A 138559-nucleotide genomic window follows, 5' to 3' on the forward strand; every position below is an offset into this window, starting at 1 on the left:
TCCTCAGAGAGCGTCCCCTGTCTTCAGAGGGTCCCCTGTCTTCAGAGGGTCCCCTGTCTTCAGAGGGTCCCCTGTCCTCAGAGGGTCCCCTGTCTTCAGAGCGTCCCCTGTCCTCAGAGCGTCCCCTTTCCTCAGAGAGCGTCCCCTGTCTTCAGAGGGTCCCCTGTCCTCAGAGCGTCCCCTTTCCTCAGAGAGCGTCCCCTGTCTTCAGAGGGTCCCCTGTCCTCAGAGGGTCCCCTGTCTTCAGAGCGTCCCCTGTCCTCAGAGCGTCCCCTTTCCTCAGAGAGCGTCCCCTGTCTTCAGAGGGTCCCCTGTCCTCAGAGCGTCCCCTTTCCTCAGAGAGCGTCCCCTGTCTTCAGAGGGTCCCCTGTCTTCAGAGGGTCCCCTGTCCTCAGAGGGTCCCCTGTCCTCAGAGCGTCCCCTTTCCTCAGAGAGCGTCCCCTGTCTTCAGAGGGTCCCCTGTCTTCAGAGGGTCCCCTGTCCTCAGAGCGTCCCCTGTCCTCAGAGCGTCCCCTGTACTTAGCCCTTCCTCCTGCAGGAGAAACTACAAATCCCTTGGGGAGAAAGAAGAAACCTGGAGGAGATGGTGTCAGTGGTGTCAGTGGTGTCATTGTGTCAGTGGTGTCATTGTGTCAGTGGTGTCATTGTGTCAGTGGTGTCCGTCTGTCAGTGGTGTCAGTCTGTCAGTGGTGTCTGTCTGTGAGTGGTGTCAGTGGTGTCTGTCTGTCAGTGGTGTCAGTGATGTCCGTCTGTCAGTGGTGTCATTGTGTCAGTGATGTCCGTCTGTCAGTGGTGTCATTGTGTCAGTGGTGTCAGTGGTGTCTGTCTGTGAGTGGTGTCAGTGGTGTCCGTCTGTCAGTGGTGTCCGTCTGTCAGTGGTGTCAGTCTGTCAGTGGTGTCAGTGGTGTCTGTCTGTGAGTGGTGTCAGTGGTGTCCGTCTGTCAGTGGTGTCAGTGATGTCCGTCTGTCAGTGGTGTCATTGTGTCAGTGGTGTCCGTCTGTCAGTGGTGTCTGTCTGTCAGTGGTGTCAGTCTGTCAGTGGTGTCAGTGATGTCCGTCTGTCAGTGGTGTCATTGTGTCAGTGGTGTCTGTCTGTCAGTGGTGTCAGTCTGTCAGTGGTGTCATTGGTGTCAGTGGTGTCTGTCTGTGAGTGGTGTCAGTGGTGTCCGTCTGTCAGTGGTGTCCGTCTGTCAGTGGTGTCAGTCTGTCAGTGGTGTCAGTGGTGTCCGTCTGTCAGTGGTGTCAGTGGTGTCCGTCTGTCAGTGGTGTCATTGTGTCAGTGGTGTCTGTCTGTGAGTGGTGTCAGTGGTGTCCGTCTGTCAGTGGTGTCATTGTGTCAGTGGTGTCCGTCTGTCAGTGGTGTCAGTCTGTCAGTGGTGTCAGTCTGTCAGTGGTGTCAGTGGTGTCCGTCTGTCAGTGGTGTCCGTCTGTCAGTGGTGTCAGTCTGTCAGTGGTGTCAGTCTGTCAGTGGTGTCAGTGGTGTCCGTCTGTCAGTGGTGTCAGTGGTGTCCGTCTGTCAGTGGTGTCAGTCTGTCAGTGGTGTCAGTGGTGTCCGTCTGTCAGTGGTGTCCGTCTGTCAGTGGTGTCAGTGGTGTCCGTCTGTCAGTGGTGTCATTGTGTCAGTGGTGTCTGTCTGTGAGTGGTGTCAGTGGTGTCTGTCTGTCAGTGGTGTCAGTCTGTCAGTGGTGTCATTGGTGTCAGTGGTGTCCGTCTGTCAGTGGTGTCAGTCTGTCAGTGGTGTCAGTGATGTCCGTCTGTCAGTGGTGTCATTGTGTCAGTGGTGTCCGTCTGTCAGTGGTGTCAGTCTGTCAGTGGTGTCATTGGTGTCAGTGGTGTCCGTCTGTCAGTGGTGTCAGTGATGTCCGTCTGTCAGTGGTGTCATTGTGTCAGTGGTGTCTGTCTGTCAGTGGTGTCCGTCTGTCAGTGGTGTCATTGTGTCAGTGATGTCCGTCTGTCAGTGGTGTCCGTCTGTCAGTGGTGTCATTGTGTCAGTGGTGTCCGTCTGTCAGTGGTGTCCGTCTGTCAGTGGTGTCAGTCTGTCAGTGGTGTCAGTGGTGTCTGTCTGTGAGTGGTGTCAGTGGTGTCCGTCTGTCAGTGGTGTCAGTGATGTCCGTCTGTCAGTGGTGTCATTGTGTCAGTGGTGTCCGTCTGTCAGTGGTGTCAGTCTGTCAGTGGTGTCATTGGTGTCAGTGGTGTCCGTCTGTCAGTGGTGTCAGTGATGTCCGTCTGTCAGTGGTGTCATTGTGTCAGTGGTGTCTGTCTGTCAGTGGTGTCAGTCTGTCAGTGGTGTCATTGGTGTCAGTGGTGTCTGTCTGTGAGTGGTGTCCGTCTGTCAGTGGTGTCAGTCTGTCAGTGGTGTCAGTGGTGTCCGTCTGTCAGTGGTGTCCGTCTGTCAGTGGTGTCAGTCTGTCAGTGGTGTCAGTCTGTCAGTGGTGTCAGTGGTGTCCGTCTGTCAGTGGTGTCAGTGGTGTCCGTCTGTCAGTGGTGTCCGTCTGTCAGTGGTGTCAGTCTGTCAGTGGTGTCAGTGGTGTCCGTCTGTCAGTGGTGTCAGTGGTGTCCGTCTGTCAGTGGTGTCATTGTGTCAGTGGTGTCTGTCTGTGAGTGGTGTCAGTGGTGTCCGTCTGTCAGTGGTGTCATTGTGTCAGTGGTGTCCGTCTGTCAGTGGTGTCCGTCTGTCAGTGGTGTCAGTCTGTCAGTGGTGTCAGTGGTGTCCGTCTGTCAGTGGTGTCCGTCTGTCAGTGGTGTCAGTCTGTCAGTGGTGTCAGTCTGTCAGTGGTGTCAGTGGTGTCCGTCTGTCAGTGGTGTCAGTGGTGTCCGTCTGTCAGTGGTGTCAGTCTGTCAGTGGTGTCAGTGGTGTCCGTCTGTCAGTGGTGTCCGTCTGTCAGTGGTGTCAGTGGTGTCCGTCTGTCAGTGGTGTCATTGTGTCAGTGGTGTCTGTCTGTGAGTGGTGTCAGTGGTGTCTGTCTGTCAGTGGTGTCAGTCTGTCAGTGGTGTCATTGGTGTCAGTGGTGTCAGTCTGTCAGTGGTGTCAGTGATGTCCGTCTGTCAGTGGTGTCATTGTGTCAGTGGTGTCCGTCTGTCAGTGGTGTCAGTCTGTCAGTGGTGTCATTGGTGTCAGTGGTGTCCGTCTGTCAGTGGTGTCAGTGATGTCCGTCTGTCAGTGGTGTCATTGTGTCAGTGGTGTCTGTCTGTCAGTGGTGTCAGTCTGTCAGTGGTGTCAGTGGTGTCCGTCTGTCAGTGGTGTCATTGTGTCAGTGGTGTCAGTCTGTCAGTGGTGTCAGTGGTGTCTGTCTGTCAGTGGTGTCAGTCTGTCAGTGGTGTCAGTGATGTCCGTCTGTCAGTGGTGTCATTGTGTCAGTGGTGTCCGTCTGTCAGTGGTGTCAGTCTGTCAGTGGTGTCATTGGTGTCAGTGGTGTCCGTCTGTCAGTGGTGTCAGTGATGTCCGTCTGTCAGTGGTGTCATTGTGTCAGTGGTGTCTGTCTGTCAGTGGTGTCAGTCTGTCAGTGGTGTCATTGGTGTCAGTGGTGTCTGTCTGTGAGTGGTGTCAGTGGTGTCCGTCTGTCAGTGGTGTCCGTCTGTCAGTGGTGTCAGTCTGTCAGTGGTGTCAGTGGTGTCCGTCTGTCAGTGGTGTCAGTGGTGTCCGTCTGTCAGTGGTGTCATTGTGTCAGTGGTGTCTGTCTGTGAGTGGTGTCAGTGGTGTCCGTCTGTCAGTGGTGTCATTGTGTCAGTGGTGTCCGTCTGTCAGTGGTGTCAGTGGTGTCCGTCTGTCAGTGGTGTCCGTCTGTCAGTGGTGTCAGTCTGTCAGTGGTGTCAGTGGTGTCCGTCTGTCAGTGGTGTCAGTGGTGTCCGTCTGTCAGTGGTGTCCGTCTGTCAGTGGTGTCCGTCTGTCAGTGGTGTCAGTCTGTCAGTGGTGTCAGTCTGTCAGTGGTGTCAGTGGTGTCCGTCTGTCAGTGGTGTCAGTGGTGTCCGTCTGTCAGTGGTGTCAGTCTGTCAGTGGTGTCAGTGGTGTCCGTCTGTCAGTGGTGTCCGTCTGTCAGTGGTGTCAGTGGTGTCCGTCTGTCAGTGGTGTCATTGTGTCAGTGGTGTCTGTCTGTGAGTGGTGTCAGTGGTGTCTGTCTGTCAGTGGTGTCAGTCTGTCAGTGGTGTCATTGGTGTCAGTGGTGTCCGTCTGTCAGTGGTGTCAGTCTGTCAGTGGTGTCAGTGATGTCCGTCTGTCAGTGGTGTCATTGTGTCAGTGGTGTCCGTCTGTCAGTGGTGTCAGTCTGTCAGTGGTGTCATTGGTGTCAGTGGTGTCCGTCTGTCAGTGGTGTCAGTGATGTCCGTCTGTCAGTGGTGTCATTGTGTCAGTGGTGTCTGTCTGTCAGTGGTGTCAGTCTGTCAGTGGTGTCATTGGTGTCAGTGGTGTCCGTCTGTCAGTGGTGTCTGTCTGTGAGTGGTGTCAGTGGTGTCCGTCTGTCAGTGGTGTCCGTCTGTCAGTGGTGTCAGTCTGTCAGTGGTGTCAGTGGTGTCCGTCTGTCAGTGGTGTCAGTCTGTCAGTGGTGTCAGTGGTGTCCGTCTGTCAGTGGTGTCAGTCTTTCAGTGGTGTCAGTGGTGTCCGTCTGTCAGTGGTGTCAGTGGTTTCCGTCTGTCAGTTGTGTCAGTGGTGTCAGTTGTGTCAATGGTGTCCATCTGTCAGTGGTGTCAGTGGTGTCAGTGGTGTCAGTCTGTCAGTGGTGTCAGTGGTGTCAGTCTGTCAGTGGTGTCAGTGGTGTCAGTGGTGTCAGTGGTGTCAGTCTGTCAGTGGTGTCAGTGGTGTCAGTCTGTCAGTGGTGTCTGTGGTGTCAGTGGTGTCAGTGGTGTCAGTTGTGTCAGTGGTAAAGCAGATGGAGTCTAATGTGCTGATAAACCATGAACTCTGACACACATTCCTCTGTTTACAATGAAGACTGTGAAACGAGGATGAAAGTTCAAGAGGTCAAAGTTCAGCTTCAACCTTTTTTCAGCTCATTCGGGAAAATGGAATGAGTTGAAATATTAAGGAGAGAACAGAGAAACCTCAGACCAGCCTGTTCTCCTCGTGACTTCAGACCAGCCTGTTCTCCTCGTGACCTCAGACCGGCCTGTTCTCCTCGTGTCCTCGTGACCTCAGACCGGCCTGTTCTCCTCGTGACCTCAGACCGGCCTGTTCTCCTCGTGTCCTCGTGACCTCAGACCGGCCTGTTCTCCTCGTGTCCTCGTGACCTCAGACCGGCCTGTTCTCCTCGTGACCTCGTGACCTCAGACCAGCCTGTGTGACCTCAGACCGGCCTGTTCTCCTCGTGTCCTCGTGACCTCAGACCGGCCTGTTCTCCTCGTGACCTCGGACCGGCCTGTTCTCCTCGTGTCCTCGTGACCTCAGACCGGCCTGTTCTCCTCGTGACCTCGGACCAGCCTGTTCTCCTCGTGTCCTCGTGACCTCAGACCGGCCTGTTCTCCTCGTGTCCTCGTGACCTCAGACCAGCCTGTTCTCCTCGTGTCCTCGTGACCTCAGACCAGCCTGTTCTCCTCGTGTCCTCGTGACCTCAGACCGGCCTGTTCTCCTCGTGACCTCGTGACCTCAGACCAGCCTGTGTGACCTCAGACCGGCCTGTTCTCCTCGTGTCCTCGTGACCTCGGACCGGCCTGTTCTCCTCGTGACCTCGTGACCTCAGACCAGCCTGTTCTCCTCGTGACCTCGTGACCTCAGACCAGCCTGTTCTCCTCGTGACCTCGTGACCTCAGACCAGCCTGTTCTCCTCGTGACCTCGTGACCTCAGACCAGCCTGTTCTCCTCGTGACCTCGTGACATCAGACCGGCCTGTTCTCCGCGTGTCCTCGTGACCTCAGACCGGCCTGTTCTCCTCGTGACCTCGTGACATCAGACCGGCCTGTTCTCCTCGTGTCCTCGTGACCTCGGACCGGCCTGTTCTCCTCGTGTCCTCGTGACCTCAGACCGGCTTGTTCTCCTCGTGTCCTCGTGACCTCAGATCGGCTTGTTCTCCTCGTGTCCTCGTGACCTCAGACCGGCCTGTTCTCCTCGTGTCCTCGTGACTTCAGACCGGCCTGTTCTCCTCGTGTCCTCGTGACCTCAGACCGGCCTGTTCTCCTCGTGTCCTCGTGACCTCAGACCGGCCTGTTCTCCTCGTGTCCTCGTGACCTCAGACCGGCCTGTTCTCCTCGTGTCCTCGTGACCTCAGACCGGCCTGTTCTCCTCGTGTCCTCGTGACCTCAGACCAGCCTGTTCTCCTCGTGTCCTCGTGACCTCAGACCAGCCTGTTCTCCTCGTGTCCTCGTGAGTCACTGTTTAACCTGCTGAGTGTTTGTGTTTGACAAACATGTGAAGGACTTTAGACCTTCAGTGGAACATGTCTCCTTCGATGACCTTTGGCCTCGCGGCGTCTGTTCCTCAAAAGTCCTGGAGATGATGGAGATATTCAGAGAAAACCCTCAGAATTCTTTCTATTAAAGCTCAAACATTCCTGATTCTCCCTGAACATTTCGCACCTTGACGTTCCTGAACGCTGCTCATGGACCTTGTATTTCAGGCATTGGGTTCCACGTGGCTCTGGACTTGGCGCGGCGAGGAGCTCGGGTGATCCTCGCCTGTCGATGTCCCGTACGAGGCGCCGCTGCTCGAGACCAGATCCGAGTCCAGAGCGGGAACCAGCAGGTCCTGCTGCGGCTCCTGGACCTCAGCTCCATGGAGTCTGTCCGAGACTTTGCCCAAAAGATCCAGCAGGAGGAGCCAGAGCTGCACCTGCTGGTCAATAACGCCGGCGTCTCAGGTGCGTTCATTCTGAGACACATCATCCGGGTCGCAGTCTAAGCAGGGACTCCCAGACTTCCCTCACCCCAGACATTTCCTCCAGCTCCTCTGGGGGGATCCTGAGGCGTTCCCAGGAACACAGAGACATAGCTCCTCCAGCGTGTCCAGGGTCTTCTCCGGGCCTCGCCCCTGCGGGACATGAACTCTGCTCAAACCGTCCCAGTGCATGTTGCAGATCCCTGACCGCACCCTCCAACCCCCGACCCCACCCTCTGACCCCTGACCCCACCCTCCGACCCCTGACCACACCCTCCGACCCCTGACCCCACCCTCTGACCCCTGATCACACCCTCCGACCCCTGACCCCACTATCTGACCCCACCCTCCGACCCCTGACCACACCCTCTGACCCCTGATCACACCCTCCGACCCCTGACCCCACCATCTGACCCCACCCTCCGACCCCTGACCCCACCATCTGACCCCACCCTCCGACCCCTGACCCCACCATCTGACCCCACCCTCCGACCCCTGACCACACCCTCTGACCCCTGAAAAAACTTTGAACAGCAGCGGTGACAAAGCTCAGCCCTGAGGAGTCCCTCATGGTCTGAACACAGCTCCTGCTCCGGTCAGACAGGGACCGGACAGCCCTGACCCAAGAGCCCTGGACCCTGTACCACCTGTCCTCCTACAGCCCTGCTGCTCTAAAGTACTTCATCATGTACTTGTATTTGTAGTACTTTGTGTATTTTTCAGCTTTTCCCAAAAAGATGACGTCAGACGGATTCGACTACACGTTTGCCACAAACCACATCGGACCATTTCTGCTGACCAGCCTCCTGCTGGGTAAGTCCTGGTTCTGACCCGCTTCAGACCCGGTTCAGACCCGGTTCTGACCCGCTTCAGACCAGCTTCAGACCCGGTTCAGACCAGCTTCAGACCCGGTTCAGACCCGGTTCTGACCCGCTTCAGACCAGCTTCAGACCCGGTTCAGACCAGCTTCAGACCCGGTTCAGACCCGGTTCTGACCCGCTTCAGACCAGCTTCAGACCCGGTTCAGACCCGCTTCAGACCAGCTTCAGACCCGGTTCAGACCCGGTTCAGACCCGGTTCAGACCCGCTTCAGACCAGCTTCAGACCCGGTTCAGACCCGCTTCAGACCAGCTTCAGACCCGGTTCAGACCCGGTTCAGACCCGGTTCAGACCCGCTTCAGACCAGCTTCAGACCCGGTTCAGACCCGCTTCAGACCAGCTTCAGACCCGGTTCAGACCCGGTTCAGACCCGGTTCAGTCCCGGTTCTGACCCGGTTCTGACCCGGTTCAGACCCGGTTCAGACCCGGTTCAGTCCCGGTTCAGACCCGGTTCAGTCCCGGTTCTGACCCGGTTCAGACCCGGTTCTGACCCGGTTCAGACCCGGTTCAGACCCGGTTCAGTCCCGGTTCAGACCCGGTTCAGACCCGGTTCTGACCCGTCTCTCTTCTCAGATCTGCTGAAGAGCTCGTCTCCGTCTCGTGTGGTGATCTTGGCGTCATCGTTTCACTCGCGCGGCGTCGTGGACTTCAGTCACTTCAGAGGAGAAAACCTCCAGCACGAAGCAGCTCAGGTCTACAACAACACCAAGCTCCACAACGTCCTCTGGAGCAACGAGCTGTCCAGAAGACTTCAGGGGACAGGCAAGACCAGGACCAGGACCAGGACCAAACCAGGACCGGGACCAGGACCAGGACCAGGACCAGGACCAAACCAGGACCGGGACCAGGACCAGGACCAGGACCAGGACCAGGACCAAACCAGGACCGGGACCAGGACCAGGAACAGGACCAAACCAGGACCAGGACCAAACCAGGACCGGGACCAGGACCAGGACCAGGACCAGGACCAAACCAGGACCGGGACCAGGACCAGGAACAGGACCAAACCAGGACCAGAGACGGACAAAACCAGGACCAGGACCAGAGACAGACCAAACCAGGACCAGGACCAGAGACGGACAAAACCAGGACCAGGACCAAACCAGGACCAGGACCAGAGACGGACAAAACCAGGACCAGGACCAGGACCAAACCAGGACCAGAGATGGACTAACCAGGACCAGGACCAGAGACGGACCAAACCAGGACCAGGACCAGAGACAAACCAAACCAGGACCAGGACCAGAGACGGACCAAACCAGGACCAAACCAGGACCAGAGATGGACCAAACCAGGACCAGGACCAGAGACGGACCAAACCAGGACCAGAGACGGACCAAACCAGGACAAGAGACAGACCAGGTGTGTCCTCTGGTAGGCGTGGCGGTGAACTGTGTCCACCCGGGGATCGTGATGACCGACGTCATGAGGCACAATCCACTCAGGAATCGAATCATCTTCAATCTCCTCGGATTCTTCTTCTTCAAGGTACAAGTGTGAATACTGCAGTACAAGTGTGAATACTGCAGTACAAGTGTGAATACTGCAGTACAAGTGTGAATACTGCAGTACAAGTGTGAATACTGCAGTACAAGTGTGAATACTGCAGTACAAGTGTGAATACTGCAGTACAACTGAAGTACAAGTGTGAATACTGAAGTACAAGTGTGAATACTGCAGTACAAGTGTGAATACTGCAGTACAAGTGTGAATACTGCAGTACAAGTGTGAATACTGAAGTACAAGTGTGAATACTGAAGTACAAGTGAAGTACAAGTGTGAATACTGAAGTACAAGTGTGAATACTGAAGTACAAGTGTGAATACTGCAGTACAAGTGTGAATACTGAAGTACAAGTGTGAATACTGAAGTACAAGTGTGAATACTGCAGTACAAGTGTGAATACTGCAGTACAAGTGTGAATACTGAAGTACAAGTGTGAATACTGAAGTACAAGTGTGAATACTGCAGTACAACTGCAGTACAAGTGTGAATACTGAAGTACAAGTGTGAATACTGAAGTACAAGTGTGAATACTGCAGTACAAGTGTGAATACTGAAGTACAAGTGTGAATACTGCAGTACAAGTGTGAATACTGCAGTACAACTGAAGTACAAGTGTGAATACTGAAGTACAACTGAAATACAAGTGTGAAAACTGCAGTACAAGTGTGAATACTGCAGTACAACTGAAGTACAAGTGTGAATACTGAAGTACAACTGAAGTACAAGTGTGAATACTGCAGTACAACTGAAGTACAAGTGTGAATACTGCAGTACAACTGAAGTACAAGTGTGAATACTGAAGTACAAGTGTGAATACTGAAGTACAAGTGTGAATACTGCAGTACAACTGAAGTACAAGTGTGAATACTGAAGTACAACTGAAGTACAAGTGTGAATACTGCAGTACAACTGAAGTACAAGTGTGAATACTGAAGTACAAGTGTGAATACTGCAGTACAAGTGTGAATACTGCAGTAAAAGTGTGAATACTGCAGTACAAGTGTGAATACTGCAGTACAACTGAAGTACAAGTGTGAATACTGAAGTACAAGTGTGAATACTGAAGTACAAGTGTGAATACTGCACTACAACTGAAGTACAAGTGTGAATACTGCAGTACAAGTGTGAATACTGCAGTACAACTGAAGTACAAGTGTGAATACTGAAGTACAACTGAAGTACAAGTGTGAATACTGCAGAACAACTGAAGTACAAGTGTGAATACTGCAGTACAACTGAAGTACAAGTGTGAATACTGAAGTACATGTGTGAATACTGAAGTACAAGTGTGAATACTGCAGTACAACTGAAGTACAAGTGTGAATACTGAAGTACAAGTGTGAATACTGAAGTACAAGTGTGAATACTGCAGTACAACTGAAGTACAAGTGTGAATACTGAAGTAAAACTGAAGTACAAGTGTGAATACTGCAGTACAACTAAAGTACAAGTGTGAATACTACAGTACAAGTGTGAATACTGCAGTACAAGTGTGAATACTGCAGTACAACTGAAGTACAAGTGTGAATACTGAAGTACAAGTGTGAATACTGCAGTACAAGTGAAGTACAAGTGTGAATACTGAAGTACAAGTGTGAATACTGAAGTACAAGTGTGAATACTGCAGTACAACTGCAGTAAGAGTGTGAATACTGAAGTACAAGTGTGAATACTGAAGTACAAGTGTAAATACTGCAGTACAACTGAAGTACAAGTGTGAATACTGAAGTAGAAGTGTGAATACTGCAGTACAAGTGTGAATACTGAAGTACAAGTGTGAATACTGAAGTACAAGTGTGAATACTGCAGTACAACTGCAGTACAAGTGTGAATACTGAAGTACAAGTGTGAATACTGAAGTACAAGTGTGAATACTGAAGTACAAGTGTGAATACTGCAGTACAACTGAAGTACAAGTGTGAATACTGAAGTACAAGTGTGAATACTGAAGTACAAGTGTGAATACTGAAGTACAAGTGTGAATACTGCAGTACAAGTGTGAATACTGCAGTACAACTGAAGTACAAGTGTGAATACTGAAGTACAACTGAAGTACAAGTGTGAATACTGAATTACAAGTGTGAATACTGCAGTACAACTGAAGTACAAGTGTGAATACTGCAGTACAAGTGTGAATACTGCAGTACAACTGAAGTACAAGTGTGAATACTGAAGTACAACTGTAGTACAAGTGTGAATACTGCAGTACAAGTGTGAATACTGCAGTACAACTGAAGTACAAGTGTGAATACTGAAGTACAACTGAAGTACAAGTGTGAATACTGCAGTACAACTGAAGTACAAGTGTGAATACTGAAGTACAAGTGTGAATACTGAAGTACAAGTGTGAATACTGCAGTACAAGTGTGAATACTGCAGTACAACTGAAGTACAAGTGTGAATACTGAAGTACAACTGAAGTACAAGTGTGAATACTGCAGTACAACTGAAGTACAAGTGTGAATACTGAAGTACAAGTGTGAATACTGAAGTACAAGTGTGAATACTGCAGTACAAGTGTGAATACTGCAGTACAACTGCAGTACAAGTGTGAATACTGAAGTACAAGTGTGATTACTCAAGTACAAGTGTGAATACTGCAGTACAACTGCAGTACAAGTGTGAATACTGAAGTACAAGTGTGAATACTGCAGTACAAGTGTAAATACTGAAGTACAAGTGTGAATACTGCAGTACAACTGAAGTACAAGTGTGAATACTGAAGTACAAGTGTGAATACTGAAATACAAGTGTGAATACTGAAGTACAAGTGTGAATACTGCAGTACAAGTGTGAATACTGAAGTACAAGTGTGAATACTGCAGTACAAGTGTGAATACTGAAGTACAAGTGTGAATACTGCAGTACAACTAAAGTACAAGTGTGAATACTGAAGTACAACTGAAGTACAAGTGTGAATACTGCAGTACAAGTGAAGTACAAGTGTGAATACTGCAGTACAAGTGAAGTACAAGTGTGAATACTGCAGTACAAGTGAAGTACAAGTGTGAATACTGCAGTACAAGTGAAGTACAAGTGTGAATACTGCAGTACAACTGAAGTACAAGTGTGAATACTGCAGTACAACTGAAGTACAAGTGTGAATACTGCAGTACAACTGAAGTACAAGTGTGAATACTGCAGTACAACTTAAGTACAAGTGTGAATACTGCAGTACAACTGAAGTACAAGTGTGAATACTGCAGTACAACTGAAGTACAAGTGTGAATACTGAAGTACAAGTGTGAATACTGCAGTACAGCGGGTACTACGAGTACTTCAACAGTGCGTGACACTGGTCCTGGTGCTGTGTCTGGACCATCAGCAGTTTAAGACCAGAATCACATGTGAAACACTAAAACCTTTGTTTGTGTCACATATTTGTTTGTGTCACATATTTGTTTGTGTGGACTGTGGACCCTGACAGTCGGGGTGACCCTGACTGACCCTGACCCTGACAGTCGGGGTGACCTTGACTGACCCTGTCAGTCAGGGTTACCATGACTGACCCTGACCCTGACAGTCGGGGTGACCCTGACTGACCCTGACCCTGACAGTCGGGGTGACCCTGACTGACCCTGACCCTGACAGTCGGGGTGACCTTGACTGACCCTGTCAGTCAGGGTTACCATGACTGACCCTGACCCTGACAGTCGGGGTGACCCTGACTGACCCTGACCCTGACAGTCGGGGTGACCCTGACTGACCCTGACCCTGACAGTCGGGGTGACCCTGACTGACCCTGACCCTGACAGTCGGGGTGACCTTGACTGACCCTGTCAGTCAGGGTTACCATGACTGACCCTGACCCTGACAGTCGGGGTGACCCTGACTGACCCTGACCCTGACAGTCGGGGTGACCCTGACTGACCCTGTCAGTCAGGGTGACCTAGACTGACCCTGACAGTCGGGGTGGCCCTGACTGACCCTGACAGTCGGGGTGACCCTGACTGACCCTGACCCTGACAGTCGGGGTGACCCTGACTAATCCTGACCCTGACAGTCGGGGTGACCCTGACTGACCCTGACAGTCGGGGTGACCCTGACTGACCCTGACAGTCGGGGTGACCCTGACAGTCGGGGTGACCCTGACTGACCCTGACCCTGACTGACCCTGACAGTCGGGGTGACCCTGACAGTTGGGGTGACCCTGACTGACCCTGACAGTCGGGGTGACCCTGACAGTCGGGGTGACCCTGACTGACCCTGACAGTCGGGGTGACCCTGACTGACCCTGACAGTCGGGGTGACCCTGACAGTCGGGGTGACCCTGACTGACCCTGACAGTCGGGGTGACCCTGACTGACCCTGACAGTCGGGGTCGGTCAGATCAGGGAGAGACGTGGGCTGGTTTTTGAAAAATGCTATGGCCGAGTCAAAATCCAGTTTTGTGATTTATTTCAGTGCAAAAACCAATGAAGAAGCAAAACAACATCATCCCTGTGCAAAAGTATATTAAACATATATTTACTCTTTTGTCATCCTGACTTTAAAGTGCTCAGGTTCTCAGGTGCTCAGGTGCTCAGGTGCTCCGGTGCTCAGGTGCTCAGGTGCTCAGGTGCTCAGGTGCTCAGGTGCTCCGGTGCTCAGGTGCTCCGGTTCTCGGGTGCTCGGGTGCTCGGGTGCTCAGGTGCTCCGGTTCTCGGGTGCTCGGGTGCTCGGGTGCTCAGGTGCTCAGGTGCTCAGGTGCTCAGGTGCTCCGGTGCTCAGGTGCTCCGGTTCTCGGGTGCTCGGGTGCTCGGGTGCTCAGGTGCTCCGGTTCTCGGGTGCTCGGGTGCTCGGGTGCTCAGGTGCTCAGGTGCTCAGGTGCTCAGGTGCTCAGGTGCTCCGGTTCTCGGGTGCTCGGGTGCTCGGGTGCTCAGGTGCTCAGGTGCTCCGGTGCTCAGGTGCTCAGGTGCTCCGGTTCTCAGGTGCTCAGGTGCTCAGGTGCTCAGGTGCTCAGGTGCTCCGGTTCTCGGGTGCTCGGGTGCTCAGGTGCTCAGGTGCTCCGGTTCTCAGGTGCTCGGGTGCTCGGGTGCTCAGGTGCTCAGGTGCTCAGGTGCTCAGGTGCTCAGGTGCTCAGGTGCTCAGGTGCTCAGGTGCTCAGGTGCTCAGGTGCTCAGGTGCTCCGGTTCTCAGGTGCTCGGGTGCTCAGGTGCTCAGGTGCTCCGGTTCTCAGGTGCTCCAGTTCTCAGGTGCTCAGGTGCTCAGGTGCTCCGGTTCTCAGGTGCTCCAGTTCTCAGGTGCTCAGGTGCTCCGGTTCTCAGGTGCTCCAGTTCTCAGGTGCTCAGGTGCTCAGGTGCTCAGGTGCTCGGGTTCTCAGGTGCTCAGGTGCTCGGGTTCTCAGGTACTCAGGTGCTCGGGTTCTCAGGTGCTCAGGTGCTCGGGTGCTCGGGTGCTCGGGTGCTCCAGCTCTGCAGCCACACTCCATCTCCTCTGGCAGCCCAAAACCGCGCTGCTCAAATACCCCTATGCCCCTCCCACGAGCATACATGAGCCAATCAAAATACATTAAAAAAACTGAACACAATTTCCCCCAAATGAATACATAAAAATACACCCCAAATAACTCAAAACATGACCCCACTATTCCCTCGCCCAATGGGCCCCACTTCAAGTAAACAACAAAACACCCCAAAATAATCCCCTATGATCACCTGATCACATGATCACATGATCACCTGATCACCTGATCACATGATCACATGATCACCTGATCACCTGATCACATGATCACCTGATCACATGATCACCTGATCACATGATCACCTGATCACCTGATCACCTGATCACCTGATCACCTGATCACCTGATCACATGATCACCTGATCACCTGATCACATGATCACCTGATCACCTGATCACATGATCACCTGATCACATGATCACATGATCACATGATCACATGATCACCTGATCACCTGATCACATGATCACATGATCACCTGATCACATGATCACATGATCACCTGATCACCTGATCACATGATCACCTGATCACATGATCACCTGATCACCTGATCATGTGATCACATGATCACCTGATCACCTGATCACATGATCACATGATCACCTGATCACCTGATCACATGATCACATGATCACCCGATCACATGATCACATGATCACCTGATCACCTGATCACATGATCACATGATCACATGATCACATGATCACATGATCACATGATCACCTCTACCGCACGCAACGGTACCATAAAATGCGCCCCGTACCTTTACCTCTGTTTGGCCAATCAGTGTGCGGTACGGGTGTCCTATGGGCGTGTCCATGTTTGCAGATGCTCATATTTGATCAGCGTGCAGACCGGCTGCCATGGCGACAGGCACGCCGGGGCAGCCGCTAAGGGCCAATGAGCTCGGCCCCTGACGTAAGAAGGACCAGAGAACTTTACATCTGTTGAGAGCATTTTCCTAGAGTTAATCACTTGTTTGGAGCCGTTATTGTACACGAAGAGGACGATTCATAGGTTTCCTGACTTGACCCTTGAACTCTGACACTGGAGCATAAATATTGTGTGGTGAATGTGCAAAGAGCGACTTGTACCTGAGAGTTTGAAGAACACGTGTCATAAACGTGTCCTTCTGTTTCCCTCAGAGGCCAGAGGAGGGCGCTGTGGCCCCGCTGTACTGCGCCGTGTCCCAGGAAATGAACGGAGTCAGCGGGAAATACATCGACAGTGACTGCAGCCTGACCCTGCCCTGCAGCCAGGCCCAGGACCTGCACCTGGCCCGAGAAGGCTACGAGACCTGCCTCCGACTCACCTCTAACCTGTGAAGACCAGGACCTGGAGCTGCCATCCAGCCGGGACCAGGACCGGGACCGGGACCGGGACCAGGACCAGGACCAGGACCAGGACCAAGACCTGGACCGGGACCTGGACCTGCCCTCCAGCCGGGACCAGGACCGGGACCGGGACCGGGACCAGGACCAAGACCTGGACCGGGACCGGGACCTGGACCTGCCCTCCAGCCGGGACCAGGACCGGGACCGGGACCAGGACCAGGACCAGGACCAAGACCTGGACCGGGACCGGGACCTGCCCTCCAGCCGGGACCAGGACCGGGACCGGGACCAGGACCAGGACCAAGACCTGGACCGGGACCTGGACCTGCCCTCCAGCCGGGACCAGGACAGGGACCAGGACCAGGACCAAGACCAGGACCGGGACCTGGACCTGCCCTCCAGCCAGGACCTGGACCTTGACCTGGCCCGAGAAGGCTACGAGACCTACAGACTCACCTCTGACCTGTGAAGACCAGGGCCAGGACTAAAAGGAAATTTCTCATTCTTTTTTCCCATAAACTTCCCTCTTCAGAGCCAAACAAGCTGCGCAGGTCAGGACGGGGCCTGGTCAGGGCGGGGCCCGGTCAGGGCGGGGCCTGGTCAGTAGGTGGAAGAGATGTACATAAATACACTGTAATAATAAATACGTGTTTTCAAACACATTTAAATGGTGTTTAATATTAAACTATAACTTTATAAATCCTTATTGTACTTTTCATTCATTGTAAAACACAAAATGATCCACATCTGACTTAAAACTCACTGTTTCACCAACAAACACATGGCTAACATGGCTGACATGGCTAACATGGCTAACATGGCTAACATGGCTGACATGGCTGACAAGGCTAACATGGCTAACATGGCTAACATGGCTGACATGGCTGACATGGCTAACATGGCTAACATGGCTAACATGGCTGACATGGCTGACATGGCTAACATGGCTAACATGGCTAACATGGCTAACATGGCTGACATGGCTGACATGGCTGACATGGCTGACATGGCTAACATGGCTAACATGGCTAACATGGCTAACATGGCTAACATGGCTGACATGGCTGACATGGCTAACATGGCTGACATGGCTGACATGGCTAACATGGCTGACATGGCTGACATGGCTGACATGGCTGACATGGCTGACATGGCTAACATGGCTAACATGGCTGACATGGCTGACATGGCTGACATGGCTGACATGGCTAACATGGCTAACATGGCTGACATGGCTAACATGGCCAAACATGGCTGACATGGCTGACATGGCTGACATGGCTGACATGGCTAACATGGCTAACATGGCTGACATGGCTAACATGGCTGACATGGCTGACATGGCTGACATGGCTGACATGGCTAACATGGCCAAACATGGCTGACATGGCTGACATGGCTAACATGGCTAACATGGCTGACATGGCTGACATGGCTAACATGGCCAAACATGGCTGACATGGCTAACATGGCCAAACATGGCTGACATGGCTGACATGGCTAACATGGCTAACATGGCTGACATGGGCAAACATGGGCTAACATGGCTAACATGGCTAACATGGGCTAACATGGCTAACATGGGCAAACATGGCTGACATGGCTGACATGGCTAACATGGGCAAACATGGGCTAACATGGCTAACATGGCTAACATGGGCTAACATGGCTAACATGGCTGACATGGCTAACATGGCTGACATGGCTGACATGGCTAACATGGCCAAACATGGCTGACATGGCTAACATGGCCAAACATGGCTGACATGGGCAAACAAGGGCTAACATGGCTAACATGGGCTAACATGGCTAACATGGGCAAACATGGCTGACATGGCTGACATGGCTAACATGGGCAAACATGGGCTAACATGGCTAACATGGCTAACATGGGCTAACATGGCTAACATGGGCAAACATGGCTGACATGGCTAACATGGGCCAACATGGGCTAACATGGCTAACATGGCTAACATGGGCTAACATGGCTAACATGTGCTAACATGGGCTACCATGGCTGACATGGGCTAACTGGGCAAACATGGCTGACATGGCTGACATGGCTAACATGGGCTAACATGGCTGACATGGCTAACATGGGCAAACATGGGCTAACATGGCTAACATGGGCTAACATGGCTAACATGGGCTAACATGGCTGACATGGGCTAACATGGGCTAACATGGGCAAACATGGCTGACATGGCTAACATGGCTAACATGGGCTAACATGGCTAACATGGGCAAACATGGGCTAACATGGGCTAACATGGCTAACATGGGCTAACATGGCTAACATGGGCAAACATGGGCTAACATGGCTAACATGGGCTAACATGGCTAACATGGGCTAACATGGCTAACATGGGCTAACATGGGCTAACATGGCTGACATGGCTAACATGGGCTAACATGGCTGACATGGGCTAACATGGGCTAACATGGGCAAACATGGCTGACATGGCTAACATGGCTAACATGGGCAAACATGGGCTAACATGGCTAACATGGGCTAACATGGCTAACATGGGCTAACATGGCTAACATGGGCAAACATGGGCTAACATGGCTAACATGGGCTAACATGGCTAACATGAGTTAACATGGCTAACAGGCTCAGGACCCGAAAGCCCGCCCCCGTGTGGACTCTTAAGGCCCATCCCTGTTGGAAGGAGGAGAGGACATACCTTTACAACAGGTGGCCCTTATGTTGTTTGACTTGGCCTCATTGAGGGCCCAGGTCCTGGTGGAGGTCCCGGAGAGAGGAGGAGTTCCTCCAGAAGGAGATCCTGGAGCTGGACTTTCTGTCATCACAACAGAAAGAGCCGTTGCCTCGGTAACACAGGACAAGAAGCTGATAAACCAGGAGATCATGAGGTGAAGGAGACCTCCTCCTCCAGGGTTAAAGGAGACCTCCTCCAGGGTTAAAGGAGACCTCCTCCAGGGTTAAAGGAGACCTCCTCCTCCAGGGTTAAAGGAGACCTCCTCCAGGGTTAAAGGAGACCTCCTCCAGGGTTAAAGGAGACCTCCTCCTCCAGGGTTAAAGGAGACCTCCTCCTCCAGGGTTAAAGGAGACCTCCTCCTCCAGGGTTAAAGGAGACCTCCTCCTCCAGGGTTAAAGGAGACCTCCCCTTCCAGGGTTAAAGGAGACCTCCTCCTCCAGGGTTAAAGGAGACCTCCTCCTCCAGGGTTAAAGGAGACCTCCTCCTCCAGGGTTAAAGGAGACCTCCTACTCCAGGGTTAAAGGAGACCTCCTCCTCCAGGGTTAAAGGAGACCTCCTCCAGGGTTAAAGGAGACCTCCTCCAGGGTTAAAGGAGACCTCCTCCAGGGTTAAAGGAGACCTCCTCCTCCAGGGTTAAAGGAGACCTCCTCCAGGGTTAAAGGAGACCTCCTCCAGGGTTAAAGGAGACCTCCTCCAGGGTTAAAGGAGACCTCCTCCTCCAGGGTTAAAGGAGACCTCCACCTCCAGGGTTAAAGGAGACCTCCTCCAGGGTTAAAGGAGACCTCCTCCTCCAGGGTTAAAGGAGACCTCCTCCTCCAGGGTTAAAGGAGACCTACTCCTCCTGCAGGGTTAAAGGAGACCTCCTCCAGGGTTAAAGGAGACCTCCTCCTCCAGGGTTAAAGGAGACCTCCTCCTCCAGGGTTAAAGGAGACCTCCTCCTCCAGGGTTAAAGGAGACTTCCTCCTCCAGGGTTAAAGGAGACCTCCTCCAGGGTTAAAGGAGACCTCCTCCTCCAGGGTTAAAGGAGACCTCCTCCAGGGTTAAAGGAGACCTCCTCCTCCAGGGTTAAAGGAGACCTCCTCCTCCAGGGTTAAAGGAGACCTCCTCCTCCAGGGTTAAAGGAGACCTCCTCCTCCAGGGTTAAAGGAGACCTCCTCCTCCAGGGTTAAAGGAGACCTCCTCCTCCAGGGTTAAAGGAGACCTCCTCCTCCAGGGTTAAAGGAGACCTCCTCCAGGGTTAAAGGAGACCTCCTCCTCCAGGGTTAAAGGAGACCTCCTCCTCCAGGGTTAAAGGAGACCTCCTCCTCCAGGGTTAAAGGAGACCTCCTCCTTTGCGTGATTTGTTTGTTTTGGCCTCAGACTTTATTACATGTGATGAAACGTTCCTGTGGTTGATCCTGTCGACCAGAGAGTTTAGAGTGAAATCAATACAATCTCCCCAATGGTAAGTGACCCCTTTAATATTAACAGCATAAAGACCCCAACGAACCAATCACAAGTAAGAACAAGAAACACATTCATGCAAGAGAGACATAAACTACCCAAATGGTCTTTTTAAAAAATATATTCATCAATACAAGGCAAACAAAAGAAGCAGCAGTTACAATATGAAGTAACAAGATGAGTCATATTGTAACTGCTGCTTCTGCTGCTCATGAAGAACCGGTTCTCATGAAGAACCGGTTCTCATGAAGAACCGGTTCTCCTCCTGAGTGGCTCCAGCTCCACTGTCTCTCCCCTCCTGGTGTGACAGAGGACATCATGTCCCTGAAGGAGCGACTGGACTGTGCCTCATAGAGACTATTTCTATTGTTTATTCACCTGAATTATGTCCAAAAGAACGGAACAAATCTTCCCAAACTGAATCCAATAAGACACAAGACGACATAAGACCATCTTTACACACAATGAGACACACACAAGAGGACATAAGACCATCTTTACACACAATGAGACACACACAAGAGGACATAAGACCATCTTTACACACAATGAGACACACACAAGAGGACATAAGACCATCTTTACACACAATGAGACACACACAAGAGGACATAAGACCATCTTTACACACAATGAGACACACACAAGAGGACATAAGACCATCTTTACACACAATGAGACACACACAAGAGGACATAAGACCATCTTTACACACAATGAGACACACACAAGACGACATAAGACCATCTTTACACACAATGAGACACACACAAGAGGACATAAGACCATCTTTACACACAATGAGACACACACAAGAGGACATAAGACCATCTTTACACACAATGAGACACATACAAGACGACATAAGACCATCTTTACACACAATGAGACACACACAAGACGACATAAGACCATCTTTACACACAATGAGACACACACAAGACGACATAAGACCATCTTTACACACAATGAAACACACAAGAGACGACATAAGACCATCTTTACACACAATGAGACACACACAAGACGACATAAGACTATCTTTACACACAATGAGACACACACAAGACGACATAAGACCATCTTTACACACAATGAGACACATACAAGACGACATAAGACCATCTTTACACACAATGAGACACACACAAGACGACATAAGACCATCTTTACACACAATGAGACACACACAAGACGACATAAGACCATCTTTACACACAATGAGACACACACAAGACGACATAAGACCATCTTTACACACAATGAGACACACAAGACGACATAAGACCATCTTTACACACAATGAGACACACACAAGACGACATAAGACCATCTTTACACACAATGAGACACACACAAGAGGACATAAGACCATCTTTACACACAATGAGACACACACAAGAGGACATAAGACCATCTTTACACACAATGAGACACACACAAGACGACATAAGACCATCTTTACACACAATGAGACACACACAAGACGACATAAGACCATCTTTACACACAATGAGACACACACAAGAGGACATAAGACCATCTTTACACACAATGAGACACACACAAGAGGACATAAGACCATCTTTACACACAATGAGACACACACAAGACGACATAAGACCATCTTTACACACAATGAGACACACACAAGAGGACATAAGACCATCTTTACACACAATGAGACACACAGAAGATGACATAAGACCATCTTTACACACAATGAGACACACACAAGACGACATAAGACCATCTTTACACACAATGAGACACACACAAGAGGACATAAGACCATCTTTACACACAATGAGACACACACAAGATGACATAAGACCATCTTTACACACAATGAGACACACACAAGAGGACATAAGACCATCTTTACACACAATGAGACACACACAAGACGACATAAGACCATCTTTACACACAATGAGACACACACAAGAGGACATAAGACCATCTTTACACACAATGAGACACACACAAGAGGACATAAGACCATCTTTACACACAATGAGACACACACAAGACGACATAAGACCATCTTTACACACAATGAGACACACACAAGAGGACATAAGACCATCTTTACACACAATGAGACACACACAAGAGGACATAAGACCATCTTTACACACAATGAGACACACACAAGACGACATAAGACCATCTTTACACACAATGAGACACACACAAGAGGACATAAGACCATCTTTACACACAATGAGACACACACAAGAGGACATAAGACCATCTTTACACACAATGAGACACACACAAGACGACATAAGACCATCTTTACACACAATGAGACACACACAAGACGACATAAGACCATCTTTACACACAATGAGACACACACAAGAGGACATAAGACCATCTTTACACACAATGAGACACACACAAGAGGACATAAGACCATCTTTACACACAATGAGACACACACAAGAGGACATAAGACCATCTTTACACACAATGAGACACACACAAGACGACATAAGACCATCTTTACACACAATGAGACACACACAAGAGGACATAAGACCATCTTTACACACAATGAGACACACACAAGACGACATAAGACCATCTTTACACACAATGAAACACACAAGAGACGACATAAGACCATCTTTACACACAATGAGACACACACAAGACGACATAAGACTATCTTTACACACAATGAGACACACACAAGACGACATAAGACCATCTTTACACACAATGAGACACATACAAGACGACATAAGACCATCTTTACACACAATGAGACACACACAAGACGACATAAGACCATCTTTACACACAATGAGACACACACAAGACGACATAAGACCATCTTTACACACAATGAGACACACACAAGACGACATAAGACCATCTTTACACACAATGAGACACACAAGACGACATAAGACCATCTTTACACACAATGAGACACACACAAGACGACATAAGACCATCTTTACACACAATGAGACACACACAAGAGGACATAAGACCATCTTTACACACAATGAGACACACACAAGACGACATAAGACCATCTTTACACACAATGAGACACACACAAGACGACATAAGACCATCTTTACACACAATGAGACACACACAAGACGATATAAGACCATCTTTACACACAATGAGACACACACAAGACGACATAAGACCATCTTTACACACAATGAGACACACACAAGACGATATAAGACCATCTTTACACACAATGAGACACACACAAGACGACATAAGACCATCTTTACACACAATGAGACGCATACAAGACGACACAAGACCATCTTTACACACAATGAGACACACACAAGAGGACATAAGACCATCTTTACACACAATGAGACACACACAAGACAACATAAGACCATCTTTATACACAATGAGACACACACAAGAGGACATAAGACCATCTTTACACACAATGAGACACACAAGACGACATAAGACCATCTTTACACACAATGAAACACACACAAGACGACATAAGACCATCTTTACACACAATGAGACACACACAAGAGGACATAAGACCATCTTTACACACAATGAGACACACACAAGACGACATAAGACCATCTTTACACACAATGAGACACACACAAGACGACATAAGACCATCTTTACACACAATGAGACACACACAAGACGACATAAGACCATCTTTACACACAATGAGACACACACAAGACGACATAAGACCATCTTTACACACAATGAGACACACACAAGACGACATAAGACCATCTTTACACACAATGAGACACACAAGACGACATAAGACCATCTTTACACACAATGAGACACACACAAGACGACATAAGACCATCTTTACACACAATGAGACACACACAAGAGGACATAAGACCATCTTTACACACATTGAGACACACACAAGACGACATAAGACCATCTTTACACACAATGAGACACACACAAGACGATATAAGACCATCTTTACACACAATGAGACACACACAAGACGACATAAGACCATCTTTACACACAATGAGACACACACAAGACGACATGAGACCATCTTTACACACAATGACACACACAAGAGGACATAAGACCATCTTTACACACAATGAGACGCATACAAGACGACACAAGAACATCTTTACACACAATGAGACACACACAAGAGGACATAAGACCATCTTTACACACAATGAGACACACACAAGACGACATAAGACCATCTTTATACACAATGAGACACACACAAGAGGACATAAGACCATCTTTACACACAATGAGACACACAAGACGACATAAGACCATCTTTACACACAATGAAACACACACAAGACGACATAAGACCATCTTTACACACAATGAGACACACACAAGAGGACATAAGACCATCTTTACACACAATGAGACACACAAGACGACATAAGACCATCTTTACACACAATGAAACACACACAAGACGACATAAGACCATCTTTACACACAATGAGACACACACAAGAGGACATAAGACCATCTTTACACACAATGAGACACACAAGACGACATAAGACCATCTTTACACACAATGAGACACACACAAGAGGACATAAGACCATCTTTACACACAATGAGACACACACAAGACGACATAAGACCATCTTTACACACAATGAGACACACACAAGAGGACATAAGACCATCTTTACACACAATGAGACACACACAAGACGACATAAGACCATCTTTACACACAATGAGACACACACAAGAGGACATAAGACCATCTTTACACACAATGAGACACACACAAGAGGACATATACCATCTTTACACACAATGAGACACACACAAGACGACATAAGACCATCTTTACACACAATGAGACACACACAAGAGGACATAAGACCATCTTTACACACAATGAGACACACACAAGAGGACATAAGACCATCTTTACACACAATGAGACACACACAAGAGGACATAAGACCATCTTTACACACAATGAGACACACACAAGAGGACATAAGACCATCTTTACACACAGTGAGACACACACAAGACGACATAAGACCATCTTTACACACAATGAGACACACACAAGACGACATAAGACCATCTTTACACACAATGAGACACACACAAGACGACATAAGACCATCTTTACACACAATGAGACACACACAAGAGGACATAAGACCATCTTTACACACAATGAGACACACACAAGAGGACATAAGACCATCTTTACACACAATGAGACACACACAAGACGACATAAGACCATCTTTACACACAATGAGACACACACAAGAGGACATAAGACCATCTTTACACACAATGAGACACACACAAGACGACATAAGACCATCTTTACACACAATGAGACACACACAAGAGGACATAAGACCATCTTTACACACAATGAGACACACACAAGACGACATAAGACCATCTTTACACACAATGAGACACACACAAGAGGACATAAGACCATCTTTACACACAATGAGACACACACAAGAGGACATAAGACCATCTTTACACACAATGAGACACACACAAGAGGACATAAGACCATCTTTACACACAATGAGACACACACAAGACGACATAAGACCATCTTTACACACAATGAGACACACACAAGACGACATAAGACCATCTTTACACACAATGAGACACACACAAGAGGACATAAGACCATCTTTACACACAATGAGACACACACAAGAGGACATAAGACCATCTTTACACACAATGAGACACACACAAGACGACATAAGACCATCTTTACACACAATGAGACACACACAAGAGGACATAAGACCATCTTTACACACAATGAGACACACACAAGACGACATAAGACCATCTTTACACACAATGAGACACACACAAGATGACATAAGACCATCTTTACACACAATGAGACACACACAAGAGGACATAAGACCATCTTTACACACAATGAGACACACACAAGACGACATAAGACCATCTTTACACACAATGAGACACACACAAGAGGACATAAGACCATCTTTACACACAATGAGACACACACAAGAGGACATAAGACCATCTTTACACACAATGAGACACACACAAGACGACATAAGACCATCTTTACACACAATGAGACACACACAAGAGGACATAAGACCATCTTTACACACAATGAGACACACACAAGAGGACATAAGACCATCTTTACACACAATGAGACACACACAAGAGGACATAAGACCATCTTTACACACAATGAGACACACACAAGACGACATAAGACCATCTTTACACACAATGAGACACACACAAGACGACATAAGACCATTTTTACACACAATGAGACACACACAAGACGACATAAGACCATCTTTACACACAATGAGACGCACACAAGAGGACATAAGACCATCTTTACACACAATGAGACACACACAAGAGGACATAAGACCATCTTTACACACAATGAGACACACAAGACGACATAAGACCATCTTTACACACAATGAGACACACACAAGAGGACATAAGACCATCTTTACACACAATGAGACACACACAAGACGACATAAGACCATCTTTACACACAATGAGACACACACAAGAGGACATAAGACCATCTTTACACACAATGAGACACACACAAGACGACATAAGACCATCTTTACACACAATGAGACACACACAAGAGGACATAAGACCATCTTTACACACAATGAGACACACACAAGAGGACATAAGACCATCTTTACACACAATGAGACACATACAAGACGACATAAGACCATCTTTACACACAATGAGACACACACAAGAGGACATAAGACCATCTTTACACACAATGAGACACACACAAGACGACATAAGACCATCTTTACACACAATGAGACACACACAAGACGACATAAGACCATCTTTACACACAATGAGACACACACAAGACGATATAAGACCATCTTTACACACAATGAGACACACACAAGACGACATAAGACCATCTTTACACACAATGAGACACACACAAGACGACATAAGACCATCTTTACACACAATGAGACGCATACAAGACGACACAAGACCATCTTTACACACAATGAGACACACACAAGAGGACATAAGACCATCTTTACACACAATGAGACACACACAAGACGACATAAGACCATCTTTATACACAATGAGACACACACAAGAGGACATAAGACCATCTTTACACACAATGAGACACACAAGACGACATAAGACCATCTTTACACACAATGAAACACACACAAGACGACATAAGACCATCTTTACACACAATGAGACACACACAAGAGGACATAAGACCATCTTTACACACAATGAGACACACAAGACGACATAAGACCATCTTTACACACAATGAGACACACACAAGAGGACATAAGACCATCTTTACACACAATGAGACACACACAAGACGACATAAGACCATCTTTACACACAATGAGACACACACAAGAGGACATAAGACCATCTTTACACACAATGAGACACACACAAGACGACATAAGACCATCTTTACACACAATGAGACACACACAAGAGGACATAAGACCATCTTTACACACAATGAGACACACACAAGACGACATAAGACCATCTTTACACACAATGAGACACACACAAGAGGACATAAGACCATCTTTACACACAATGAGACACACACAAGAGGACATAAGACCATCTTTACACACAATGAGACACATACAAGAGGACATAAGACCATCTTTACACACAATGAGACACACACAAGACGACATAAGACCATCTTTACACACAATGAGACACACACAAGACGACATAAGACCATCTTTACACACAATGAAACACACAAGAGACGACATAAGACCATCTTTACACACAATGAGACACACACAAGACGACATAAGACTATCTTTACACACAATGAGACACACACAAGACGACATAAGACCATCTTTACACACAATGAGACACATACAAGACGACATAAGACCATCTTTACACACAATGAGACACACACAAGACGACATAAGACCATCTTTACACACAATGAGACACACACAAGACGACATAAGACCATCTTTACACACAATGAGACACACACAAGACGACATAAGACCATCTTTACACACAATGAGACACACAAGACGACATAAGACCATCTTTACACACAATGAGACACACACAAGACGACATAAGACCATCTTTACACACAATGAGACACACACAAGAGGACATAAGACCATCTTTACACACAATGAGACACACACAAGAGGACATAAGACCATCTTTACACACAATGAGACACACACAAGACGACATAAGACCATCTTTACACACAATGAGACACACACAAGACGACATAAGACCATCTTTACACACAATGAGACACACACAAGAGGACATAAGACCATCTTTACACACAATGAGACACACACAAGAGGACATAAGACCATCTTTACACACAATGAGACACACACAAGACGACATAAGACCATCTTTACACACAATGAGACACACACAAGAGGACATAAGACCATCTTTACACACAATGAGACACACAGAAGATGACATAAGACCATCTTTACACACAATGAGACACACACAAGACGACATAAGACCATCTTTACACACAATGAGACACACACAAGAGGACATAAGACCATCTTTACACACAATGAGACACACACAAGATGACATAAGACCATCTTTACACACAATGAGACACACACAAGAGGACATAAGACCATCTTTACACACAATGAGACACACACAAGACGACATAAGACCATCTTTACACACAATGAGACACACACAAGAGGACATAAGACCATCTTTACACACAATGAGACACACACAAGAGGACATAAGACCATCTTTACACACAATGAGACACACACAAGACGACATAAGACCATCTTTACACACAATGAGACACACACAAGAGGACATAAGACCATCTTTACACACAATGAGACACACACAAGAGGACATAAGACCATCTTTACACACAATGAGACACACACAAGACGACATAAGACCATCTTTACACACAATGAGACACACACAAGAGGACATAAGACCATCTTTACACACAATGAGACACACACAAGAGGACATAAGACCATCTTTACACACAATGAGACACATACAAGACGACATAAGACCATCTTTACACACAATGAGACACACACAAGACGACATAAGACCATCTTTACACACAATGAGACACACACAAGAGGACATAAGACCATCTTTACACACAATGAGACACACACAAGAGGACATAAGACCATCTTTACACACAATGAGACACACACAAGAGGACATAAGACCATCTTTACACACAATGAGACACACACAAGACGACATAAGACCATCTTTACACACAATGAGACACACACAAGAGGACATAAGACCATCTTTACACACAATGAGACACACACAAGACGACATAAGACCATCTTTACACACAATGAAACACACAAGAGACGACATAAGACCATCTTTACACACAATGAGACACACACAAGACGACATAAGACTATCTTTACACACAATGAGACACACACAAGACGACATAAGACCATCTTTACACACAATGAGACACATACAAGACGACATAAGACCATCTTTACACACAATGAGACACACACAAGACGACATAAGACCATCTTTACACACAATGAGACACACACAAGACGACATAAGACCATCTTTACACACAATGAGACACACACAAGACGACATAAGACCATCTTTACACACAATGAGACACACAAGACGACATAAGACCATCTTTACACACAATGAGACACACACAAGACGACATAAGACCATCTTTACACACAATGAGACACACACAAGAGGACATAAGACCATCTTTACACACAATGAGACACACACAAGACGACATAAGACCATCTTTACACACAATGAGACACACACAAGACGACATAAGACCATCTTTACACACAATGAGACACACACAAGACGATATAAGACCATCTTTACACACAATGAGACACACACAAGACGACATAAGACCATCTTTACACACAATGAGACACACACAAGACGATATAAGACCATCTTTACACACAATGAGACACACACAAGACGACATAAGACCATCTTTACACACAATGAGACGCATACAAGACGACACAAGACCATCTTTACACACAATGAGACACACACAAGAGGACATAAGACCATCTTTACACACAATGAGACACACACAAGACAACATAAGACCATCTTTATACACAATGAGACACACACAAGAGGACATAAGACCATCTTTACACACAATGAGACACACAAGACGACATAAGACCATCTTTACACACAATGAAACACACACAAGACGACATAAGACCATCTTTACACACAATGAGACACACACAAGAGGACATAAGACCATCTTTACACACAATGAGACACACACAAGACGACATAAGACCATCTTTACACACAATGAGACACACACAAGACGACATAAGACCATCTTTACACACAATGAGACACACACAAGACGACATAAGACCATCTTTACACACAATGAGACACACACAAGACGACATAAGACCATCTTTACACACAATGAGACACACACAAGACGACATAAGACCATCTTTACACACAATGAGACACACAAGACGACATAAGACCATCTTTACACACAATGAGACACACACAAGACGACATAAGACCATCTTTACACACAATGAGACACACACAAGAGGACATAAGACCATCTTTACACACAATGAGACACACACAAGACGACATAAGACCATCTTTACACACAATGAGACACACACAAGACGATATAAGACCATCTTTACACACAATGAGACACACACAAGACGACATAAGACCATCTTTACACACAATGAGACACACACAAGACGACATGAGACCATCTTTACACACAATGACACACACAAGAGGACATAAGACCATCTTTACACACAATGAGACGCATACAAGACGACACAAGAACATCTTTACACACAATGAGACACACACAAGAGGACATAAGACCATCTTTACACACAATGAGACACACACAAGACGACATAAGACCATCTTTATACACAATGAGACACACACAAGAGGACATAAGACCATCTTTACACACAATGAGACACACAAGACGACATAAGACCATCTTTACACACAATGAAACACACACAAGACGACATAAGACCATCTTTACACACAATGAGACACACACAAGAGGACATAAGACCATCTTTACACACAATGAGACACACAAGACGACATAAGACCATCTTTACACACAATGAAACACACACAAGACGACATAAGACCATCTTTACACACAATGAGACACACACAAGAGGACATAAGACCATCTTTACACACAATGAGACACACACAAGACGACATAAGACCATCTTTACACACAATGAGACACACACAAGAGGACATAAGACCATCTTTACACACAATGAGACACACACAAGACGACATAAGACCATCTTTACACACAATGAGACACACACAAGAGGACATAAGACCATCTTTACACACAATGAGACACACACAAGACGACATAAGACCATCTTTACACACAATGAGACACACACAAGAGGACATAAGACCATCTTTACACACAATGAGACACACACAAGAGGACATAAGACCATCTTTACACACAATGAGACACACACAAGACGACATAAGACCATCTTTACACACAATGAGACACACACAAGAGGACATAAGACCATCTTTACACACAATGAGACACACACAAGAGGACATAAGACCATCTTTACACACAATGAGACACACACAAGAGGACATAAGACCATCTTTACACACAATGAGACACACACAAGAGGACATAAGACCATCTTTACACACAGTGAGACACACACAAGACGACATAAGACCATCTTTACACACAATGAGACACACACAAGACGACATAAGACCATCTTTACACACAATGAGACACACACAAGACGACATAAGACCATCTTTACACACAATGAGACACACACAAGAGGACATAAGACCATCTTTACACACAATGAGACACACACAAGAGGACATAAGACCATCTTTACACACAATGAGACACACACAAGACGACATAAGACCATCTTTACACACAATGAGACACACACAAGAGGACATAAGACCATCTTTACACACAATGAGACACACACAAGACGACATAAGACCATCTTTACACACAATGAGACACACACAAGAGGACATAAGACCATCTTTACACACAATGAAACACACAAGAGACGACATAAGACCATCTTTACACACAATGAGACACACACAAGACGACATAAGACTATCTTTACACACAATGAGACACACACAAGACGACATAAGACCATCTTTACACACAATGAGACACATACAAGACGACATAAGACCATCTTTACACACAATGAGACACACACAAGACGACATAAGACCATCTTTACACACAATGAGACACACACAAGACGACATAAGACCATCTTTACACACAATGAGACACACACAAGAGGACATAAGACCATCTTTACACACAATGAGACACACACAAGAGGACATAAGACCATCTTTACACACAATGAGACACACACAAGACGACATAAGACCATCTTTACACACAATGAGACACACACAAGACGACATAAGACCATCTTTACACACAATGAGACACACACAAGAGGACATAAGACCATCTTTACACACAATGAGACACACACAAGAGGACATAAGACCATCTTTACACACAATGAGACACACACAAGACGACATAAGACCATCTTTACACACAATGAGACACACACAAGAGGACATAAGACCATCTTTACACACAATGAGACACACACAAGACGACATAAGACCATCTTTACACACAATGAGACACACACAAGATGACATAAGACCATCTTTACACACAATGAGACACACACAAGAGGACATAAGACCATCTTTACACACAATGAGACACACACAAGAGGACATAAGACCATCTTTACACACAATGAGACACACACAAGAGGACATAAGACCATCTTTACACACAATGAGACACACACAAGACGACATAAGACCATCTTTACACACAATGAGACACACACAAGAGGACATAAGACCATCTTTACACACAATGAGACACACACAAGAGGACATAAGACCATCTTTACACACAATGAGACACACACAAGACGACATAAGACCATCTTTACACACAATGAGACACACACAAGAGGACATAAGACCATCTTTACACACAATGAGACACACACAAGAGGACATAAGACCATCTTTACACACAATGAGACACACACAAGAGGACATAAGACCATCTTTACACACAATGAGACACACACAAGAGGACATAAGACCATCTTTACACACAATGAGACACACAAGACGACATAAGACCATCTTTACACACAATGAGACACACACAAGAGGACATAAGACCATCTTTACACACAATGAGACACACACAAGACGACATAAGACCATCTTTACACACAATGAGACACACACAAGAGGACATAAGACCATCTTTACACACAATGAGACACACACAAGACGACATAAGACCATCTTTACACACAATGAGACACACACAAGAGGACATAAGACCATCTTTACACACAATGAGACACACACAAGAGGACATAAGACCATCTTTACACACAATGAGACACATACAAGACGACATAAGACCATCTTTACACACAATGAGACACACACAAGAGGACATAAGACCATCTTTACACACAATGAGACACACACAAGACGACATAAGACCATCTTTACACACAATGAGACACACACAAGACGACATAAGACCATCTTTACACACAATGAGACACACACAAGACGATATAAGACCATCTTTACACACAATGAGACACACACAAGACGACATAAGACCATCTTTACACACAATGAGACACACACAAGACGACATAAGACCATCTTTACACACAATGAGACGCATACAAGACGACACAAGACCATCTTTACACACAATGAGACACACACAAGAGGACATAAGACCATCTTTACACACAATGAGACACACACAAGACGACATAAGACCATCTTTATACACAATGAGACACACACAAGAGGACATAAGACCATCTTTACACACAATGAGACACACAAGACGACATAAGACCATCTTTACACACAATGAAACACACACAAGACGACATAAGACCATCTTTACACACAATGAGACACACACAAGAGGACATAAGACCATCTTTACACACAATGAGACACACAAGACGACATAAGACCATCTTTACACACAATGAGACACACACAAGAGGACATAAGACCATCTTTACACACAATGAGACACACACAAGACGACATAAGACCATCTTTACACACAATGAGACACACACAAGAGGACATAAGACCATCTTTACACACAATGAGACACACACAAGACGACATAAGACCATCTTTACACACAATGAGACACACACAAGAGGACATAAGACCATCTTTACACACAATGAGACACACACAAGAGGACATAAGACCATCTTTACACACAATGAGACACACACAAGACGACATAAGACCATCTTTACACACAATGAGACACACACAAGAGGACATAAGACCATCTTTACACACAATGAGACACACACAAGAGGACATAAGACCATCTTTACACACAATGAGACACACACAAGAGGACATAAGACCATCTTTACACACAATGAGACACACACAAGAGGACATAAGACCATCTTTACACACAATGAGACACACACAAGACGACATAAGACCATCTTTACACACAATGAGACACACACAAGACGACATAAGACCATCTTTACACACAATGAGACACACACAAGACGACATAAGACCATCTTTACACACAATGAGACACACACAAGACGACATAAGACCATCTTTACACACAATGAGACACACACAAGAGGACATAAGACCATCTTTACACACAATGAGACACACACAAGAGGACATAAGACCATCTTTACACACAATGAGACACACACAAGACGACATAAGACCATCTTTACACACAATGAGACACACACAAGAGGACATAAGACCATCTTTACACACAATGAGACACACACAAGACGACATAAGACCATCTTTACACACAATGAGACACACACAAGACGACATAAGACCATCTTTACACACAATGAGACACACACAAGAGGACATAAGACCATCTTTACACACAATGAGACACACACAAGACGACATAAGACCATCTTTACACACAATGAGACACACACAAGAGGACATAAGACCATCTTTACACACAATGAGACACACACAAGACGACATAAGACCATCTTTACAAACAATGAGACACACACAAGATGACATAAGACCATCTTTACACACAATGAGACACACACAAGAGGACATAAGACCATCTTTACACACAATGAGACACACACAAGACGACATAAGACCATCTTTACACACAATGAGACACACACAAGAGGACATAAGACCATCTTTACACACAATGAGACACACACAAGAGGACATAAGACCATCTTTACACACAATGAGACACACACAAGACGACATAAGACCATCTTTACACACAATGAGACACACACAAGAGGACATAAGACCATCTTTACACACAATGAGACACACACAAGAGGACATAAGACCATCTTTACACACAATGAGACACACACAAGACGACATAAGACCATCTTTACACACAATGAGACACACACAAGAGGACATAAGACCATCTTTACACACAATGAGACACACACAAGACGACATAAGACCATCTTTACACACAATGAGACACACACAAGAGGACATAAGACCATCTTTACACACAATGAGACACACACAAGAGGACATAAGACCATCTTTACACACAATGAGACACACACAAGATGACATAAGACCATCTTTACACACAATGAGACACACACAAGAGGACATAAGACCATCTTTACACACAATGAGACACACACAAGACGACATAAGACCATCTTTACACACAATGAGACACACACAAGACGACATAAGACCATCTTTACACACAATGAGACACACACAAGAGGACATAAGACCATCTTTACACACAATGAGACACACACAAGAGGACATAAGACCATCTTTACACACAATGAGACACACACAAGACGACATAAGACCATCTTTACACACAATGAGACACACACAAGAGGACATAAGACCATCTTTACACACAATGAGACACACACAAGACGACATAAGACCATCTTTACACACAATGAGACACACACAAGATGACATAAGACCATCTTTACACACAATGAGACACACACAAGAGGACATAAGACCATCTTTACACACAATGAGACACACACAAGAGGACATAAGACCATCTTTACACACAATGAGACACACACAAGACGACATAAGACCATCTTTACACACAATGAGACACACACAAACACAACTAAACAAAGATGGAAGAATAAGTCTGGACTTATTTCTTTAAAGTGATGAACACATTTAACTGAGGCTCTTTACGATGGTCCAACATCAAGAAGTAAAATGAACTGACTCTGGACAGAGGGGTCAGACAGGGCTGTGCTTGGTCCCCCCTTTATTAGGCCCGAGCCCCAGCAGGGCGGAGGGCCTATTGCTCCCGCAACTGTCTGACCAAACATGCGGGCGCAGCGGTACCCCGTCGCCCCTGGCAAGTACAGTGAACTAGCCCATGCCGAAGGCATGGATCATGCATACTTACTCCTGCTATGACAGAAATAGCGCTGCATTCCTCCAAAAACCCTCCTGGCATCGTCCTGTACGCGAGAGTCCATGCCGCAGGCATGGGCCATGCTTGTATCTGCTCAAATCAATGGAAGTCTATGGGGAGTGGGCGGGGATCCCCGACGGGAAAGGGAGGGACGAGCGCGTAAGCGCTCGTAATGATGATTCCACCCCATGGCGGCACAGAGACCGGCGGTGACACTTGTGTTGATTTGCACTGGATTGGCCATGTCCAATGTGTCGCCGTCTGTCAAGTTCTTTTTTAATTCAACACACAATAAGGGCGCCATTTTTATCAAGTCGAAAGCGCAGAGTCGGAAGGCCGGATGCCGCTTGCGGCTTTAATTAGGCCCGAGCGCCACAAGCTGGCGAGAGGCCTATTAATCTCGTAAGGCCGTGCGAAGCACGGCTGCGAAAGTGCGCACGAAATCGAGCGTGAAGCGCTCGCCCACTTCCAAACACTCACTAACGCACTCCTTCACTCATGCACGCCCCGTGCATACTAATTAGTAGTAGGAAAATGGAACATTACCGTTGTAAACGGGCGAAGCCCGTGCAAAAGTGCGCACTAAACGAGCACTTTACATCACCCAGTGAACATTGACGAAAAGTCACAAAAATTTGCACACCTCTAAAAATTGTGCCTCTCTACATTCTGGCTATTTCCTTTTTCTAAAATTTAAAAAATTGGCGCGTCAGCGCCCCCAAATGTACCAAAAATGCATTGAGAGATTGGAAATGACCCAAAAAAAATCTGATCGTAGAATCATGAAATTTGGCGCAGAGGTAGATGGTGACAAGAGAAGTAAAAAATATTATTACGGCAACGCAACCAAATGTCGGCCATATTGCTTCAAAAATGGCTAAGCATGACTTCGGAGTTTTTGAACTCCTCCCAGGGCGTTGGCCCTAAAAAGCTGAAATTTGGTGAAAATGCTACTGAGGAGTGGGACATCAAAAGTTATCCAAATTACATTGACCCTGTCACGGTCTCTGTGCGGCGAAGCCACAAACTGTAGCTAGAATTTCAGAAATCTCCCAAATTTAACATTTCTGCCGTTTGCGCAGATAAAGTCCAAATTGCGACAAATTAGAATCAGTTGTTAAACTCTTTGCCCTAAACCTACTTGAGGTGAAATAAATTCATTTGGCGCCACAGCGCCCCCTACAGATTTTATATGGAGGTTAAATGTTTAGTTTTGCTAAATTATATGAAATTTGACTCACAACTCAATTTTGGCCCCATCAAAAAAGTCAATGAGACCCATGTCATAATTGTTATGGCGTTGCCGTAGCGATGACCGAAACCTCCCATGTTATTCCAATGGGGAAATCGCCAGAACATGTTTACACCTTATACTTTCACAAACTCCTCCCCCTCACGGCGTCAGCCCTATTAACCTGAAATTTGGTGAGACTCATCTTCAGGGGTGGACCATCAAAAGTTATCCACATTTTTATTCAAAGAGTCACGGTGTCTGTGCGGCAGAGCCGCACATTTTGCCAAGAATTCAAAATAAAATTGCTTTTTGATGGTAAAACAAAGTGAGAAGATGTGACAGCGTCACAGATTCAGCAGTAGGCGTAATAAAAGGACAATTGGGGCACGTTAGCGCCCCCTCCTCTTGCGGCGTGGCGGCGGCGTAGCGAGGGCCGATCATTGCCGCTTGCGGCTATATTTTTTTTAATTTTTATTATTTTTCTTGTTCTTCTGCTTTTTGAGCTCTTATTTGACCCCCTGAACATGCTCAAAAACTCACCAAACTTTACCCAAAATTCAGAATCGGCGAAAAATTTTGTTTTTTCTGGGCCATTTGCGCCTATGGGAGACGCCCCGAGGTCAACTTTGTCGTAGAGCTACGAAATTCGGGACACGCATTCCTCTTGTGAGGACAAAAAACAAATATTATTGTGGCCACGCCCCCAGACTTACCCTATGGCCGCCATCTTCCTTTGAAAATGAAAACACGCTGTGTTAGCCATTTTGTTTACGTCAAACTTTGACGAACTCCTCCTAGGGCGTTTTGCCCACCAACTTCAAAATCGGCGTACGTCCTCTGGACAAGTGGGGCATCTAAAGTTATTCAATTTTTTGAGATACCTTTTACGGTCTGTGTGCGGCGCAGCCGCAAAGTTGGACAACTTATTTTGGGATATTGCTAATCTAAAAATTGCTCCCATTTGATCAAAACGAGTCCGATTTGGACCAAATTTGAATCAGTTGTTAAACTTTCTAGTTTGGACCAGTTTAGGCTGACAAAATTGAAATGGGCGCGATAGCGCCCCCTACAGAGTGACCTTTGAATTAACATTGAAGGTCAAATATTAGTTTTACCAAAATGTTCTAAACTTTACCCAAAATTCTATTTTGCCGTCCCGATCACAAAAGCCAATGAGACAAATGCCTTAATTTTTACGCCGTAGTCGTAGCGATGACAGAAACCTCCCATGTTATCCCTATGGGAATACCACCAAATCTCTCAAATTACCACATTTTTATGTTTCACACTTTAACGAACTCCTCCTAGTGCGTTTTGCCCACCAACCTCAAAATCGGTGTACGTCCTCTAGACAAGTGGAGCATCTAAAGTTATCCAAATTTTGAGGATAACTTTTACGGTCTCTGTGCGACGGAGCCGCAAACGTTTCCCAGAATTCTGACTATTTGGCCTTCAGAGTGGCCTATAAACAATAGAGTTTTTCCAAATGACATGATATTTTGAACAAAATTCTAATTTGCCATCCTGATCATAAAAGTATGAGAGCCAAAGTCATATTTTGTACGGCGTAACCGTAGCGATGACAGAAACATCCCATGTTATCCCTATGGGGACACTGCAAAATCTCTAAAATGACCACATTTTTACGCTTCACACTTTAACGAACTCCTCCTAGGGCGAATACCCGATCAAGTTCATATTTGGGGAAAATCATCTACACAAGCGGGGCATCAAAAGTTATCCATATTTTTATTCCAAGTGTCACGGTCTCTGTGCGGCGGAGCAGCACATTTGACTGACACTTGTGTTGATTTGCACTGGATTGGCCATGTCCAATGTGTCACCGTCTGTCAAGTTCTTTTTTAATTCAACACAATAAGGGCGCCATCTTTATCAAGTCAAAAGTGCAGAGTCGAAGGCCGGCGGCCCGCGAGGGCCGTTGGATGCCGCTTGCGGCTTTAATTTTGTATTTGTATTTGAAGCATTGGCCCAAAATTCATTGTCTGTCCTAAAAAAGTTTCAACACCTCGAATAATTGTTGGACCTTTATCTGTGATCACACTTTCACTTCAGTGTCATTGTTCCTCACACAGATCTTCAGTGTCATTGTTCCTCACACAGATCTTCAGTGTGTCATTGTTCCTCACACAGATCTTCAGTGTGTCATTGTTCCTCACACAGATCTTCAGTGTGTCATTGTTCCTCACACAGATCTTCAGTGTGTCATTGTTCCTCACACAGATCTTCAGTGTCATTGTTCCTCACACAGATCTTCAGTGTGTCATTGTTCCTCACACAGATCTTCAGTGTGTCATTGTTCCTCACACAGATCTTCAGTGTGTCATTGTTCCTCACACAGATCTTCAGCGTGTCATTGTTCCTCACACAGATCTTCAGTGTGTCATTGTTCCTCACACAGATCTTCAGAGTGTCATTGTTCCTCACACAGATCTTCAGTGTGTCATTGTTCCTCACACAGATCTTCAGTGTGTCATTGTTCCTCACACAGATCTTCAGTGTGTCATTGTTCCTCACACAGATCTTCAGCGTGTCATTGTTCCTCACACAGATCTTCAGTGTCATTGTTCCTCACACAGATCTTCAGTGTCATTGTTCCTCACACAGATCTTCAGTGTCATTGTTCCTCACACAGATCTTCAGTGTGTCATTGTTCCTCACACAGATCTTCAGCGTGTCATTGTTCCTCACACAGATCTTCAGAGTGTCATTGTTCCTCACACAGATCTTCTTCTCTGCTGATGTCATGTGATCTGATTCTTCTCACACATCTTTTCCATGACCACGGGTTTTGTATTTAACATGGTTGTTTCACACATGAGAAGCCGCTCACTGCATCAGTTGTGTTGAAATACTTCCGTGCTGCTTGTTCTTTGTCTCCTGCTTGTTCTTTGTCTCCTGCTTGTTCTTTGTCTCCTGCTTGTTCTTTGTCTCCTGTTTGTTCTTTGTCTCCTGCTTGTTCTTTGTCTCCTGCTTGTTCTTTGTCTCCTGTTTGTTCTTTGTCTCCTGCTTGTTCTTTGTCTCCTGCTTGTTCTTTGTCTCCTGCTTGTTCTTTGCCTCCTGCTTGTTCTTTGTCTCCTGTTTGTTCTTTGTCTCCTGCTTGTTCTTTGTCTCCTGCTTGTTCTTGAAACTGTTGAGTTCAAGAACTAATATTAAACTCGAGCCAAACACCAGTTTTTATCTGTTTTTTCTGCTTTTACTGCAACAAAGATCGACTGTTCTGCAAACAGAAGTGACTAAACCAAGACTAAACCTGGACTAAACCAAGACTAAACCTGGACTAAACCAAGACTAAACCTGGACTAAACCAAGACTAAACCAGGTCTAAACCAGGACTAAACCAGGACTAAACCAGGACTAAAACAAAACTAAACCAGGAATAAACCAGGACTAAACCAGGACTAAACCAAGACTAAACCTGGACTAAACCAAGACTAAACCAGGTCTAAACCAGGACTAAACCAGGACTAAACCAGGACTAAACCAAAACTAAACCAGGACTAAACCAGGACTAAACCAGGACTAAACCAAGACTAAACCTGGACTAAACCAAGACTAAACCAGGTCTAAACCAGGACTAAACCAGGACTAAACCAGGACTAAACCAGGACTAAACCAAAACTAAACCAGGACTAAACCAGGACTAAACCAGGACTAAACCAGGACTAAACCAGGACTAAACCAGGACTAAACCAAGACTGAACCAAGACTAAACCAGGACTAAACCAGGTCTAAACCAAGACTAAACCAAGACTAAACCAGGACTAAACCAGGTCTAAACCAAGACTAAACCAAGACTAAACCAGGACTAAACCAGGACTAAACCTGAACTAAACCAAGACTAAACCAAGACTAAACCAAGACTAAACCAAGACTAAACCAGGACTAAACCAGGACTAAACCTGGACTAAACCAAGACTAAACCAGGACTAAACCAATACTAAACCAGGACTAAACCAAAACTAAACCAGGACTAAACCAGGACTAAACCAGGACTAAACCAGGACTAAACCAAGACTAAACCAGGACTAAACCAAGACTAAACCAAGACTGAACCAAGACTAAACCAGGACTAAACCAGGACTAAACCAGGACTAAACCAGGACTAAACCAAGACTAAACCAGGACTAAACCAGGACTAAACCAAGACTAAACCAGGACTAAACCAGGACTAAACCAGGACTAAACCAAGACTAAACCAGGACTAAACCAGGACTAAACCAAGACTAAACCTGAACTAAACCAAGACTAAACAAGACTAAACCAAGACTAAACCAGGACTAAACCAGGACTAAACCAAGACTAAACCTGGACTAAACCAAGACTAAACCATGACTAAACCAGGACTAAACCAGGACTAAACCAAGTCTAAACCAAAACTAAACCAGGACTAAACCAGGACTAAACCAGGACTAAACCAAGACTAAACCAGGACTAAACCAAGACTAAAACAAGACTAAACCAGCACTAAACCAAGACTAAACCAAGACTAAACCAGGTCTAAACCAGGACTAAACCAGGACTAAACCAGGACTAAACAAAGACTAAATCAAGACCAAACCAAGACTAAACCAGGACTAAACCAGGACTAAACCAAGACTAAACCAGGACTAAACCAGCACTAAACCAAGACTAAACCAAGACTAAACCAGGTCTAAACCAGGACTAAACCAGGACTAAACCAGGACTAAACAAAGACTAAATCAAGACCAAACCAAGACTAAACCAGGACTAAACCAGGACTAAACCAGGACTACATTTTTTTAATTTATGTTGTGTTTTGGACAAATAACAAACTGTGTTTTTTGTAGAATATATTTTTTATTAAATGATTTCTTCTTTTCTTCTTCATTTGGCTGTGGAAAAACAAAACAACATTTAGACATTTGATCTATAGTTTTCACCTGGTTTGACTCAGACCTTTCAGCTGTTCCTCCACCATGTCCTGCATGAACTGCTCCAGAAGTGGAGCTGAGTGATGGAGCTGCCGAGGAGCCAGATGCACCGTGAGCTCCACCTGCTGGACACACAGACACAGTCACATGGTCCACGTCCCACACGTCCCACACGTCCCACACGTCCCACACGTCCCACACGTCCCACATGTCCCACAGGTCACATGGTCCACGTCAGAGGTCAAAGAGGCACAAGAAAAGGACAAGTGCGGAACATTCTCAGGAAGAGGTGAGAAGACTGCAGAGAAAGGGTGAAGAGCAGAGACAGAGACCCCCATCTCCACCTCCTCTGCACCACCATCACCAGGACCTCCAGTGGGAGCCTCCATCACCAGGACCTCAAGTGGGGGCCTCCATCACCAGGACCTCCAGTGGGAGCCTCCATCACCAGGACCTCCAGTGGGAGCCTCCATCACCAGGACCTCAAGTGGGGGCCTCCATCACCAGGACCTCAAGTGGGAGGAGCCTCCATCACCAGGACCTCAAGTGGGAGGAGCCACCATCACCAGGACCTCAAGTGGGAGGAGCCACCATCACCAGGACCTCAAGTGGGAGGAGCCACCATCACCAGGACCTCAAGTGGGAGCCACCATCACCAGGACCTCCAGTGGGAGCCTCCATCACCAGGACCTCAAGTGGGAGGAGCCACCATCACCAGGACCTCAAGTGGGAGGAGCCACCATCACCAGGACCTCAAGTGGGAGGAGCCTCCATCACCAGGACCTCAAGTGGGAGGAGCCACCATCACCAGGACCTCAAGTGGGAGGAGCCTCCATCACCAGGACCTCAAGTGGGAGGAGCCACCATCACCAGGACCTCAAGTGGGAGGAGCCTCCATCACCAGGACCTCAAGTGGGAGGAGCCTCCATCACCAGGACCTCAAGTGGGAGGAGCCTCCATCACCAGGACCTCAAGTGGGAGGAGCCACCATCACCCGGGACCTCAAGTGGGAGGAGCCACCATCACCAGGACCTCAAGTGGGAGCCACCATCACCAGGACCTCAAGTGGGAGGAGCCACCATCACCAGGACCTCAAGTGGGAGGAGCCACCATCACCAGGACCTCAAGTGGGAGGAGCCACCATCACCAGGACCTCAAGTGGGAGGAGCCTCCATCACCAGGACCTCAAGTGGGAGCCACCATCACCAGGACCTCAAGTGGGAGGAGCCACCATCACCAGGACCTCAAGTGGGAGGAGCCACCATCACCAGGACCTCAAGTGGGAGGAGCCACCATCACCAGGACCTCAAGTGGGAGGAGCGACCATCACCTGGACCTCAAGTGGGAGGAGCCTCCATCACCAGGACCTCAAGTGGGAGGAGCCTCCATCACCAGGACCTCAAGTGGGAGGAGCCTCCATCACCAGGACCTCAAGTGGGAGGAGCCACCATCACCAGGACCTCAAGTGGGAGGAGCCACCATCACCAGGACCTCAAGTGGGAGGAGCCACCATCACCAGGACCTCAAGTGGGAGGAGCCACCATCACCAGGACCTCAAGTGGGAGGAGCCTCCATCACCCAGGACCTCAAGTGGGAGGAGCCTCCATCACCCAGGACCTCAAGTGGGAGGAGCCTCCATCACCAGGACCTCAAGTGGGAGGAGCCTCCATCACCCAGGAAAGCAAAGCTGCAGCGGAGATGATGGTGCACCTCCTCCATCACCTCCTCCATCACCTCCTCCATCACCTCCTCCATCACCTCCTCCATCACCTCCTCCATCACCTCCTCCATTACCTCCTCCATTACCTCTTCCATCACCTCCTCCATCACCTCCTCCATCACCTCCTCCATCACCTCCTCCATCACCTCCTCCATCACCTCCTCCATCACCTCCTCCATTACCTCCTCCATTACCTCTTCCATCACCTCCTCCATCACCTCCTCCATCACCTCCTCCATCACCTCCTCCATCACCTCCTCCATCACCTCCTCCATCACGGTGTGGTACGCTGGAGCCACAGACAGGGACAAACAGAGACTACAAGGTGATCGGCTGCAGAGTTCCATCTCTGCAGGAGGCCCCTCCCCTCAGGCAGGAGGCCCCTCCCCTCAGGCAGGAGGCCACTCCCCTCAGGCAGGAGGCCACTCCCCTCAGAAAGGAGGCCACTCCCCTCAGGCAGGAGGCCACTCCCCTCAGGCAGGAGGCCGCTCCCCTCAGGCAGGAGGCCACTCCCCTCAGGCAGGAGGCCACTCCCCTTTTGCACTACATATGTAACTCAACTGTAAATTTTTCTACATATTTTTGACTCATTGTTTTACTGTTTCTTGTCATCATTATCATTCTAGTTCTAGTTCTAGTTCTAGTTCTAGTTCTAGTTCTAGTTCTAGTTCTAGTTCTGGTTCTAGTTCTAGTTCTGGTTCTGGTTCTGGTTCTGGTTCTGGTTCTGGTTCTGGTTCTGGTTCTGAGGAGCACGTCTCACTTGAGGCTCGGTTCCTTGTTCTTGTGTCACTTCCAGAGTCGGTTCATCTTCAGATCGAGGCTCCATGTCTTTCTTTCCTTCTCGCTCCTGAAAAACAAGTGTTTAAGAGCTTTAGAGTCTCAGAGCTTTAGAGTCTCAGAGCTTTAGAGTCTCAGAGCTTTGGAGTCTCAGAGCTTCAGAGTCTCAGAGCTTCAGAGTCTCAGAGCTTTAGAGTCTCAGAGCTTTAGTCTCAGAGCTTTAGAGTCTCAGAGCTTTAGAGTCTCAGAGCTTTAGAGTCTCAGAGCTTCAGAGTCTCAGAGCTTTAGAGTCTCAGAGCTTAGAGTCTCAGAGCTTAGAGTCTCAGAGCTTTAGAGTCTCAGAGCTTCAGAGTCTCAGAGCTTTAGAGTCTCAGAGCTTTAGAGTCTCAGAGCTTAGAGTCTCAGAGCTTTAGAGTCTCAGAGCTTAGAGTCTCAGAGCTTAGAGTCTCAGAGCTTTAGAGTCTCAGAGCTTTAGAGTCTCAGAGCTTAGAGTCTAAGAGCTTTAGAGTCTCAGAGCTTTAGAGTCTCAGAGCTTAGAGTCTCAGAGCTTTAGAGTCTCAGAGCTTAGAGTCTCAGAGCTTTAGAGTCTCAGAGCTTTAGAGTCTCAGAGCTTTAGAGTCTCAGAGCTTAGAGTCTCAGAGCTTTAGAGTCTCAGAGCTTTAGAGTCTCAGAGCTTAGAGTCTCAGAGCTTAGAGTCTCAGAGCTTCAGAGTCTCAGAGCTTTAGAGTCTCAGAGCTTTAGAGTCTCAGAGCTTTAGAGTCTCAGAGCTTTAGAGTCTCAGAGCTTAGAGTCTCAGAGCTTTAGAGTCTCAGAGCTTTAAAGTCTCAGAGCTTTAGAGTCTCAGAGCTTTAGAGTCTCAGAGCTTTAGAGTCTCAAAGCTTTAGAGTCTCAGAGCTTAGAGTCTCAGAGCTTTAGAGTCTCAGAGCTTAGAGTCTCAGAGCTTCAGAGTCTCAGAGCTTTAGAGTCTCAGAGCTTAGAGTCTCAGAGCTTTAGAGTTTCAGAGCTTTAGAGTCTCAGAGCTTTAGAGTCTCAGAGCTTTAGAGTCTCAGAGCTTTAGAGTCTCAGAGCTTAGAGTCTCAGAGCTTTAGAGTCTCAGAGCTTTAGAGTCTCAGAGCTTAGAGTCTCAGAGCATAGAGTCTCAGAGCTTTAGAGTCTCAGAGCTTAGAGTCTCAGAGCTTAGAGTCTCAGAGCTTTAGAGTCTCAGAGCTTCAGAGTCTCAGAGCTTCAGAGTCTCAGAGCTTCAGAGTCTCAGAGCTTAGAGTCTCAGAGCTTTAGAGTCGCAGAGCTTTAGAGTCTCAGAGCTTTAGAGTCTCAGAGCTTAGAGTCTCAGAGCTTAGAGTCTCAGAGCTTTAGAGTCTCAGAGCTTTAGAGTCTCAGAGCTTAGAGTCTAAGAGCTTTAGAGTCTCAGAGCTTTAGAGTCTCAGAGCTTAGAGTCTCAGAGCTTTAGAGTCTCAGAGCTTAGAGTCTCAGAGCTTTAGAGTCTCAGAGCTTTAGAGTCTCAGAGCTTTAGAGTCTCAGAGCTTAGAGTCTCAGAGCTTTAGAGTCTCAGAGCTTTAGAGTCTCAGAGCTTAGAGTCTCAGAGCTTAGAGTCTCAGAGCTTCAGAGTCTCAGAGCTTTAGAGTCTCAGAGCTTTAGAGTCTCAGAGCTTTAGAGTCTCAGAGCTTTAGAGTCTCAGAGCTTAGAGTCTCAGAGCTTTAGAGTCTCAGAGCTTTAAAGTCTCAGAGCTTTAGAGTCTCAGAGCTTTAGAGTCTCAGAGCTTTAGAGTCTCAAAGCTTTAGAGTCTCAGAGCTTAGAGTCTCAGAGCTTTAGAGTCTCAGAGCTTAGAGTCTCAGAGCTTCAGAGTCTCAGAGCTTTAGAGTCTCAGAGCTTAGAGTCTCAGAGCTTTAGAGTTTCAGAGCTTTAGAGTCTCAGAGCTTTAGAGTCTCAGAGCTTTAGAGTCTCAGAGCTTTAGAGTCTCAGAGCTTAGAGTCTCAGAGCTTTAGAGTCTCAGAGCTTTAGAGTCTCAGAGCTTTAGAGTCTCAGAGCTTAGAGTCTCAGAGCTTTAGAGTCTCAGAGCTTTAGAGTCTCAGAGCTTAGAGTCTCAGAGCTTTAGAGTCTCAGAGCATAGAGTCTCAGAGCTTCAGAGTCTCAGAGCTTTAGAGTCTCAGAGCTTTAGAGTCTCAGAGCTTTAGAGTCTCAGAGCTTTAGAGTCTCAGAGCTTAGAGTCTCAGAGCTTTAGAGTCTCAGAGCTTTAGAGTCTCAGAGCTTCAGAGTCTCAGAGCTTTAGAGTCTCAGAGCTTTAGAGTCTCAGAGCTTAGAGTCTCAGAGCTTTAGAGTCTCAGAGCTTTAGAGTCTCAGAGCTTAGAGTCTCAGAGCTTTAGAGTCTCAGAGCTTTAGAGTCTCAGAGCTTAGAGTCTCAGAGCTTTAGAGTCTCAGAGCTTTAGAGTCTCAGAGCTTAGAGTCTCAGAGCTTTAGAGTCTCAGAGCTTTAGAGTCTCAGAGCTTTAGAGTCTCAGAGCTTAGAGTCTCAGAGCTTTAGAGTCTCAGAGCTTAGAGTCTCAGAGCTTTAGAGTCTCAGAGCTTTAGAGTCTCAGAGCTTAGAGTCTCAGAGCTTTAGAGTCTCAGAGCTTTAGAGTCTCAGAGCTTTAGAGTCTCAGAGCTTAGAGTCTCAGAGCTTTAGAGTTTCAGAGCTTTAGAGTCTCAGAGCTTTAGAGTCTCAGAGCTTAGAGTCTCAGAGCTTTAGAGTCTCAGAGCTTAGAGTCTCAGAGCTTTAGAGTCTCAGAGCATAGAGTCTCAGAGCTTCAGAGTCTCAGAGCTTTAGAGTCTCAGAGCTTTAGAGTCTCAGAGCTTTAGAGTCTCAGAGCTTAGAGTCTCAGAGCTTCAGAGTCTCAGAGCTTTAGAGTCTCAGAGCTTTAGAGTCTCAGAGCTTAGAGTCTCAGAGCTTTAGAGTTTCAGAGCTTTAGAGTCTCAGAGCTTTAGAGTCTCAGAGCTTTAGAGTCTCAGAGCTTAGAGTCTCAGAGCTTTAGAGTCTCAGAGCTTTAGAGTCTCAGAGCTTAGAGTCTCAGAGCTTTAGAGTCTCAGAGCTTTAGAGTCTCAGAGCTTAGAGTCTCAGAGCTTTAGAGTCTCAGAGCTTAGAGTCTCAGAGCTTTAGAGTCTCAGAGCTTTAGAGTCTCAGAGCTTAGAGTCTCAGAGCTTTAGAGTCTCAGAGCTTTAGAGTCTCAGAGCTTAGAGTCTCAGAGCTTTAGAGTCTCAGAGCTTTAGAGTCTCAGAGCTTCAGAGTCTCAGAGCTTTAGAGTCTCAGAGCTTAGAGTCTCAGAGCTTTAGAGTCTCAGAGCTTAGAGTCTCAGAGCTTTAGAGTCTCAGAGCTTAGAGTCTCAGAGCTTTAGAGTCTCAGAGCTTTAGAGTCTCAGAGCTTCAGAGTCTCAGAGCTTTAGAGTCTCAGAGCTTCAGAGTCTCAGAGCTTAGAGTCTCAGAGCTTTAGAGTCTCAGAGCTTAGGGTCTCAGAGCTTTAGGGTCTCAGAGCTTAGAGTCTCAGAGCTTTAGAGTCTAAGAGCTTTACAGTCTCAGAGCTTTGAGTCTCAGAGCTTTAGAGTCTCAGAGCTTAGAGTCTCAGAGCTTTAGAATCTCAGAGCTTTAGAGTCTCAGAGCTTAGAGTCTCAGAGCTTTAGAGTCTCAGAGCTTTAGAGTCTCAGAGCTTCAGAGTCTCAGAGCTTTAGAGTCTCAGAGCTTCAGAGTCTCAGAGCTTAGAGTCTCAGAGCTTTAGAGTCTCAGAGCTTAGAGTCTCAGAGCTTTAGAGTCTCAGAGCTTAGAGTCTCAGAGCTTTAGAGTCTCAGAGCTTTAGAGTCTCAGAGCTTCAGAGTCTCAGAGCTTTAGAGTCTCAGAGCTTTAGAGTCTCAGAGCTTAGAGTCTCAGAGCTTTAGAGTCTCAGAGCTTAGAGTCCCAGAGCTTTAGAGTCTCAGAGCTAAGAGTGTCAGAGCTTTAGAGTCTCAGAGCTTTAGAGTCTCAGAGCTTTAGAGTCTCAGAGCTTCAGAGTCTCAGAGCTTTAGAGTCTCAGAGCTTTAGAGTCTCAGATCTTAGAGTCTCAGAGCTTAGAGTCTCAGAGCTTTAGAGTCTCAGAGCTTTAGATTCTCAGAGCTTAGAGTCTCAGAGCTTCAGAGTCTCAGAGCTTTAGAGTCTCAGAGCTTCAGAGTCTCAGAGCTTTAGAGTCTCAGAGCTTTAGAGTCTCAGAGCTTAGAGTCTCAGAGCTTTAGAGTCTCAGAGCTTAGAGTCTCAGAGCTTCAGAGTCTCAGAGCTTAGAGTCTCAGAGCTTCAGAGTCTCAGAGCTTAGAGTCTCAGAGCTTTAGAGTCTCAGAGCTTAGAGTCTCAGGGCTTTAGAGTCTCAGAGCTTAGGTCTCAGAGCTTTAGAGTCTCAGAGCTTTAGAGTCTCAGAGCTTAGAGTCTCAGAGCTTTAGAGTCTCAGAGCTTAGAGTCTCAGAGCTTTAGAGTCTCAGAGCTTTAGAGTCTCAGAGCTTAGAGTCTCAGAGCTTTAGAGTCTCAGAGCTTAGAGTCTCAGAGCTTTAGAGTCTCAGAGCTTAGGTCTCAGAGCTTTAGAGTCTCAGAGCTTTAGAGTCTCAGAGCTTTAGAGTCTCAGAGCTTTAGAGTCTCAGAGCTTAGAGTCTCAGAGCTTAGAGTCTCAGAGCTTTAGAGTCTCAGAGCTTCAGAGTCTCAGAGCTTTAGAGTCTCAGAGCTTTAGAGTCTTAGAGCTTAGAGTCTCAGAGCTTTAGAGTCTCAGAGCTTAGAGTCTCAGAGCTTCAGAGTCTCAGAGATTTAGAGTCTCAGAGCTTAGAGTCTCAGAGCTTTAGAGTCTCAGAGCTTTAGAGTCTCAGAGCTTTAGAGTCTCAGAGCTTAGAGTCTCAGAGCTTCAGAGTCTCAGAGATTTAGAGTCTCAGAGCTTTAGAGTCTCAGAGCTTCAGAGTCTCAGAGCTTTAGAGTCTCAGAGCTTTAGAGTCTCAGAGCTTAGAGTCTCAGAGCTTAGAGTCTCAGAGCTTTAGAGTCTCAGAGCTTTAGAGTCTCAGAGCTTTAGAGTCTCAGAGCTTTAGAGTCTCAGAGCTTAGAGTCTCAGAGCTTTAGAGTCTCAGAGCTTTAGAGTCTCAGAGCTTTAGAGTCTCAGAGCTTTAGAGTCTCAGAGCTTTAGAGTCTCAGAGCTTTAGAGTCTCAGAGCTTTAGAGTCTCAGAGCTTAGAGTCTCAGAGCTTAGAGTCTCAGAGCTTTAGAGTCTCAGAGCTTTAGAGTCTCAGAGGAGGAGCAGATGTTACCTTCATGAGCATCATCTCTCTCGGGCTGAAGAAGGTGATGTGTCCTTCAGAGGAGTCGATGAAGAGAGAGAGAATCAGAGACAGAAGAACAGAAGAAACCAGAGATCTGCTGAGGCCGAGCATCTGCAGAGAAGGACCTGGTTTAGACCTGGTTTAGACCTGGTTTAGACCTGGTTTAGACCTGGTTTAGTCCTGGTTTAGACCTGGTTTAGACCTGGTTTAGACCTGGTTTAGACCTGGTTTGGACCTGGTTTAGTCCTGGTTTAGACCTGGTTTAGACCTGGTTTGGACCTGGTTTAGTCCTGGTTTAGTCCTGGTTTAGTCCTGGTTTAGTTCTGGTGTAGTCCCGGTTTAGTCCTGGTTTAGTCCTTGTTTAGACCTGGTTTAGACCTGGTTTAGCTCTGGTTTAGATCTGGTTTAGACCTGGTTTAGACCTGGTTTAGTCCTGGTTTAGTCCTGGTTTAGACCTGGTTTAGACCTGGTTTAGACCTGGTTTAGTCCTGGTTTAGACCTAGTTTAGTCCTGGTTTAGTCCTGGTTTAGACCTGGTTTAATCCTGGTTTGGACCTGGTTTGGTCCTGGTTTAGTCCTAGTTTGGACCTGGTTTAGTCCTGGTTTGGACCTGGTTTAGTCCTGGCATAGTCCTTGTTTGGACCTGGTTTAATCCTGGTTTGGACCTGGTTTATTTAGTCCTGGTTTAGTCCTGGTTTGGACCTAGTTTAGTCCTGGTTTAGTCCTGGTTTAGACCTGGTTTAATCCTGGTTTGGACCTGGTTTAGACCTAGTTTGGACCTGGTTTAGACCTGGTTTGGTCTTGGTTTAGATCTGGTTTAGACCTGGTTTATTTCTGATTTAGACCTGGTTTAGTCCTGGTTTTGACCTAGTTTAGTCCTGGTTTAGTTCTGGTTTAGTTCTGGTTTAGACCTGGTTTAGTCCTGGTTTGGACCTGGTTTAGACCTGGTTTATTTCTGGTTTAGTCCTAGTTTAGACCTAGTTTAGTCCTGGTTTAGCTCTGGTTTAGATCTGGTTTAGACCTGGTTTAGACCTGGTTTAGCTCTGGTTTAGATCTGGTTTAGACCTGGTTTAGACCTAGTTTGGACCTGGTTTGGACCTGGTTTAGTCCTGGTTTAGTCCTGGTTTAGTTCTGGTGTAGTCCCGGTTTAGTCCTGGTTTAGTCCTTGTTTATACCTGGTTTAGACCTGGTTTAGCTCTGGTTTAGATCTGGTTTAGACCTGGTTTAGACCTGGTTTAGCTCTGGTTTAGATCTGGTTTAGACCTGGTTTAGACCTAGTTTGGACCTGGTTTAGACCTGGTTTAGTCCTGGTTTAGTCCTGGTTTAGTTCTGGTGTAGTCCCGGTTTAGTCCTGGTTTAGTCCTTGTTTAGACCTGGTTTAGACCTGGTTTAGTTCTGGTTTAGACCTGGTTTAGTCCTGGTTTGGACCTAGTTTAGTCCTGGTTTAGTCCTGCTTTAGACCTTGTTTAGACCTGGTTTAGCTCTGGTTTAGATCTGGTTTAGACCTGGTTTAGACCTGGTTTAGACCTGGTTTAGTCCTGGTTTAGTCCTGGTTTAGTTCTGGTGTAGTCCCGGTTTAGTCTTGGTTTTGACCTGGTTTAGCTCTGGTTTAGATCTGGTTTAGACCTGGTTTAGCTCTGGTTTAGATCTGGTTTAGACCTGGTTTTGACCTGGTTTAGCTCTGGTTTAGATCTGGTTTAGACCTGGTTTAGACCTAGTTTGGACCTGGTTTAGACCTGGTTTAGTCCTGGTTTAGTCCTGGTTTAGTTCTGGTGTAGTCCCGGTTTAGTCCTGGTTTAGTCCTGGTTTAGTTCTGGTGTAGTCCCGGTTTAGTCCTGGTTTAGTCCTTGTTTAGACCTGGTTTAGACCTGGTTTAGTTCTGGTTTAGACCTTGTTTAGTCCTGGTTTGGACCTAGTTTAGTCCTGGTTTAGTCCTGCTTTAGACCTTGTTTAGACCTGGTTTAGCTCTGGTTTAGATCTGGTTTAGACCTGGTTTAGACCTGGTTTAGTCCTGGTTTAGACCTGGTTTATTCCTGGTTTATTCCCGGTTTAGTCCTGGTTTGGACCTAGTTTAGACCTAGTTTAGTCCTGGTTTAGACCTGGTTTGGACCTGGTTTAGACCTGGTTTGGTCCTGGTTTAGATCTGGTTTAGACCTGGTTTAGTTCTGGTTTAGTTCTGGTTTAGACCTGGTTTAGTCCTGGTTTGGACCTGGTTTAGACCTGGTTTATTTCTGGTTTAGTCCTAGTTTAGACCTAGTTTAGTCCTGGTTTAGCTCTGGTTTAGATCTGGTTTAGACCTGGTTTAGACCTGGTTTAGCTCTGGTTTAGATCTGGTTTAGACCTGGTTTAGACCTAGTTTGGACCTGGTTTAGACCTGGTTTAGTCCTGGTTTAGTCCTGGTTTAGTTCTGGTGTAGTCCCGGTTTAGTCCTGGTTTAGTCCTTGTTTAGACCTGGTTTAGACCTGGTTTAGCTCTGGTTTAGATCTGGTTTAGACCTAGTTTGGACCTGGTTTAGACCTGGTTTAGTCCTGGTTTAGTCCTGGTTTAGTTCTGGTGTAGTCCCGGTTTAGTCCTGGTTTAGTCCTTGTTTAGACCTGGTTTAGACCTGGTTTAGTTCTGGTTTAGACCTTGTTTAGTCCTGGTTTGGACCTAGTTTAGTCCTGGTTTAGTCCTGCTTTAGACCTTGTTTAGACCTGGTTTAGCTCTGGTTTAGTCCTGGTTTAGACCTGGTTTATTCCTGGTTTATTCCCGGTTTAGTCCTGGTTTGGACCTAGTTTAGACCTGGTTTAATCCTGGTTTGGACCTGGTTTATTTAGTCCTGGTTTAGTCCTGGTTTGGACCTAGTTTAGTCCTGGTTTAGACCTGGTTTAATCCTGGTTTGGACTTGGTTTAGACCTAGTTTGGACCTGGTTTAGACCTGGTTTGGTCCTGGTTTAGATCTGGTTTAGACCTGGTTTATTCCTGGTTTAGTCCTGGTTTGGACCTGGTTTAGTTCTGGTTTAGTTCTGGTTTAGACCTGGTTTAGTCCTGGTTTGGACCTGGTTTAGACCTGGTTTATTTCTGGTTTAGTCCTAGTTTAGACCTAGTTTAGTCCTGGTTTAGCTCTGGTTTAGATCTGGTTTAGACCTGGTTTAGACCTGGTTTAGCTCTGGTTTAGATCTGGTTTAGACCTGGTTTAGACCTAGTTTGGAACTGGTTTAGACCTGGTTTAGTCCTGGTTTAGTCCTGGTTTAGTTCTGGTGTAGTCCCGGTTTAGTCCTGGTTTAGTCCTTGTTAAGACCTGGTTTAGACCTGGTTTAGCTCTGGTTTAGATCTGGTTTAGACCTGGTTTTGACCTGGTTTAGCTCTGGTTTAGATCTGGTTTAGACCTGGTTTAGACCTAGTTTGGACCTGGTTTAGACCTGGTTTAGTCCTGGTTTAGTCCTGGTTTAGTTCTGGTGTAGTCCCGGTTTAGTCCTGGTTTAGTCCTGGTTTAGTTCTGGTGTAGTCCCGGTTTAGTCCTGGTTTAGTCCTTGTTTAGACCTGGTTTAGACCTGGTTTAGTTCTGGTTTAGACCTTGTTTAGTCCTGGTTTGGACCTAGTTTAGTCCTGGTTTAGTCCTGCTTTAGACCTTGTTTAGACCTGGTTTAGCTCTGGTTTAGATCTGGTTTAGACCTGGTTTAGACCTGGTTTAGTCCTGGTTTAGACCTGGTTTATTCCTGGTTTATTCCCGGTTTAGTCCTGGTTTGGACCTAGTTTAGACCTAGTTTAGTCCTGGTTTAGACCTGGTTTGGACCTGGTTTAGACCTGGTTTGGTCCTGGTTTAGATCTGGTTTAGACCTGGTTTATTCCTGGTTTAGTCCTGGTTTAGACCTGGTTTAGTTCTGGTTTAGTTCTGGTTTAGACCTGGTTTAGTCCTGGTTTGGACCTGGTTTAGACCTGGTTTATTTCTGGTTTAGTCCTAGTTTAGACCTAGTTTAGTCCTGGTTTAGCTCTGGTTTAGATCTGGTTTAGACCTGGTTTAGACCTGGTTTAGCTCTGGTTTAGATCTGGTTTAGACCTGGTTTAGACCTAGTTTGGACCTGGTTTAGACCTGGTTTAGTCCTGGTTTAGTCCTGGTTTAGTTCTGGTGTAGTCCCGGTTTAGTCCTGGTTTAGTCCTTGTTTAGACCTGGTTTAGACCTGGTTTAGCTCTGGTTTAGATCTGGTTTAGACCTGGTTTTGACCTGGTTTAGCTCTGGTTTAGATCTGGTTTAGACCTGGTTTAGACCTAGTTTGGACCTGGTTTAGACCTGGTTTAGTCCTGGTTTAGTCCTGGTTTAGTTCTGGTGTAGTCCCGGTTTAGTCCTGGTTTAGTCCTTGTTTAGACCTGGTTTAGACCTGGTTTAGTTCTGGTTTAGACCTTGTTTAGTCCTGGTTTGGACCTAGTTTAGTCCTGGTTTAGTCCTGCTTTAGACCTTGTTTAGACCTGGTTTAGCTCTGGTTTAGTCCTGGTTTAGACCTGGTTTATTCCTGGTTTATTCCCGGTTTAGTCCTGGTTTGGACCTAGTTTAGACCTAGTTTAGTCCTGGTTTGGACCTAGTTTAGACCTAGTTTAGTCCTGGTTTAGACCTGGTTTAGACCTGGTTTAGTCCTGGTTTAGACCTGGTTTATTCCTGGTTTATTCCCGGTTTAGTCCTGGTTTGGACCTAGTTTAGACCTAGTTTAGTCCTGGTTTAGACCTGGTTTGGACCTGGTTTAGTCCTGGTTTAGTCCTGGTTTAGTCCTGGTTTAGTCCTGGTTTAGTCCCGGTTTAGTCCTGGTTTGTACCTGGTTTAGACCTGGTTTAGACCTGGTTTAGACCTGGTTTAGTTCTGGTTTAGTCCTGGTTTGGACCTGGTTTAGACCTGGTTTAGTCCTGGTTTAGACCTGGTTTAGACCTGGTTTAGACCTGGTTTAGTCCTGGTTTAGTCCTGGTTTAGACCTGGTTTAGACCTGGTTTAGTCCTGGTTTAGTCCTGGTTTGGACCTGGTTTAGACCTGGTTTAGACCTGGTTTAGTCCTGGTTTAGTCCTGGTTTAGTCCTGGTTTAGACCTGGTTTAAACCTGGTTTAGACCTGGTTTAGACCTGGTTTAAACCTGGTTTAGACCTGGTTTAGACCTGGTTTAGTCTTGGTTTAGTCCTTGTTTAGACCTGGTTTAGACCTGGTTTTGACCTGGTTTAGCTCTGGTTTAGATCTGGTTTAGACCTGGTTTAGACCTGGTTTAGATCTGGTTTGGACCTGGTTTAGACCTAGTTTAGTCCTGGTTTAGACCTGGTTTAGTTCTGGTTTAGTCCTTGTTTAGACCTGGTTTAGACCTGGTTTAGCTCTGGTTTAGTTCTGGTTTAGTCCTGGTTTAGACCTGGTTTAATCCGGGTGTAGTCCTGGTTTAGACCTGGTTTAGACCTGGTTTAGACCAGGTTTAGTCCTGGTTTAGACCTAGTTTAGTCCTGGTTTAGTCCTGGTTTAGACCTGGTTTAATCCTGGTTTGGACCTGGTTTAGACCTGGTTTGGTCCTGGTTTAGTCCTAGTTTGGACCTGGTTTAGTCCTGGTTTAGACCTGGTTTAGTCCTGGTTTAGTCCTTGTTTGGACCTGGTTTAATCCTGGTTTGGACCTGGTTTATTTAGTCCTGGTTTAGTCCTGGTTTGGACCTAGTTTAGACCTGGTTTAATCCTGGTTTGGACCTGGTTTAGACCTAGTTTGGACCTGGTTTAGACCTGGTTTATTTCTGATTTAGACCTGGTTTAGTCCTGGTTTTGACCTAGTTTAGTCCTGGTTTAGTTCTGGTTTAGTTCTGGTTTAGACCTGGTTTAGTCCTGGTTTGGACCTGGTTTAGACCTGGTTTATTTCTGGTTTAGTCCTAGTTTAGACCTAGTTTAGTCCTGGTTTAGCTCTGGTTTAGATCTGGTTCAGACCTGGTTTAGACCTGGTTTAGACCTGGTTTAGTCCTGGTTTAGTCCTGGTTTAGTTCTGGTGTAGTCCCGGTTTAGTCTTGGTTTAGTCCTTGTTTAGACCTGGTTTAGACCTGGTTTTGACCTGGTTTAGCTCTGGTTTAGATCTGGTTTAGACCTGGTTTAGACCTGGTTTAGATCTGGTTTGGACCTGGTTTAGACCTAGTTTAGTCCTGGTTTAGACCTGGTTTGGACCTGGTTTAGACCTGGTTTAGACCTGGTTTAGACCTGGTTTAGTCCTGGTTTAGACCTGGTTTAGACCTGGTTTGGACCTGGTTTAGTCCTGGTTTAGACCTGGTTTAGACCTGGTTTAGACCTGGTTTAGACCTGGTTTAGACCTGGTTTGGACCTGGTTTGGACCTGGTTTAGTCCTGGTTTAGTCCTGGTTTAGTTCTGGTGTAGTCCCGGTTTAGTCCTGGTTTAGTCCTTGTTTAGACCTGGTTTAGACCTGGTTTAGCTCTGGTTTAGATCTGGTTTAGACCTGGTTTAGACCTGGTTTAGACCTGGTTTAGCTCTGGTTTAGATCTGGTTTAGACCTGGTTTAGTCCTGGTTTAGTCCTGGTTTAGTCCTGGTTTAGACCTGGTTTAGACCTGGTTTAGACCTGGTTTAGTCCTGGTTTAGACCTAGTTTAGTCCTGGTTTAGACCTGGTTTAATCCTGGTTTGGACCTGGTTTGGTCCTGGTTTAGTCCTAGTTTGGACCTGGTTTAGTCCTGGTTTGGACCTGGTTTAGTCCTGGTTTGGACCTGGTTTAATCCTGGTTTGGACCTGGTTTATTTAGTCCTGGTTTAGTCCTGGTTTGGACCTAGTTTAGTCCTGGTTTAGTCCTGGTTTAGACCTGGTTTAATCCTGGTTTGGACCTGGTTTAGACCTAGTTTGGACCTGGTTTAGACCTGGTTTGGTCCTGGTTTAGATCTGGTTTAGACCTGGTTTATTCCTGGTTTAGTCCTGGTTTAGACCTGGTTTAGACCTGGTTTAGACCTGGTTTATACCTGGTTTAGTCCTGGTTTAGTCCTGGTTTAGACCTGGTTTGGACCTGGTTTAGACCTGGTTTAGACCTGGTTTAGACCTGGTTTAGACCTGGTTTAGACCTGGTTTAATCCGGGTGTAGTCCTGGTTTAGACCTGGTTTAGACCTGGTTTAGACCAGGTTTAGTCCTGGTTTAGACCTAGTTTAGTCCTGGTTTAGTCCTGGTTTAGACCTGGTTTAGTCCTAGTTTGGACCTGGTTTAGTCCTGGTTTAGACCTGTTTTAGTCCTGGTTTAGTCCTTGTTTGGACCTGGTTTAATCCTGGTTTGGACCTGGTTTATTTAGTCCTGGTTTAGTCCTGGTTTGGACCTAGTTTAGACCTGGTTTAATCCTGGTTTGGACCTGGTTTATTTAGTCCTGGTTTAGTCCTGGTTTGGACCTAGTTTAGACCTGGTTTAATCCTGGTTTGGACCTGGTTTAGACCTGGTTTATTTCTGATTTAGACCTGGTTTAGTCCTGGTTTTGACCTAGTTTAGTCCTGGTTTAGTTCTGGTTTAGTTCTGGTTTAGACCTGGTTTAGTCCTGGTTTGGACCTGGTTTAGACCTGGTTTATTTCTGGTTTAGTCCTAGTTTAGACCTAGTTTAGTCCTGGTTTAGCTCTGGTTTAGATCTGGTTCAGACCTGGTTTAGACCTGGTTTAGACCTGGTTTAGTCCTGGTTTAGTCCTGGTTTAGTTCTGGTGTAGTCCCGGTTTAGTCTTGGTTTAGTCCTTGTTTAGACCTGGTTTAGACCTGGTTTTGACCTGGTTTAGCTCTGGTTTAGATCTGGTTTAGACCTGGTTTAGACCTGGTTTAGATCTGGTTTGGACCTGGTTTAGACCTAGTTTAGTCCTGGTTTAGACCTGGTTTGGACCTGGTTTAGACCTGGTTTAGACCTGGTTTAGACCTGGTTTAGTCCTGGTTTAGACCTGGTTTAGACCTGGTTTGGACCTGGTTTAGTCCAGGTTTAGACCTGGTTTAGACCTGGTTTAGACCTGGTTTAGACCTGGTTTGGACCTGGTTTGGACCTGGTTTAGTCCTGGTTTAGTCCTGGTTTAGTTCTGGTGTAGTCCCGGTTTAGTCCTGGTTTAGTCCTTGTTTAGACCTGGTTTAGTCCTGGTTTAGACCTAGTTTAGTCCTGGTTTAGACCTGGTTTAATCCTGGTTTAGATCTGGTTTAGACCTGGTTTAGACCTGGTTTAGACCTGGTTTAGCTCTGGTTTAGATCTGGTTTAGACCTGGTTTAGACCTGGTTTAGTCCTGGTTTAGTCCTGGTTTAGTCCTGGTTTAGACCTGGTTTAGACCTGGTTTAGACCTGGTTTAGTCCTGGTTTAGACCTAGTTTAGTCCTGGTTTAGACCTGGTTTAATCCTGGTTTGGACCTGGTTTGGTCCTGGTTTAGTCCTAGTTTGGACCTGGTTTAGTCCTGGTTTGGACCTGGTTTAGTCCTGGTTTGGACCTGGTTTAATCCTGGTTTGGACCTGGTTTATTTAGTCCTGGTTTAGTCCTGGTTTGGACCTAGTTTAGTCCTGGTTTAGTCCTGGTTTAGACCTGGTTTAATCCTGGTTTGGACCTGGTTTAGACCTAGTTTGGACCTGGTTTAGACCTGGTTTGGTCCTGGTTTAGATCTGGTTTAGACCTGGTTTATTCCTGGTTTAGTCCTGGTTTAGACCTGGTTTAGACCTGGTTTAGACCTGGTTTATACCTGGTTTAGTCCTGGTTTAGTCCTGGTTTAGACCTGGTTTGGACCTGGTTTAGACCTGGTTTAGACCTGGTTTAGACCTGGTTTGGACCTGGTTTAGTCCTGGTTTAGACCTGGTTTAGACCTGGTTTGGACCTGGTTTAGTCCTGGTTTAGTCCTGGTTTAGTTCTGGTGTAGTCCCGGTTTAGTCCTGGTTTAGTCCTTGTTTAGACCTGGTTTAGACCTGGTTTAGCTCTGGTTTAGATCTGGTTTAGACCTGGTTTAGACCTGGTTTAGACCTGGTTTAGCTCTGGTTTAGATCTGGTTTAGACCTGGTTTAGACCTGGTTTAGTCCTGGTTTAGTCCTGGTTTAGTCCTGGTTTAGACCTGGTTTAGACCTGGTTTAGACCTGGTTTAGTCCTGGTTTAGACCTAGTTTAGTCCTGGTTTAGACCTGGTTTAATCCTGGTTTGGACCTGGTTTGGTCCTGGTTTAGTCCTAGTTTGGACCTGGTTTAGTCCTGGTTTGGACCTGGTTTAGTCCTGGTTTGGACCTGGTTTAATCCTGGTTTGGACCTGGTTTATTTAGTCCTGGTTTAGTCCTGGTTTGGACCTAGTTTAGTCCTGGTTTAGTCCTGGTTTAGACCTGGTTTAATCCTGGTTTGGACCTGGTTTAGACCTAGTTTGGACCTGGTTTAGACCTGGTTTGGTCCTGGTTTAGATCTGGTTTAGACCTGGTTTATTCCTGGTTTAGTCCTGGTTTAGACCTGGTTTAGACCTGGTTTAGACCTGGTTTATACCTGGTTTAGTCCTGGTTTAGTCCTGGTTTAGACCTGGTTTGGACCTGGTTTAGACCTGGTTTAGACCTGGTTTAGACCTGGTTTGGACCTGGTTTAGTCCTGGTTTAGACCTGGTTTAGACCTGGTTTGGACCTGGTTTAGTCCTGGTTTAGTCCTGGTTTAGTTCTGGTGTAGTCCCGGTTTAGTCCTGGTTTAGTCCTTGTTTAGACCTGGTTTAGACCTGGTTTAGCTCTGGTTTAGATCTGGTTTAGACCTGGTTTAGACCTGGTTTAGACCTGGTTTAGTCCTGGTTTAGACCTGGTTTAGACCTGGTTTGGACCTGGTTTAGTCCTGGTTTAGACCTGGTTTAGACCTGGTTTAGACCTGGTTTAGACCTGGTTTGGACCTGGTTTAGTCCTGGTTTAGACCTGGTTTAGACCTGGTTTGGACCTGGTTTAGTCCTGGTTTAGTCCTGGTTTAGTTCTGGTGTAGTCCCGGTTTAGTCCTGGTTTAGTCCTTGTTTAGACCTGGTTTAGACCTGGTTTAGCTCTGGTTTAGATCTGGTTTAGACCTGGTTTAGACCTGGTTTAGACCTGGTTTAGCTCTGGTTTAGACCTGGTTTAGACCTGGTTTAGACCTGGTTTAGATCTGGTTTGGACCTGGTTTGGACCTGGTTTAGTCCTGGTTTAGTCCTGGTTTAGTTCTGGTGTAGTCCCGGTTTAGTCCTGGTTTAGTCCTTGTTTAGACCTGGTTTAGACCTGGTTTAGCTCTGGTTTAGATCTGGTTTAGACCTGGTTTAGACCTGGTTTAGACCTGGTTTAGCTCTGGTTTAGATCTGGTTTAGACCTGGTTTAGACCTGGTTTAGTCCTGGTTTAGTCCTGGTTTAGTCCTGGTTTAGACCTGGTTTAGACCTGGTTTAGACCTGGTTTAGTCCTGGTTTAGACCTAGTTTAGTCCTGGTTTAGACCTGGTTTAATCCTGGTTTGGACCTGGTTTGGTCCTGGTTTAGTCCTAGTTTGGACCTGGTTTAGTCCTGGTTTGGACCTGGTTTAGTCCTGGTTTGGACCTGGTTTAATCCTGGTTTGGACCTGGTTTATTTAGTCCTGGTTTAGTCCTGGTTTGGACCTAGTTTAGTCCTGGTTTAGTCCTGGTTTAGACCTGGTTTAATCCTGGTTTGGTCCTGGTTTAGATCTGGTTTAGACCTGGTTTATTCCTGGTTTAGTCCTGGTTTAGACCTGGTTTAGACCTGGTTTAGACCTGGTTTATACCTGGTTTAGTCCTGGTTTAGTCCTGGTTTAGACCTGGTTTGGACCTGATTTAGACCTGGTTTAGACCTGGTTTAGACCTGGTTTGGACCTGGTTTAGTCCTGGTTTAGACCTGGTTTAGACCTGGTTTGGACCTGGTTTAGTCCTGGTTTAGTCCTGGTTTAGTTCTGGTGTAGTCCCGGTTTAGTCCTGGTTTAGTCCTTGTTTAGACCTGGTTTAGACCTGGTTTAGCTCTGGTTTAGATCTGGTTTAGACCTGGTTTAGACCTGGTTTAGACCTGGTTTAGCTCTGGTTTAGATCTGGTTTAGACCTGGTTTAGACCTGGTTTAGTCCTGGTTTAGTCCTGGTTTAGTCCTGGTTTAGACCTGGTTTAGACCTGGTTTAGACCTGGTTTAGTCCTGGTTTAGACCTAGTTTAGTCCTGGTTTAGACCTGGTTTAATCCTGGTTTGGACCTGGTTTGGTCCTGGTTTAGTCCTTGTTTGGACCTGGTTTAGTCCTGGTTTGGACCTGGTTTAGTCCTGGTTTGGACCTGGTTTAATCCTGGTTTGGACCTGGTTTATTTAGTCCTGGTTTAGTCCTGGTTTGGACCTAGTTTAGTCCTGGTTTAGTCCTGGTTTAGACCTGGTTTAATCCTGGTTTGGACCTGGTTTAGAACTGGTTTGGTCCTGGTTTAGATCTGGTTTAGACCTGGTTTATTCCTGGTTTAGTCCTGGTTTAGACCTGGTTTAGACCTGGTTTAGACCTGGTTTAGTCCTGGTTTGGACCTGGTTTAGTCCTGGTTTAGACCTGGTTTAGACCTGGTTTGGACCTGGTTTAGTCCTGGTTTAGTCCTGGTTTAGTTCTGGTGTAGTCCCGGTTTAGTCCTGGTTTAGTCCTTGTTTAGACCTGGTTTAGACCTGGTTTAGCTCTGGTTTAGATCTGGTTTAGACCTGGTTTAGACCTGGTTTAGACCTGGTTTAGTCCTGGTTTAGACCTGGTTTAGACCTGGTTTGGACCTGGTTTAGTCCTGGTTTAGACCTGGTTTAGACCTGGTTTAGACCTGGTTTAGACCTGGTTTGGACCTGGTTTAGTCCTGGTTTAGACCTGGTTTAGACCTGGTTTGGACCTGGTTTAGTCCTGGTTTAGTCCTGGTTTAGTTCTGGTGTAGTCCCGGTTTAGTCCTGGTTTAGTCCTTGTTTAGACCTGGTTTAGACCTGGTTTAGCTCTGGTTTAGATCTGGTTTAGACCTGGTTTAGACCTGGTTTAATCCGGGTGTAGTCCTGGTTTAGACCTGGTTTAGACCTGGTTTGGTCCTGGTTTAGTCCTAGTTTGGACCTGGTTTAGTCCTGGTTTAGACCTGGTTTAGTCCTGGTTTAGTCCTTGTTTGGACCTGGTTTAATCCTGGTTTGGACCTGGTTTATTTAGTCCTGGTTTAGTCCTGGTTTGGACCTAGTTTAGACCTGGTTTAATCCTGGTTTGGACCTGGTTTATTTAGTCCTGGTTTAGTCCTGGTTTGGACCTAGTTTAGACCTGGTTTAATCCTGGTTTGGACCTGGTTTAGACCTAGTTTGGACCTGGTTTAGACCTGGTTTATTTCTGATTTAGACCTGGTTTAGTCCTGGTTTTGACCTAGTTTAGTCCTGGTTTAGTTCTGGTTTAGTTCTGGTTTAGACCTGGTTTAGTCCTGGTTTGGACCTGGTTTAGACCTGGTTTATTTCTGGTTTAGTCCTAGTTTAGACCTAGTTTAGTCCTGGTTTAGCTCTGGTTTAGATCTGGTTCAGACCTGGTTTAGACCTGGTTTAGACCTGGTTTAGTCCTGGTTTAGTCCTGGTTTAGTTCTGGTGTAGTCCCGGTTTAGTCTTGGTTTAGTCCTTGTTTAGACCTGGTTTAGACCTGGTTTTGACCTGGTTTAGCTCTGGTTTAGATCTGGTTTAGACCTGGTTTAGACCTGGTTTAGATCTGGTTTGGACCTGGTTTAGACCTAGTTTAGTCCTGGTTTAGACCTGGTTTGGACCTGGTTTAGACCTGGTTTAGACCTGGTTTAGACCTGGTTTAGTCCTGGTTTAGACCTGGTTTGGACCTGGTTTAGTCCTGGTTTAGACCTGGTTTAGACCTGGTTTAGACCTGGTTTAGACCTGGTTTGGACCTGGTTTGGACCTGGTTTAGTCCTGGTTTAGTCCTGGTTTAGTTCTGGTGTAGTCCCGGTTTAGTCCTGGTTTAGTCCTTGTTTAGACCTGGTTTAGACCTGGTTTAGCTCTGGTTTAGATCTGGTTTAGACCTGGTTTAGACCTGGTTTAGACCTGGTTTAGCTCTGGTTTAGATCTGGTTTAGACCTGGTTTAGACCTGGTTTAGTCCTGGTTTAGTCCTGGTTTAGTCCTGGTTTAGACCTGGTTTAGACCTGGTTTAGACCTGGTTTAGTCCTGGTTTAGTCCTAGTTTAGTCCTGGTTTAGACCTGGTTTAATCCTGGTTTGGACCTGGTTTGGTCCTGGTTTAGTCCTAGTTTGGACCTGGTTTAGTCCTGGTTTGGACCTGGTTTAGTCCTGGTTTGGACCTGGTTTAATCCTGGTTTGGACCTGGTTTATTTAGTCCTGGTTTAGTCCTGGTTTGGACCTAGTTTAGTCCTGGTTTAGTCCTGGTTTAGACCTGGTTTAATCCTGGTTTGGACCTGGTTTAGACCTAGTTTGGACCTGGTTTAGACCTGGTTTGGTCCTGGTTTAGATCTGGTTTAGACCTGGTTTATTCCTGGTTTAGTCCTGGTTTAGACCTGGTTTAGACCTGGTTTGGACCTGGTTTATACCTGGTTTAGTCCTGGTTTAGTCCTGGTTTAGACCTGGTTTGGACCTGGTTTAGACCTGGTTTAGACCTGGTTTAGACCTGGTTTGGACCTGGTTTAGTCCTGGTTTAGACCTGGTTTAGACCTGGTTTGGACCTGGTTTAGTCCTGGTTTAGTCCTGGTTTAGTTCTGGTGTAGTCCCGGTTTAGTCCTGGTTTAGTCCTTGTTTAGACCTGGTTTAGACCTGGTTTAGCTCTGGTTTAGATCTGGTTTAGACCTGGTTTAGACCTGGTTTAGACCTGGTTTAGTCCTGGTTTAGACCTGGTTTAGACCTGGTTTGGACCTGGTTTAGTCCTGGTTTAGACCTGGTTTAGACCTGGTTTGGACCTGGTTTAGTCCTGGTTTAGACCTGGTTTAGACCTGGTTTGGACCTGGTTTAGTCCTGGTTTAGACCTGGTTTAGACCTGGTTTGGACCTGGTTTAGTCCTGGTTTAGTCCTGGTTTAGTTCTGGTGTAGTCCCGGTTTAGTCCTGGTTTAGTCCTTGTTTAGACCTGGTTTAGACCTGGTTTAGCTCTGGTTTAGATCTGGTTTAGACCTGGTTTAGACCTGGTTTAGACCTGGTTTAGCTCTGGTTTAGATCTGGTTTAGACCTGGTTTAGACCTGGTTTAGTCCTGGTTTAGTCCTGGTTTAGTCCTGGTTTAGACCTGGTTTAGACCTGGTTTAGACCTGGTTTAGTCCTGGTTTAGTCCTGGTTTAGTCCTGGTTTAGTCCTGGTTTAGACCTGGTTTAGTCCTGGTTTAGTCCTGGTTTAGCTCTGGTTTAGATCTGGTTTAGACCTGGTTTAGACCTGGTTTAGTCCTGGTTTAGTCCTGGTTTAGTCCTGGTTTAGACCTGGTTTAGACCTGGTTTAGACCTGGTTTAGTCCTGGTTTAGACCTGGTTTAGTCCTGGTTTAGTCCTGGTTTAGTTCTGGTGTAGTCCCGGTTTAGTCTTGGTTTAGTCCTTGTTTAGACCTGGTTTAGACCTGGTTTTGACCTGGTTTAGCTCTGGTTTAGATCTGGTTTAGACCTGGTTTAGACCTGGTTTAGATCTGGTTTGGACCTGGTTTAGACCTAGTTTAGTCCTGGTTTAGACCTGGTTTGGACCTGGTTTAGACCTGGTTTAGACCTGGTTTAGACCTGGTTTAGTCCTGGTTTAGACCTGGTTTAGACCTGGTTTGGACCTGGTTTAGTCCTGGTTTAGACCTGGTTTAGACCTGGTTTAGACCTGGTTTAGACCTGGTTTGGACCTGGTTTGGACCTGGTTTAGTCCTGGTTTAGTCCTGGTTTAGTTCTGGTGTAGTCCCGGTTTAGTCCTGGTTTAGTCCTGGTTTAGACCTGGTTTAATCCTGGTTTGGACCTGGTTTGGTCCTGGTTTAGTCCTAGTTTGGACCTGGTTTAGTCCTGGTTTGGACCTGGTTTAGTCCTGGTTTGGACCTGGTTTAATCCTGGTTTGGACCTGGTTTAGACCTGGTTTGGTCCTGGTTTAGATCTGGTTTAGACCTGGTTTATTCCTGGTTTAGTCCTGGTTTAGTCCTGGTTTGGACCTAGTTTAGTCCTGGTTTGGACCTAGTTTAGTCCTGGTTTAGACCTGGTTTAGACCTAGTTTGGACCTGGTTTAGACCTGGTTTGGTCCTGGTTTAGATCTGGTTTAGACCTGGTTTATTCCTGGTTTAGTCCTGGTTTAGACCTGGTTTAGACCTGGTTTAGACCTGGTTTATACCTGGTTTAGTCCTGGTTTAGTCCTGGTTTAGACCTGGTTTGGACCTGGTTTAGACCTGGTTTAGACCTGGTTTAGACCTGGTTTGGACCTGGTTTAGTCCTGGTTTAGACCTGGTTTAGACCTGGTTTGGACCTGGTTTAGTCCTGGTTTAGTCCTGGTTTAGTTCTGGTGTAGTCCCGGTTTAGTCCTGGTTTAGTCCTTGTTTAGACCTGGTTTAGACCTGGTTTAGCTCTGGTTTAGATCTGGTTTAGACCTGGTTTAGACCTGGTTTAGACCTGGTTTAGTCCTGGTTTAGACCTGGTTTAGACCTGGTTTGGACCTGGTTTAGTCCTGGTTTAGACCTGGTTTAGACCTGGTTTAGACCTGGTTTAGACCTGGTTTGGACCTGGTTTAGTCCTGGTTTAGACCTGGTTTAGACCTGGTTTGGACCTGGTTTAGTCCTGGTTTAGTCCTGGTTTAGTTCTGGTGTAGTCCCGGTTTAGTCCTGGTTTAGTCCTTGTTTAGACCTGGTTTAGACCTGGTTTAGCTCTGGTTTAGATCTGGTTTAGACCTGGTTTAGACCTGGTTTAGACCTGGTTTAGCTCTGGTTTAGATCTGGTTTAGACCTGGTTTAGACCTGGTTTAATCCGGGTGTAGTCCTGGTTTAGACCTGGTTTAGACCTGGTTTAGACCAGGTTTAGTCCTGGTTTAGACCTGGTTTAGTCCTGGTTTAGACCTGGTTTAATCCTGGTTTGGACCTGGTTTAGACCTGGTTTGGTCCTGGTTTAGTCCTAGTTTGGACCTGGTTTAGTCCTGGTTTAGACCTGGTTTAGTCCTGGTTTAGTCCTTGTTTGGACCTGGTTTAATCCTGGTTTGGACCTGGTTTATTTAGTCCTGGTTTAGTCCTGGTTTGGACCTAGTTTAGACCTGGTTTAATCCTGGTTTGGACCTGGTTTATTTAGTCCTGGTTTAGTCCTGGTTTGGACCTAGTTTAGACCTGGTTTAATCCTGGTTTATTTCTGATTTAGACCTGGTTTAGTCCTGGTTTGGACCTGGTTTAGTCCTGGTTTGGACCTGGTTTAATCCTGGTTTGGACCTGGTTTATTTAGTCCTGGTTTAGTCCTGGTTTGGACCTGGTTTAATCCTGGTTTGGACCTGGTTTATTTAGTCCTGGTTTAGTCCTGGTTTGGACCTAGTTTAGTCCTGGTTTAGTCCTGGTTTAGACCTGGTTTAATCCTGGTTTGGACCTGGTTTAGACCTAGTTTGGACCTGGTTTAGACCTGGTTTGGTCCTGGTTTAGATCTGGTTTAGACCTGGTTTATTCCTGGTTTAGTCCTGGTTTAGACCTGGTTTAGACCTGGTTTAGACCTGGTTTATACCTGGTTTAGTCCTGGTTTAGTCCTGGTTTAGACCTGGTTTGGACCTGGTTTAGACCTGGTTTAGACCTGGTTTAGTCCTGGTTTAGACCTGGTTTAGACCTGGTTTGGACCTGGTTTAGTCCTGGTTTAGTCCTGGTTTAGTTCTGGTGTAGTCCCGGTTTAGTCCTGGTTTAGTCCTTGTTTAGACCTGGTTTAGACCTGGTTTAGACCTGGTTTAGACCTGGTTTAGCTCTGGTTTAGATCTGGTTTAGACCTGGTTTAGACCTGGTTTAGTCCTGGTTTAGATCTGGTTCAGACCTGGTTTAGACCTGGTTTAGACCTGGTTTAGTCCTGGTTTAGTCCTGGTTTAGTTCTGGTGTAGTCCCGGTTTAGTCTTGGTTTAGTCCTTGTTTAGACCTGGTTTAGACCTGGTTTTGACCTGGTTTAGCTCTGGTTTAGATCTGGTTTAGACCTGGTTTAGACCTGGTTTAGATCTGGTTTGGACCTGGTTTAGACCTAGTTTAGTCCTGGTTTAGACCTGGTTTGGACCTGGTTTAGACCTGGTTTAGACCTGGTTTAGACCTGGTTTAGTCCTGGTTTAGACCTGGTTTAGACCTGGTTTGGACCTGGTTTAGTCCTGGTTTAGACCTGGTTTAGACCTGGTTTAGACCTGGTTTAGACCTGGTTTGGACCTGGTTTGGACCTGGTTTAGTCCTGGTTTAGTCCTGGTTTAGTTCTGGTGTAGTCCCGGTTTAGTCCTGGTTTAGTCCTTGTTTAGACCTGGTTTAGACCTGGTTTAGCTCTGGTTTAGATCTGGTTTAGACCTGGTTTAGACCTGGTTTAGACCTGGTTTAGCTCTGGTTTAGATCTGGTTTAGACCTGGTTTAGACCTGGTTTAGTCCTGGTTTAGTCCTGGTTTAGTCCTGGTTTAGACCTGGTTTAGACCTGGTTTAGACCTGGTTTAGTCCTGGTTTAGACCTAGTTTAGTCCTGGTTTAGACCTGGTTTAATCCTGGTTTGGACCTGGTTTGGTCCTGGTTTAGTCCTAGTTTGGACCTGGTTTAGTCCTGGTTTGGACCTGGTTTAGTCCTGGTTTGGACCTGGTTTAATCCTGGTTTGGACCTGGTTTATTTAGTCCTGGTTTAGTCCTGGTTTGGACCTAGTTTAGTCCTGGTTTAGTCCTGGTTTAGACCTGGTTTAATCCTGGTTTGGACCTGGTTTAGACCTAGTTTGGACCTGGTTTAGACCTGGTTTGGTCCTGGTTTAGATCTGGTTTAGACCTGGTTTATTCCTGGTTTAGTCCTGGTTTAGACCTGGTTTAGACCTGGTTTAGACCTGGTTTATACCTGGTTTAGTCCTGGTTTAGTCCTGGTTTAGACCTGGTTTGGACCTGGTTTAGACCTGGTTTAGACCTGGTTTAGACCTGGTTTGGACCTGGTTTAGTCCTGGTTTAGACCTGGTTTAGACCTGGTTTGGACCTGGTTTAGTCCTGGTTTAGTCCTGGTTTAGTTCTGGTGTAGTCCCGGTTTAGTCCTGGTTTAGTCCTTGTTTAGACCTGGTTTAGACCTGGTTTAGCTCTGGTTTAGATCTGGTTTAGACCTGGTTTAGACCTGGTTTAGACCTGGTTTAGCTCTGGTTTAGATCTGGTTTAGACCTGGTTTAGACCTGGTTTAGTCCTGGTTTAGTCCTGGTTTAGTCCTGGTTTAGACCTGGTTTAGACCTGGTTTAGACCTGGTTTAGTCCTGGTTTAGACCTAGTTTAGTCCTGGTTTAGACCTGGTTTAATCCTGGTTTGGACCTGGTTTGGTCCTGGTTTAGTCCTAGTTTGGACCTGGTTTAGTCCTGGTTTGGACCTGGTTTAGTCCTGGTTTGGACCTGGTTTAATCCTGGTTTGGACCTGGTTTATTTAGTCCTGGTTTAGTCCTGGTTTGGACCTAGTTTAGTCCTGGTTTAGTCCTGGTTTAGACCTGGTTTAATCCTGGTTTGGACCTGGTTTAGACCTAGTTTGGACCTGGTTTAGACCTGGTTTGGTCCTGGTTTAGATCTGGTTTAGACCTGGTTTAGTCCTGGTTTAGTCCTGGTTTAGACCTGGTTTGGACCTGGTTTAGACCTGGTTTAGACCTGGTTTAGACCTGGTTTGGACCTGGTTTAGTCCTGGTTTAGACCTGGTTTAGACCTGGTTTGGACCTGGTTTAGTCCTGGTTTAGTCCTGGTTTAGTTCTGGTGTAGTCCCGGTTTAGTCCTGGTTTAGTCCTTGTTTAGACCTGGTTTAGACCTGGTTTAGCTCTGGTTTAGATCTGGTTTAGACCTGGTTTAGACCTGGTTTAGACCTGGTTTAGTCCTGGTTTAGACCTGGTTTAGACCTGGTTTGGACCTGGTTTAGTCCTGGTTTAGACCTGGTTTAGACCTGGTTTAGACCTGGTTTAGCTCTGGTTTAGATCTGGTTTAGACCTGGTTTAGACCTGGTTTAGACCTGGTTTAGCTCTGGTTTAGATCTGGTTTAGACCTGGTTTAGACCTGGTTTAGTCCTGGTTTAGTCCTGGTTTAGTCCTGGTTTAGATCTGGTTCAGACCTGGTTTAGACCTGGTTTAGACCTGGTTTAGTCCTGGTTTAGTCCTGGTTTAGTTCTGGTGTAGTCCCGGTTTAGTCTTGGTTTAGTCCTTGTTTAGACCTGGTTTAGACCTGGTTTTGACCTGGTTTAGCTCTGGTTTAGATCTGGTTTAGACCTGGTTTAGACCTGGTTTAGATCTGGTTTGGACCTGGTTTAGACCTAGTTTAGTCCTGGTTTAGACCTGGTTTGGACCTGGTTTAGACCTGGTTTAGACCTGGTTTAGACCTGGTTTAGTCCTGGTTTAGACCTGGTTTAGACCTGGTTTGGACCTGGTTTAGTCCTGGTTTAGACCTGGTTTAGACCTGGTTTAGACCTGGTTTAGACCTGGTTTGGACCTGGTTTAGTCCTGGTTTAGTCCTGGTTTAGTTCTGGTGTAGTCCCGGTTTAGTCCTGGTTTAGTCCTTGTTTAGACCTGGTTTAGACCTGGTTTAGCTCTGGTTTAGATCTGGTTTAGACCTGGTTTAGACCTGGTTTAGACCTGGTTTAGCTCTGGTTTAGATCTGGTTTAGACCTGGTTTAGACCTGGTTTAGTCCTGGTTTAGTCCTGGTTTAGTCCTGGTTTAGACCTGGTTTAGACCTGGTTTAGACCTGGTTTAGTCCTGGTTTAGACCTAGTTTAGTCCTGGTTTAGACCTGGTTTAATCCTGGTTTGGACCTGGTTTGGTCCTGGTTTAGTCCTAGTTTGGACCTGGTTTAGTCCTGGTTTGGACCTGGTTTAGTCCTGGTTTGGACCTGGTTTAATCCTGGTTTGGACCTGGTTTATTTAGTCCTGGTTTAGTCCTGGTTTGGACCTAGTTTAGTCCTGGTTTAGTCCTGGTTTAGACCTGGTTTAATCCTGGTTTGGACCTGGTTTAGACCTAGTTTGGACCTGGTTTAGACCTGGTTTGGTCCTGGTTTAGATCTGGTTTAGACCTGGTTTATTCCTGGTTTAGTCCTGGTTTAGACCTGGTTTAGACCTGGTTTAGACCTGGTTTATACCTGGTTTAGTCCTGGTTTAGTCCTGGTTTAGACCTGGTTTGGACCTGGTTTAGACCTGGTTTAGACCTGGTTTAGACCTGGTTTGGACCTGGTTTAGTCCTGGTTTAGACCTGGTTTAGACCTGGTTTGGACCTGGTTTAGTCCTGGTTTAGTCCTGGTTTAGTTCTGGTGTAGTCCCGGTTTAGTCCTGGTTTAGTCCTTGTTTAGACCTGGTTTAGACCTGGTTTAGCTCTGGTTTAGATCTGGTTTAGACCTGGTTTAGACCTGGTTTAGCTCTGGTTTAGATCTGGTTTAGACCTGGTTTAGACCTGGTTTAGTCCTGGTTTAGTCCTGGTTTAGTCCTGGTTTAGACCTGGTTTAGACCTGGTTTAGACCTGGTTTAGTCCTGGTTTAGACCTAGTTTAGTCCTGGTTTAGACCTGGTTTAATCCTGGTTTGGACCTGGTTTGGTCCTGGTTTAGTCCTAGTTTGGACCTGGTTTAGTCCTGGTTTGGACCTGGTTTAGTCCTGGTTTGGACCTGGTTTAATCCTGGTTTGGACCTGGTTTATTTAGTCCTGGTTTAGTCCTGGTTTGGACCTAGTTTAGTCCTGGTTTAGTCCTGGTTTAGACCTGGTTTAATCCTGGTTTGGACCTGGTTTAGACCTAGTTTGGACCTGGTTTAGACCTGGTTTGGTCCTGGTTTAGATCTGGTTTAGACCTGGTTTATTCCTGGTTTAGTCCTGGTTTAGACCTGGTTTAGACCTGGTTTAGACCTGGTTTATACCTGGTTTAGACCTGGTTTGGACCTGGTTTAGTCCTGGTTTAGACCTGGTTTAGACCTGGTTTGGACCTGGTTTTGTCCTGGTTTAGTCCTGGTTTAGTTCTGGTGTAGTCCCGGTTTAGTCCTGGTTTAGTCCTTGTTTAGACCTGGTTTAGACCTGGTTTAGCTCTGGTTTAGATCTGGTTTAGACCTGGTTTAGACCTGGTTTAGACCTGGTTTAGTCCTGGTTTAGACCTGGTTTAGACCTGGTTTAGCTCTGGTTTAGACCTGGTTTAGACCTGGTTTAGACCTGGTTTGGACCTGGTTTAGTCCTGGTTTAGACCTGGTTTAGACCTGGTTTAGACCTGGTTTAGCTCTGGTTTAGATCTGGTTTAGACCTGGTTTAGACCTGGTTTAGACCTGGTTTAGCTCTGGTTTAGATCTGGTTTAGACCTGGTTTAGACCTGGTTTAGTCCTGGTTTAGTCCTGGTTTAGTCCTGGTTTAGATCTGGTTCAGACCTGGTTTAGACCTGGTTTAGACCTGGTTTAGTCCTGGTTTAGTCCTGGTTTAGTTCTGGTGTAGTCCCGGTTTAGTCTTGGTTTAGTCCTTGTTTAGACCTGGTTTAGACCTGGTTTTGACCTGGTTTAGCTCTGGTTTAGATCTGGTTTAGACCTGGTTTAGACCTGGTTTAGATCTGGTTTGGACCTGGTTTAGACCTAGTTTAGTCCTGGTTTAGACCTGGTTTGGACCTGGTTTAGACCTGGTTTAGACCTGGTTTAGACCTGGTTTAGTCCTGGTTTAGACCTGGTTTAGACCTGGTTTGGACCTGGTTTAGTCCTGGTTTAGACCTGGTTTAGACCTGGTTTAGACCTGGTTTAGACCTGGTTTGGACCTGGTTTGGACCTGGTTTAGTCCTGGTTTAGTCCTGGTTTAGTTCTGGTGTAGTCCCGGTTTAGTCCTGGTTTAGTCCTTGTTTAGACCTGGTTTAGACCTGGTTTAGCTCTGGTTTAAATCTGGTTTAGACCTGGTTTAGACCTGGTTTAGCTCTGGTTTAGATCTGGTTTAGACCTGGTTTAGACCTGGTTTAGACCTGGTTTAGTCCTGGTTTAGACCTAGTTTAGTCCTGGTTTAGACCTGGTTTAATCCTGGTTTGGACCTGGTTTGGTCCTGGTTTAGTCCTAGTTTGGACCTGGTTTAGTCCTGGTTTGGACCTGGTTTAGTCCTGGTTTGGACCTGGTTTAATCCTGGTTTGGACCTGGTTTATTTAGTCCTGGTTTAGTCCTGGTTTGGACCTAGTTTAGTCCTGGTTTAGTCCTGGTTTAGACCTGGTTTAATCCTGGTTTGGACCTGGTTTAGACCTAGTTTGGACCTGGTTTAGACCTGGTTTGGTCCTGGTTTAGATCTGGTTTAGACCTGGTTTATTCCTGGTTTAGTCCTGGTTTAGACCTGGTTTAGACCTGGTTTAGACCTGGTTTATACCTGGTTTAGTCCTGGTTTAGTCCTGGTTTAGACCTGGTTTGGACCTGGTTTAGACCTGGTTTAGACCTGGTTTGGACCTGGTTTAGTCCTGGTTTAGACCTGGTTTAGACCTGGTTTGGACCTGGTTTAGTCCTGGTTTAGTCCTGGTTTAGTTCTGGTGTAGTCCCGGTTTAGTCCTGGTTTAGTCCTTGTTTAGACCTGGTTTAGACCTGGTTTAGCTCTGGTTTAGATCTGGTTTAGACCTGGTTTAGACCTGGTTTAGACCTGGTTTAGTCCTGGTTTAGACCTGGTTTAGACCTGGTTTGGACCTGGTTTAGTCCTGGTTTAGACCTGGTTTAGACCTGGTTTAGACCTGGTTTAGCTCTGGTTTAGATCTGGTTTAGACCTGGTTTAGACCTGGTTTAGACCTGGTTTAGCTCTGGTTTAGATCTGGTTTAGACCTGGTTTAGACCTGGTTTAGTCCTGGTTTAGTCCTGGTTTAGTCCTGGTTTAGATCTGGTTCAGACCTGGTTTAGACCTGGTTTGGACCTGGTTTAATCCTGGTTTGGACCTGGTTTATTTAGTCCTGGTTTAGTCCTGGTTTGGACCTAGTTTAGTCCTGGTTTAGTCCTGGTTTAGACCTGGTTTAATCCTGGTTTGGACCTGGTTTAGACCTAGTTTGGACCTGGTTTAGACCTGGTTTGGTCCTGGTTTAGATCTGGTTTAGACCTGGTTTATTCCTGGTTTAGTCCTGGTTTAGACCTGGTTTAGACCTGGTTTAGACCTGGTTTATACCTGGTTTAGTCCTGGTTTAGTCCTGGTTTAGACCTGGTTTGGACCTGGTTTAGACCTGGTTTAGACCTGGTTTAGACCTGGTTTGGACCTGGTTTAGTCCTGGTTTAGACCTGGTTTAGACCTGGTTTGGACCTGGTTTAGTCCTGGTTTAGTCCTGGTTTAGTTCTGGTGTAGTCCCGGTTTAGTCCTGGTTTAGTCCTTGTTTAGACCTGGTTTAGACCTGGTTTAGCTCTGGTTTAGATCTGGTTTAGACCTGGTTTAGACCTGGTTTAGACCTGGTTTAGCTCTGGTTTAGATCTGGTTTAGACCTGGTTTAGACCTGGTTTAGTCCTGGTTTAGTCCTGGTTTAGACCTGGTTTAGACCTGGTTTAGACCTGGTTTAGCTCTGGTTTAGATCTGGTTTAGACCTGGTTTAGACCTGGTTTAGTCCTGGTTTAGTCCTGGTTTAGTCCTGGTTTAGACCTGGTTTAGACCTGGTTTAGACCTGGTTTAGTCCTGGTTTAGACCTAGTTTAGTCCTGGTTTGGACCTGGTTTGGTCCTGGTTTAGTCCTAGTTTGGACCTGGTTTAGTCCTGGTTTGGACCTGGTTTGGTCCTGGTTTAGTCCTAGTTTGGACCTGGTTTAGTCCTGGTTTAGACCTGGTTTAGACCTAGTTTAGTCCTGGTTTGGACCTGGTTTGGTCCTGGTTTAGTCCTAGTTTGGACCTGGTTTAGTCCTGGTTTAGACCTGGTTTAATCCTGGTTTGGACCTGGTTTGGTCCTGGTTTAGTCCTAGTTTGGACCTGGTTTAGTCCTGGTTTGGACCTGGTTTAGTCCTGGTTTAGACCTAGTTTAGTCCTGGTTTGGACCTGGTTTGGTCCTGGTTTAGTCCTAGTTTGGACCTGGTTTAGTCCTGGTTTAGACCTGGTTTAATCCTGGTTTGGACCTGGTTTGGTCCTGGTTTAGTCCTAGTTTGGACCTGGTTTAGTCCTGGTTTGGACCTGGTTTAGTCCTGGTTTGGACCTGGTTTAATCCTGGTTTGGACCTGGTTTATTTAGTCCTGGTTTAGTCCTGGTTTGGACCTAGTTTAGTCCTGGTTTAGTCCTGGTTTAGACCTGGTTTAATCCTGGTTTGGACCTGGTTTAGACCTAGTTTGGACCTGGTTTAGACCTGGTTTGGTCCTGGTTTAGATCTGGTTTAGACCTGGTTTATTCCTGGTTTAGTCCTGGTTTAGACCTGGTTTAGACCTGGTTTAGACCTGGTTTATACCTGGTTTAGTCCTGGTTTAGTCCTGGTTTAGACCTGGTTTGGACCTGGTTTAGACCTGGTTTAGACCTGGTTTGGACCTGGTTTAGTCCTGGTTTAGTCCTGGTTTAGTTCTGGTGTAGTCCCGGTTTAGTCCTGGTTTAGTCCTTGTTTAGACCTGGTTTAGACCTGGTTTAGCTCTGGTTTAGATCTGGTTTAGACCTGGTTTAGACCTGGTTTAGACCTGGTTTAGTCCTGGTTTAGACCTGGTTTAGACCTGGTTTGGACCTGGTTTAGTCCTGGTTTAGACCTGGTTTAGACCTGGTTTAGACCTGGTTTAGCTCTGGTTTAGATCTGGTTTAGACCTGGTTTAGACCTGGTTTAGTCCTGGTTTAGTCCTGGTTTAGTCCTGGTTTAGATCTGGTTCAGACCTGGTTTAGACCTGGTTTAGACCTGGTTTAGTCCTGGTTTAGTCCTGGTTTAGTTCTGGTGTAGTCCCGGTTTAGTCTTGGTTTAGTCCTTGTTTAGACCTGGTTTAGACCTGGTTTTGACCTGGTTTAGCTCTGGTTTAGATCTGGTTTAGACCTGGTTTAGACCTGGTTTAGATCTGGTTTGGACCTGGTTTAGACCTAGTTTAGTCCTGGTTTAGACCTGGTTTGGACCTGGTTTAGACCTGGTTTAGACCTGGTTTAGACCTGGTTTAGTCCTGGTTTAGACCTGGTTTAGACCTGGTTTGGACCTGGTTTAGTCCTGGTTTAGACCTGGTTTAGACCTGGTTTAGACCTGGTTTAGACCTGGTTTGGACCTGGTTTGGACCTGGTTTAGTCCTGGTTTAGTCCTGGTTTAGTTCTGGTGTAGTCCCGGTTTAGTCCTGGTTTAGTCCTTGTTTAGACCTGGTTTAGACCTGGTTTAGCTCTGGTTTAGATCTGGTTTAGACCTGGTTTAGACCTGGTTTAGCTCTGGTTTAGATCTGGTTTAGACCTGGTTTAGACCTGGTTTAGTCCTGGTTTAGTCCTGGTTTAGTCCTGGTTTAGACCTGGTTTAGACCTGGTTTAGACCTGGTTTAGTCCTGGTTTAGACCTAGTTTAGTCCTGGTTTAGACCTGGTTTAATCCTGGTTTGGACCTGGTTTGGTCCTGGTTTAGTCCTAGTTTGGACCTGGTTTAGTCCTGGTTTGGACCTGGTTTAGTCCTGGTTTGGACCTGGTTTAATCCTGGTTTGGACCTGGTTTATTTAGTCCTGGTTTAGTCCTGGTTTGGACCTAGTTTAGTCCTGGTTTAATCCTGGTTTGGACCTGGTTTAGACCTAGTTTGGACCTGGTTTAGACCTGGTTTGGTGTTGGTTTAGATCTGGTTTAGACCTGGTTTATTCCTGGTTTAGTCCTGGTTTAGACCTGGTTTAGACCTGGTTTAGACCTGGTTTATACCTGGTTTAGTCCTGGTTTAGTCCTGGTTTAGACCTGGTTTGGACCTGGTTTAGACCTGGTTTAGACCTGGTTTAGACCTGGTTTGGACCTGGTTTAGTCCTGGTTTAGACCTGGTTTAGACCTGGTTTGGACCTGGTTTAGTCCTGGTTTAGTTCTGGTTTAGTTCTGGTGTAGTCCTGGTTTAGTCCTTGTTTAGACCTGGTTTAGACCTGGTTTAGCTCTGGTTTAGATCTGGTTTAGACCTGGTTTAGACCTGGTTTAGACCTGGTTTAGACCTGGTTTAGATCTGGTTTAGACCTGGTTTAGACCTGGTTTAGTCCTGGTTTAGTCCTGGTTTAGTCCTGGTTTAGACCTGGTTTAGACCTGGTTTAGACCTGGTTTAGTCCTGGTTTAGACCTAGTTTAGTCCTGGTTTAGACCTGGTTTAATCCTGGTTTGGACCTGGTTTGGTCCTGGTTTAGTCCTAGTTTGGACCTGGTTTAGTCCTGGTTTGGACCTGGTTTAGTCCTGGTTTGGACCTGGTTTAATCCTGGTTTGGACCTGGTTTATTTAGTCCTGGTTTAGTCCTGGTTTGGACCTAGTTTAGTCCTGGTTTAGTCCTGGTTTAGACCTGGTTTAATCCTGGTTTGGACCTGGTTTAGACCTAGTTTGGACCTGGTTTAGACCTGGTTTGGTCCTGGTTTAGATCTGGTTTAGACCTGGTTTAGACCTGGTTTAGACCTGGTTTATACCTGGTTTAGTCCTGGTTTAGTCCTGGTTTAGACCTGGTTTGGACCTGGTTTAGACCTGGTTTAGACCTGGTTTAGACCTGGTTTGGACCTGGTTTAGTCCTGGTTTAGACCTGGTTTAGACCTGGTTTGGACCTGGTTTAGTCCTGGTTTAGTCCTGGTTTAGTTCTGGTGTAGTCCCGGTTTAGTCCTGGTTTAGTCCTTGTTTAGACCTGGTTTAGACCTGGTTTAGCTCTGGTTTAGATCTGGTTTAGACCTGGTTTAGACCTGGTTTAGACCTGGTTTAGTCCTGGTTTAGACCTGGTTTAGACCTGGTTTGGACCTGGTTTAGTCCTGGTTTAGACCTGGTTTAGACCTGGTTTAGACCTGGTTTAGCTCTGGTTTAGATCTGGTTTAGACCTGGTTTAGACCTGGTTTAGACCTGGTTTAGCTCTGGTTTAGATCTGGTTTAGACCTGGTTTAGACCTGGTTTAGTCCTGGTTTAGTCCTGGTTTAGTCCTGGTTTAGATCTGGTTCAGACCTGGTTTAGACCTGGTTTAGACCTGGTTTAGTCCTGGTTTAGTCCTGGTTTAGTTCTGGTGTAGTCCCGGTTTAGTCTTGGTTTAGTCCTTGTTTAGACCTGGTTTAGACCTGGTTTTGACCTGGTTTAGCTCTGGTTTAGATCTGGTTTAGACCTGGTTTAGACCTGGTTTAGATCTGGTTTGGACCTGGTTTAGACCTAGTTTAGTCCTGGTTTAGACCTGGTTTGGACCTGGTTTAGACCTGGTTTAGACCTGGTTTAGACCTGGTTTAGTCCTGGTTTAGACCTGGTTTAGACCTGGTTTGGACCTGGTTTAGTCCTGGTTTAGACCTGGTTTAGACCTGGTTTAGACCTGGTTTAGTCCTGGTTTAGTCCTGGTTTAGTCCTGGTTTAGATCTGGTTCAGACCTGGTTTAGACCTGGTTTAGACCTGGTTTAGACCTGGTTTAGTCCTGGTTTAGTCCTGGTTTAGTCCTGGTTTAGATCTGGTTCAGACCTGGTTTAGACCTGGTTTAGATCTGGTTTGGACCTGGTTTAGACCTGGTTTAGCTCTGGTTTAGATCTGGTTTAGACCTGGTTTAGACCTGGTTTAGTCCTGGTTTAGTCCTGGTTTAGTCCTGGTTTAGACCTGGTTTAGACCTGGTTTAGACCTGGTTTAGTCCTGGTTTAGACCTAGTTTAGTCCTGGTTTAGACCTGGTTTAATCCTGGTTTGGACCTGGTTTGGTCCTGGTTTAGTCCTAGTTTGGACCTGGTTTAGTCCTGGTTTGGACCTGGTTTAGTCCTGGTTTGGACCTAGTTTAGTCCTGGTTTAGTCCTGGTTTAGAACTGGTTTAATCCTGGTTTGGACCTGGTTTAGACCTAGTTTGGACCTGGTTTAGACCTGGTTTGGTCCTGGTTTAGATCTGGTTTAGACCTGGTTTATTCCTGGTTTAGTCCTGGTTTAGACCTGGTTTAGACCTGGTTTAGACCTGGTTTATACCTGGTTTAGTCCTGGTTTAGTCCTGGTTTAGACCTGGTTTGGACCTGGTTTAGACCTGGTTTAGACCTGGTTTAGACCTGGTTTGGACCTGGTTTAGTCCTGGTTTAGACCTGGTTTAGACCTGGTTTGGACCTGGTTTAGTCCTGGTTTAGTCCTGGTTTAGTTCTGGTGTAGTCCCGGTTTAGTCCTGGTTTAGTCCTTGTTTAGACCTGGTTTAGACCTGGTTTAGCTCTGGTTTAGATCTGGTTTAGACCTGGTTTAGACCTGGTTTAGTCCTGGTTTAGTCCTGGTTTAGTCCTGGTTTAGACCCGGTTTAGACCTGGTTTAGACCTGGTTTAGTCCTGGTTTAGACCTAGTTTAGTCCTGGTTTAGACCTGGTTTAATCCTGGTTTGGACCTGGTTTGGTCCTGGTTTAGTCCTAGTTTGGACCTGGTTTAGTCCTGGTTTGGACCTGGTTTAGTCCTGGTTTGGACCTGGTTTAATCCTGGTTTGGACCTGGTTTATTTAGTCCTGGTTTAGTCCTGGTTTGGACCTAGTTTAGTCCTGGTTTAATCCTGGTTTGGACCTGGTTTAGACCTAGTTTGGACCTGGTTTAGACCTGGTTTGGTCCTGGTTTAGATCTGGTTTAGACCTGGTTTATTCCTGGTTTAGTCCTGGTTTAGACCTGGTTTAGACCTGGTTTAGACCTGGTTTATACCTGGTTTAGTCCTGGTTTAGTCCTGGTTTAGACCTGGTTTGGACCTGGTTTAGACCTGGTTTAGACCTGGTTTAGACCTGGTTTGGACCTGGTTTAGTCCTGGTTTAGACCTGGTTTAGACCTGGTTTGGACCTGGTTTAGTCCTGGTTTAGACCTGGTTTAGACCTGGTTTGGACCTGGTTTAGTCCTGGTTTAGTTCTGGTGTAGTCCCGGTTTAGTCCTGGTTTAGTCCTTGTTTAGACCTGGTTTAGACCTGGTTTAGCTCTGGTTTAGATCTGGTTTAGACCTGGTTTAGACCTGGTTTAGACCTGGTTTAGTCCTGGTTTAGACCTGGTTTAGACCTGGTTTGGACCTGGTTTAGTCCTGGTTTAGACCTGGTTTAGACCTGGTTTAGACCTGGTTTAGACCTGGTTTGGACCTGGTTTAGTCCTGGTTTAGACCTGGTTTAGACCTGGTTTGGACCTGGTTTAGTCCTGGTTTAGTCCTGGTTTAGTTCTGGTTTAGTCCCGGTTTAGTCCTGGTTTAGTCCTTGTTTAGACCTGGTTTAGACCTGGTTTAGCTCTGGTTTAGATCTGGTTTAGACCTGGTTTAGACCTGGTTTAGACCTGGTTTAGCTCTGGTTTAGATCTGGTTTAGACCTGGTTTAGACCTGGTTTAATCCGGGTGTAGTCCTGGTTTAGACCTGGTTTAGACCTGGTTTAGACCAGGTTTAGTCCTGGTTTAGACCTAGTTTAGTCCTGGTTTTATTCCTGGTTTAGACCTGGTTTAATCCTGGTTTGGTCCTGGTTTAGTCCTAGTTTGGACCTGGTTTAGTCCTGGTTTAGACCTGGTTTAGTCCTGGTTTAGTCCTTGTTTGGACCTGGTTTAATCCTGGTTTGGACCTGGTTTATTTAGTCCTGGTTTAGTCCTGGTTTGGACCTAGTTTAGACCTGGTTTAATCCTGGTTTGGACCTGGTTTATTTAGTCCTGGTTTAGTCCTGGTTTGGACCTAGTTTAGACCTGGTTTAATCCTGGTTTGGACCTGGTTTAGACCTAGTTTGGACCTGGTTTAGACCTGGTTTATTTCTGATTTAGACCTGGTTTAGTCCTGGTTTTGACCTAGTTTAGTCCTGGTTTAGTTCTGGTTTAGTTCTGGTTTAGACCTGGTTTAGTCCTGGTTTGGACCTGGTTTAGACCTGGTTTATTTCTGGTTTAGTCCTAGTTTAGACCTAGTTTAGTCCTGGTTTAGCTCTGGTTTAGATCTGGTTCAGACCTGGTTTAGACCTGGTTTAGACCTGGTTTAGTCCTGGTTTAGTCCTGGTTTAGTTCTGGTGTAGTCCCGGTTTAGTCTTGGTTTAGTCCTTGTTTAGACCTGGTTTAGACCTGGTTTTGACCTGGTTTAGCTCTGGTTTAGATCTGGTTTAGACCTGGTTTAGACCTGGTTTAGACCTGGTTTGGACCTGGTTTAGTCCTGGTTTAGTCCTGGTTTAGTTCTGGTGTAGTCCCGGTTTAGTCCTGGTTTAGTCCTTGTTTAGACCTGGTTTAGACCTGGTTTAGCTCTGGTTTAGATCTGGTTTAGACCTGGTTTAGACCTGGTTTAGACCTGGTTTAGCTCTGGTTTAGATCTGGTTTAGACCTGGTTTAGACCTGGTTTAGTCCTGGTTTAGTCCTGGTTTAGTCCTGGTTTAGACCTGGTTTAGACCTGGTTTAGACCTGGTTTAGTCCTGGTTTAGACCTAGTTTAGTCCTGGTTTAGACCTGGTTTAATCCTGGTTTGGACCTGGTTTGGTCCTGGTTTAGTCCTAGTTTGGACCTGGTTTAGTCCTGGTTTGGACCTGGTTTAGTCCTGGTTTGGACCTGGTTTAATCCTGGTTTGGACCTGGTTTATTTAGTCCTGGTTTAGTCCTGGTTTGGACCTAGTTTAGTCCTGGTTTAGTCCTGGTTTAGACCTGGTTTAATCGTGGTTTGGACCTGGTTTAGACCTAGTTTGGACCTGGTTTAGACCTGGTTTGGTCCTGGTTTAGATCTGGTTTAGACCTGGTTTATTCCTGGTTTAGTCCTGGTTTAGACCTGGTTTAGACCTGGTTTAGACCTGGTTTATACCTGGTTTAGTCCTGGTTTAGTCCTGGTTTAGACCTGGTTTGGACCTGGTTTAGACCTGGTTTAGACCTGGTTTAGACCTGGTTTGGACCTGGTTTAGTCCTGGTTTAGACCTGGTTTAGACCTGGTTTGGACCTGGTTTAGTCCTGGTTTAGTCCTGGTTTAGTTCTGGTGTAGTCCCGGTTTAGTCCTGGTTTAGTCCTTGTTTAGACCTGGTTTAGACCTCGTTTAGCTCTGGTTTAGATCTGGTTTAGACCTGGTTTAGACCTGGTTTAGACCTGGTTTAGTCCTGGTTTAGACCTGGTTTAGACCTGGTTTGGACCTGGTTTAGTCCTGGTTTAGACCTGGTTTAGACCTGGTTTAGACCTGGTTTAGCTCTGGTTTAGATCTGGTTTAGACCTGGTTTAGACCTGGTTTAGTCCTGGTTTAGTCCTGGTTTAGTCCTGGTTTAGATCTGGTTCAGACCTGGTTTAGACCTGGTTTAGACCTGGTTTAGTCCTGGTTTAGTCCTGGTTTAGTTCTGGTGTAGTCCCGGTTTAGTCTTGGTTTAGTCCTTGTTTAGACCTGGTTTAGACCTGGTTTTGACCTGGTTTAGCTCTGGTTTAGATCTGGTTTAGACCTGGTTTAGACCTGGTTTAGATCTGGTTTGGACCTGGTTTAGACCTAGTTTAGTCCTGGTTTAGACCTGGTTTGGACCTGGTTTAGACCTGGTTTAGACCTGGTTTAGACCTGGTTTAGTCCTGGTTTAGACCTGGTTTAGACCTGGTTTGGACCTGGTTTAGTCCTGGTTTAGACCTGGTTTAGACCTGGTTTAGACCTGGTTTAGACCTGGTTTGGACCTGGTTTAGTCCTGGTTTAGTCCTGGTTTAGTCCTGGTTTAGTCCTTGTTTAGACCTGGTTTAGACCTGGTTTAGCTCTGGTTTAGATCTGGTTTAGACCTGGTTTAGACCTGGTTTAGACCTGGTTTAGCTCTGGTTTAGATCTGGTTTAGACCTGGTTTAGACCTGGTTTAGTCCTGGTTTAGTCCTGGTTTAGTCCTGGTTTAGACCGGGTTTAGACCTGGTTTAGACCTGGTTTAGTCCTGGTTTAGACCTAGTTTAGTCCTGGTTTAGACCTGGTTTAATCCTGGTTTGGACCTGGTTTGGTCCTGGTTTAGTCCTAGTTTGGACCTGGTTTAGTCCTGGTTTGGACCTGGTTTAGTCCTGGTTTGGACCTGGTTTAATCCTGGTTTGGACCTGGTTTATTTAGTCCTGGTTTAGTCCTGGTTTGGACCTAGTTTAGTCCTGGTTTAGTCCTGGTTTAGACCTGGTTTAATCCTGGTTTGGACCTGGTTTAGACCTAGTTTGGACCTGGTTTAGACCTGGTTTGGTCCTGGTTTAGATCTGGTTTAGACCTGGTTTATTCCTGGTTTAGTCCTGGTTTAGACCTGGTTTAGACCTGGTTTAGACCTGGTTTATACCTGGTTTAGTCCTGGTTTAGTCCTGGTTTAGACCTGGTTTGGACCTGGTTTAGACCTGGTTTAGACCTGGTTTAGACCTGGTTTGGACCTGGTTTAGTCCTGGTTTAGACCTGGTTTAGACCTGGTTTGGACCTGGTTTAGTCCTGGTTTAGACCTGGTTTGGACCTGGTTTAGACCTGGTTTAGACCTGGTTTAGACCTGGTTTGGACCTGGTTTAGTCCTGGTTTAGACCTGGTTTAGACCTGGTTTGGACCTGGTTTAGTCCTGGTTTAGTCCTGGTTTAGTTCTGGTGTAGTCCCGGTTTAGTCCTGGTTTAGTCCTTGTTTAGACCTGGTTTAGACCTGGTTTAGCTCTGGTTTAGATCTGGTTTAGACCTGGTTTAGACCTGGTTTAGACCTGGTTTAGCTCTGGTTTAGATCTGGTTTAGACCTGGTTTAGACCTGGTTTAGTCCTGGTTTAGTCCTGGTTTAGTCCTGGTTTAGACCTGGTTTAGACCTGGTTTAGACCTGGTTTAGTCCTGGTTTAGACCTAGTTTAGTCCTGGTTTAGACCTGGTTTAATCCTGGTTTGGACCTGGTTTGGTCCTGGTTTAGTCCTAGTTTGGACCTGGTTTAGTCCTGGTTTGGACCTGGTTTAGTCCTGGTTTGGACCTGGTTTAATCCTGGTTTGGACCTGGTTTATTTAGTCCTGGTTTAGTCCTGGTTTGGACCTAGTTTAGTCCTGGTTTAGTCCTGGTTTAGACCTGGTTTAATCCTGGTTTGGACCTGGTTTAGACCTAGTTTGGACCTGGTTTAGACCTGGTTTGGTCCTGGTTTAGATCTGGTTTAGACCTGGTTTATTCCTGGTTTAGTCCTGGTTTAGACCTGGTTTAGACCTGGTTTAGACCTGGTTTATACCTGGTTTAGTCCTGGTTTAGTCCTGGTTTAGACCTGGTTTGGACCTGGTTTAGACCTGGTTTAGACCTGGTTTAGACCTGGTTTGGACCTGGTTTAGTCCTGGTTTAGACCTGGTTTAGACCTGGTTTGGACCTGGTTTAGTCCTGGTTTAGTCCTGGTTTAGTTCTGGTGTAGTCCCGGTTTAGTCCTGGTTTAGTCCTTGTTTAGACCTGGTTTAGACCTGGTTTAGCTCTGGTTTAGATCTGGTTTAGACCTGGTTTAGACCTGGTTTAGACCTGGTTTAGTCCTGGTTTAGACCTGGTTTAGACCTGGTTTGGACCTGGTTTAGTCCTGGTTTAGACCTGGTTTAGACCTGGTTTAGACCTGGTTTAGACCTGGTTTGGACCTGGTTTAGTCCTGGTTTAGACCTGGTTTAGACCTGGTTTGGACCTGGTTTAGTCCTGGTTTAGTCCTGGTTTAGTTCTGGTGTAGTCCCGGTTTAGTCCTGGTTTAGTCCTTGTTTAGACCTGGTTTAGACCTGGTTTAGCTCTGGTTTAGATCTGGTTTAGACCTGGTTTAGACCTGGTTTAGACCTGGTTTAGCTCTGGTTTAGATCTGGTTTAGACCTGGTTTAGACCTGGTTTAATCCGGGTGTAGTCCTGGTTTAGACCAGGTTTAGTCCTGGTTTAGACCTAGTTTAGTCCTGGTTTAGTCCTGGTTTAGACCTGGTTTAGACCTGGTTTGGTCCTGGTTTAGTCCTAGTTTGGACCTGGTTTAGTCCTGGTTTAGACCTGGTTTAGTCCTGGTTTAGTCCTTGTTTGGACCTGGTTTAATCCTGGTTTGGACCTGGTTTAGACCTGGTTTGGTCCTGGTTTAGTCCTAGTTTGGACCTGGTTTATTTAGTCCTGGTTTAGTCCTGGTTTGGACCTAGTTTAGTCCTGGTTTAGTCCTGGTTTGGACCTAGTTTAGACCTGGTTTAATCCTGGTTTGGACCTGGTTTATTTAGTCCTGGTTTAGTCCTGGTTTGGACATAGTTTAGACCTGGTTTAATCCTGGTTTGGACCTGGTTTAGACCTAGTTTGGACCTGGTTTAGACCTGGTTTATTTCTGATTTAGACCTGGTTTAGTCCTGGTTTTGACCTAGTTTAGTCCTGGTTTAGTTCTGGTTTAGTTCTGGTTTAGACCTGGTTTAGTCCTGGTTTGGACCTGGTTTAGACCTGGTTTATTTCTGGTTTAGTCCTAGTTTATACCTAGTTTAGTCCTGGTTTAGCTCTGGTTTAGATCTGGTTCAGACCTGGTTTAGACCTGGTTTAGACCTGGTTTAGTCCTGGTTTAGTCCTGGTTTAGTTCTGGTGTAGTCCCGGTTTAGTCTTGGTTTAGTCCTTGTTTAGACCTGGTTTAGACCTGGTTTTGACCTGGTTTAGCTCTGGTTTAGATCTGGTTTAGACCTGGTTTAGACCTGGTTTAGACCTGGTTTGGACCTGGTTTAGTCCTGGTTTAGTCCTGGTTTAGTTCTGGTGTAGTCCCGGTTTAGTCCTGGTTTAGTCCTTGTTTAGACCTGGTTTAGACCTGGTTTAGCTCTGGTTTAGATCTGGTTTAGACCTGGTTTAGACCTGGTTTAGCTCTGGTTTAGATCTGGTTTAGACCTGGTTTAGACCTGGTTTAGTCCTGGTTTAGTCCTGGTTTAGTCCTGGTTTAGTCCTGGTTTAGACCTAGTTTAGTCCTGGTTTAGACCTGGTTTAATCCTGGTTTGGACCTGGTTTGGTCCTGGTTTAGTCCTAGTTTGGACCTGGTTTAGTCCTGGTTTGGACCTGGTTTAGTCCTGGTTTGGACCTGGTTTAATCCTGGTTTGGACCTGGTTTATTTAGTCCTGGTTTAGTCCTGGTTTGGACCTAGTTTAGTCCTGGTTTAGTCCTGGTTTAGACCTGGTTTAATCCTGGTTTGGACCTGGTTTAGACCTAGTTTGGACCTGGTTTAGACCTGGTTTGGTCCTGGTTTAGATCTGGTTTAGACCTGGTTTATTCCTGGTTTAGTCCTGGTTTAGACCTGGTTTAGACCTGGTTTAGACCTGGTTTATACCTGGTTTAGTCCTGGTTTAGTCCTGGTTTAGACCTGGTTTGGACCTGGTTTAGACCTGGTTTAGACCTGGTTTAGACCTGGTTTGGACCTGGTTTAGTCCTGGTTTAGACCTGGTTTAGACCTGGTTTGGACCTGGTTTAGTCCTGGTTTAGTCCTGGTTTAGTTCTGGTGTAGTCCCGGTTTAGTCCTGGTTTAGTCCTTGTTTAGACCTGGTTTAGACCTGGTTTAGCTCTGGTTTAGATCTGGTTTAGACCTGGTTTAGACCTGGTTTAGACCTGGTTTAGTCCTGGTTTAGACCTGGTTTAGACCTGGTTTGGACCTGGTTTAGTCCTGGTTTAGACCTGGTTTAGACCTGGTTTAGACCTGGTTTAGCTCTGGTTTAGATCTGGTTTAGACCTGGTTTAGACCTGGTTTAGCTCTGGTTTAGATCTGGTTTAGACCTGGTTTAGACCTGGTTTAGTCCTGGTTTAGTCCTGGTTTAGTCCTGGTTTAGATCTGGTTCAGACCTGGTTTAGACCTGGTTTAGACCTGGTTTAGTCCTGGTTTAGTCCTGGTTTAGTTCTGGTGTAGTCCCGGTTTAGTCTTGGTTTAGTCCTTGTTTAGACCTGGTTTAGACCTGGTTTTGACCTGGTTTAGCTCTGGTTTAGATCTGGTTTAGACCTGGTTTAGACCTGGTTTAGATCTGGTTTGGACCTGGTTTAGACCTAGTTTAGTCCTGGTTTAGACCTGGTTTGGACCTGGTTTAGACCTGGTTTAGACCTGGTTTAGACCTGGTTTAGTCCTGGTTTAGTCCTGGTTTAGTTCTGATGTAGTCCCGGTTTAGTCTTGGTTTAGTCCTTGTTTAGACCTGGTTTAGTCCTGGTTTAGTCCTGGTTTAGACCTGGTTTAATCCTGGTTTGGACCTGGTTTAGACCTAGTTTGGACCTGGTTTAGACCTGGTTTGGTCCTGGTTTAGATCTGGTTTAGACCTGGTTTATTCCTGGTTTAGTCCTGGTTTAGACCTGGTTTAGACCTGGTTTAGACCTGGTTTATACCTGGTTTAGTCCTGGTTTAGTCCTGGTTTAGACCTGGTTTGGACCTGGTTTAGACCTGGTTTAGACCTGGTTTAGACCTGGTTTGGACCTGGTTTAGTCCTGGTTTAGACCTGGTTTAGACCTGGTTTGGACCTGGTTTAGTCCTGGTTTAGTCCTGGTTTAGTTCTGGTGTAGTCCCGGTTTAGTCCTGGTTTAGTCCTTGTTTAGACCTGGTTTAGACCTGGTTTAGCTCTGGTTTAGATCTGGTTTAGACCTGGTTTAGACCTGGTTTAGACCTGGTTTAGCTCTGGTTTAGATCTGGTTTAGACCTGGTTTAGACCTGGTTTAGTCCTGGTTTAGTCCTGGTTTAGTCCTGGTTTAGACCTGGTTTAGACCTGGTTTAGACCTGGTTTAGTCCTGGTTTAGACCTAGTTTAGTCCTGGTTTAGACCTGGTTTAATCCTGGTTTGGACCTGGTTTGGTCCTGGTTTAGTCCTAGTTTGGACCTGGTTTAGTCCTGGTTTGGACCTGGTTTAGTCCTGGTTTGGACCTGGTTTAATCCTGGTTTGGACCTGGTTTATTTAGTCCTGGTTTAGTCCTGGTTTGGACCTAGTTTAGTCCTGGTTTAGTCCTGGTTTAGACCTGGTTTAATCCTGGTTTGGACCTGGTTTAGACCTAGTTTGGACCTGGTTTAGACCTGGTTTGGTCCTGGTTTAGATCTGGTTTAGACCTGGTTTATTCCTGGTTTAGTCCTGGTTTAGACCTGGTTTAGACCTGGTTTAGACCTGGTTTATACCTGGTTTAGTCCTGGTTTAGTCCTGGTTTAGACCTGGTTTGGACCTGGTTTAGACCTGGTTTAGACCTGGTTTAGACCTGGTTTGGACCTGGTTTAGTCCTGGTTTAGACCTGGTTTAGACCTGGTTTGGACCTGGTTTAGTCCTGGTTTAGTCCTGGTTTAGTTCTGGTGTAGTCCCGGTTTAGTCCTGGTTTAGTCCTTGTTTAGACCTGGTTTAGACCTGGTTTAGCTCCGGTTTAGTCCTGGTTTAGACCTAGTTTAGTCCTGGTTTAGTCCTGGTTTAGACCTGGTTTAATCCTGGTTTGGACCTGGTTTGGTCCTGGTTTAGTCCTAGTTTGGACCTGGTTTAGTCCTGGTTTGGACCTGGTTTAGTCCTGGTTTAGTCCTTGTTTGGACCTGGTTTAATCCTGGTTTGGACCTGGTTTATTTAGTCCTGGTTTAGTCCTGGTTTGGACCTAGTTTAGTCCTGGTTTAGTCCTGGTTTAGACCTGGTTTAATCCTGGTTTGGACCTGGTTTAGACCTAGTTTGGACCTGGTTTAGACCTGGTTTAGATCTGGTTTAGACCTGGTTTATTCCTGGTTTAGTCCTGGTTTAGACCTGGTTTAGACCTGGTTTATTTCTGATTTAGACCTGGTTTAGTCCTGGTTTTAACCTAGTTTAGTCCTGGTTTAGCTCTGGTTTAGATCTGGTTTAGACCTGGTTTAGACCTGGTTTAGCTCTGGTTTAGATCTGGTTTAGACCTGGTTTAGACCTAGTTTGGACCTGGTTTAGACCTGGTTTAGTCCTGGTTTAGTCCTGGTTTAGTTCTGGTGTAGTCCCGGTTTAGTCCTGGTTTAGTCCTTGTTTAGACCTGGTTTAGACCTGGTTTAGTTCTGGTTTAGACCTTGTTTAGTCCTGGTTTGGACCTAGTTTAGTCCTGGTTTAGTCCTGCTTTAGACCTTGTTTAGACCTGGTTTAGCTCTGGTTTAGATCTGGTTTAGACCTGGTTTAGACCTGGTTTAGTCCTGGTTTAGACCTGGTTTGGACCTGGTTTAGTCCTGGTTTAGTCCTGGTTTAGTCCTGGTTTAGTCCTGGTTTAGACCTGGTTTAGACCTGGTTTAGACCTGGTTTAGACCTGGTTTAGACCTGGTTTAGTCCTGGTTTGTACCTGGTTTAGACCTGGTTTAGACCTGGTTTAGACCTGGTTTAGTTCTGGTTTAGTCCTGGTTTGGACCTGGTTTAGACCTGGTTTAGACCTGGTTTAGACCTGGTTTAGTCCTGGTTTAGACCTGGTTTAGACCTGGTTTAGACCTGGTTTAGTCCTGGTTTAGTCCTGGTTTAGTCCTGGTTTAGACCTGGTTTAGACCTGGTTTAGACCTGGTTTAGTCCTGGTTTAGTCCTGGTTTGGACCTGGTTTAGACCTGGTTTAGACCTGGTTTAGTCCTGGTTTATTCCTGGTTTAGTCCTGGTTTAGACCTGGTTTAGACCTGGTTTAGACCTGGTTTAGACCTGGTTTAAACCTGGTTTAGACCTGGTTTAGACCTGGTTTAGTCCTGGTTTAGTCCTGGTTTAGACCTGGTTTAGACCTGGTTTAGACCTGGTTTAGTCCTGGTTTAGTCCTGGTTTAGTCCTGGTTTAGTCCTGGTTTAGACCTGGTTTAGACCTGGTTTAGTCCTGGTTTAGTCCTGGTTTAGACCTGGTTTTGACCTGGTTTAGTCCTGGTTTAGTCCTGGTTTAGTCCTGGTTTAGACCTGGTTTAGACCTGGTTTAGACCTGGTTTAGACCTGGTTTAGTCCTGGTTTAGACCTGGTTTAGACCTGGTTTAGACCTGGTTTAGTCCTGGTTTAGTCCTGGTTTAATCCGGGTGTAGTCCTGGTTTAGACCTGGTTTAGACCTGGTTTAGACCTGGTTTAGTCCTGGTTTAGTCCTGGTTTAGTTCTGGTGTAGTCCCGGTTTAGTCTTGGTTTAGTCCTTGTTTAGACCTGGTTTAGACCTGGTTTTGACCTGGTTTAGCTCTGGTTTAGATCTGGTTTAGACCTGGTTTAGACCTGGTTTGGACCTGGTTTAGTCCTGGTTTAGTCCTGGTTTAGTTCTGGTGTAGTCCCGGTTTAGTCCTGGTTTAGTCCTTGTTTAGACCTGGTTTAGACCTGGTTTAGCTCTGGTTTAGATCTGGTTTAGACCTGGTTTAGACCTGGTTTAGACCTGGTTTAGCTCTGGTTTAGATCTGGTTTAGACCTGGTTTAGACCTGGTTTAGTCCTGGTTTAGTCCTGGTTTAGTCCTGGTTTAGACCTGGTTTAGACCTGGTTTAGACCTGGTTTAGTCCTGGTTTAGACCTAGTTTAGTCCTGGTTTAGACCTGGTTTAATCCTGGTTTGGACCTGGTTTGGTCCTGGTTTAGTCCTAGTTTGGACCTGGTTTAGTCCTGGTTTGGACCTGGTTTAGTCCTGGTTTGGACCTGGTTTAATCCTGGTTTGGACCTGGTTTATTTAGTCCTGGTTTAGTCCTGGTTTGGACCTAGTTTAGTCCTGGTTTAGTCCTGGTTTAGACCTGGTTTAATCCTGGTTTGGACCTGGTTTAGACCTAGTTTGGACCTGGTTTAGACCTGGTTTGGTCCTGGTTTAGATCTGGTTTAGACCTGGTTTATTCCTGGTTTAGTCCTGGTTTAGACCTGGTTTAGACCTGGTTTAGACCTGGTTTATACCTGGTTTAGTCCTGGTTTTGTCCTGGTTTAGACCTGGTTTGGACCTGGTTTAGACCTGGTTTAGACCTGGTTTAGACCTGGTTTGGACCTGGTTTAGTCCTGGTTTAGACCTGGTTTAGACCTGGTTTGGACCTGGTTTAGTCCTGGTTTAGTCCTGGTTTAGTTCTGGTGTAGTCCCGGTTTAGTCCTGGTTTAGTCCTTGTTTAGACCTGGTTTAGACCTGGTTTAGCTCTGGTTTAGATCTGGTTTAGACCTGGTTTAGACCTGGTTTAGTCCTGGTTTAGACCTGGTTTAGACCTGGTTTGGACCTGGTTTAGTCCTGGTTTAGACCTGGTTTAGACCTGGTTTAGACCTGGTTTAGCTCTGGTTTAGATCTGGTTTAGACCTGGTTTAGACCTGGTTTAGACCTGGTTTAGCTCTGGTTTAGATCTGGTTTAGACCTGGTTTAGATCTGGTTTAGTCCTGGTTTAGTCCTGGTTTAGTCCTGGTTTAGATCTGGTTCAGACCTGGTTTAGACCTGGTTTAGACCTGGTTTAGTCCTGGTTTAGTCCTGGTTTAGTTCTGGTGTAGTCCCGGTTTAGTCTTGGTTTAGTCCTTGTTTAGACCTGGTTTAGACCTGGTTTTGACCTGGTTTAGCTCTGGTTTAGATCTGGTTTAGACCTGGTTTAGACCTGGTTTAGATCTGGTTTGGACCTGGTTTAGACCTAGTTTAGTCCTGGTTTAGACCTGGTTTGGACCTAGTTTAGTCCTGGTTTAGTCCTGGTTTAGACCTGGTTTAATCCTGGTTTGGACCTGGTTTAGACCTAGTTTGGACCTGGTTTAGACCTGGTTTGGTCCTGGTTTAGATCTGGTTTAGACCTGGTTTATTCCTGGTTTAGTCCTGGTTTAGACCTGGTTTAGACCTGGTTTAGACCTGGTTTATACCTGGTTTAGTCCTGGTTTAGTCCTGGTTTAGACCTGGTTTGGACCTGGTTTAGACCTGGTTTAGACCTGGTTTAGACCTGGTTTGGACCTGGTTTAGTCCTGGTTTAGACCTGGTTTAGACCTGGTTTGGACCTGGTTTAGTCCTGGTTTAGTCCTGGTTTAGTTCTGGTGTAGTCCCGGTTTAGTCCTGGTTTAGTCCTGGTTTAGTCCTTGTTTAGACCTGGTTTAGACCTGGTTTAGCTCTGGTTTAGATCTGGTTTAGACCTGGTTTAGACCTGGTTTAGACCTGGTTTAGCTCTGGTTTAGATCTGGTTTAGACCTGGTTTAGACCTGGTTTAGTCCTGGTTTAGTCCTGGTTTAGTCCTGGTTTAGACCTGGTTTAGACATGGTTTAGACCTGGTTTATACCTGGTTTAGTCCTGGTTTAGTCCTGGTTTAGACCTGGTTTGGACCTGGTTTAGACCTGGTTTAGACCTGGTTTAGACCTGGTTTGGACCTGGTTTAGTCCTGGTTTAGACCTGGTTTAGACCTGGTTTGGATCTGGTTTAGTCCTGGTTTAGTCCTGGTTTAGTTCTGGTGTAGTCCCGGTTTAGTCCTGGTTTAGTCCTTGTTTAGACCTGGTTTAGACCTGGTTTAGCTCTGGTTTAGATCTGGTTTAGACCTGGTTTAGACCTGGTTTAGACCTGGTTTAGCTCTGGTTTAGATCTGGTTTAGACCTGGTTTAGACCTGGTTTAGTCCTGGTTTAGTCCTGGTTTAGTCCTGGTTTAGACCTGGTTTAGACCTGGTTTAGACCTGGTTTAGTCCTGGTTTAGACCTAGTTTAGTCCTGGTTTAGACCTGGTTTAATCCTGGTTTGGACCTGGTTTGGTCCTGGTTTAGTCCTAGTTTGGACCTGGTTTAGTCCTGGTTTGGACCTGGTTTAGTCCTGGTTTGGACCTGGTTTAATCCTGGTTTAGTCCTGGTTTAGACCTGGTTTAGACCTGGTTTAGACCTGGTTTATACCTGGTTTAGTCCTGGTTTAGTCCTGGTTTAGACCTGGTTTGGACCTGGTTTAGACCTGGTTTAGACCTGGTTTAGACCTGGTTTGGACCTGGTTTAGTCCTGGTTTAGACCTGGTTTAGACCTGGTTTGGACCTGGTTTAGTCCTGGTTTAGTCCTGGTTTAGTTCTGGTGTAGTCCCGGTTTAGTCCTGGTTTAGTCCTTGTTTAGACCTGGTTTAGACCTGGTTTAGCTCTGGTTTAGATCTGGTTTAGACCTGGTTTAGACCTGGTTTAGACCTGGTTTAGTCCTGGTTTAGACCTGGTTTAGACCTGGTTTGGACCTGGTTTAGTCCTGGTTTAGACCTGGTTTAGACCTGGTTTAGACCTGGTTTAGACCTGGTTTGGACCTGGTTTAGTCCTGGTTTAGACCTGGTTTAGACCTGGTTTGGACCTGGTTTAGTCCTGGTTTAGTCCTGGTTTAGTTCTGGTGTAGTCCCGGTTTAGTCCTGGTTTAGTCCTTGTTTAGACCTGGTTTAGACCTGGTTTAGCTCTGGTTTAGATCTGGTTTAGACCTGGTTTAGACCTGGTTTAGACCTGGTTTAGCTCTGGTTTAGATCTGGTTTAGACCTGGTTTAGACCTGGTTTAATCCGGGTGTAGTCCTGGTTTAGACCTGGTTTAGACCTGGTTTAGACCAGGTTTAGTCCTGGTTTAGACCTAGTTTAGTCCTGGTTTAGTCCTGGTTTAGACCTGGTTTAGACCTGGTTTGGTCCTGGTTTAGTCCTAGTTTGGACCTGGTTTAGTCCTGGTTTAGACCTGGTTTAGTCCTGGTTTAGTCCTTGTTTGGACCTGGTTTAATCCTGGTTTGGACCTGGTTTATTTAGTCCTGGTTTAGTCCTGGTTTGGACCTAGTTTAGTCCTGGTTTAGTCCTGGTTTAGACCTGGTTTAATCCTTGTTTGGACCTGGTTTAGACCTAGTTTGGACCTGGTTTAGACCTGGTTTGGTCCTGGTATAGATCTGGTTTAGACCTGGTTTATTCCTGGTTTAGTCCTGGTTTAGACCTGGTTTAGACCTGGTTTATTTCTGGTTTAGTCCTAGTTTAGACCTAGTTTAGTCCTGGTTTAGCTCTGGTTTAGATCTGGTTTAGACCTGGTTTGGACCTGGTTTAGCTCTGGTTTAGATCTGGTTTAGTCCTGGTTTAGCTCTGGTTTAGATCTGGTTTAGACCTGGTTTGGACCTGGTTTAGCTCTGGTTTAGATCTGGTTTAGACCTGGTTTAGACCAAGTTTGGACCTGGTTTAGACCTGGTTTAGTCCTGGTTTAGTCCTGGTTTAGTTCTGGTGTAGTCCCGGTTTAGTCCTGGTTTAGTCCTTGTTTAGACCTGGTTTAGACCTGGTTTAGCTCTGGTTTGGACCTGGTTTAGTCCTGGTTTAGTCCTTGTTTGGACCTGGTTTATTTAGTCCTGGTTTAGTCCTGGTTTGGACCTAGTTTAGTCCTGGTTTAATCCTGGTTTGGACCTGGTTTAGACCTAGTTTGGACCTGGTTTAGACCTAGTTTGGACCTGGTTTAGACCTGGTTTAGTCCTGGTTTGGACCTGGTTTAGACCTGGTTTATGGTTTAGACCTGGTTTAGCTCCGGTTTAGATCTGGTTTAGACCTGGTTTAGACCTGGTTTAGACCTGGTTTAGTCCTGGTTTAGTCCTGGTTTAGTCCTGGTTTAGACCTGGTTTAGACCTGGTTTAGTCCTGGTTTAGACCTAGTTTAGTCCTGGTTTAGTCCTGGTTTAGACCTGGTTTGATCCTGGTTTGGACCTGGTTTGGTCCTGGTTTAGTCCTAGTTTGGACCTGGTTTAGTCCTGGTTTGGACCTGGTTTAGTCCTGGTTTAGTCCTTGTTTGGACCTGGTTTATTTAGTCCTGGTTTAGTCCTGGTTTGGACCTAGTTTAGTCCTGGTTTAATCCTGGTTTGGACCTGGTTTAGACCTAGTTTGGACCTGGTTTAGACCTGGTTTGGTCCTGGTTTAGACCTGGTTTAGACCTGGTTTAGTCCTGGTTTGGACCTGGTTTAGACCTGGTTTATTTCTGGTTTAGTCCTAGTTTAGACCTAGTTTAGTCCTGGTTTAGCTCTGGTTTAGATCTGGTTTAGACCTGGTTTGGACCTGGTTTAGCTCTGGTTTAGATCTGGTTTAGACCTGGTTTAGACCTGGTTTAGACCTAGTTTGGACCTGGTTTAGACCTGGTTTAGTCCTGGTTTAGTCCTGGTTTAGTCCTGGTTTAGTCCTGGTTTAGTCCTGGTTTAGTTCTGGTGTAGTCCTGGTTTAGTCCTGGTTTAGTTCTGGTGTAGTCCCGGTTTAGTCCTGGTTTAGACCTAGTTTAGTCCTGGTTTAGTCCTGGTTTAGACCTGGTTTAATCCTGGTTTGGACCTGGTTTGGTCCTGGTTTAGTCCTAGTTTGGACCTGGTTTAGTCCTGGTTTGGACCTGGTTTAGTCCTGGTTTAGTCCTTGTTTGGACCTGGTTTAATCCTGGTTTGGACCTGGTTTATTTAGTCCTGGTTTAGTCCTGGTTTGGACCTAGTTTAGTCCTGGTTTAGTCCTGGTTTAGACCTGGTTTAATCCTGGTTTGGACCTGGTTTAGACCTAGTTTGGATCTGGTTTAGACCTGGTTTATTCCTGGTTTAGTCCTGGTTTAGACCTGGTTTAGACCTGGTTTATTTCTGATTTAGACCTGGTTTAGTCCTGGTTTTAACCTAGTTTAGTTCTGGTTTAGACCTGGTTTAGTCCTGGTTTGGACCTGGTTTAGACCTGGTTTAGCTCTGGTTTAGATCTGGTTTAGACCTGGTTTAGACCTGGTTTAGCTCTGGTTTAGATCTGGTTTAGACCTGGTTTAGACCTAGTTTGGACCTGGTTTAGACCTGGTTTAGTCCTGGTTTAGTCCTGGTTTAGTTCTGGTGTAGTCCCGGTTTAGTCCTGGTTTAGTCCTTGTTTAGACCTGGTTTAGACCTGGTTTAGTTCTGGTTTAGACCTTGTTTAGTCCTGGTTTGGACCTAGTTTAGTCCTGGTTTAGTCCTGCTTTAGACCTGGTTTAGCTCTGGTTTAGATCTGGTTTAGACCTGGTTTAGACCTGGTTTAGTCCTGGTTTAGACCTGGTTTGGACCTGGTTTAGTCCTGGTTTAGTCCTGGTTTAGTCCTGGTTTAGTCCTGGTTTAGACCTGGTTTAGACCTGGTTTAGACCTGGTTTAGTCATGGTTTAGACCTGGTTTAGACCTGGTTTAGACCTGGTTTAGACCTGGTTTAGTCCTGGTTTGTACCTGGTTTAGACCTGGTTTAGACCTGGTTTAGACCTGGTTTAGTTCTGGTTTAGTCCTGGTTTGGACCTGGTTTAGACCTGGTTTAGACCTGGTTTAGACCTGGTTTAGTCCTGGTTTAGACCTGGTTTAGACCTGGTTTAGACCTGGTTTAGTCCTGGTTTAGTCCTGGTTTAGACCTGGTTTAGACCTGGTTTAGACCTGGTTTAGTCCTGGTTTAGTCCTGGTTTGGACCTGGTTTAGACCTGGTTTAGACCTGGTTTAGTCCTGGTTTAGTCCTGGTTTAGTCCTGGTTTAGACCTGGTTTAGACCTGGTTTAGACCTGGTTTAGACCTGGTTTAAACCTGGTTTAGACCTGGTTTAGACCTGGTTTAGTCCTGGTTTAGTCCTGGTTTAGACCTGGTTTAGACCTGGTTTAGACCTGGTTTAGTCCTGGTTTAGTCCTGGTTTAGTCCTGGTTTAGTCCTGGTTTAGACCTGGTTTAGACCTGGTTTAGTCCTGGTTTAGTCCTGGTTTAGACCTGGTTTTGACCTGGTTTAGACCAGGTTTAGTCCTGGTTTAGACCTAGTTTAGTCCTGGTTTAGTCCTGGTTTAGACCTGGTTTAATCCTGGTTTGGACCTGGTTTAGACCTAGTTTGGACCTGGTTTAGACCTGGTTTAGACCTGGTTTATTTCTGATTTAGACCTGGTTTAGTCCTGGTTTTGACCTAGTTTAGTCCTGGTTTAGTTCTGGTTTAGTTCTGGTTTAGACCTGGTTTAGTCCTGGTTTGGACCTGGTTTAGACCTGGTTTATTTCTGGTTTAGTCCTAGTTTAGACCTAGTTTAGTCCTGGTTTAGCTCTGGTTTAGATCTGGTTCAGACCTGGTTTAGACCTGGTTTAGACCTGGTTTAGTCCTGGTTTAGTCCTGGTTTAGTTCTGGTGTAGTCCCGGTTTAGTCTTGGTTTAGTCCTTGTTTAGACCTGGTTTAGACCTGGTTTTGACCTGGTTTAGCTCTGGTTTAGATCTGGTTTAGACCTGGTTTTGACCTGGTTTAGCTCTGGTTTAGATCTGGTTTGGACCTGGTTTAGATCTGGTTTGGACCTGGTTTAGATCTGGTTTGGACCTGGTTTAGACCTAGTTTAGTCCTGGTTTAGACCTGGTTTGGACCTGGTTTAGACTTGGTTTAGACCTGGTTTAGATCTGGTTTGGACCTGGTTTAGACCTAGTTTAGTCCTGGTTTAGACCTGGTTTAGACCTGGTTTAGATCTGGTTTGGACCTGGTTTAGACCTAGTTTAGTCCTGGTTTAGACCTGGTTTGGACCTGGTTTAGACTTGGTTTAGACCTGGTTTAGACCTGGTTTGGACCTGGTTTAGTCCTGGTTTAGACCTGGTTTAGACTTGGTTTGGACCTGGTTTAGTCCTGGTTTAGTCCTGGTTTAGTTCTGGTGTAGTCCCGGTTTAGTCCTGGTTTAGTCCTTGTTTAGACCTGGTTTAGACCTGGTTTAGCTCTGGTTTAGATCTGGTTTAGACCTGGTTTAGACCTGGTTTAGACCTGGTTTAGTCCTGGTTTAGACCTGGTTTAGACCTGGTTTGGACCTGGTTTAGTCCTGGTTTAGACCTGGTTTAGACCTGGTTTAGACCTGGTTTAGACCTGGTTTGGACCTGGTTTAGTCCCGGTTTAGTCCTGGTTTAGTCCTTGTTTAGACCTGGTTTAGACCTGGTTTAGCTCTGGTTTAGATCTGGTTTAGACCTGGTTTAGACCTGGTTTAGACCTGGTTTAGTCCTGGTTTAGTCCTGGTTTAGTCCTGGTTTAGACCTGGTTTAGACCTGGTTTAGACCTGGTTTAGTCCTGGTTTAGACCTAGTTTAGTCCTGGTTTAGTCCTGGTTTAGACCTGGTTTAATCCTGGTTTGGACCTGGTTTAGACCTAGTTTGGACCTGGTTTAGACCTGGTTTAGACCTGGTTTATTTCTGATTTAGACCTGGTTTAGTCCTGGTTTTGACCTAGTTTAGTCCTGGTTTAGTTCTGGTTTAGTTCTGGTTTAGACCTAGTTTAGTCCTGGTTTAGACCTGGTTTAATCCTGGTTTGGACCTGGTTTAGACCTAGTTTGGACCTGGTTTAGACCTGGTTTAGACCTGGTTTATTTCTGATTTAGACCTGGTTTAGTCCTGGTTTTGACCTAGTTTAGTCCTGGTTTAGTTCTGGTTTAGTCCTAGTTTAGACCTAGTTTAGTCCTGGTTTAGCTCTGGTTTAGATCTGGTTCGGACCTGGTTTAGACCTGGTTTAGACCTGGTTTAGTCCTGGTTTAGTCCTGGTTTAGTTCTGGTGTAGTCCCGGTTTAGTCTTGGTTTAGTCCTTGTTTAGACCTGGTTTAGACCTGGTTTTGACCTGGTTTAGCTCTGGTTTAGATCTGGTTTAGACCTGGTTTTGACCTGGTTTAGCTCTGGTTTAGATCTGGTTTGGACCTGGTTTAGATCTGGTTTGGACCTGGTTTAGATCTGGTTTGGACCTGGTTTAGACCTAGTTTAGTCCTGGTTTAGACCTGGTTTGGACCTGGTTTAGACTTGGTTTAGACCTGGTTTAGATCTGGTTTGGACCTGGTTTAGACCTAGTTTAGTCCTGGTTTAGACCTGGTTTAGACCTGGTTTAGATCTGGTTTGGACCTGGTTTAGACCTAGTTTAGTCCTGGTTTAGACCTGGTTTGGACCTGGTTTAGACTTGGTTTAGACCTGGTTTAGACCTGGTTTGGACCTGGTTTAGTCCTGGTTTAGACCTGGTTTAGACTTGGTTTGGACCTGGTTTAGTCCTGGTTTAGTCCTGGTTTAGTTCTGGTGTAGTCCCGGTTTAGTCCTGGTTTAGTCCTTGTTTAGACCTGGTTTAGACCTGGTTTAGCTCTGGTTTAGATCTGGTTTAGACCTGGTTTAGACCTGGTTTAGACCTGGTTTAGTCCTGGTTTAGACCTGGTTTAGACCTGGTTTGGACCTGGTTTAGTCCTGGTTTAGACCTGGTTTAGACCTGGTTTAGACCTGGTTTAGACCTGGTTTGGACCTGGTTTAGTCCCGGTTTAGTCCTGGTTTAGTCCTTGTTTAGACCTGGTTTAGACCTGGTTTAGCTCTGGTTTAGATCTGGTTTAGACCTGGTTTAGACCTGGTTTAGACCTGGTTTAGTCCTGGTTTAGTCCTGGTTTAGTCCTGGTTTAGACCTGGTTTAGACCTGGTTTAGACCTGGTTTAGTCCTGGTTTAGACCTAGTTTAGTCCTGGTTTAGTCCTGGTTTAGACCTGGTTTAATCCTGGTTTGGACCTGGTTTGGTCCTGGTTTAGTCCTAGTTTGGACCTGGTTTAGTCCTGGTTTGGACCTGGTTTAGTCCTGGTTTAGTCCTTGTTTGGACCTGGTTTAATCCTGGTTTGGACCTGGTTTATTTAGTCCTGGTTTAGTCCTGGTTTGGACCTAGTTTAGTCCTGGTTTAGTCCTGGTTTAGACCTGGTTTAATCCTGGTTTGGACCTGGTTTAGACCTAGTTTGGACCTGGTTTAGACCTGGTTTAGACCTGGTTTATTTCTGGTTTAGTCCTAGTTTAGACCTAGTTTAGTCCTGGTTTAGCTCTGGTTTAGATCTGGTTTAGACCTGGTTTAGACCTAGTTTGGACCTGGTTTAAACCTGGTTTAGTCCTGGTTTAGTCCTGGTTTAGTTCTGGTGTAGTCCCGGTTTAGTCCTGGTTTAGTCCTTGTTTAGACCTGGTTTAGACCTGGTTTAGCTCTGGTTTAGATCTGGTTTAGACCTGGTTTTGACCTGGTTTAGCTCTGGTTTAGATCTGGTTTAGACCTGGTTTAGTCCTGGTTTAGACCTGGTTTAGACCTGGTTTAGACCTGGTTTAGACCTGGTTTAGACCTGGTTTGGACCTGGTTTAGTCCTGGTTTAGTCCTGGTTTAGTTCTGGTGTAGTCCCGGTTTAGTCCTGGTTTAGTCCTTGTTTAGACCTGGTTTAGACCTGGTTTAGCTCTGGTTTAGATCTGGTTTAGACCTGGTTTAGACCTGGTTTAGACCTGGTTTAGTCCTGGTTTAGTCCTGGTTTAGACCTGGTTTAGACCTGGTTTAGACCTGGTTTAGTCCTGGTTTAGACCTAGTTTAGTCCTGGTTTAGTCCTGGTTTAGACCTGGTTTGATCCTGGTTTGGACCTGGTTTATTTAGTCCTGGTTTTGTCCTGGTTTGGACCTAGTTTAGTCCTGGTTTAGTCCTGGTTTAGACCTGGTTTAATCCTGGTTTGGACCTGGTTTAGACCTAGTTTGGACCTGGTTTAGACCTGGTTTGGTCCTGGTTTAGATCTGGTTTAGACCTGGTTTAGACCTGGTTTAGTCCTGGTTTGGACCTGGTTTAGACCTGGTTTATTTCTGGTTTAGTCCTAGTTTAGACCTAGTTTAGTCCTGGTTTAGCTCTGGTTTAGATCTGGTTTAGACCTGGTTTGGACCTGGTTTAGACCTGGTTTAGACCTAGTTTGGACCTGGTTTAGACCTGGTTTAGTCCTGGTTTAGTCCTGGTTTAGTTCTGGTGTAGTCCCGGTTTAGTCCCGATTTAGTCCTTGTTTAGACCTGGTTTAGACCTGGTTTAGTTCTGGTTTAGATCTGGTTTAGACCTGGTTTTGACCTGGTTTAGCTCTGGTTTAGATCTGGTTTAGACCTGGTTTAGACCTAGTTTGGACCTGGTTTAGACCTGGTTTAGTCCTGGTTTAGTCCTGGTTTAGTCCTGGTTTAGTTCTGGTGTAGTCCCGGTTTAGTCCTGGTTTAGTCCTTGTTTAGACCTGGTTTAGACCTGGTTTAGATCTGGTTTAGACCTGGTTTAGACCTGGTTTAGTCCTGGTTTAGACCTGGTTTAGTCCTGGTTTAGTTCTGGTTTAGTCCTGGTTTGGACCTAGTTTAGACCTAGTTTAGTCCTGGTTTAGACCTGGTTTGGACCTGGTTTAGTCCTGGTTTAGTCCTGGTTTAGTCCTGGTTTAGTCCTGGTTTAGACCTGGTTTAGACCTGGTTTAGACCTGGTTTAGTCATGGTTTAGACCTGGTTTAGATCTGGTTTAGACCTGGTTTAGTCCTGGTTTAGACCTGGTTTAAACCTGGTTTAGACCTGGTTTAGACCTGGTTTAGTCCTGGTTTAGTCCTGGTTTAGACCTGGTTTAGTCCTGGTTTAGTCCTGGTTTAGACCTGGTTTAGACCTGGTTTAGACCTGGTTTAGACCTGGTTTAGTCCTGGTTTAGACCTGGTTTAGACCTGGTTTAGACCTGGTTTAGTCCTGGTTTGGACCTAGTTTAGTCCTGGTTTAGTCCTGGTTTAGACCTGGTTTAATCCTGGTTTGGACCTGGTTTAGACCTAGTTTGGACCTGGTTTAGACCTGGTTTAGACCTGGTTTATTTCTGATTTAGACCTGGTTTAGTCCTTGTTTGGACCTGGTTTAGTCCTGGTTTAGACCTGGTTTAGTCCTGGTTTAGTCCTTGTTTGGACCTGGTTTAATCCTGGTTTGGACCTGGTTTATTTAGTCCTGGTTTAGTCCTGGTTTGGACCTAGTTTAGTCCTGGTTTAGTCCTGGTTTAGACCTGGTTTAGTCCTGGTTTAGTCCTTGTTTGGACCTGGTTTAATCCTGGTTTGGACCTGGTTTATTTAGTCCTGGTTTAGTCCTGGTTTGGACCTAGTTTAGTCCTGGTTTAGTCCTGGTTTAGACCTGGTTTAGTCCTGGTTTGGACCTGGTTTAGACCTGGTTTATTTCTGGTTTAGTCCTAGTTTAGACCTAGTTTAGTCCTGGTTTAGCTCTGGTTTAGATCTGGTTCAGACCTGGTTTAGACCTGGTTTAGACCTGGTTTAGTCCTGGTTTAGTCCTGGTTTAGTTCTGGTGTAGTCCCGGTTTAGTCTTGGTTTAGTCCTTGTTTAGACCTGGTTTAGACCTGGTTTTGACCTGGTTTAGCTCTGGTTTAGATCTGGTGTAGTCCCGGTTTAGTCCTGGTTTAGATCTGGTTTAGACCTGGTTTTGACCTGGTTTAGCTCTGGTTTAGATCTCGTTTAGACCTGGTTTAGACCTGGTTTAGATCTGGTTTGGACCTGGTTTAGACCTAGTTTGGACCTGGTTTAGACCTGGTTTAGTCCTGGTTTAGTCCTGGTTTAGTCCTGGTTTAGTTCTGGTGTAGTCCCGGTTTAGTCCTGGTTTAGTCCTTGTTTAGACCTGGTTTAGACCTGGTTTAGTTCTGGTTTAGACCTGGTTTAGTCCTGGTTTGGACCTAGTTTAGTCCTGGTTTAGTCCTGCTTTAGACCTTGTTTAGACCTGGTTTAGCTCTGGTTTAGATCTGGTTTAGACCTGGTTTAGACCTGGTTTAGTCCTGGTTTAGACCTGGTTTAGACCTGGTTTAGTCCTGGTTTAGTTCTGGTTTAGACCTGGTTTAGTCCTGGTTTAGACCTGGTTTAGACCTGGTTTAGTCCTGGTTTAGACCTGGTTTAGACCTGGTTTAGACCTGGTTTAGACCTGGTTTAGTCCTGGTTTAGTCCTGGTTTAGAACTGGTTTAGTCCTGGTTTAGTCCTGGTTTAGACCTGGTTTAGACCTGGTTTAGACCTGGTTTAGTCCTGGTTTAGTCCTGGTTTAGACCTGGTTTAGACCTGGTTTAGACCTGGTTTAGTCATGGTTTAGTCCTGGTTTAGTCCTGGTTTAGACCTGGTTTAGACCTGGTTTAGACCTGGTTTAGACCTGGTTTAGTCCTGGTTTAGACCTGGTTTAGACCTGGTTTGGACCTGGTTTAGTCCTGGTTTAGTCCTGGTTTAGTCCTGGTTTAGACCTGGTTTAGACCTGGTTTAGACCTGGTTTAGTCCTGGTTTAGACCTGGTTTAGACCTGGTTTGGACCTGGTTTAGTCCTGGTTTAGTCCTGGTTTATTCCTGGTTTAGTCCTGGTTTAGTCCTGGTTTAGACCTGGTTTAGACCTGGTTTGGACCTGGTTTAGTCCTGGTTTAGTCCTGGTTTATTCCTGGTTTAGTCCTGGTTTAGACCTGGTTTAGTTCTGGTGTAGTCCCGGTTTAGTCCTGGTTTAGTCCTTGTTTAGACCTGGTTTAGACCTGGTTTAGTTCTGGTTTAGACCTGGTTTAGTCCTGGTTTGGACCTAGTTTAGTCCTGGTTTAGTCCTGCTTTAGACCTTGTTTAGACCTGGTTTAGCTCTGGTTTAGATCTGGTTTAGACCTGGTTTAGACCTGGTTTAGTCCTGGTTTAGACCTGGTTTAGTCCTGGTTTAGTTCTGGTTTAGTCCTGGTTTGGACCTAGTTTAGACCTAGTTTAGTCCTGGTTTAGACCTGGTTTGGACCTGGTTTAGTCCTGGTTTAGTCCTGGTTTAGTCCTGGTTTAGTCCTGGTTTAGACCTGGTTTAGACCTGGTTTAGACCTGGTTTAGACCTGGTTTAGACCTTGTTTAGTCCTGGTTTGGTCCTGGTTTAGACCTGGTTTAAACCTGGTTTAGACCTGGTTTAGACCTGGTTTAGTCCTGGTTTAGACCTGGTTTAGACCTGGTTTAAACCTGGTTTAGACCTGGTTTAGACCTGGTTTAGTCCTGGTTTAGTCCTGGTTTAGTCCTGGTTTAGACCTGGTTTAGACCTGGTTTGGACCTGGTTTAGTCCTGGTTTAGTCCTGGTTTAGTCCTGGTTTAGTCCTGGTTTAGACCTGGTTTAGACCTGGTTTAGTCCTGGTTTAGTCCTGGTTTAGACCTGGTTTAGACCTGGTTTAGTCCTGGTTTAGTCCTGGTTTAGTCCTGGTTTAGACCTGGTTTAGACCTGGTTTAGACCTGGTTTAGTCCTGGTTTAGACCTGGTTTAGACCTGGTTTAGACCTGGTTTTTGTCCTGGTTTAGTCCTGGTGTAGTCCTGGTTTAGTCCTGGTTTAGACCTGGTTTAGACCTGGTTTAGATCTGGTTTTTGTCCTGGTTTAGTCCTGGTGTAGTCCTGGTTTAGACCTAGTTTAGTCCTGGTTTAGTCCTGGTTTAGACCTGGTTTAATCCTGGTTTGGACCTGGTTTAGTCCTGGTTTAGTCCTGGTTTAGACCTGGTTTAGACCTTGTTTAGTCCTGGTTTAGTCCTGGTTTAGACCTGGTTTAGACCTGGTTTAGACCTGGTTTAGTCCTGGTTTAGTCCTGGTTTAGACCTGGTTTAGACCTTGTTTAGTCCTGGTTTGGTCCTGGTTTAGACCTGGTTTAGTCCTGGTTTAGTCCTGGTTTAGACCTGGTTTAGACCTGGTTTAGACCTGGTTTAGACCTGGTTTAAACCTGGTTTAGACCTGGTTTAGACCTGGTTTAGTCCTGGTTTAGTCCTGGTTTAGTCCTGGTTTAGTCCTGGTTTAGACCTGGTTTAGACCTGGTTTGGACCTGGTTTAGTCCTGGTTTAGTCCTGGTTTAGTCCTGGTTTAGTCCTGGTTTAGACCTGGTTTAGACCTGGTTTAGTCCTGGTTTAGTCCTGGTTTAGACCTGGTTTAGACCTGGTTTAGTCCTGGTTTAGTCCTGGTTTAGTCCTGGTTTAGACCTGGTTTAGACCTGGTTTAGACCTGGTTTAGTCCTGGTTTAGACCTGGTTTAGACCTGGTTTAGACCTGGTTTTTGTCCTGGTTTAGTCCTGGTGTAGTCCTGGTTTAGACCTGGTTCAGACCTGGTTTAGACCTGGTTTAGTCCTGGTTTAGACCTAGTTTAGTCCTGGTTTAGTCCTGGTTTAGACCTGGTTTAATCCTGGTTTGGACCTGGTTTAGACCTGGTTTGGTCCTGGTTTAGTCCTGGTTTTGACCTGGTTTAGCTCTGGTTTAGATCTGGTTTAGACCTGGTTTAGACCTGGTTTAGATCTGGTTTGGACCTGGTTTAGACCTAGTTTGGACCTGGTTTAGACCTGGTTTAGTCCTGGTTTAGTCCTGGTTTAGTCCTGGTTTAGTTCTAGTGTAGTCCCGGTTTAGTCCTGGTTTAGTCCTTGTTTAGACCTGGTTTAGACCTGGTTTAGTTCTGGTTTAGACCTGGTTTAGTCCTGGTTTGGACCTAGTTTAGTCCTGGTTTAGTCCTGCTTTAGACCTTGTTTAGACCTGGTTTAGCTCTGGTTTAGATCTGGTTTAGACCTGGTTTAGACCTGGTTTAGTCCTGGTTTAGACCTGGTTTAGACCTGGTTTAGTCCTGGTTTAGTTCTGGTTTAGACCTGGTTTAGTCCTGGTTTGGACCTGGTTTAGACCTGGTTTAGACCTGGTTTAGTCATGGTTTAGACCTGGTTTAGACCTGGTTTAGACCTGGTTTAGTCCTGGTTTAGACCTGGTTTAGACCTGGTTTAGACCTGGTTTAGACCTGGTTTAGAACTGGTTTAGTCCTGGTTTAGTCCTGGTTTAGACCTGGTTTAGACCTGGTTTAGACCTGGTTTAGTCCTGGTTTAGTCCTGGTTTAGACCTGGTTTAGACCTGGTTTAGACCTGGTTTAGACCTGGTTTAGACCTGGTTTAGTCCTGGTTTAGACCTGGTTTAGTCCTGGTTTAGACCTGGTTTAGACCTGGTTTAGACCTGGTTTAGTCCTGGTTTAGACCTAGTTTAGTCATGGTTTAGTCCTGGTTTAGTCCTGGTTTAGACCTGGTTTAGACCTGGTTTAGACCTGGTTTAGTCCTGGTTTAGACCTAGTTTAGTCATGGTTTAGTCCTGGTTTAGTCCTGGTTTAGACCTGGTTTAGTCCTGGTTTAGACCTGGTTTAGTCCTGGTTTGGTCCTGGTTTAGTCCTAGTTTGGACCTGGTTTAGTCCTGGTTTAGACCTGGTTTAGTCCTGGTTTAGTCCTTGTTTGGACCTGGTTTAATCCTGGTTTGGACCTGGTTTATTTAGTCCTGGTTTAGTCCTGGTTTGGACCTAGTTTAGTCCTGGTTTAGTCCTGGTTTAATCCTGGTTTGGACCTGGTTTAGACCTGGTTTGGACCTGGTTTAGACCTGGTTTAGTCCTGGTTTAGATCTGGTTTAGACCTGGTTTATTCCTGGTTTAGTCCTGGTTTAGACCTGGTTTAGACCTGGTTTATTTCTGATTTAGACCTGGTTTAGTCCTGGTTTGGACCTGGTTTAGACCTGGTTTATTTCTGGTTTAGTCCTAGTTTAGACCTAGTTTAGTCCTGGTTTAGCTCTGGTTTAGATCTGGTTTAGACCTGGTTTAGACCTAGTTTGGACCTGGTTTAGATCTGGTTTTGACCTGGTTTTGACCTGGTTTAGCTCTGGTTTAGATCTGGTTTAGTCCTGGTTTAGTCCTGGTTTAGTTCTGGTGTAGTCCCAGTTTAGTCCTGGTTTAGTCCTTGTTTAGACCTGGTTTAGACCTGGTTTAGTTCTGGTTTAGACCTGGTTTAGTCCTGGTTTGGACCTAGTTTAGTCCTGGTTTAGTCCTGCTTTAGACCTTGTTTAGACCTGGTTTAGCTCTGGTTTAGATCTGGTTTAGACCTGGTTTAGTCCTGGTTTAGACCTGGTTTAGTCCTGGTTTAGTTCTGGTTTAGTCCTGGTTTGGACCTAGTTTAGACCTAGTTTAGTCCTGGTTTAGACCTGGTTTGGACCTGGTTTAGTCCTGGTTTAGTCCTGGTTTAGTCCTGGTTTAGTCCTGGTTTAGACCTGGTTTAGACCTGGTTTAGTCCTGGTTTAGTCCTGGTTTAGTCCTGGTTTAGACCTGGTTTATTTAGTCCTGGTTTAGTCCTGGTTTGGACCTAGTTTAGTCCTGGTTTAGTCCTGGTTTAGACCTGGTTTAATCCTGGTTTGGACCTGGTTTAGACCTGGTTTGGTCCTGGTTTAGATCTGGTTTAGACCTGGTTTAGACCTGGTTTAGTCCTGGTTTGGACCTGGTTTAGACCTGGTTTATTTCTGGTTTAGTCCTGGTGTAGTCCCGGTTTAGTCCCGGTTTAGTCCTTGTTTAGACCTGGTTTAGACCTGGTTTAGCTCTGGTTTAGATCTGGTTTAGACCTGGTTTTGACCTGGTTTAGCTCTGGTTTAGATCTGGTTTAGACCTGGTTTAGACCTAGTTTGGACCTGGTTTAGACCTGGTTTAGTCCTGGTTTAGTCCTGGTTTAGTCCTGGTTTAGTTCTGGTGTAGTCCCGGTTTAGTCCTGGTTTAGTCCTTGTTTAGACCTGGTTTAGACCTGGTTTAGTTCTGGTTTAGACCTGGTTTAGTCCTGGTTTGGACCTAGTTTAGTCCTGGTTTAGTCCTGGTTTAGACCTGGTTTAGTCCTGGTTTAGTTCTGGTTTAGTCCTGGTTTGGACCTAGTTTAGACCTAGTTTAGTCCTGGTTTAGACCTGGTTTGGACCTGGTTTAGTCCTGGTTTAGTCCTGGTTTAGACCTGGTTTAGACCTGGTTTAGACCTGGTTTAGTCATGGTTTAGACCTGGTTTAGATCTGGTTTAGACCTGGTTTAGACCTGGTTTAGACCTGGTTTAGTCCTGGTTTAGTCCTGGTTTAGACCTGGTTTAGACCTGGTTTAGACCTGGTTTAGACCTGGTTTAGTCCTGGTTTAGACCTGGTTTAGACCTGGTTTAGACCTGGTTTAGTCCTGGTTTGTACCTGGTTTAGACCTGGTTTAGACCTGGTTTAGACCTGGTTTAGTTCTGGTTTAGTCCTGGTTTGGACCTGGTTTAGACCTGGTTTAGACCTGGTTTAGACCTGGTTTAGACCTGGTTTAGTCCTGGTTTAGACCTGGTTTAGACCTGGTTTAGACCTGGTTTAGTCCTGGTTTAGTCCTGGTTTAGTCCTGGTTTAGACCTGGTTTAGACCTGGTTTGGACCTGGTTTAGACCTGGTTTAGTCCTGGTTTAGTCCTGGTTTAGTCCTGCTTTAGACCTGGTTTAGACCTGGTTTAGACCTGGTTTAGACCTGGTTTAAACCTGGTTTAGACCTGGTTTAGACCTGGTTTAGTCCTGGTTTAGTCCTGGTTTAGTCCTGGTTTAGTCCTGGTTTAGACCTGGTTTAGACCTGGTTTAGTCCTGGTTTAGTCCTGGTTTAGTCCTGGTTTAGTCCTGGTTTAGTCCTGGTTTAGACCTGGTTTGGACCTGGTTTAGTCCTGGTTTAGTCCTGGTTTAGACCTGGTTTAGACCTGGTTTAGTCCTGGTTTAGTCCTGGTTTAGTCCTGGTTTAGACCTGGTTTAGACCTGGTTTAGACCTGGTTTAGTCCTGGTTTAGACCTGGTTTAGACCTGGTTTAGACCTGGTTTAGTCCTGGTTTAGTCCGGGTGTAGTCCTGGTTTAGACCTGGTTTAGACCTGGTTTAGACCAGGTTTAGTCCTGGTTTAGACCTAGTTTAGTCCTGGTTTAGTCCTGGTTTAGACCTGGTTTAATCCTGGTTTGGACCTGGTTTAGACCTGGTTTGGTCCTGGTTTAGTCCTAGTTTGGACCTGGTTTAGTCCTGGTTTAGACCTGGTTTAGTCCTGGTTTAGTCCTTGTTTGGACCTGGTTTAATCCTGGTTTGGACCTGGTTTATTTAGTCCTGGTTTAGTCCTGGTTTGGACCTAGTTTAGTCCTGGTTTAGTCCTGGTTTGGACCTGGTTTAGACCTGGTTTATTTCTGGTTTAGTCCTAGTTTAGACCTAGTTTAGTCCTGGTTTAGCTCTGGTGTAGTCCCGGTTTAGTCTTGGTTTAGTCCTTGTTTAGACCTGGTTTAGACCTGGTTTGGACCTGGTTTGGTCCTGGTTTTGACCTGGTTTAGCTCTGGTTTAGATCTGGTGTAGTCCCGGTTTAGTCCTGGTTTAGCTCTGGTTTAGATCTGGTTTAGACCTGGTTTTGACCTGGTTTAGCTCTGGTTTAGATCTGGTTTAGACCTGGTTTAGACCTGGTTTAGATCTGGTTTGGACCTGGTTTAGACCTAGTTTGGACCTGGTTTAGACCTGGTTTAGTCCTGGTTTAGTCCTGGTTTAGTCCTGGTTTAGTTCTGGTGTAGTCCCGGTTTAGTCCTGGTTTAGTCCTTGTTTAGACCTGGTTTAGAACTGGTTTAGTTCTGGTTTAGACCTGGTTTAGTCCTGGTTTGGACCTAGTTTAGTCCTGGTTTAGTCCTGCTTTAGACCTTGTTTAGACCTGGTTTAGCTCTGGTTTAGATCTGGTTTAGACCTGGTTTAGACCTGGTTTAGTCCTGGTTTAGACCTGGTTTAGACCTGGTTTAGTCCTGGTTTAGTTCTGGTTTAGACCTGGTTTAGTCCTGGTTTGGACCTGGTTTAGACCTGGTTTAGACCTGGTTTAGTCATGGTTTAGACCTGGTTTAGACCTGGTTTAGACCTGGTTTAGTCCTGGTTTAGACCTGGTTTAGACCTGGTTTAGACCTGGTTTAGACCTGGTTTAGTCCTGGTTTAGTCCTGGTTTAGAACTGGTTTAGTCCTGGTTTAGTCCTGGTTTAGACCTGGTTTAGACCTGGTTTAGACCTGGTTTAGTCCTGGTTTAGTCCTGGTTTAGACCTGGTTTAGACCTGGTTTAGACCTGGTTTAGACCTAGTTTGGACCTGGTTTAGACCTGGTTTGGTCCTGGTTTAGATCTGGTTTAGATCTGGTTTATTCCTGGTTTAGTTCTGGTTTAGTTCTGGTTTAGACCTGGTTTAGTCCTGGTTTGGACCTGGTTTAGACCTGGTTTATTTCTGGTTTAGTCCTAGTTTAGACCTAGTTTAGTCCTGGTTTAGACCTGGTTTAGTCATGGTTTAGTCCTGGTTTAGTCCTGGTTTAGACCTGGTTTAGACCTGGTTTAGACCTGGTTTAGACCTGGTTTAGTCCTGGTTTAGACCTGGTTTAGACCTGGTTTGGACCTGGTTTAGTCCTGGTGTAGTCCTGGTTTAGTCCTGGTTTAGACCTGGTTTAGACCTGGTTTAGTCCTGGTTTAGACCTAGTTTATTCCTGGTTTAGTCCTGGTTTAGACCTGGTTTAATCCTGGTTTGGACCTGGTTTATTTAGTCCTGGTTTAGTCCTGGTTTGGTCCTGGTTTAGTCCTAGTTTGGACCTGGTTTAGTCCTGGTTTAGACCTGGTTTAGTCCTGGTTTAGTCCTTGTTTGGACCTGGTTTAATCCTGGTTTGGACCTGGTTTATTTAGTCCTGGTTTAGACCTGGTTTGGACCTAGTTTAGTCCTGGTTTAGTCCTGGTTTAATCCTGGTTTGGACCTGGTTTAGACCTAGTTTGGACATGGTTTAGACCTGGTTTAGTCCTGGTTTAGATCTGGTTTAGACCTGGTTTATTCCTGGTTTAGTCCTGGTTTAGACCTGGTTTAGACCTGGTTTATTTCTGATTTAGACCTGGTTTAGTCCTGGTTTGGACCTGGTTTAGACCTGGTTTATTTCTGGTTTAGTCCTAGTTTAGACCTAGTTTAGTCCTGGTTTAGCTCTGGTTTAGATCTGGTTTAGACCTAGTTTGGACCTGGTTTAGCTCTGGTTTAGATCTGGTTTAGACCTGGTTTAGACCTAGTTTGGACCTGGTTTAGATCTGGTTTTGACCTGGTTTTGACCTGGTTTAGCTCTGGTTTAGATCTGGTTTAGTTCTGGTTTAGTCCTGGTTTAGTTCTGGTGTAGTCCCGGTTTAGTCCTGGTTTAGTCCTTGTTTAGACCTGGTTTAGACCTGGTTTAGTTCTGGTTTAGCTCTGGTTTAGATCTGGTTTAGACCTGGTTTAGACCTGGTTTAGTCCTGGTTTAGACCTGGTTTAGTCCTGGTTTAGTTCTGGTTTAGTCCTGGTTTGGACCTAGTTTAGACCTAGTTTAGTCCTGGTTTAGACCTGGTTTGGACCTGGTTTAGTCCTGGTTTAGTCCTGGTTTAGACCTGGTTTAGACCTGGTTTAGACCTGGTTTAGTCCTGGTTTAGTCCTGGTTTATTCTTGGTTTAGACCTGGTTTAGACCTAGTTTAGTCCTGGTTTAGTCCTGGTTTATTCTTGGTTTAGACCTGGTTTAGACCTAGTTTAGTCCTGGTTTAGTCCTGGTTTATTCTTGGTTTAGACCTGGTTTAGACCTAGTTTAGTCCTGGTTTAGTCCTGGTTTAGTCCTGGTTTAGACCTGGTTTAGTCCTGGTTTAGTCCTGGTTTAGTCCTGGTTTGGACCTAGTTAGTCCTTTTTTAGCTCTGGTTTAGTCCTGGTTTAGACCTGGTTTAGACCTGGTTTAGACCTGGTTTAGTCCTGGTTTAGTCCTGGTTTAGTCCTGGTTTGGACCTAGTTAGTCCTTTTTTAGCTCTGGTTTAGTCCTGGTTTAGACCTGGTTTAGACCTGGTTTAGTTCTGGTGTAGTCCTGGTTTAGACCTGGTTTAGTCCTGGTTTAGACCTGGTTTAGTCCTGGTTTGGACCTGGTTTGGACCTGGTTTAGTCCTGGTTTTGTCCTAGTTTGGACCTAGTTTAGTCCTGGTTTAGTCCAAGTTTAGACCTGGTTTGGACCTGGTTTAGTCCTGGTTTGGACCTAGTTTAGTCCTGGTTTAGACCTGGTTTAGACCTGGTTTAGTCCTGGTTTAGACCTAGTTTAGTCCTGATTTAGACCTGGTTTAGTCCTGGTTTAGTCCTGGTTTAGTCCTGGTTTGGACCTAGTTAGTCCTTTTTTAGCTCTGGTTTAGTCCTGGTTTAGACCTGGTTTAGACCTGGTTTAGACCTGGTTTAGTCCTGGTTTAGTCCTGGTTTAGTCCTGGTTTGGACCTAGTTAGTCCTTTTTTAGCTCTGGTTTAGTCCTGGTTTAGACCTGGTTTAGACCTGGTTTAGTTCTGGTGTAGTCCTGGTTTAGACCTGGTTTAGTCCTGGTTTAGACCTGGTTTAGTCCTGGTTTGGACCTGGTTTGGACCTGGTTTAGTCCTGGTTTTGTCCTAGTTTGGACCTAGTTTAGTCCTGGTTTAGTCCAAGTTTAGACCTGGTTTGGACCTGGTTTAGTCCTGGTTTGGACCTAGTTTAGTCCTGGTTTAGACCTGGTTTAGACCTGGTTTAGTCCTGGTTTAGTCCTGGTTTAGTCCTGGTTTAGCTCTGGTTTAGTCCTGGTTTAGTCCTGGTTTAGCTCTGGTTTAGTCCTGGTTTAGTCCTGGTTTAGTCCTGGTTTATTCCTGGTTTAGTCCTGGTTTAGCTCTGGTTTAGTCCTGGTTTAGTCCTGGTTTAGTCCTGGTTTAGACCTGGTTTAGACCTGGTTTAGTCCTGGTTTAGTCCTGGTTTAGTCCTGGTTTAGTCCTGGTTTAGCTCTGGTTTAGTCCTGGTTTAGACCTGGTTTAGTCCTGGTTTAGTCCTAGTTTAGTCCAGGTTTAGTCCAGGTTTAGACCTGGTTTGGACCTGGTTTAGTCCTGGTTTGGACCTAGTTTAGTCCTGGTTTAGTCCTAGTTTAGACCTAGTTTAGTCCAGGTTTAGTCCAGGTTTAGACCTGGTTTGGACCTGGTTTAGTCCTGGTTTGGACCTAGTTTAGTCCTGGTTTAGTCCTGGTTTAGTCCTGGTTTAGTCCTGGTTTAGACCTGGTTTAGACCTGGTTAAGTCCTGGTTTAGTCCTGGTTTAGTCCTGGTTTAGTCCTGGTTTAGTCCTGGTTTAGTCCAGGTTTAGTCCAGGTTTAGACCTGGTTTGGACCTAGTTTAGTCCTGGTTTAGTCCTAGTTTAGACCTAGTTTAGTCCTGGTTTAGCTCTGGTTTAGTCCTGGTTTAGACCTGGTTTGGACCTGGTTTAGACCTGGTTTGGTCCTGGTTTAGTCCTAGTTTGGACCTGGTTTAGTCCTGGTTTAGACCTGGTTTAGTCCTGGTTTAGTCCTTGTTTGGACCTGGTTTAATCCTGGTTTGGACCTGGTTTAGTCCTGGTTTAGTCCTTGTTTGGACCTGGTTTAATCCTGGTTTGGACCTGGTTTATTTAGTCCTGGTTTAGTCCTGGTTTGGACCTAGTTTAGTCCTGGTTTAGTCCTGGTTTGGACCTGGTTTAGACCTGGTTTATTTCTGGTTTAGTCCTAGTTTAGACCTAGTTTAGTCCTGGTTTAGCTCTGGTGTAGTCCCGGTTTAGTCTTGGTTTAGTCCTTGTTTAGACCTGGTTTAGACCTGGTTTGGACCTGGTTTGGTCCTGGTTTTGACCTGGTTTAGCTCTGGTTTAGATCTGGTGTAGTCCCGGTTTAGTCCTGGTTTAGCTCTGGTTTAGATCTGGTTTAGACCTGGTTTTGACCTGGTTTAGCTCTGGTTTAGATCTGGTTTAGACCTGGTTTAGACCTGGTTTAGATCTGGTTTGGACCTGGTTTAGACCTAGTTTGGACCTGGTTTAGACCTGGTTTAGTCCTGGTTTAGTCCTGGTTTAGTCCTGGTTTAGTTCTGGTGTAGTCCCGGTTTAGTCCTGGTTTAGTCCTTGTTTAGACCTGGTTTAGAACTGGTTTAGTTCTGGTTTAGACCTGGTTTAGTCCTGGTTTGGACCTAGTTTAGTCCTGGTTTAGTCCTGCTTTAGACCTTGTTTAGACCTGGTTTAGCTCTGGTTTAGATCTGGTTTAGACCTGGTTTAGACCTGGTTTAGTCCTGGTTTAGACCTGGTTTAGACCTGGTTTAGTCCTGGTTTAGTTCTGGTTTAGACCTGGTTTAGTCCTGGTTTGGACCTGGTTTAGACCTGGTTTAGACCTGGTTTAGTCATGGTTTAGACCTGGTTTAGACCTGGTTTAGACCTGGTTTAGTCCTGGTTTAGACCTGGTTTAGACCTGGTTTAGACCTGGTTTAGACCTGGTTTAGTCCTGGTTTAGTCCTGGTTTAGAACTGGTTTAGTCCTGGTTTAGTCCTGGTTTAGACCTGGTTTAGACCTGGTTTAGACCTGGTTTAGTCCTGGTTTAGTCCTGGTTTAGACCTGGTTTAGACCTGGTTTAGACCTGGTTTAGACCTAGTTTGGACCTGGTTTAGACCTGGTTTGGTCCTGGTTTAGATCTGGTTTAGATCTGGTTTATTCCTGGTTTAGTTCTGGTTTAGTTCTGGTTTAGACCTGGTTTAGTCCTGGTTTGGACCTGGTTTAGACCTGGTTTATTTCTGGTTTAGTCCTAGTTTAGACCTAGTTTAGTCCTGGTTTAGACCTGGTTTAGTCATGGTTTAGTCCTGGTTTAGTCCTGGTTTAGACCTGGTTTAGACCTGGTTTAGACCTGGTTTAGACCTGGTTTAGTCCTGGTTTAGACCTGGTTTAGACCTGGTTTGGACCTGGTTTAGTCCTGGTGTAGTCCTGGTTTAGTCCTGGTTTAGACCTGGTTTAGACCTGGTTTAGTCCTGGTTTAGACCTAGTTTATTCCTGGTTTAGTCCTGGTTTAGACCTGGTTTAATCCTGGTTTGGACCTGGTTTATTTAGTCCTGGTTTAGTCCTGGTTTGGTCCTGGTTTAGTCCTAGTTTGGACCTGGTTTAGTCCTGGTTTAGACCTGGTTTAGTCCTGGTTTAGTCCTTGTTTGGACCTGGTTTAATCCTGGTTTGGACCTGGTTTATTTAGTCCTGGTTTAGACCTGGTTTGGACCTAGTTTAGTCCTGGTTTAGTCCTGGTTTAATCCTGGTTTGGACCTGGTTTAGACCTAGTTTGGACATGGTTTAGACCTGGTTTAGTCCTGGTTTAGATCTGGTTTAGACCTGGTTTATTCCTGGTTTAGTCCTGGTTTAGACCTGGTTTAGACCTGGTTTATTTCTGATTTAGACCTGGTTTAGTCCTGGTTTGGACCTGGTTTAGACCTGGTTTATTTCTGGTTTAGTCCTAGTTTAGACCTAGTTTAGTCCTGGTTTAGCTCTGGTTTAGATCTGGTTTAGACCTAGTTTGGACCTGGTTTAGCTCTGGTTTAGATCTGGTTTAGACCTGGTTTAGACCTAGTTTGGACCTGGTTTAGATCTGGTTTTGACCTGGTTTTGACCTGGTTTAGCTCTGGTTTAGATCTGGTTTAGTTCTGGTTTAGTCCTGGTTTAGTTCTGGTGTAGTCCCGGTTTAGTCCTGGTTTAGTCCTTGTTTAGACCTGGTTTAGACCTGGTTTAGTTCTGGTTTAGCTCTGGTTTAGATCTGGTTTAGACCTGGTTTAGACCTGGTTTAGTCCTGGTTTAGACCTGGTTTAGTCCTGGTTTAGTTCTGGTTTAGTCCTGGTTTGGACCTAGTTTAGACCTAGTTTAGTCCTGGTTTAGACCTGGTTTGGACCTGGTTTAGTCCTGGTTTAGTCCTGGTTTAGACCTGGTTTAGACCTGGTTTAGACCTGGTTTAGTCCTGGTTTAGTCCTGGTTTATTCTTGGTTTAGACCTGGTTTAGACCTAGTTTAGTCCTGGTTTAGTCCTGGTTTATTCTTGGTTTAGACCTGGTTTAGACCTAGTTTAGTCCTGGTTTAGTCCTGGTTTATTCTTGGTTTAGACCTGGTTTAGACCTAGTTTAGTCCTGGTTTAGTCCTGGTTTAGTCCTGGTTTAGACCTGGTTTAGTCCTGGTTTAGTCCTGGTTTAGTCCTGGTTTGGACCTAGTTAGTCCTTTTTTAGCTCTGGTTTAGTCCTGGTTTAGACCTGGTTTAGACCTGGTTTAGACCTGGTTTAGTCCTGGTTTAGTCCTGGTTTAGTCCTGGTTTGGACCTAGTTAGTCCTTTTTTAGCTCTGGTTTAGTCCTGGTTTAGACCTGGTTTAGACCTGGTTTAGTTCTGGTGTAGTCCTGGTTTAGACCTGGTTTAGTCCTGGTTTAGACCTGGTTTAGTCCTGGTTTGGACCTGGTTTGGACCTGGTTTAGTCCTGGTTTTGTCCTAGTTTGGACCTAGTTTAGTCCTGGTTTAGTCCAAGTTTAGACCTGGTTTGGACCTGGTTTAGTCCTGGTTTGGACCTAGTTTAGTCCTGGTTTAGACCTGGTTTAGACCTGGTTTAGTCCTGGTTTAGACCTAGTTTAGTCCTGATTTAGACCTGGTTTAGTCCTGGTTTAGTCCTGGTTTAGTCCTGGTTTGGACCTAGTTAGTCCTTTTTTAGCTCTGGTTTAGTCCTGGTTTAGACCTGGTTTAGACCTGGTTTAGACCTGGTTTAGTCCTGGTTTAGTCCTGGTTTAGTCCTGGTTTGGACCTAGTTAGTCCTTTTTTAGCTCTGGTTTAGTCCTGGTTTAGACCTGGTTTAGACCTGGTTTAGTTCTGGTGTAGTCCTGGTTTAGACCTGGTTTAGTCCTGGTTTAGACCTGGTTTAGTCCTGGTTTGGACCTGGTTTGGACCTGGTTTAGTCCTGGTTTTGTCCTAGTTTGGACCTAGTTTAGTCCTGGTTTAGTCCAAGTTTAGACCTGGTTTGGACCTGGTTTAGTCCTGGTTTGGACCTAGTTTAGTCCTGGTTTAGACCTGGTTTAGACCTGGTTTAGTCCTGGTTTAGTCCTGGTTTAGTCCTGGTTTAGCTCTGGTTTAGTCCTGGTTTAGTCCTGGTTTAGCTCTGGTTTAGTCCTGGTTTAGTCCTGGTTTAGTCCTGGTTTATTCCTGGTTTAGTCCTGGTTTAGCTCTGGTTTAGTCCTGGTTTAGTCCTGGTTTAGTCCTGGTTTAGACCTGGTTTAGACCTGGTTTAGTCCTGGTTTAGTCCTGGTTTAGTCCTGGTTTAGTCCTGGTTTAGCTCTGGTTTAGTCCTGGTTTAGACCTGGTTTAGTCCTGGTTTAGTCCTAGTTTAGTCCAGGTTTAGTCCAGGTTTAGACCTGGTTTGGACCTGGTTTAGTCCTGGTTTGGACCTAGTTTAGTCCTGGTTTAGTCCTAGTTTAGACCTAGTTTAGTCCAGGTTTAGTCCAGGTTTAGACCTGGTTTGGACCTGGTTTAGTCCTGGTTTGGACCTAGTTTAGTCCTGGTTTAGTCCTGGTTTAGTCCTGGTTTAGTCCTGGTTTAGACCTGGTTTAGACCTGGTTAAGTCCTGGTTTAGTCCTGGTTTAGTCCTGGTTTAGTCCTGGTTTAGTCCTGGTTTAGTCCAGGTTTAGTCCAGGTTTAGACCTGGTTTGGACCTAGTTTAGTCCTGGTTTAGTCCTAGTTTAGACCTAGTTTAGTCCTGGTTTAGCTCTGGTTTAGTCCTGGTTTAGACCTGGTTTTGACCTGGTTTAGTTCTGGTTTAGACCTAGTTTAGTCCTGGTTTAGCTCTGGTTTAGTTCTGGTTTAGTCCTGGTTTAGTCCTGGTTTAAACCTGGTTTAGTCCAGGTTTAGTTCCTGTTTGGACCTGGTTTCGACCTGGTTTAGTCCTGGTTTAGTCCTGGTTTAGTCCTGGTTTAGTCCTGGTTTAAACCTGGTTTAGTCCTGGTTTAGTCCTGATTTAGACCTGGTTTAGACCTGGTTTCGACCTGATTTAGTCCTGGTTTCGACCTGGTTTAGTCCTGGTTTAGTCCTGGTTTAGACCTGGTTTAGTTCAGGTTTAGACCTGGTTTAGTCCTTGTTTAGTCCTGGTTTAGACCTGGTTTAGTCCTAGTTTAGACCTGGTTTAGAACTGGTTTAGTTCTGGTTTGGTCCTGGTTTAGTCCTGGTTTAGACCTGGTTTAGTTCTGGTTTAGTTCTGGTTTAGACCTGGTTTAGTCCTGGTTTAGTCCTGGTTTAGTCCTGGTTTGGACCTAGTTTAGTCCTTGTTTAGCTCTGGTTTAGATCTGGTTTAGACCTGGTTTAGATCTGGTTTAGACCTGGTTTAGACCTGGTTTGGACCTAGTTTAGTCCTGGTTTAGACCTGGTTTAGACCTGGTTTAGTCCTGGTTTGGACCTAGTTTAGTCCTGGTTTAGTCCTGGTTTAGTCCTGGTTTAGTCCTGGTTTAGACCTGGTTTAGTCCTGGTTTAGTCCTGGTTTAGTCCTGGTTTAGACCTGGTTTAGTCCTGGTTAAGTCCTGGTTTAGTCCTGGTTTAGACCTGGTTTAGACCTGGTTGAGTCCTGGTTTAATCCTGGTTTAGTCCTGGTTTAGTCCTGGTTTAGTCCTAGTTAAGACCTGGTTTAGTCCTAGTTTAGACCTGGTTTGGACCTGGTTTAGTCCTAGTTTGGACCTAGTTTAGTCCTGGTTTAGACCTGGTTTAGACCTGGTTTAGTCCTGGTTTGGACCTAGTTTAGTCCTGGTTTAGTCCTGGTTTAGTCCTGGTTTAGTCCTGGTTTAGACCTGGTTTAGTCCTGGTTTAGTCCTGGTTTAGTCCTGATTTAGACCTGGTTAAGTCCTGGTTTAGTCCTGGTTTAGACCTGGTTTAGACCTGGTTTAGTCCTGGTTTAGTCCTGGTTTAGTCCTGGTTTAGTCCTGGTTTAGTCCTGGTTTAGACCTAGTTTAGTCCAGGTTTAGTCCTGGTTTGGACCTGGTTTAGTCCTAGTTTGGACCTAGTTTAGTCCTGGTTTAGACCTGGTTTAGACCTGGTTTAGTCCTGGTTTGGACCTAGTTTAGTCCTGGTTTAGTCCTGGTTTAGTCCTGGTTTAGTCCTGGTTTAGTCCTGGTTTAGTCCTGGTTTAGTCCTGATTTAGACCTGGTTTAGTCCTGGTTAAGTCCTGGTTTAGTCCTGGTTTAGACTTGGTTTAGACCTGGTTTAGTCCTGGTTTAGTCCTGGTTTAGTCCTGGTTTAGTCCTAGTTTAGACCTAGTTTAGTCCAGGTTTAGTCCTGGTTTGGACCTGGTTTAGTCCTAGTTTGGACCTAGTTTAGTCCTGGTTTAGACCTGGTTTAGTCCTGGTTTGGACCTAGTTTAGTCCTGGTTTAGTCCTGGTTTAGTCCTGGTTTAGACCTGGTTTAGTCCTGGTTTAGTCCTGGTTTAGTCCTGGTTTAGACCTGGTTTAGTCCTGGTTAAGTCCTGGTTTAGTCCTGGTTTAGACCTGGTTTAGACCTGGTTTAGTCCTGGTTTAGTCCTGGTTTAGACCTGGTTTAGTCCTGGTTTAGTCCTGGTTTAGTCCTGGTTTAGACCTGGTTTAGTCCTGGTTTAGTCCTGGTTTAGACCTGGTTTAGTCCTGGTTTGGACCTAGTTTAGTCCTGGTTTAGTCCTGGTTTAGACCTGGTTTAGTCCTGGTTTGGACCTAGTTTAGTCCTGGTTTAGTCCTGGTTTAGTCCTGGTTTAGTCCTGGTTTAGTCCTGGTTTAGACCTGGTTTAGACCTGCTTTAGTCCTGGTTTAGTCCTGGTTTAGTCCTGGTTAAGTCCTGGTTTAGTCCTGGTTTAGTTCTGGTTTAGACCTGGTTTAGTCCTGGTTTAGTCCTGGTTTAGTTCTGGTTTAGACCTGGTTTAGTCCTGGTTTAGTCCTGGTTTAGTCCTGGTTTAGTCCTGGTTTAGTCCTGGTTTAGTTCTGGTTTAGTCCTGGTTTAGTCCTGGTTTAGACCTGGTTTAGTCCTGGTTTAGTCCTGGTTTAGACCTGGTTTAGTCCTGGTTTAGTCCTGGTTTAGTCCTGGTTTAGACCTGGTTTAGTCCTGGTTTAGACCTGGTTTAGTCCTGGTTTAGTCCTGGTTTAGTTCTGGTTAAGTCCTGGTTTAGTCCTGGTTTAGTCCTGGTTTAGTTCTGGTTTAGTCCTGGTTTAGTCCTGGTTTAGTCCTGATTTAGACCTGGTTTAGTCCTGGTTAAGTCCTGGTTTAGTCCTGGTTTAGACTTGGTTTAGACCTGGTTTAGTCCTGGTTTAGTCCTGGTTTAGTCCTGGTTTAGTCCTAGTTTAGACCTAGTTTAGTCCAGGTTTAGTCCTGGTTTGGACCTGGTTTAGTCCTAGTTTGGACCTAGTTTAGTCCTGGTTTAGACCTGGTTTAGTCCTGGTTTGGACCTAGTTTAGTCCTGGTTTAGTCTTGGTTTAGTCCTGGTTTAGACCTGGTTTAGTCCTGGTTTAGTCCTGGTTTAGTCCTGGTTTAGACCTGGTTTAGTCCTGGTTAAGTCCTGGTTTAGTCCTGGTTTAGACCTGGTTTAGACCTGGTTTAGTCCTGGTTTAGTCCTGGTTTAGACCTGGTTTAGTCCTGGTTTAGTCCTGGTTTAGTCCTGGTTTAGACCTGGTTTAGTCCTGGTTTAGTCCTGGTTTAGACCTGGTTTAGTCCTGGTTTGGACCTAGTTTAGTCCTGGTTTAGTCCTGGTTTAGACCTGGTTTAGTCCTGGTTTGGACCTAGTTTAGTCCTGGTTTAGTCCTGGTTTAGTCCTGGTTTAGTCCTGGTTTAGACCTGGTTTAGACCTGCTTTAGTCCTGGTTTAGTCCTGGTTTAGTCCTGGTTAAGTCCTGGTTTAGTCCTGGTTTAGTTCTGGTTTAGACCTGGTTTAGTCCTGGTTTAGTCCTGGTTTAGTTCTGGTTTAGACCTGGTTTAGTCCTGGTTTAGTCCTGGTTTAGTCCTGGTTTAGTCCTGGTTTAGTCCTGGTTTAGTTCTGGTTTAGTCCTGGTTTAGTCCTGGTTTAGACCTGGTTTAGTCCTGGTTTAGTCCTGGTTTAGACCTGGTTTAGTCCTGGTTTAGTCCTGGTTTAGTCCTGGTTTAGACCTGGTTTAGTCCTGGTTTAGACCTGGTTTAGTCCTGGTTTAGTCCTGGTTTAGTTCTGGTTTAGTCCTGGTTTAGACCTGGTTTAGTCCTGGTTTAGTTCTGGTTTAGTCCTGGTTTAGTCCTGGTTTAGTTCTGGTTTAGTCCTGGTTTAGTCCTGGTTTAGTTCTGGTTTAGTCCTGGTTTGACATTTTATAAATGTCCATTTAAATCTTGTTTTAATTCAAATAAAGTAAAAACAGGATAAATACTGAATTCTTTGACTCACTTTCTCTGGTTGAAGCTTTTTCCACAGAAGCAGAAGATTTTCTGGTTTAGACGTTTGAACTGAAGCTGGAGCTTTTATATATGTTCACCTCCTGCTCAAGCTCCTCCTCCTCTTCAAGCTCCTCCTCCTCTTCAAGCTCCTCCTCCTCTTCAAGCTCCTCCTCCTCTTCAAGCTCCTCCTCCTCTTCAAGCTCCTCCTCCTCTTCAAGCTCCTCCTCCTCTTCAAGCTCCTCCTCCTCTTCAAGCTCCTCCTCCTCTTCAAGCTCCTCCTCCTCTTCAAGCTCCTCTTCTTCAAGCTCCTCCTCCTCTTCAAGCTCCTCCTCCTCTTCAAGCTCCTCCTCTTCTTCAAGCTCCTCCTCCTCTTCAAGCTCCTCCTCCTCTTCAAGCTCCTCCTCCTCTTCAAGCTCCTCCTCCTCTTCAAGCTCCTCCTCCTCTTCAAGCTCCTCTTCTTCAAGCTCCTCCTCCTCTTCAAGCTCCTCCTCCTCTTCAAGCTCCTCCTCTTCTTCAAGCTCCTCCTCCTCTTCAAGCTCCTCCTCCTCTTCAAGCTCCTCCTCCTCTTCAAGCTCCTCCTCCTCTTCAAGCTCCTCCTCTTCTTCAAGCTCCTCCTCCTCTTCAAGCTCCTCCTCCTCTTCAAGCTCCTCCTCTTCTTCAAGCTCCTCCTCCTGCTCCTCCTTCTCTCTTCTCTCTAGACCCTCTAGAGGGTCCGTTCGTGTGGTCAGTTTGACTCGTGTTCGTGTGGTCAGTTTGACTCGTGTTCGTGTGGTCAGTTTGGCTCGTGTTGGTGTGGTCAGTTTGACTCGTGTTCGTGTGGTCAGTTTGACTCGTGTTCGTGTGGTCAGTTTGACTCGTGTCTGTGTGGTCAGTTTGACTCGTGTTCGTGTGGTCAGTTTGACTCGTGTTGGTGTGGTCAGTTTGGCTCGTGTTCGTGTGGTCAGTTTGACTCGTGTCTGTGTGGTCAGTTTGACTCGTGTTCGTGTGGTCAGTTGACTCGTGTTGGTGTGGTCAGTTGACTCGTGTTCGTGTGGTCAGTTTGACTCGTGTCTGTGTGGTCAGTTTGACTCGTGTTCGTGTGGTCAGTTGACTCGTGTCTGTGTGGTCAGTTGACTCGTGTTCGTGTGGTCAGTTTGACTCGTGTCTGTGTGGTCAGTTTGACTCGTGTTCGTGTGGTCAGTTTGACTCGTGTTGGTGTGGTCAGTTTGACTCGTGTTCATGTGGTCAGTTTGACTCGTGTTCGTGTGGTCAGTTTGACTCGTGTCTGTGTGGTCAGTTTGACTCGTGCTCGTGTGGTCAGTTGACTCGTGTCTGTGTGGTCAGTTTGACTCGTGTTCGTGTGGTCAGTTGACTCGTGTTCGTGTGGTCAGTTTGACTCGTGTTGGTGTGGTCAGTTTGACTCGTGTCTGTGTGGTCAGTTTGACTCGTGCTCGTGTGGTCAGTTGACTCGTGTTCGTGTGGTCAGTTTGACTCGTGTCTGTGTGGTCAGTTTGACCCGTGTTCGTGTGGTCAGTTTGACTCGTGTTCGTGTGGTCAGTTTGACTCGTGTCTGTGTGGTCAGTTTGACTCGTGTTCGTGTGGTCAGTTTGACTCGTGTTGGTGTGGTCAGTTGGCTCGTATTGGTGTGGTCAGTTTGGCTCGTGTTGGTGTGGTCAGTTTGACTCGTGTTGGTGTGGTCAGTTGACTCGTGTTCGTGTGGTCAGTTGACTCGTGTTGGTGTGGTCAGTTGGCTCGTGTTGGTGTGGTCAGTTGACTCGTGTTGGTGTGGTCAGTTGACTCGTGTTCGTGTGGTCAGTTGACTCGTGTTGGTGTGGTCAGTTGGCTCGTGTTGGTGTGGTCAGTTGGCTCGTGTTGGTGTGGTCAGTTTGACTCGTGTTCGTGTGGTCAGTTGACTCGTGTTCGTGTGGTCAGTTGACTCGTTTGGTGTGGTCAGTTGGCTCGTGTTGGTGTGGTCAGTTGGCTCGTGTTGGTGTGGTCAGTTGGCTCGTGTTGGTGTGGTCAGTTGACTCGTGTTGGTGTGGTCAGTTGGCTCGTGTTGGGTGGTCAGTTTGGCTCGTGTTGGTGTGGTCAGTTGACTCGTGTTGGTGTGGTCAGTTGGCTCGTGTTGGTGTGGTCAGTTGGCTCGTGTTGGTGTGGTCAGTTGGCTCGTGTTGGTGTGGTCAGTTGACTCGTGTTGGTGTGGTCAGTTTGGCTCGTGTTCATGTGGTCAGTTTGACTCGTGTTCGTGTGGTCAGTTTGACTCGTGTCTGTGTGGTCAGTTTGACTCGTGTTCGTGTGGTCAGTTGACTCGTGTTTGTGTGGTCAGTTTGACTCGTGTTTGTGTGGTCAGTTTGACTCGTGTTCGTGTGGTCAGTTTGACTCGTGTTCGTGTGGTCGGTTTGACTCGTGTTCGTGTGGTCAGTTTGTCTCATGTTCGTGTGGTCAGTTTGACTCGTGTTCGTGTGGTCAGTTTGACTCGTGTTCGTGTGGTCAGTTTGTCTCATGTTCGTGTGGTCAGTTTGACTCGTGTTCGTGTGGTCAGTTTGGTTCGTGCTGGTGTGGTCAGTTTGACTCGTGTCTGTGTGGTCAGTTTGACTCGTGTTCGTGTGGTCAGTTTGACTCGTGTTGGTGTGGTCAGTTGGCTCGTATTGGTGTGGTCAGTTTGGCTCGTGTTGGTGTGGTCAGTTTGACTCGTGTTGGTGTGGTCAGTTGACTCGTGTTCGTGTGGTCAGTTGACTCGTGTTGGTGTGGTCAGTTGGCTCGTGTTGGTGTGGTCAGTTGACTCGTGTTGGTGTGGTCAGTTGACTCGTGTTCGTGTGGTCAGTTGACTCGTGTTGGTGTGGTCAGTTGGCTCGTGTTGGTGTGGTCAGTTGGCTCGTGTTGGTGTGGTCAGTTTGACTCGTGTTCGTGTGGTCAGTTGACTCGTGTTCGTGTGGTCAGTTGACTCGTGTTCGTGTGGTCAGTTTGACTCGTGTTCGTGTGGTCAGTTTGGCTCGTGTTGGTGTGGTCAGTTTGACTCGTGTTCGTGTGGTCAGTTTGACTCGTGTTCGTGTGGTCAGTTTGACTCGTGTCTGTGTGGTCAGTTTGACTCGTGTTCGTGTGGTCAGTTTGACTCGTGTTGGTGTGGTCAGTTTGGCTCGTGTTCGTGTGGTCAGTTTGACTCGTGTCTGTGTGGTCAGTTTGACTCGTGTTCGTGTGGTCAGTTGACTCGTGTTGGTGTGGTCAGTTGACTCGTGTTCGTGTGGTCAGTTTGACTCGTGTCTGTGTGGTCAGTTTGACTCGTGTTCGTGTGGTCAGTTGACTCGTGTCTGTGTGGTCAGTTGACTCGTGTTCGTGTGGTCAGTTTGACTCGTGTCTGTGTGGTCAGTTTGACTCGTGTTCGTGTGGTCAGTTTGACTCGTGTTGGTGTGGTCAGTTTGACTCGTGTTCATGTGGTCAGTTTGACTCGTGTTCGTGTGGTCAGTTTGACTCGTGTCTGTGTGGTCAGTTTGACTCGTGCTCGTGTGGTCAGTTGACTCGTGTCTGTGTGGTCAGTTTGACTCGTGTTCGTGTGGTCAGTTGACTCGTGTTCGTGTGGTCAGTTTGACTCGTGTTGGTGTGGTCAGTTTGACTCGTGTCTGTGTGGTCAGTTTGACTCGTGCTCGTGTGGTCAGTTGACTCGTGTTCGTGTGGTCAGTTTGACTCGTGTCTGTGTGGTCAGTTTGACCCGTGTTCGTGTGGTCAGTTTGACTCGTGTTCGTGTGGTCAGTTTGACTCGTGTCTGTGTGGTCAGTTTGACTCGTGTTCGTGTGGTCAGTTTGACTCGTGTTGGTGTGGTCAGTTGGCTCGTATTGGTGTGGTCAGTTTGGCTCGTGTTGGTGTGGTCAGTTTGACTCGTGTTGGTGTGGTCAGTTGACTCGTGTTCGTGTGGTCAGTTGACTCGTGTTGGTGTGGTCAGTTGGCTCGTGTTGGTGTGGTCAGTTGACTCGTGTTGGTGTGGTCAGTTGACTCGTGTTCGTGTGGTCAGTTGACTCGTGTTGGTGTGGTCAGTTGGCTCGTGTTGGTGTGGTCAGTTGGCTCGTGTTGGTGTGGTCAGTTTGACTCGTGTTCGTGTGGTCAGTTGACTCGTGTTCGTGTGGTCAGTTGACTCGTTTGGTGTGGTCAGTTGGCTCGTGTTGGTGTGGTCAGTTGGCTCGTGTTGGTGTGGTCAGTTGGCTCGTGTTGGTGTGGTCAGTTGACTCGTGTTGGTGTGGTCAGTTGGCTCGTGTTGGGTGGTCAGTTTGGCTCGTGTTGGTGTGGTCAGTTGACTCGTGTTGGTGTGGTCAGTTGGCTCGTGTTGGTGTGGTCAGTTGGCTCGTGTTGGTGTGGTCAGTTGGCTCGTGTTGGTGTGGTCAGTTGACTCGTGTTGGTGTGGTCAGTTTGGCTCGTGTTCATGTGGTCAGTTTGACTCGTGTTCGTGTGGTCAGTTTGACTCGTGTCTGTGTGGTCAGTTTGACTCGTGTTCGTGTGGTCAGTTGACTCGTGTTTGTGTGGTCAGTTTGACTCGTGTTTGTGTGGTCAGTTTGACTCGTGTTCGTGTGGTCAGTTTGACTCGTGTTCGTGTGGTCGGTTTGACTCGTGTTCGTGTGGTCAGTTTGTCTCATGTTCGTGTGGTCAGTTTGACTCGTGTTCGTGTGGTCAGTTTGACTCGTGTTCGTGTGGTCAGTTTGTCTCATGTTCGTGTGGTCAGTTTGACTCGTGTTCGTGTGGTCAGTTTGGTTCGTGCTGGTGTGGTCAGTTTGACTCGTGTCTGTGTGGTCAGTTTGACTCGTGTTCGTGTGGTCAGTTTGACTCGTGTTGGTGTGGTCAGTTGGCTCGTATTGGTGTGGTCAGTTTGGCTCGTGTTGGTGTGGTCAGTTTGACTCGTGTTGGTGTGGTCAGTTGACTCGTGTTCGTGTGGTCAGTTGACTCGTGTTGGTGTGGTCAGTTGGCTCGTGTTGGTGTGGTCAGTTGACTCGTGTTGGTGTGGTCAGTTGACTCGTGTTCGTGTGGTCAGTTGACTCGTGTTGGTGTGGTCAGTTGGCTCGTGTTGGTGTGGTCAGTTGGCTCGTGTTGGTGTGGTCAGTTTGACTCGTGTTCGTGTGGTCAGTTGACTCGTGTTCGTGTGGTCAGTTGACTCGTTTGGTGTGGTCAGTTGGCTCGTGTTGGTGTGGTCAGTTGGCTCGTGTTGGTGTGGTCAGTTGGCTCGTGTTGGTGTGGTCAGTTGACTCGTGTTGGTGTGGTCAGTTGACTCGTGTTGGGGTGGTCAGTTTGGCTCGTGTTGGTGTGGTCAGTTGACTCGTGTTGGTGTGGTCAGTTGGCTCGTGTTGGTGTGGTCAGTTGACTCGTGTTGGTGTGGTCAGTTGGCTCGTGTTGGTGTGGTCAGTTGGCTCGTGTTGGTGTGGTCAGTTGGCTCGTGTTGGTGTGGTCAGTTTGGCTCGTGTTCATGTGGTCAGTTTGACTCGTGTTCGTGTGGTCAGTTTGACTCGTGTCTGTGTGGTCAGTTTGACTCGTGTTCGTGTGGTCAGTTGACTCGTGTTTGTGTGGTCAGTTTGACTCGTGTTTGTGTGGTCAGTTTGACTCGTGTTCGTGTGGTCAGTTTGACTCGTGTTCGTGTGGTCAGTTTGACTCGTGTCTGTGTGGTCAGTTGGCTCGTGTTGGTGTGGTCAGTTTGGCTCGTGTTGGTGTGGTCAGTTTGACTCGTGTTCGTGTGGTCAGTTTGGCTCGTGTTGGTGTGGTCAGTTGGCTCGTGTTGGTGTGGTCAGTTGACTCGTGTTCGTGTGGTCAGTTGGCTCGTGTTGGTGTGGTCAGTTTGACTCGTGTTCGTGTGGTCAGTTGACTCGTGTTGGTGTGGTCAGTTGGCTCGTGTTGGTGTGGTCAGTTGGCTCGTGTTGGTGTGGTCAGTTGACTCGTGTTGGTGTGGTCAGTTGGCTCGTGTTGGTGTGGTCAGTTGACTCGTGTTGGTGTGGTCAGTTGGCTCGTGTTGGTGTGGTCAGTTGGCTCGTGTTGGTGTGGTCAGTTTGGCTCGTGTTCATGTGGTCAGTTTGACTCGTGTTCGTGTGGTCAGTTTGACTCGTGTTCGTGTGGTCGGTTTGACTCGTGTTCGTGTGGTCAGTTGACTCGTGTTCGTGTGGTCAGTTTGGTTCGTGTTGGTGTGGTCAGTTTGACTCGTGTTCGTGTGGTCAGTTTGACTCGTGTCTGTGTGGTCAGTTTGACTCGTGTCTGTGTGGTCAGTTGACTCGTGTTTGTGTGGTCAGTTTGGTTCGTGTTCGTGTGGTCAGTTTGACTCGTGTTCGTGTGGTCAGTTGACTCGTGTTTGTGTGGTCAGTTTGGTTCGTGTTCATGTGGTCAGTTTGACTCGTGTTCGTGTGGTCAGTTGACTCGTGTTGGTGTGGTCAGTTGGTTCGTGTTCGTGTGGTCAGTTGACTCGTGTTCGTGTGGTCAGTTGACTCGTGTTCGTGTGGTCAGTTTGACTCGTGTTCGTGTGGTCAGTTTGACTCGTGTCTGTGTGGTCAGTTTGACTCGTGTTTGTGTGGTCAGTTTGGTTCGTGTTCGTGTGGTCAGTTTGACTCGTGTTGGTGTGGTCAGTTGACTCGTGTTCGTGTGGTCAGTTTGGCTCGTGTTCGTGTGGTCAGTTGACTCGTGTTCGTGTGGTCAGTTTTGCTCGTGTTCGTGTGGTCAGTTTGACTCGTGTTTGTGTGGTCAGTTGACTCGTGTTGGTGTGGTCAGTTGACTCGTGTTCATGTGGTCAGTTTGGCTCGTGTTCGTGTGGTCAGTTTGACTCGTGTTCGTGTGGTCAGTTGACTCGTGTTCGTGTGGTCAGTTTGGCTCGTGTTCGTGTGGTCAGTTTGTCTCATGTTCGTGTGGTCAGTTTGACTCGTGTTGGTGTGGTCAGTTTGACTCGTGTTCGTGTGGTCAGTTTGGCTCGTGTTCGTGTGGTCAGTTTGTCTCATGTTCGTGTGGTCAGTTGACTCGTGTTGGTGTGGTCAGTTTGGCTCGTGTTTGTGTGGTCAGTTTGACTCGTGTTTGTGTGGTCAGTTTGACTCGTGTTCGTGTGGTCAGTTTGGCTCGTGTTTGTGTGGTCAGTTTGGCTCGTGTTGGTGTGGTCAGTTTGGCTTGTGTTGGTGTGGCCAGTTGGCTCGTGTTGGTGTGGTCAGTTTGACTCGTGTTGGTGTGGTCAGTTTGGCTCGTGTTGGTGTGGTCAGTTGGCTCGTGTTGGTGTGGTCAGTTGGCTCGTGTTGGTGTGGTCAGTTGGCTCGTGTTGGTGTGGTCAGTTTGGCTCGTGTTGGTGTGGTCAGTTTGGCTCGTGTTGGTGTGGTCAGTTTGCTCGTGTTGGTGTGGTCAGTTTGCTCGTGTTGGTGTGGTCAGTTGACTCGTGTTGGTGTGGTCAGTTGGCTCGTGTTGGTGTGGTCAGTTTGACTCGTGTTCGTGTGGTCAGTTTGACTCGTGTTCGTGTGGTCAGTTTGACTCGTGTTCGTGTGGTCAGTTGACTCGTGTTCGTGTGTTCAGTTTGACTCGTGTCTGTGTGGTCAGTTTGACTCGTGTTCGTGTGGTCAGTTTGACTCGTGTTCGTGTGGTCAGTTGACTCGTGTTCGTGTGGTCAGTTTGACTCGTGTTCGTGTGGTCAGTTGACTCGTGTCTGTGTGGTCAGTTTGACTCGTGTTCGTGTGGTCAGTTGACTCGTGTCTGTGTGGTCAGTTTGACTCGTGTTGGTCTGGTCAGTTTGACTCGTGTCTGTGTGGTCAGTTTGACTCGTGCTCGTGTGGTCAGTTGACTCGTGTTCGTGTGGTCAGTTTGACTCGTGTCTGTGTGGTCAGTTTGACTCGTGTCTGTGTGGTCAGTTTGACTCGTGCTCGTGTGGTCAGTTGACTCGTGTTCGTGTGGTCAGTTTGACTCGTGTCTGTGTGGTCAGTTTGACTCGTGTTCGTGTGGTCAGTTTGACTCGTGTCTGTGTGGTCAGTTTGACTCGTGTCTGTGTGGTCAGTTTGACTCGTGCTCGTGTGGTCAGTTGACTCGTGTTCGTGTGGTCAGTTTGACTCGTGTCTGTGTGGTCAGTTTGACTCGTGTTCGTGTGGTCAGTTTGACTCGTGTCTGTGTGGTCAGTTTGACTCGTGTCTGTGTGGTCAGTTGGCTCGTGTTCGTGTGGTCAGTTTGACTCGTGTCTGTGTGGTCAGTTTGGCTCGTGTTCGTGTGGTCAGTTTGACTCGTGTTCGTGTGGTCAGTTGACTCGTGTTCGTGTGGTCAGTTTGACTCGTGTTGGTGTGGTCAGTTGGCTCGTGTCGGTGTGGTCAGTTTGACTCGTGTTCGTGTGGTCAGTTGACTCGTGTCTGTGTGGTCAGTTTGACTCGTGTTCGTGTGGTCAGTTGACTCGTGTCTGTGTGGTCAGTTTGACTCGTGTTCGTGTGGTCAGTTTCACTCGTGTCTGTGTGGTCAGTTTGACTCGTGTTGGTGTGGTCAGTTTGACTCGTGTTCGTGTGGTCAGTTTGACTCGTGTTGGTGTGGTCAGTTTGACTCGTGTTCGTGTGGTCAGTTTGACTCGTGTTCGTGTGGTCAGTTTGACTCGTGTCTGTGTGGTCAGTTTGACTCGTGTTCGTGTGGTCAGTTTGACTCGTGTCTGTGTGGTCAGTTTGGCTCGTGTTGGTGTGGTCAGTTGGCTCGTGTTGGTGTGGTCAGTTGGCTCGTGTTGGTGTGGTCAGTTGACTCGTGTTCGTGTGGTCAGTTTGGCTCGTGTTGGTGTGGTCAGTTTGGCTCGTGTTGGTGTGGTCAGTTTGACTCGTGTTGGTGTGATCAGTTTGGCTCGTGTTGGTGTGGTCAGTTTGGCTCGTGTTGGTGTGGTCAGTTTGCTCGTGTTGGTGTGGTCAGTTTGCTCGTGTTGGTGTGGTCAGTTGGCTCGTGTTGGTGTGGTCAGTTGAATCGTGTTGGTGTGGTCAGTTGGCTCGTGTTGGTGTGGTCAGTTGACTCGTGTTGGTGTGGTCAGTTGGCTCGTGTTGGTGTGGTCAGTTTGGCTCGTGTTGGTGTGGTCAGTTGACTCGTGTTGGTGTGGTCAGTTGACTCGTGTTGGTGTGGTCAGTTGGCTCGTGTTGGTGTGGTCAGTTGGCTCGTGTTGGTGTGGTCAGTTGGCTCGTGTTGGTGTGGTCAGTTGACTCGTGTTGGTGTGGTCAGTTGGCTCGTGTTGGTGTGGTCAGTTGGCTCGTGTTGGTGTGGTCAGTTTGGCTCGTGTTGGTGTGGTCAGTTTGCTCGTGTTGGTGTGGTCAGTTGGCTCGTGTTGGTGTGGTCAGTTGGCTCGTGTTGGTGTGGTCAGTTGGCTCGTGTTGGTGTGGTCAGTTTGGCTCGTGTTGGTGTGGTCAGTTGACTCGTGTTGGTGTGGTCAGTTGGCTCGTGTTGGTGTGGTCAGTTGGCTCGTGTTGGTGTGGTCAGTTGACTCGTGTTGGTGTGGTCAGTTGGCTCGTGTTGGTGTGGTCAGTTGACTCGTGTTGGTGTGGTCAGTTGGCTCGTGTTGGTGTGGTCAGTTGGCTCGTGTTGGGTGGTCAGTTTGGCTCGTGTTGGTGTGGTCAGTTGACTCGTGTTGGTGTGGTCAGTTGGCTCGTGTTGGTGTGGTCAGTTGGCTCGTGTTGGTGTGGTCAGTTTGGCTCGTGTTGGTGTGGTCAGTTTGACTCGTGTTCGTGTGGTCAGTTTGACTCGTGTTCATGTGGTCAGTTTGGCTCGTGTTGGTGTGGTCAGTTGGCTCGTGTTGGTGTGGTCAGTTGGCTCGTGTTGGTGTGGTCAGTTTGGCTCGTGTTGGTGTGGTCAGTTTGCTCGTGTTGGTGTGGTCAGTTGGCTCGTGTTGGTGTGGTCAGTTGACTCGTGTTGGTGTGGTCAGTTGGCTCGTGTTGGTGTGGTCAGTTGGCTCGTGTTGGTGTGGTCAGTTGACTCGTGTTGGTGTGGTCAGTTGGCTCGTGTTGGTGTGGTCAGTTGACTCGTGTTGGTGTGGTCAGTTGGCTCGTGTTGGTGTGGTCAGTTGGCTCGTGTTGGTGTGGTCAGTTGGCTCGTGTTGGTGTGGTCAGTTGGCTCGTGTTGGTGTGGTCAGTTTGGCTCGTGTTGGTGTGGTCAGTTGGCTCGTGTTGGTGTGGTCAGTTTGCTCGTGTTGGTGTGGTCAGTTGGCTCGTGTTGGTGTGGTCAGTTGACTCGTGTTGGTGTGGTCAGTTGGCTCGTGTTGGTGTGGTCAGTTGGCTCGTGTTGGTGTGGTCAGTTGGCTCGTGTTGGGTGGTCAGTTTGGCTCGTGTTGGTGTGGTCAGTTGACTCGTGTTGGTGTGGTCAGTTGGCTCGTGTTGGTGTGGTCAGTTGGCTCGTGTTGGTGTGGTCAGTTGGCTCGTGTTGGTGTGGTCAGTTTGACTCGTGTTCGTGTGGTCAGTTGGCTCGTGTTGGTGTGGTCAGTTGGCTCGTGTTGGTGTGGTCAGTTGACTCGTGTTGGTGTGGTCAGTTGGCTCGTGTTGGTGTGGTCAGTTGGCTCGTGTTGGTGTGGTCAGTTGACTCGTGTTGGTGTGGTCAGTTGGCTCGTGTTGGTGTGGTCAGTTTGGCTCGTGTTGGTGTGGTCAGTTGACTCGTGTTGGTGTGGTCAGTTGGCTCGTGTTGGTGTGGTCAGTTGGCTCGTGTTGGTGTGGTCAGTTGACTCGTGTTGGTGTGGTCAGTTGGCTCGTGTTGGTGTGGTCAGTTGGCTCGTGTTGGTGTGGTCAGTTTGGCTCGTGTTGGTGTGGTCAGTTTGCTCGTGTTGGTGTGGTCAGTTGGCTCGTGTTGGTGTGGTCAGTTGACTCGTGTTGGTGTGGTCAGTTGGCTCGTGTTGGTGTGGTCAGTTGGCTCGTGTTGGTGTGGTCAGTTGACTCGTGTTGGTGTGGTCAGTTGGCTCGTGTTGGTGTGGTCAGTTGACTCGTGTTGGTGTGGTCAGTTGGCTCGTGTTGGTGTGGTCAGTTGGCTCGTGTTGGTGTGGTCAGTTGGCTCGTGTTGGTGTGGTCAGTTTGGCTCGTGTTGGTGTGGTCAGTTTGGCTCGTGTTGGTGTGGTCAGTTGACTCGTGTTGGTGTGGTCAGTTGGCTCGTGTTGGTGTGGTCAGTTGGCTCGTGTTGGTGTGGTCAGTTGGCTCGTGTTGGTGTGGTCAGTTTGGCTCGTGTTGGTGTGGTCAGTTGACTCGTGTTGGTGTGGTCAGTTGGCTCGTGTTGGTGTGGTCAGTTGGCTCGTGTTGGTGTGGTCAGTTGGCTCGTGTTGGTGTGGTCAGTTGACTCGTGTTGGTGTGGTCAGTTGGCTCGTGTTGGTGTGGTCAGTTGACTCGTGTTGGTGTGGTCAGTTGGCTCGTGTTGGTGTGGTCAGTTGGCTCGTGTTGGGTGGTCAGTTTGGCTCGTGTTGGTGTGGTCAGTTGACTCGTGTTGGTGTGGTCAGTTGGCTCGTGTTGGTGTGGTCAGTTGGCTCGTGTTGGTGTGGTCAGTTGGCTCGTGTTGGTGTGGTCAGTTTGGCTCGTGTTCGTGTGGTCAGTTTGACTCGTGTTCGTGTGGTCAGTTTGACTCGTGTTCATGTGGTCAGTTTGGCTCGTGTTGGTGTGGTCAGTTGGCTCGTGTTGGTGTGGTCAGTTGGCTCGTGTTGGTGTGGTCAGTTGGCTCGTGTTGGTGTGGTCAGTTTGGCTCGTGTTGGTGTGGTCAGTTTGCTCGTGTTGGTGTGGTCAGTTTGCTCGTGTTGGTGTGGTCAGTTGGCTCGTGTTGGTGTGGTCAGTTGACTCGTGTTGGTGTGGTCAGTTGGCTCGTGTTGGTGTGGTTAGTTGGCTCGTGTTGGTGTGGTCAGTTGACTCGTGTTGGTGTGGTCAGTTGGCTCGTGTTGGTGTGGTCAGTTTGGCTCGTGTTGGTGTGGTCAGTTGGCTCGTGTTGGTGTGGTCAGTTGGCTCGTGTTGGTGTGGTCAGTTGGCTCGTGTTGGTGTGGTCAGTTGGCTCGTGTTCGTGTGGTCAGTTGGCTCGTGTTGGTGTGGTCAGTTTGGCTCGTGTTGGTGTGGTCAGCTTCAGGCCGTTGCTATGGAAACCCTTCATACAATGATGAGTGTTTTGGTTTCATGCAGTTTTTACGAGCTCCACATTCTGCTGCTGCTCAGAGACTCAGACGGAAAACTCTAAAACTCTGAAACTCCACGCAGTACGCAGACTATGCAGACTATGCAGAGTACGCAGTACACGCAGTACACAGAGTACACAGAGTACACAGAGTACTCCAGTCAAGAGCAGTGCAAACAGCTCTGACGCATTCACACCTTTTATGACCTGAACCATCTGTGTTTTGATCTGAGATTTCTCAAATATCTCAGTCGTCGAGAATTCTTTATTTCATGACTTTTGTTGTTCCTGCTGGAACAACCTGCCGGCCTCTTACTGGTGCCAGAGTCAGGCCTCCTGCTGGTGCCAGAGTCAGGCCTCTTACTGGTGCCAGAGTCAGGCCTCCTGCTGGTGCCAGAGTCAGGCCTCTTACTGGTGGCAGAGTCAGGCCTCCTGCTGGTGTCAGAGTCAGGCCTTTTACTGGTGCCAGAGTCAGGCCTCTTACTGGTGCCAGAGTCAGGCCTCCTGCTGGTGTCAGAGTCAGGCCTTTTACTGGTGCCAGAGTCAGGCCTCTTACTGGTGCCAGAGTCAGGCCTCTTACTGGTGCCAGAGTCAGGCCTCTTACTGGTGCCAGAGTCAGGCCTCCTGCTGGTGTCAGAGTCAGGCCTCTTACTGGTGCCAGAGTCAGGCCTCCTGCTGGTGTCAGAGTCATGCCTCTTACTGGTGCCAGAGTCATGCCTCCTGCTGGTGTCAGAGTCAGGCCTCTTACTGGTGCCAGAGTCAGGCCTCCTGCTGGTGTCAGAGTCAGGCCTCTTACTGGTGCCAGAGTCAGGCCTCCTGCTGGTGTCAGAGTCAGGCCTCTTACTGGTGTCAGAGTCAGGCCTCTTGCTGGTGCCAGAGTCAGGCCTCTTACTGGTGCCAGAGTCAGGCCTCCTGGTGGTGTCAGAGTCAGGCCTCTTACTGGTGCCAGAGTCAGGCCTCCTGCTGGTGTCAGAGTCATGCCTCTTACTGGTGCCAGAGTCATGCCTCCTGCTGGTGTCAGAGTCAGGCCTCTTACTGGTGCCAGAGTCAGGCCTCCTGCTGGTGTCAGAGTCAGGCCTCTTACTGGTGCCAGAGTCAGGCCTCCTGCTGGTGTCAGAGTCATGCCTCTTACTGGTGCCAGAGTCAGGCCTCCTGCTGGTGTCAGAGTCAGGCCTCTTACTGGTGTCAGAGTCAGGCCTCCTGCTGGTGTCAGAGTCATGCCTCTTACTGGTGCCAGATTCATGCCTCCTGCTGGTGTCAGAGTCAGGCCTCTTACTGGTGCCAGAGTCAGGCCTCCTGCTGGTGCCAGAGTCAGGCCTCTTACTGGTGGCAGAGTCAGGCCTCTTACTGGTGGCAGAGTCAGGCCTCCTGCTGGTGTCAGAGTCAGGCCTTTTACTGGTGCCAGAGTCAGGCCTCTTACTGGTGCCAGAGTCAGGCCTCTTACTGGTGCCAGAGTCAAGCCTCCTGCTGGTGTCAGAGTCCGGCCTCTTACTGGTGCCAGAGTCAGGCCTCCTGCTGGTGTCAGAGTCATGCCTCTTACTGGTGCCAGATTCATGCCTCCTGCTGGTGTCAGAGTCAGGCCTCTTACTGGTGCCAGAGTCAGGCCTCCTGCTGGTGCCAGAGTCAGGCCTCTTACTGGTGTCAGAGTCAGGCCTCTTGCTGGTGCCAGAGTCAGGCCTCTTACTGGTGCCAGAGTCAGGCCTCCTGGTGGTGTCAGAGTCAGGCCTCTTACTGGTGCCAGAGTCAGGCCTCCTGCTGGTGTCAGAGTCATGCCTCTTACTGGTGCCAGAGTCATGCCTCCTGCTGGTGTCAGAGTCAGGCCTCTTACTGGTGCCAGAGTCAGGCCTCCTGCTGGTGTCAGAGTCATGCCTCTTACTGGTGCCAGAGTCATGCCTCCTGCTGGTGTCAGAGTCAGGCCTCTTACTGGTGCCAGAGTCAGGCCTCCTGCTGGTGTCAGAGTCAGGCATCTTACTGGTGCCAGAGTCAGGCCTCCTGCTGGTGTCAGAGTCATGCCTCTTACTGGTGCCAGAGTCAAGCCTCCTGCTGGTGTCAGAGTCCGGCCTCTTACTGGTGCTAGAGTCAGGCCTCCTGCTGGTGTCAGAGTCATGCCTCTTACTGGTGCCAGATTCATGCCTCCTGCTGGTGTCAGAGTCAGGCCTCTTACTGGTGCCAGAGTCAGGCCTCCTGCTGGTGCCAGAGTCAGGCCTCTTACTGGTGGCAGAGTCAGGCCTCTTACTGGTGCCAGAGTCAGGCCTCCTGCTGGTGCCAGAGTCAGGCCTCCTGCTGGTGCCAGAGTCAGGCCTCCTGCTGGTGCCAGAGGCGTGCCTCCTGCTGGTGCCAGAGTCAGGCCTCCTGCTGGTGCCAGAGTCAGGCCTCCTGCTGGTGCCAGAGTCAGGCATCCTGCTGGTGCCAGAGTCAGACCTCCTGCTGGTGCCAGAGTCAGGCCTCCTGCTGGTGCCAGAGTCAGGACTAAACAGTTGACAGGGACCTACAGCTGACAGGGACCTACAGCTGACAGGACCTACAGCAGACAGGGACTACAGCTGACAGGGACTACAGCTGACAGGGACCTACAGCTGACAGGGACCTACAGCTGACAGAGACCTACAGCTGACAGGGACCTACAGCAGACAGGGACTACAGCTGACAGGGACTACAGCTGACAGGGACCTACAGCTGACAGGGACTACAGCTGACAGGGACCTACAGCTGACAGGGACCTACAGCAGACAGGGGCCTACAGCAGACAGGGACCTACAGCTGACAGGGACCTACAGCTGACAGAGACCTACAGCTGACAGGGACCTACAGCTGACAGGGACCTACAGCTGACAGAGACCTACAGCTGACAGGGACCTACAGCAGACAGGGACTACAGCTGACAGGGACTACAGCTGACAGGGACCTACAGCTGACAGGGACTACAGCTGACAGGGACCTACAGCTGACAGGGATCTACAGCAGACAGGGGCCTACAGCAGACAGGGACCTACAGCTGACAGGGACTACAGCTGACAGGGACTACAGCTGACAGGGACCTACATCAGACAGGGACCCACAGCTGACAGGGACTACAGCTGACAGGGACTACAGCTGACAGGGACCTACAGCTGACAGGGACCTACAGCTGACAGGACCTAAAGCTGACAGGTACCTACAGCTGACAGGGACCTACAGCTGACAGGACCTACAGCTGACAGGGACTACAGCTGACAGGGACCTACCCCTGACAGGGACCTACAGCTGACAGGGACCTACAGCAGACAGGGACCTACAGCTGACAGAGACTACAGCTGACAGGGACTACAGCTGACAGGGACTACAGCTGACAGGGACCTACAGCTGACAGGGACTACAGCTGACAGGGACTACAGCTGACAGGGACCTACAGCAGACAGGGACCTACAGCTGACAGGGACTACAGCTGACAGGGACTACAGCTGACAGGGACTACAGCTGACAGGGACTACAGCAGACAGGGGCCTACAGCAGACAGGGACCTACAGCTGACAGGGACTACAGCTGACAGGGACTACAGCTGACAGGGACTACAGCTGACAGGGACCTACAGCTGACAGGGACCTACAGCTGACAGGACCTAAAGCTGACAGGTACCTACAGCTGACAGGGACCTACAGCTGACAGGACCTACAGCTGACAGGGACTACAGCTGACAGGGACCTACCCCTGACAGGGACCTACAGCTGACAGGGACCTACAGCAGACAGGGACCTACAGCTGACAGAGACTACAGCTGACAGGGACTACAGCTGACAGGGACTACAGCTGACAGGGACTACAGCTGACAGGGACCTACAGCTGACAGGGACTACAGCTGACAGGGACTACAGCTGACAGGGACCTACAGCTGACAGGGACCTACAGCTGACAGGACCTACAGCTGACAGGGACTACAGCTGACAGGGATTACAGCTGACAGGGACCTACAGCTGACAGGGAATACAGCTGACAGGGACTACAGCTGACAGGGACTACAGCTGACAGGGACCTACAGCTGACAGGGACTACAGCTGACAGGGACCTACAGCTGACAGGGACTACAGCTGACAGGGACCTACAGCTGACAGGGACCTACAGCTGACAGGACCTACAGCTGACAGGTACCTAGAGCTGACAGGGACCTACAGCTGACAGGACCTATAGCTGACAGGGACTACAGCTGACAGGGACCTACACCTGACAGGGACCTACAGCTGACAGGGACCTACAGCAGACAAGGACCTACAGCTGACAGGGACTACAGCTGACAGGGACCTAGAGCAGACAGGGACCTACAGCTGACAGGGACTACAGCTGACAGGGACCTACAGCTGACAGGACCTACAGCAGACAGGGACCTACAGCTGACAGGGACCTAAAGCTGACAGGGACCTACAGCTGACAGGGACCTACAGCTGACAGGGACTACAGCTGACAGGGATTACAGCTGACAGGGACCTACAGCTGACAGGGACTACAGCTGACAGGGACCTACAGCTGACAGGGACCTACAGCTGACAGGACCTACAGCAGACAGGGACTACAGCTGACAGGGACCTACAGCTGACAGGGACTACAGCTGACAGGGACCTACAGCTGACAGGGACCTACAGCTGACAGGACCTACAGCAGACAGGGACTACAGCTGACAGGGACTACAGCTGACAGGGACTACAGCTGACAGGGACTACAGCTGACAGGGACCTACAGCTGACAGGGACCTACAGCTGACAGGGACCTACAGCAGACAGGGACCTACACCTGACAGGGACCTACAGCTGACAGGGACCTACAGCTGACAGGGACCTACAGCTGACAGGGACCTACAGCAGACAGGGACCTACAGCTGACAGGGACTACAGCTGACAGGGACTACAGCTGACAGGGACCTACAGCTGACAGGGACTACAGCTGACAGGGACCTACAGCTGACAGGGACCTACAGCTGACAGGGACCTACAGCAGACAGGGACCATACCTGACAGGGACTACAGCTGACAGGGACCTACAGCTGACAGGACCTACAGCTGACAGGGACTACAGCTGACAGGGACTACAGCTGACAGGGACTACAGCTGACAGGGACCTACAGCTGACAGGGACCTACAGCTGACAGGGACTACAGCTGACAGGTATTACAGCTGACAGGGACCTACAGCTGACAGGGACTACAGCTGACAGGGACCTACAGCTGACAGGGACCTACAGCTGACAGGACCTACAGCTGACAGGGACTACAGCTGACAGGGACCTACAGCTGACAGGGACCTACAGCTGACAGGGACCTACAGCTGACAGGACCTACAGCTGACAGGTACCTAGAGCTGACAGGGACCTACAGCTGACAGGACCTATAGCTGACAGGGACTACAGCTGACAGGGACCTACACCTGACAGGGACCTACAGCTGACAGGGACCTACAGCAGACAAGGACCTACAGCTGACAGGGACTACAGCTGACAGGGACCTAGAGCAGACAGGGACCTACAGCTGACAGGGACTACAGCTGACAGGGACATACAGCTGACAGGACCTACAGCAGACAGGGACCTACAGCTGACAGGGACCTAAAGCTGACAGGGACCTACAGCTGACAGGGACCTACAGCTGACAGGGACTACAGCTGACAGGGATTACAGCTGACAGGGACCTACAGCTGACAGGGACTACAGCTGACAGGGACCTACAGCTGACAGGGACCTACAGCTGACAGGACCTACAGCTGACAGGACCTACAGCAGACAGGGACTACAGCTGACAGGGACCTACAGCTGACAGGGACTACAGCTGACAGGGACCTACAGCTGACAGGGACCTACAGCTGACAGGACCTACAGCAGACAGGGACTACAGCTGACAGGGACTACAGCTGACAGGGACTACAGCTGACAGGGACCTACAGCTGACAGGGACCTACAGCTGACAGGGACCTACATCAGACAGGGACCTACACCTGACAGGGACTACAGCTGACAGGGACCTACAGCTGACAGGGACCTACAGCTGACAGGGACCTACAGCAGACAGGGACCTACAGCTGACAGGGACTACAGCTGACAGGGACTACAGCTGACAGGGACCTACAGCTGACAGGGACTACAGCTGACAGGGACCTACAGCTGACAGGGACCTACAGCTGACAGGGACCTACAGCAGACAGGGACCATACCTGACAGGGACTACAGCTGACAGGGACCTACAGCTGACAGGACCTACAGCTGACAGGGACTACAGCTGACAGGGACTACAGCTGACAGGGACTACAGCTGACAGGGACCTACAGCTGACAGGGACCTACAGCTGACAGGGA

At 46.8% G+C, this 138559-nt stretch overlaps 2 protein-coding genes across 2 annotated transcripts; one reads left to right on the top strand and one right to left on the bottom strand.

Moving 5' to 3' along the window:
* The first annotated feature begins 4657 nt into the window (after positions 1-4657).
* On the top strand, positions 4658-15969 carry LOC140352426 (retinol dehydrogenase 14). Its single transcript, XM_072437734.1, has 6 exons — positions 4658-4670; positions 6543-6782; positions 7523-7612; positions 8252-8440; positions 9057-9166; positions 15779-15969. Exons 1-6 carry the CDS (start codon positions 4658-4660, stop codon positions 15956-15958), a joined length of 822 nt encoding a protein of 273 aa, XP_072293835.1. The 3' UTR covers positions 15959-15969.
* A 27053-nt stretch (positions 15970-43022) lies between these two features.
* Positions 43023-120244, bottom strand: mlnl (motilin-like). Its single transcript, XM_072437735.1, has 5 exons — positions 120220-120244; positions 50838-50960; positions 45550-45636; positions 43095-43191; positions 43023-43030 (listed from the first exon to the last, which is right to left on the bottom strand). The coding sequence occupies exons 2-5, from the start codon at positions 50958-50960 to the stop codon at positions 43023-43025; spliced, it is 315 nt and encodes a 104-aa protein (XP_072293836.1). The 5' UTR covers positions 120220-120244.
* Between the last annotated feature and the right edge of the window lie 18315 nt (positions 120245-138559).

Source organism: Eucyclogobius newberryi, unplaced genomic scaffold (genome assembly GCF_026437365.1).
Source record: "Eucyclogobius newberryi isolate DKJ021-1_F unplaced genomic scaffold, fEucNew1.0.hap1 SCAF_85, whole genome shotgun sequence".
NCBI lineage: Eukaryota > Metazoa > Chordata > Actinopteri > Gobiiformes > Gobiidae > Eucyclogobius > Eucyclogobius newberryi.

Excerpts from the sequence above, each read along its gene's own strand:
- LOC140352426 (XM_072437734.1), top strand. Across the intron at positions 8,441-9,056 it reads CAGAAGACTTCAGGGGACAG|GCGTGGCGGTGAACTGTGTC; the intron begins GCAAGACCAGGA and ends GTCCTCTGGTAG. Across the intron at positions 9,167-15,778 it reads TCGGATTCTTCTTCTTCAAG|AGGCCAGAGGAGGGCGCTGT; the intron begins GTACAAGTGTGA and ends TGTTTCCCTCAG.
- mlnl (XM_072437735.1), bottom strand. The coding sequence starts at position 50,960 with ATGCTCGGCCTCAGCAGATCTCTGGTTTCTTCTGTTCTTCTGTCTCTG. Across the intron at positions 45,637-50,837 it reads GAGAGATGATGCTCATGAAG|GAGCGAGAAGGAAAGAAAGA; the intron begins GTAACATCTGCT and ends CTTGTTTTTCAG. Across the intron at positions 43,192-45,549 it reads AACAAGGAACCGAGCCTCAA|GTGGAGCTCACGGTGCATCT; the intron begins GTGAGACGTGCT and ends TGTGTCCAGCAG.